The 117,316-nt window shown below is 34.4% G+C and overlaps 6 protein-coding genes, 1 long non-coding RNA gene, 3 other non-coding genes and 2 pseudogenes across 10 annotated transcripts; 6 read left to right on the plus strand and 6 right to left on the minus strand.

Moving 5' to 3' along the window:
• Nucleotides 1-4,524: 4,524 nt before the first annotated feature.
• On the minus strand, nt 4,525-4,631 carry LOC130497953 (small nucleolar RNA R71). Its single transcript, XR_008936993.1, has one exon. It is a non-coding gene; the product is annotated as a small nucleolar RNA R71 (small nucleolar RNA).
• Nucleotides 4,632-40,194: 35,563 nt separating this feature from the next.
• LOC130497825 (small nucleolar RNA R71) lies at nt 40,195-40,302 on the plus strand. The gene has a single exon (XR_008936844.1). It is a non-coding gene; the product is annotated as a small nucleolar RNA R71 (small nucleolar RNA).
• Nucleotides 40,303-53,951: 13,649 nt separating this feature from the next.
• LOC108846527 (co-chaperone protein p23-1-like) lies at nt 53,952-54,969 on the minus strand (annotated as a pseudogene).
• A 9,594-nt stretch (nt 54,970-64,563) lies between these two features.
• On the minus strand, nt 64,564-65,881 carry LOC108812389 (phytolongin Phyl1.2). The gene has a single exon (XM_018584643.2). The coding sequence runs from the start codon at nt 65,633-65,635 to the stop codon at nt 64,904-64,906; it is 732 nt and encodes a 243-aa protein (XP_018440145.1). The 5' UTR covers nt 65,636-65,881; the 3' UTR covers nt 64,564-64,903.
• A 242-nt stretch (nt 65,882-66,123) lies between these two features.
• On the minus strand, nt 66,124-67,864 carry LOC108812399 (RING-H2 finger protein ATL58). Its single transcript, XM_018584654.2, has 3 exons — nt 67,266-67,864; nt 67,107-67,189; nt 66,124-66,725 (listed from the first exon to the last, which is right to left on the minus strand). The coding sequence occupies exons 1-3, from the start codon at nt 67,467-67,469 to the stop codon at nt 66,347-66,349; spliced, it is 666 nt and encodes a 221-aa protein (XP_018440156.1). The 5' UTR covers nt 67,470-67,864; the 3' UTR covers nt 66,124-66,346.
• Nucleotides 67,865-68,003: 139 nt separating this feature from the next.
• Nucleotides 68,004-69,382, minus strand: LOC108812409 (uncharacterized). The gene is given in 6 exon segments (XM_018584665.2): nt 68,004-68,348; nt 68,435-68,567; nt 68,685-68,790; nt 68,881-68,901; nt 68,904-68,950; nt 69,170-69,382. Coding segments are annotated over 6 exon segments (549 nt in total). The 5' UTR covers nt 69,247-69,382; the 3' UTR covers nt 68,004-68,183.
• A 1,529-nt stretch (nt 69,383-70,911) lies between these two features.
• Nucleotides 70,912-72,679, plus strand: LOC108860211 (uncharacterized). Its single transcript, XM_018634117.2, has 8 exons — nt 70,912-70,980; nt 71,080-71,128; nt 71,216-71,293; nt 71,538-71,585; nt 71,997-72,074; nt 72,186-72,229; nt 72,309-72,470; nt 72,556-72,679. Exons 2-7 carry the CDS (start codon nt 71,110-71,112, stop codon nt 72,456-72,458), a joined length of 417 nt encoding a protein of 138 aa, XP_018489619.1. The 5' UTR covers nt 70,912-70,980; nt 71,080-71,109; the 3' UTR covers nt 72,459-72,470; nt 72,556-72,679.
• Nucleotides 72,680-87,128: 14,449 nt separating this feature from the next.
• LOC108846547 (putative F-box protein At1g33530) lies at nt 87,129-88,272 on the minus strand. Its single transcript, XM_018619777.2, has one exon. The coding sequence runs from the start codon at nt 88,191-88,193 to the stop codon at nt 87,180-87,182; it is 1,014 nt and encodes a 337-aa protein (XP_018475279.2). The 5' UTR covers nt 88,194-88,272; the 3' UTR covers nt 87,129-87,179.
• Nucleotides 88,273-95,427: 7,155 nt separating this feature from the next.
• LOC130504636 (uncharacterized) lies at nt 95,428-96,182 on the plus strand. The gene is made up of 3 exons (XR_008941363.1): nt 95,428-95,676; nt 95,767-95,976; nt 96,090-96,182. It is a non-coding gene; the product is annotated as an uncharacterized LOC130504636 (long non-coding RNA).
• A 6,050-nt stretch (nt 96,183-102,232) lies between these two features.
• On the plus strand, nt 102,233-103,868 carry LOC108814135 (probable inactive leucine-rich repeat receptor kinase XIAO). The gene has a single exon (XM_018586640.2). It carries the CDS (start codon nt 102,276-102,278, stop codon nt 103,710-103,712), a length of 1,437 nt encoding a protein of 478 aa, XP_018442142.1. The 5' UTR covers nt 102,233-102,275; the 3' UTR covers nt 103,713-103,868.
• A 1,864-nt stretch (nt 103,869-105,732) lies between these two features.
• Nucleotides 105,733-106,565, plus strand: LOC108859856 (probable rRNA-processing protein EBP2 homolog; annotated as a pseudogene).
• A 9,602-nt stretch (nt 106,566-116,167) lies between these two features.
• Nucleotides 116,168-116,274, plus strand: LOC130497939 (small nucleolar RNA R71). Its single transcript, XR_008936981.1, has one exon. It is a non-coding gene; the product is annotated as a small nucleolar RNA R71 (small nucleolar RNA).
• Nucleotides 116,275-117,316: the final 1,042 nt, after the last annotated feature.

Consider the following 117,316-nt stretch of genomic DNA (forward strand, 5'->3'; position numbering starts at 1 on the left):
TTTAATTTCCAAACATAGGCTAGTAATTTTTTAACACTCGACTATGATACCATAACTTCAAAATTTCGGTTAAGTTTATTTCTTGCAACCCTATATCCCGATTTGACGGTATATAACCCACTCTTCATATAACCCCAACAATATATGTCGTCTTTATTTGGCCAAATTCCTAATAAGGGGAATACCCTCTTGTACCACAAATAGTTGTAACATATCTACTTTTCACACTCTTGGCATACCATGGATAAACTCACTTTCTGTCATACATGGATGGGCTACTGGCAGAGCCAATCTAGCTGGCCTTGCTGGAGTAGTGGGGATCCAAGGGTCCTCCCACATACAAATTTGATATCCCGAGTGCACCATCTGTTTTATCCTCAAAGATAGTATTGGTTTCGCAGCCAATAAACTCTTCCAAACATATGAAGATGAATAAGCTTCAGGTGCCTGCAGTGTCGAACTCAAACGGTAATACCTCTCTCGAAGGACTCTAGCAAGCAACGAGTTGGGGAATTGGATAAATCTCCTCATTTGCTTTGCCAGCATGCTAGATTAAATTCATGGACTAATCTAAATCCAGTGCATCATTCATTCTTTGGGTTGCATAATTTATCCCATGTTGCCAAGTGCATACTTCGTTTGGAGGGGTTTGCGCTCCACTAAAATCGTGCAATGAACCTTGCTAATTTTTTCGCATATCTCAAGCGGCAACATAACGCTTGACATTACATATGTGTGAAACACTATAACTATAGCCTTTATAAGGATATTCTTTCCTCCCTTTGTCAGCTATCTCTCTGATCCATTGATCATGTGATCAAGATTGTCCTTAAAGAAGGCAAATAACTTACACTTTAATCCACTTATATATCTTCTTGGATGCCTAAATAAGTTCTTATTCCCCTTCGTTCTCAGTCCCCAATGTAGCTTTAGTTTCTTTTTTTTATAGCTCTTGGGACTCATTTTCCATTTAGAAGTGATGACTTCTCAAAATTGATACATTGTCCTGATGCTTTTCCATAGACCCTTACTACTTCCATGACCTCATCACACTTACGAGGCTCCACCTAAAAGGACTATCATCGGCAAATAAAAAATGAGATACTAGAGGGTTAGCACGTGCTACACGCATCCCCATTATCTTTTATTGAGCCTTTGCATGATTAAAAAGGCCAACGAGTGCTTCCGTGGATAAGATAAAGATAAAAAGAAACAAAGGGTCTTTTTTTTTGCAGTCTTCTCTGTAGGAAAATATTTTCTCTAGATTGGCCATTCATTAGAATTTTATTCTTAACTGTAGACACACATCTCATCATCCATTTGATCCATATGTCTGAGAACCCTATTTTCTCCATCAATTTTTGACTATCCACTACATAAGATCATACGTTTTACTCATATCCGTTTTGATGACTATTCTCTTGTGCCTAGCCCCTGGTTTCGTCCTCAAAGTGTGAAACATCTCTTGTGCAATCATTATATTATAATAATCTGTCTGTCCGCGACAAAAGCAAATTGGGTCTCGGAAATACGATCTGGAAATACCCTCTTCAGCCTCTGGTATAAGACCTTGAAGACTATCTTATAGCTCACATTACACAGGCAGATATGTCAAAATTGGGCCATATCTGTAGGTTTATCATTTTCGAAATGAGACAAATAGTTGTATCATTTACCAATATCCTCAAATAAAAAGTCATTGACCATACGAGTAAAATCACCCTTTACAATGTCCTAGAATTTATAGGGCACTTATTCCATCTGGTCTAGGGGCTTTCTATAGATGCATTGAAAAAAGGGCGAGTTTCACCTCCCATTCAGTAACTCGAGCTATAAGGGCTTGGTTTATAGCAGCAGAAAACGTTGATGAAATATGTCCCAAAGCTTCATCTATCTTCGTCTGTGTTGACATTTCAAATAAATCCCTGAAATAGCTAGTAGCAACAGCTACTAATCCCTCTTCATCTTCAATCATTTTTCTTGATTTATCTGTTAATCAAGTTATTTGATTTTTTACACGTCTCTTCTTTGTCAAGTTATGGAAAATTTTGGAATTCATATCACCCTCTCTCAACCACAAGATTCTAATTTGTTTTTTTTTTCAAAACTGGTCCTCCGCTTTAAGAGCTTCAGAGAGTTCTTTCAAAGCTGCAGAAACTCCTATGTGGTAACATTATTATCCGCGTACATGACATTGACTTTTTCTTCAGCTCCTCCAGCTGCTTTTACGACTTAATTTTTTTTTACTTTCTCCATTGGCTTAAGGCCTTTCGGCAACTCGCAATATGGACCATAATATTTTCGTCTAATGCTAACTCAGTTGAGTTATGATCATCCTGGATTACTTGTCTTATTTCCTCACTATTGCAAGTTATTGACTGATGAATGAGAAAATTTCTCATGCCAATTTGCATTAACTTATGAACGATATAAACGGCGTTTAACCTGGGATAGTCTTCTCTTGCTAACCCATGACATTAAATTGCTAGAACAAGGACATTCCAGCATGCCACAATGGGCTATCATTTGTTTAAGTGGGATGAAAGAGCTGTCTGGTCTTCTTCAGCCTCCTTTTTCAATGTGGTCAATTATTACCAATCATGAACCATGGTCCATCTTTTATTGTGGAAAAACGTGTAAGGCATTCACAAACAAGGTCCCTACGCTCAGTGATATATTTTGTTTTTGACACATTGTATATATGTTTTCCAAAGTGTTTTCAAGTCTTTATCGAGTATTTCTAGTTTTTTTCGAGTCATTTCAGGTCCATAATTGTTTGGAACGCTTTTGGAGGGACACATGAAGGAAAAAAATGCAAATTGGAGTTTTCCTAAGAAGTAACTAGACAGAGCAGCCTGGTAAAAAATCCTAAACGGAGCAGCTGCTTTGCCGCTCGAGATTTTTAAGGAAACAACTATTTGGGGATTTTACCTAGGGGTCTCCCTTTTTTCTCCTGGGCCGCCACAAACCGACAAATATATCTTTCTATTATTTTTGAGCAGACACACCACTTTTTAGAGAGATTTTAGAGAGATAAAACTTGTACTCTTGTTAAGGGAGAAAGATCTCTACATACTCTTGAGAAGAATCCTAAATCCTATTTTATTATTCATGTACTCTATCATCATGTTTTATTCATCTTTATCTCTGTGTTCTCTGTGGCTATATCTGAGTAGTCAATTGATAGGTTTATAGTGTTAAGGATCATGCATTAATGAGCTAGATACAAATATGATTGTTATTCTTTGATATCTTTATTTATTACTAATCTTACTACTTTTGTTGAACTACCAATTTAGCATCAAATTCTAGGTCAAACATATCCATCAAAAGTGTTTTAGGTTTCTAGAAAAAGCATAGATATGTGATTTTTCCTTGGCCAGCGAAAGCTGATATTAAGGCAAATCGTGAACCAATTGAATCATATCATAATTCTTGTCATTATTCTCTAATTTAAACAACAATTTAGGCATTAGAATTTTTGATAAATTGGTAGACACCACGACAGTGGGTTTATCTAATCTTGTTGTTCAAGTTTTAGATTGACTCGTATTTTTTTCCTTGAATAGTGTATGGCTCACCCTGAACCTAACTATTTTATAATCTGAAACCAAACTAATTGATCTATGTTTGCTTGTTTATTTTCATTCTTTTATTTTCATTAAATTAAATTGATTTGTCTTAGCTTGATATTGAACTCATAGAAACAAAGTATAAGAATGATCATTTGGAATTGAATCTCAAATACTACTTCTACCACTATTAACTTGCAGTAGAAAATACATAATTTTAGTGATCAAGTTTTAGCTCTATTGCGACAGAGACCAGCTTTTCACCTCTGTATTCCGGCAAGATATTTAGCCTATAGAGTTCTGACTTATTTTACCTTTTTGTTGCAGACTGTTGGTACATGTGCATGACCAGTAGAAACAGTGAAAGTAACACCTCAGGAACGTTGGTAACGCTAAGAAATCAGAAACTAGTAAGGTTGGAAAGAACTAACCGACAAACACAAAGGCCAAACAACGCCATCATGGGCTACACAGGGCATCATAATGAGTTCACTGCTTAGTTGCAGAGGAAGCAACAAGAGATTCTACAGATGCAGCAGACCAGACCATCCAGCAACAGAAAGCTTTGCATCAAGCTGCGCAACAATAGGCTGCTCCGATTGGGGAGAGAAACCTCGCGTGCAACTTCCTTGTTACGCGCTCTGCTATTGCTCCACCAGCCTGTGCAAGGCAAGACTATGAGATCAAGCATGTTATGATCACATTGGTGCAGAGGAAAATGTTTCATGGACTGCCTGCATAAATTCAAATGGATTACATTGAGAATATTTAAGAGATTTGCAGTTCTACTCGCGCAAATGGAGTGACACCTGATTTCATCAAGTGTGTGTTGTTCCCATTCTCTCTCGCTGACAAGGCTTCAAGATGGTTGAATTCACTGATAACTGGTTCTCTAACATCATTGGAACAAGTCCGATCAGCCTTCTTGGGACACACCAACGCAAAAACGGCTGCTCTTCAAAACAAGATTTCATCGTTTCAGCAGCATGTTGATGACCCATTTTGTGATGCTAGGGAGAGGTTTAGTGAGTATTGCAGGGAGTGTTCTCACCATGGATTGGATGATGATCATATTGTGCGTATTTTCTGTGATGGAGTCGATTGGGAGTACCACACTGCTATGAACTCTGCGAGCAAGGGAGAGTTCATGACTCAGACAATCGATGTAGCGTTTGAGCTCATTGAGAACATGGCTGCGAGTTCAGCTAATAAGTGTCAGGAGCATGATCAAACCAGAATGGTCACAGTGTTGAGGCTAAGTGGTGAGATGATTTCACTGCAAAAATTAATTTGTTTCTGAAGAGTATTCAAGGAACTGTCTATTTTGTAGACAAAAGTGGAACTGAACAGCCTTCTCATGATGCAGTAGAAGAGGCAGTTCAGCCAGATGCCCAACATGAAGTAAACTATGTCAATTACCAGGGATTTCAGGAAAATACATTTGTGTTCAACCAGGATCAGAATCAGTTTCAGCATGTGAACCAGCAGAAGCAACATAGCAGCAATTAACAAGCCGCTCCAGCTACTGCGAGCAACTCTCAAGATGAGCTGAAGAATCTTGGTGCTCTTATGCAGCAGCTACTCCAAAGTCAGCAATGTCAGGTAAAAGTATTGAATCAGGTAACTGTGGAGATCAATACTATGATGGACAACATGTTTACTGAGCTGGACACTAATAATGATGTTGCTAGTAGCCATATGAATTGTATGAGGTAAAGTGCTATGGTAACTCTAAACATTTCTGTAAAGTTAAAGCTATTCTCATACATGAAATGAAGGAGAAACAAGAAACTGCTGTAAAAGGGTTGTTGAGTAGAGTTTTGAAGCTGAACATGTCTGATTGTGGAGTTTGTTTTGGAACAAGCCCTCATTCTCAGCCCGACTGATCCCTATCACCAAGTCAAGCTAGTGACTTAAACCAAGCATTTATTGGGAGGCTATCCACCAGTAAGTGTAAATATCATTAGGATTTGTTTTTTTGCTTATTTTTTGTTTTTGTTTATTGAGTCTTGGGTCAAAAATCGGAAAAACCTCGAGATAATTCAAAATTATGGATTTCAGAAACGGAGCACACATCTCTCTGAAATGAGCGTCTGCTCCAGGTGGAGGCGGAGATCTTACGATGGAGCACCTATAATTTTTGTGGAGCGCCTGCTCATCTCATGTAAGTATCTCAACCAAAAAAAAATATGTTTTTGTTTGACACCTTTTCTTTTATTTAGTTTCACATCAAGACATTGTGAAGTAAGTCTTGAGAGGGTCTTCGTCGTTTACTAACTCGTTTATTTCTTTTGTTTTTTAGTCATTTTGAGTCTTTTTTGCTGGAAATGATGACATTATGTTGTGAAGATATTAACCACCCTTATGTTAGTTATCTTTTCCAGTGACCTTAGCAGTGGACGAAGGGTACACACAGAGCTGGAACACCCTGACATTATCTCAATTTGTTCTTCAGAAGATTTTGGCTTCTCGAGGTTACTACTTAGCTCCATTTAACTTGAACCTAATTTTGACTGCAATTCTTCTTATTATGGGTATTAGATCAGGGAAACGAGAATACACTCAGGACTTCTTATCCTTTTTATCCATCTTGCTGATCCTGAATGGCTAGCTTATATTTAGCTAGTTCCCACTATGCACCTTAGCCTTTATTCCAACTTCATGCATTTTTTTTTTCAGTGTCATATGTGCGATATGTGCAAAAAGGTCGGAGATGAAAGGATCGACACAACCTCTTACTCGATATTGTTGCAATACCAGACCAGTAGAAGAGAGCATGCAAGATTAAGGGAGCAACCGATCTATCACCAAAGAACCACAAGAGAGCAGGGTGGAAAATCAGAATGTTTGCGCAATCAGAACCACCAGTGGCACATCAGAACCATCATGTATTACCTCTTTCTTCATCACATCACCATATCAGCTTTAAAAAAAAAAAAAAGAGTAAGGTGATGGAGAAGGGGAAGAAAGAACAGTAACATTAAGCCACCGGCAAGGTCTAGCAAAAGAGTAGGTACCGAGTTGTAAGATCAAATGAAAGGAGGGAGCAAGAAAAAATGAGTAGAAGATGTAGACATCAATGGAATTATCCTCTCTTGCACTTTTGTGTGATATCATGCATCCTCTTCAAAGAAATATTAACCCCTAAACACTTTTACCTCCACCATCAAATAACATGTATAATACCTAGAACCGTCTACCCTGAATAATGTAGGTGATAAGAAGCTCATACAACTCTTAATTGAATGTAAGGAGCTATGTCTGGAAAGTGTAGCTTTTGCAGGTTTGAGATTTAGAGTATGGAGCCGATTTTGAACTGCAGTCAGTAGGGTTTAGGTAAGAGTGTGTTGTCCTAGATTTATTACTTGTATAGTTCAGAGATTTTTGGTTGAAGTATGGTTCCAAATTGAGAGTTTCAGCGTTTTCAAAATTTTCTTTCATTTTTAGGTACTTGATATCAGGGGCGGACCTAGAAATTTAATTATATTGTGGCACATAAATATTTTAATTCTAATAAATAAAATAAATAATATAATATAAATATTAAACATATAACATATAATTTTAAAATTAAAATCAAACTGAAATAGTTCACGGCGACTAAAACTCAAGTCTCTAATATAAAAAAGTGATGGAAAAACTCATAAAGTCATTTTTCGATCTTTAATATCTTGAAATATTTTTCTCACCATATCATATGTCACTTCTTTAAAGTGTTCTTTTTCATTATAGCAAACCATGAAATCATGCAGTATACTTCACAAGCTCTACAAAGTTTCCTTTAATAACTGATTATGTTGATTCATCGTGACCTCGAAAAGGTAATTCTTGCCGTAATAAATATCTACAAGCATCAACTGAAACATTCAATCTGATCTTGTATTCATCTTTGCTGCGTCATTCTGCTTATAAAAAGAATGAACGATCGATTGAATTAGATTCATTAGATTGTCAGCCATCTTTAGAGCATTGTTGTGAAAAATATTCACCAATCCAACATGCTCTCCTAATCACTTTGGATTTTACAAGTATTAAAGCCTTTTGTCAAAAATTCATCACTTCCACATTTGTTTTCAGTATAATCTCTAAATAGGTAGAAAACCAAACAAAATGCTTTGTCTATTTTTATACTATATTCTAACCAATCACCATAGAGATTAAACCAATCATGATTAAATCTTCTATAAGCTTATGTCCTATCAGTGTTTTAGGAAAATCATGAACGCGAGGTTGACAAGGACTTTTAGTAAGACATTTCCATTTTACCTCATCTCTTTTGTTTAGATGATATTACTTTATACTTTTCCTATCTGCAGGATCTGAAGGAAAATTCTCCAAATTAATTTTTAATGTTGATATAGACGGAGTAGAAGCCAAATTCTTTGTGTTGGTTTTTGGTAGTGAAGAACTGGAAGACAAATTATCCGAATTAACTTTTGATGATGATAAACACTGTCTTTTTGAAAATATCTCTCCATGGATACCTAAAAAGAATTATATTAGTAAGGATAAACAATAAAAAAGTATTAAAGATGATGTATAAACATACTTAGAAAAGATGTCAAAGAAACAATTAAAAAGTATTAAAGATGATGAATAAAGTTTCTGCAGAATTTTGTTCAAAAGAGAAGAATGTAAAGTTTATTTAAGAACATTAGAGTTTTTAAATTTTAGACTAACAATTATTTGGGTTCGATAATTAAAATTGTAAATAAAATTGGTGGGATGTCTACATATTGTATTTTCAATTGGGTTTACACATATTACAGAGGTGAGATCCGTCACATTTTTTTGGTTTGAACTAAAAGAAAAAAAATTGTAAAAAAAAAAAGTATGTGGCACGTGCCACACCCTCTCTACTGGTGGGTCCACCCATGCTTGTCATTGTTTGAGGACAAACAAGGATCTAAGTCCGGGAGAACTGATATATTATGTTTTGACACATTATATATATGTTTTCCAAAGCGTTTTCAAGTCTTTATCGAGTCTTTCTAGTCTTTTTCGAGTCATTTTAGGTCCATAGTAGGTTGGAAGGCTCTTGGAGGGACACATGAAGAAAATAATGCAAATTGGAGTTTCCCTGCGGAGAAATTGATCCTAAATGAAGCAGCCGCTCTCCGCTCGAGATATTCAGGAAAATTCTAATATTTCAGGATTTTACCTAGGATTCCCCATTTTTCCTCCTGCACCGCCAAAAACATGCAAAATATATTTTTTCTTATTATTTTTAAGCAAACAAGCCACTTTTTAGAGAGAGAAAACTTGTACTCTCGTTAAGGGAGAAGGATCGCCACATACACTTGAGAAGAATCCTAAACACTATTTTATTATTCCTGCAATCTATCATCATGTTTTCTTCATCTTTAATCTTTGTGTTCTCTATGGCTATGGCTGAGTAGTCAATTGTTAAGTTTAGGGTTTTAGAGGTCATGAATCAATGAGCTAGACACAAATAGAATTCTTATTCTTTGATATCTCTATTTATTGCTAATCTTACTGCTTTCGTTAAACTAGCCATTTATCATCTAATTCTAGGTTAAACCTATCCATCAAAAGTGATTTAGGTTTCAAGAAAAAGCATAGATTTGTGATTTTTCTTTAGCCAGCGAAAGTTGATGTTAAGGCTAATCGTGATCCACTTGAATCATATCATAATTCTTTTCATTACTCTCTAATCTAAATGACAGTTTAGGCATTAGGATTGCTTAAGCAGATTATAACTTTAATTTCTTTTTAATGAAAATATAAATTGTTTTTAATATTTTTTCTGATCTTGATAAAATTTATACAAAGGCATTATTTTGTAATCTTGATAAACTTGTACAAGGACATAATTTTAAATTTTGGATTAGGACATTATAAAAAGTTAGTCAGACACTGATATGTTTAGCGCCAGTTTAGTATTGTGGGGACATAAAGTGACATACGCGAGACTATAATTATATTGGTTACTCACTAATCAAGGCTTGTGGAATCTTTTCATCCGTCTTGAAAGTCAAATCAGGATTTTAGTTGGAGGCATTTCCAATCCCCATTTCGTTGACCTTTCTGATTGGCAATAAGTAAATTATATATTTTTCGAAAATGATAATTTCGAGTGATTCGGCTAGTTATATCTTTTGATTTCTTATCTATAAAAGAATCACATGGCCTATTTGAAAAAAAAAACGACATGAAACAGAGGTATTGTAAGAAAACGGATCGTGAGTATTTAAAGTTCTAAGCCGAAAGAGGAACTAATTAACAAGGGTAGGTATCTTTTAGACGTGTCAATTAGATAGTTAGGGATATACCCACATTTGAAACTACAGTTGGCGGTTAGTCCAGATATAGCGAATTAACAAAAAAACAGAGATTATCTAGGAACTAATCGGAAATTAGTTTTGATTTTTCTTTTTAAATTTGCAGATATATGTTCGTTTATTATGTTAGAGCATCCGCAACGGTCAAAATACAAGAATCTTTAGCACAAAAAAAATCATTATAAAATAATGTAGGTTCTATATTTTTTGGATTTGGTGCCAACAAAAGTTCATGCAGTCCGTAGGTAAGGACCACTACGCTGCCGGACTTGTTACTATGCGCCGGTTCCATTGCCGTGTGAAAACCCACAATTGGCCCGTTTTTTCTTTTTCTTTTTAAACTGAAAAAATAAAAATAATAAAAAATATAAAAGACTTACCTAGGTTATCGAATCATGAGTAACACGGTTGTGGATGTTCTTACTCTCGTAAAACATTACCGTATATTACTTTTAGGTTTCAGTTGGTGACAATATTGAAGGAAAAAAAGTTATAGTAAATTCTCTGTTTCTCAAAATTTATACTCCTTCCGTTTTATATTAAGTGTCGTTGTAGAGAATTTTTTTCGTTGCAAAATAAGTGTCGTTTTAGCATTTCAATGCAAAATTTATTAACTTTATTCTGTATTTTATTTTTCTATTGGTCGAAATGTATGGGTAATGATGTTTTTGTATGGAAAATATGCAAAAGTTAGTGATTTCTTAACCCGTGTGCACAACTCTAAAATAACACTTATTCAGAAACAGAGGGAGTACTAGTTAAGTTGAAATTTTTGTCAAATTGGTTATAGGTAAATTCCACTTTTTTTCCCTAAATTTTTCATAGAGGAATGGATTTATAAAGAAAAATTTCACTATGTAATTTTGATGAGGAACAAAATGAACAAAAATTCATATTTTTAATTTTTTCATTTTCTCAAATAAAATTTTATTTTCATTTTGTTTATTTTTCATTCATTTAGTAGTCACTAATCGAAGCCTGGTGGTAAAAGGCTTTCTTGTCTTCACGTTAACGCCAAAGGAATCCCAATTTTTCTTGCATGTTATACAAATGTAACTAAAACCCCGTCCAAAATGCGAACTATTTCGACTGTTACAATTTTTTTGCCAAATTGGACTGAAACACCATGGTTTGTGATGCAGATAAGTATTTGGAATATTTCCAAATATCTTATTATTTATTTTGTTAAATATATTGAATTAGATCATTACTTTTTATTTGTATTTTCTATATTTTAATGGTTTTCCTATTTTAGTTAAGATTATAATTTTCTAGATTTAAGGATTTATTATAAATAGGCATTCAAGTCTAAAGATGTATTTAGACTTTGATAATTAATAAACGAGCTTTTGCTTTATACCTTAAAAGAGATTTGATTAAATTCATCTTCTTTAAGTTGTCTTGTTATTGATTTGATTAAATTCATCAATAGAGGAAGTTGGTCTCAAGACGCTATCGAAAGAAACTCTTGATTGATCCAAGAACAGGTCTCTAGAACCCTAAAAGTTCTTTGATCGACCGTTCACCCTATCGTCCGCTGCATCAGTTGGTATCAGAGCTTCGTCTTTTTGGTTTCTTAATCAAACAACGATTCTGGATGTCATGGTGAACGCGAACATCTATCCTATCCAGGACGAAAGTTCTTTTGTTGAGAGAGAAGAAAACTTTGAGATCTATCGAGAGATCTACGGTGATCCGATCTACGACGTCTACGAAGATGATGTCTGTGCTGTCGACTTTGTCTTCAGTGAAGATTCTTTTACAAATTTCGTTTGTGCAAAAATAGGACCGGACGAGATCCGTGCAAAATTCGTAGATGACGAGTTTCGTGCGAATTTCAAGCAAAATCAAAAGATCAGGCTTTGTGCAAATTTCGGATTTGAAGATACATATTTGAGGATTTCAACCACAAAAAACCGATTTAAGATTCGAGGACGAATCTTTTCCAACCCGGAGAGAATGATGCAGATAAGTATTTGGAATATTTCCAAATATCTTATTATTTATTTTGTTAAATATATTGAATTAGATCATTACCTTTTATTTGTATTTTCTATATTTTAATGGGTTTTTCTATTTTAGTTAAAATTAGAATTTTCTAGATTTAAGAGTTCTAGAATCCCAATTATTATTTATTTTATTAATTAGTTTTGATAATTATATTTATTATTTAGGGTTTTTGGGTTTTATTATATATAGCCGTCTAGACTTACGTTTGTATTCAGATTATTGATATTGATATTTTTATAAAGAGAGGTTTGAAACCCTTTATTTCCTTGTTACGGTTAGAACTCGAGAGTTCTCAACGAATCAAGAAGACTTTGATCCTAGGTATTCTCAGACTAAATAGGATTCATTGTGTTATAGAAGCTTCTGCTACATCAGTTTGTAACCGCCAAGCCTGTCCCCGTCGTTTAATCGTCCTCGCAACCCGCATTATAGAACGTTACATAGTACATATCATACATCAAATGATATATCTATTCCAATCTGGTAGTAGTAAAGTTATACAAATGAAAAAAGCCTGGTAGTAAAAGTTTTGTATTTTATGATATGTATGACTCCGATCTCACCTAATATTTACAGGTATAAGAAAAATCTGTATGATATGACTGAAACTGATAAAAATTAGGTGAGATCGGAGTCATACATATCAAAATGATGAAAATAACTTGTATGAACACACCAAAATGATGGACCAACAATACCAAAGTAAGAAAATTTCCCAAACTCTCTAACTTCAGATTCCCAAGGAACTTTAATAGACAATTTCCATAAGATTAATTCGTCCGAAACCTGTCCAATATAAGTGGTTGACCAAATAGAAGTTGATCGCATCAACTGTTTCTATAGCTCAAGACCAAACATGAATGACTCTATACATCGGCCCCCCACAAGACGTTACATATGAATTGTAAAAAGTAACTAGAAAGAGAAAGCTACTTTAACACAATACTTAAAATAGTCAAATCAATGAAATGCGATCGAAGGAAGCATATCACAAAAGGGTGATATGAGATGAAAACGAACGAAGAGACGTGTATCACATATCCTTTGATGTATATATACAAATAATGGCTACAACTGTACCCCAAATAACACTAAGTCTGCAATAGAATACACAATACACCACATGGCCTCTTCCCTCGATCACACTTTATCTTGAAGCAGATTATAAACCTTTATAAATCTCATTCACTTCCCTTATGCCTACTTTTGTTGATATGACCTACTAACAATTGTCAACATCCAAAATGCCCTTATGCATATATATGCGATCAACTTATGCATGATCGCTTTCCACCAAATACATATAATTCCTAATTTATATTTTAAAATTTCCGTTCGTCATCCTTTTCATCTATTTATTTAAACTAATATGTTTTTATATTGAATCTTCTTATTCAACTTTCTATCCATATCTCTCTTTCTTTATTTGGTAAATTAACCACCGACCTTTCTATAAAATTTGACCAACGCGAGACTTTTTTGATCTCCTTTCTAGCTAGGTTAATCTTTGACGAACAAAATTGAAATAGTTAAGGTGATTAGGTAAGGACTGGAAGTCTTGCACCCGTTAATTAGGGATAACTTTATCTAAACGACGAAAAGAAAAGAAAAAATGTTGAAACGAGTTTGTCACAAGGACTTGCATAGAAGCTACCTTTCTTCAAAAACAATTCTATATATATATATATATATATATATATATATATATATATATATATTTCTTTCAGAAAAAAAACAATTATATGAAAATATAAACTACTTTAGTTAGATGGATAAACAAGTCAAAGATTTAGAATCGGTTCTTGAATATTAAGAGGACAAAAATATTTTTAATATGCTCGTAAGCCCCTCAATGTATATGGTAATTAATATATATTTCTTTTTTGAATGGAAAGAAGTTCCGGACCAGAATATAAAAGGGTCCATTTGCTTAATAATCATAGCAGTACCATATATAAAGAATATAGCCGTGCATGAAAAGTTGTGTCAATTTGGCATAAAGTTAGACAACGCTCTCCTTCCTAGCGAGTGAGAGATAATAAACACAACGCTCAATATCATACTATACTATATTTATTCAGTATATAGTACAGAACAATGATTTTATAACAATAACCATTATGAAGAAAATGAAGAAAAATCATTATGAAAAGAATGAAAAAATAAAAAAGCTAAAAACGATGAAGAGTTTGTGAAAAGTACACTATATTCTAAACCCAAACTATATACCCAAACCATATACACTAAACCCTAAACCCAAACAATATACCTTAAACTCAAACCCTAAACCCAAACCATATACCCAAACACTAACCCTAAACAACCCAAATATTAAACCTTAAACCCAAACCCTAAACCCAAATCATATACCATAAACCCAAACCCTGAACCATCAACCCAAACTCTAAACCCTAAACCCAAACCATATACCCTAACCCAAACAATACCCAAACCATATACCTAAACCCAAACCCTAATCTTAAACCTTAAATCCTAAATCTAAACATTAATCCATTTCGTGACTATGCTATACATATTATAGTATGGAATACTCGACACTCTTACAAACTTTGTATATATGAAATTCTCTAAAATTTCTTTAGAGAGAGAGATGATGAGTGGCGACAGTGTTGGAGAACAAAACAGTGTAACTGATCAAGTAGTGAGTAAGAAAAATGAGGAGGTAGAGAAGGAGATATAAATTACAAAAGAAGAGAAAAAAAATTTATCAGACTATACTGTAATTTAAAATAGTATATATTCAAAATTGCGATTATGAAATATTATATAAATTTATAAAATATATGTTTGTTTTTAAAATTTTCAAAACATATTATGTATAGAAAAAAAGATTTGTTTTTATTATCTAAACAACAAAATTGTATAATTGTTTTTACAGAAATTGAAAGCAATTAAAAATTGAAAGGGAAACTATATTTATAAAAAGAAAGAAAAAAAAATCTATTGAAGGACAATATGGCAAATATTACACAAATATCATAGCTATCAGCTTGTTATGGATATAGAATTGATATTTTTTTTACTATGTATATGGCTCCAAATTTCCCAATATAAAACTCATAATTTTTGGGTCAGACTATAAATTTTTTTCCATGTCACATTTATAAAAAAAATCATAGACATTATTTGTCAAGTGATTTGTATATATGTCGTTACTACAATCATCCTCGCTAAAAAATGATACGGCACTAAAAACGATGATCAATACTATTAAAATAGGAATATGACCTATTGATATAGGTGTAATCCTACTATTTAATATAATTATTAAAGCCTCTTATTAATCATTTAGAAAACATTATACAAATAAAAATACAAATATAATTAAAAACATAAATATAAAAATTAATTTTTAAAAAAATACAAAACAAAAAATATATTCGCCCTTTTAAGGACGGATCAGAATCTAGTATGACTTTAAAAAAGAGTGACATGACATCGTATGAATTATAACACGTAAATTTTCTTATAAATTTTTTTTTTTTGCAGAGATTTTAAATATATTAAAGACTAATAACTCATATATATCATTAATATCAATTTTTCCATATAAATATTTATTTTGGGAAAACTATTTAAATATATATTAATAAAGTATATATTACTATTAAAATAATGATTATATATATATATATATATGTATCTCACATTAATAAAATTAAGCCAAATAAGATTACACATATAAATTTTTACATCAGTATATGTGTATATATATATAATATTTGTATAAATATAATCGTAAATGTGCATCAAAAATACAAAAAAGTAACACTAATACAAAAAAATATTGATAGTTTAAATTTTTAAAAATATGTCTGTTCATTTTCATCATTTTAATTAACAAATTGATTTTCCCAGTTTTAACATATTTTAGCTAAAACAAACAAAATTAATTTATTAGTATATATATACGTATATATTTAAGACAAGATGATAAGATATATATTTAAAATAAATAATTATTATATATAATTAATTTTTTTATAAATGTAATTTTATCTCTATTAAAAATATAAATAAAATCAAATTGTAAAATTATACCAAACCAAAAGAAATAAGATTACCAAAAATATGTTTATGATATTTTTTTAACTATTGAAGTTAATATTTAAAAATAATAATGTTGACATACAAATCAAAATTTTCTTTTGAAGTAAAAATACTATATTTAAAATTATTATTTTTGAGTATGGATAGGAAAACTCTTAGTATATATTTTAAAATCCACGTTTAGATAATCTTTATCTTCTTCTTTTTTTGATCAAAGGTATACTCTTATCTATAGTGCATATCATTCTGTGGAACGATACTCTAATATAGGGAGCTGACAAACTAGAATATTTTTCTCCAACTGGTTAAAGTAAACCTCGTGGTTGGGATCTACCATTACACAAATGTAAAGACGAAAAGTTTATAAAAGTGACAGGGAGCCAAATATCGAAAGGGTCAATGCTGGCCATTACCATTACACTTCACACTAATCACAGTCCCCCTTTGTTACGCATCTATTGCACCGCCCCTTTTTGTTCAATTCTTAATTTCCTTTTACAAAATTCTAGTTGCTGTCGAATGCCGACTTACCGGATTTTCTAATTTTTTTTGGTTCACATATCGGATTTTCTAATTAAGCACTCTTTTAGGCTAGCCAAGTGTTCCATTTTCATTTTTTTTTCCTTATATGAGTTGAAAACATTTCAAATGTATATGTGTATTATGATTAGACTAAGTTCTCGTTCGTATTAAGTTTTCGTTTTCACGTCAGAGATTTCAGATAAGAATGGAATAAATTATGCTTTTAGTGGGTATTATCAATCCTTGCTCTAGTTTCAATCTTTTTGCATTATCCATCTCATATATGTAGTTATTTTACTTTGGTTAATATATGTAAAGTTTGTCTTTCAGTAGAAAAAAAATAGTAACTAGCTTGGTCCACCAGCATTGTTATAAAAGGTATTTCATTATACAAAGTTTCTTCCTTCGCCCTTTGATACGAGTTGTTAGGACTGTGCACGATATAGTGGAGCTTTTTACTCAATCAAGTGGGGAAAATGAAATGTCTAGTGCAAAGTTGTTTCTAGAAAGGAACAATTAATAATTAGTCAACCCCAAAATACTCTGTGAAGACAAGCTAATTTAATGTGTATGGCTTACGAAATTTTGGGTGGATATTTACAAGATTTATCTGGTTTTCTTTTTTTTTTTGCTAAAAGCTTAAAATTTATCTGGTTACAATTGTGTTTACCTACCGACTGGAAAACAGAAAACTCATTCGCTTTACCGTAGATGTATCCTCTTATTATTAATAGAGAAGGAAATTTAAAGAATAAACTTAAATTTGTAATATATTTACAACACTGTCATTTTAATGATCAGCATGATAGCCTTTTTGAGAGCATCTCCAACCCATAATATTATTTTAGTGTTAATATCATACTATTTTAGAATAGTTTTATCACCAAAAAAATTTTTTTTCCAACCACAACACTAAATTTCACACTAAAAGTTATTTTATAATATTATATGTATTTATCTTTTGTTTTTTATTTATTTAATTGTATGTGTTTATTTATAAAATAAGTGAATAGTATTTTATTGGAGTGAATAGTGTTTTGGTTTTATAAATAGTGTCACACCAAATTTGGTGTAAAATTATAGTGTTACAACAAAATGGTGTAATTTTTAGAGTTGGGTTGAAGATGATTTTGATGTAAAATCTACACTAAAATAATGTTTTAGAGTTCCATTGGAGATGGCCTCCGTGCTTTTAAATATATCCACTCCTGTCTAAAGTAATAACTAACATTGTCACTGGACTGGTTCTAAATATATAATTCCAGCGAGCATTATAAATCCCTATTCTATTATTTACTTTCAAGAAAAGTCGACCATGACATCAGCTATATGAGTATGAATATAAAATCTCGAATTTCTTGCAGCTATAAGAATAAAATATATAACCTGCAAAAAATAGTTGAAGTTATGATTTCTGCTCTGCAAGGAATGACAATAGACACATTAGAGTGAACAAATGTGATCAATATTGGCGAGTTTATCATTATCAAGTGTCCTCTTAAACCATAAAATCAAGGAATGTACATATAAGTTTCTATGTATTTTCATTATATTATGAGACAAGTTCTAAACATACATGAACTATTTTCCATGGGTTATTTCAAGTAAACCAAGCCAAGATCTGAAACCTAGCCATTACATCTTCATTATATTTAAACTATTTTAGCTGTGAATAGTACCAAAGGTGAGCATTAACAATTTTTAGAACGACAGCATATTTGCTCCGTGTGATTTCACACGCTAACAATTCTAATGAGTCGGTTAACAATTCTAACCAGTTGAAATCATACAGTACGCATTAGAAAGAGAACTAGGTCATGTATTATTACGTTCTTAATTGAGTCAGAATGTATTATTTTTATTCTGACTATTGATATTACAAGTATACATACAACATTAAAATTGTTTTGTGTTGTTATATATGGGGACCGTTATATATGTGTATAGTATATAACTAGCTTTAATATATTCACATGACCACATAAGTTTCGGTTATAATATGGTACTAGATATTGACCAGCCTAACCGGGCATATATTTTTTTATGTTTTTAGTTTTTTAGTTTAAATTAAATAATATATTTGTAATATTTAAACACAAATTTAGATTGAAAATTAGTATTTGTAGTTATAATAAAAACTAAAAGTTTAATAAATTTTTTTGATATAAAGTTTAAATTTCCTAATTAAAATAATATAGAGGTGGCTCATATTATTTTTCAATTCCAAAATCTTAGCATCTCTAAAAAAATAAAAAAATTTATAAATACATAAAATATATAAACATATTTGGAATTAAAATAAATTTGTTAAAGAAAAATAATCTTGCGCTGTTGTTGTTAATTTCAATAGTTTGAACCGTGACCGTATAAATATTTGCATTCACTTTAATTTTTTTCTTTGTACTAATATATATATATATATGTATTTTTAAATTAATATGTGTTACATAAATGTTAATACGACATTTTAAAACAACAGTTTTATCTATTACTCTGAATAATTATATTTTGTGATTACACAGTGTAACATATAAAAATCCAATATTTATAACTAATTGGACTTATATTATGAAAGAGTTATACTAATAATTTATGAATAAATTATTTTTATTTGTACTAATGATAATAACAGGGATGGTACAACACTTTACAAGGATTTGAGAGTTTAGTGGGCTCAAGGAATACACGAGAAAGCATCTCACCCCTACACTCGAAACTGGAAGCCCTTATTTGGACAATGGAAAGTATGAAAAATTTACGTCAATATAATGTAACATTTGCGACAGAATGTGTCTAATTGGTGAAGATGGTTTCAACACCAGAGGAATAGCCAGCATTTGCTAACTATTTGGACGATATTAGGATGCTTCAATAAAATTTTCACAACTCAATGATCATTCATATCCCTAGAACACTAAATACAAAGGCGGATAGTCTGGCGAGAAGCGCTAGGAATCAAACATCTTTCGTTGTTCATATGGATGCAGAGTTACCGGTTTGGTTTGCAGAGTCTTCATAGAGTCTGTTGTTAAGTAGATGACAAAAGAAAATATATTACATAATTGTTTATATAACATTTTAAAACAACAATTTTATTTATTAATTTGAATAATTATATTTTGTGATTTTAATCGTGTATTATATCACATTGTAGCATATGAAAAATATAATATTCATAATTAATTGGACTTATATTATGAAAGCGTTATACTAATAGTTTATGAATACATTCTTTTATATTTTATTTATATGTTATTTAAATTGATTTTGATGGGTGATTTTTATTTTATTATTTCTTATTAATAAATATTGAAAACTATTAATATGTTAATACAAAACTATTAGGAAATCTATTTTGGTTTTAAGATTCGATTAAGGAAATATATTATTTAAATAAAAATACATTAATTAATTAAATGTATTATTTAAATAATAAAAAGACAAAACCTCTTAAAATATAACTTTATTTAATACTTCAGTGGCATGCCATTGTAAATAAGATGAAAAATTCAGGGCTAATTCAATTTTATACTTCTATTTTAATAATATAGATATGAAATATACATATGAATTTGGCTTTACTATGTTAATGGAAATATTGAATTTTGATCGTGAATCTCTTCTCAATATAGGGCTAATACATATTATTATTATTGTCTTATTTTCTATGTATATTCAAAAAACAAATATAGAAGTTTACTAATGAGAAGCTTCATGTGCACGGCAACTCAAGATATATAAAAAAAGTTACAGATAGCAAAAGGAAGTTAGATCAAACGAATCAATAAAAATAATGCTCTTGCTCAATAGGGCTAATATCAAATGCTTAATTGCTTATATTGATTAACATTGGTATTCTAATTTCTTTAACTGAGAATCATATATTTGTTATAATAAGAGAAAAGAGAAAGAGGAATTGATGTGTCTTATTCTATGAATAATGAACTCCTTATATAGGATACAATAGCTTGGGTACAAAATCTAACTTGGAGTAGGGAACAAGTAAATCTAAGACTTTCCATATGGACATCACCACAATGTGTATAACACTTCCCCTTGATGTCCATTATATCAAAGTGCTTTTAAAACGCCGTAGATGTTGCCTCGTTAAAAACCTCACCAGGAAAACCCAATGGGAAAAACCATGGTTAAGGGAAAAAGAGTGCAACGCGTAATGACTTCCCCTCATGTGTACATTAGTCGAGATCTTTGAGATGATGTAATCTGATCAGGTGAACTAACTTCTCGAAAGTAGCCGCGAGTACCGCCTTGATGAATAAATCAGCAAATTTGTAGGACACGAATATCACCGTTCTTCTGCAGTGCATGAGTCCTCCCATGACTTGATCATTTTCTTCGATTCTCTTGCTTTCAAAGACTTTAAATCAGCATTAGAGTTTCAAATACTCCTTTCTGGTGTGTATCATTTGTGTGTTCTTTGTTGCCTCATTAAAACCTTGTCATAGGAAAACCTAATAGGATAAAAACCATGATAAGGAAAAAGAGTACAACCATACACATTTTCATATTTCTTCCCCTGAAAGCCATATCTTCAGGATATGCATTTCAATCAAATAAATTCCTTTGAAACTGAGAATATCATAATAAACTCTTCCATTAGAGTATTCAAGATCTATGGACTTCTGGTCCACAATTCTCATTTGATATAGACAATAATTTCTTGGTCTATTTAGACTTCAAGCCAAACATCTTACATACAGTCTTCTAGACATTCACCTCGTACATACGAGTTATTCATTCGTAACTATAAAAGTTACTATTATGACTTTTTTTCTTATCATATGAAATAACACCTTTCAGTTATGAAAGGGATTAGTAATTTGCTCAAATAACACTCTTAAGTATGGTACTTCAGGACCAATCATATATGTGATCATCTTAAAATCCTTAAGAATCTTTTAAGATAACATCTCTTATTCTAGATGTCTAGTTTGGAACACATAACAATGTAGTCTTTTCAAGATCTTCCTTCTAAACAAACACTTTGTTATAACTCTTCAAGAGTTTGGATTTTATTCAAATCAATGATTCTATTGATTCTAATATTTCATATATCCCATAACACATTTCGATTGAATACATAGAGTTCCCGAAAACATGATTTTGATATCATCAATCCTTCTTGGATTGTATCTTCTAGGGATTATCATTTTCAGTGGGTCATATAATTCAAGTTCTTCTTACATTGCTAGACTGATAAGGAACTTGAAAGTAGTTGCATCTACCACATGAGACTATGTCTCCTCACAATCAATTTCATATTGATCTTATTTTGGTGCATGACTCATTTCTATCCCACTTGTTTTACACCTTTTAGTGTATGGACTACTGGTCCAAATACTTCTCTCTTTCGAGAGTTTCTATATTTGTCTATTGCTTCTTTCTGATTTGGCCAATCATTTCTGCGTGTACACTTTTAATAGACTTTATTTCATGATCCTCTTTCTCATTCATCATATCAACTGCTACTTTGCATGCATAAATATCTACGACGTCGATTTGCTTATCGGTTCCATTTTATTTCACACATGACATAGCTTATTGAGATCTCTTTTCATTGTCTCAGGTACCTGAATTTTCTTTCAGTCATATGTTAATGTCTCTTCTATAGATCATTCAAAACTCTTATTCCTCTTGACCATTATTAATTTATGCTCCTTTTCGTTTATGAGGATTTTTATCTTTGAAACCAATATGTCTACTACGCTTCAGGCGTAACTGGCAGTTTGATATTTTTTCTTCTGGAACATCAATTCTTATTTAGAGCATTTATAGCTGGTATATGTGACTTTGTCACACTATATTAGGGTCATTAGTTGCTTCTGGCAACTGATTTACTAAGCTATAGAATTATCTTTTGGACTTCTGATTCACTTTCTCTTTAGTCTGAGGATCAATGATAATTCATATCAACTTGTTTTCTTTTCCAGCTGTTTATTTTCTCCCTCTTATGTTGGAAATACTAGTTAAGCTTTTATCATTCATATCGAGCCTTACTTATATACTTCGGGGGTGGCTATAGATGCTTAAGTATCAATGGAGATTCATATCCAACATATATTACCAACCTTATTTGAAAACTCATCTGAAATAAAGCTCTGTGGTGGAGCAACTAGAATGTATATCGCACATCCAACATTCTTAGATGAAAATGGTTGGTTTCTGACCCAATACCAATGATGGGGAGAATTAATGATTATTTTTTGGCTTGATGCGAACTAGTGTTGCTCAAAATATTTAACACTTATCCCAATGAATTTTCTATAGTCGTCAAAGACTTAAGACATGAATTCACCAATAAAGATGCATAGTGGGTGATCAGTCCACCAACATCTCTTTTATTCATGCCAATAACTTCATTTGGCTGGTGAAAACCGTATTTTCATTCTATCTTATGAGATAGAAACATTTGTGAAATTCTTCACAAGAATCTTCTGGTTCTTCAATGAATATTCACATAAATCCTTATGTATCTTTTCGCATCATCACTAAACCAAGATGGTCTAACTGGTTCATGCCAAGTATTTTGTAAACTTCTGGTTTACAATATATTTATCTCCATTACATTAATCTTTGTGTAGTACAATCTATAAGAGGATGTATATACTTTCTCTACAATGCTTTTATTGCCTTGAGAAATATTTTTGGAAGTAAATTTAGCATTTCCTTTGCTTAGTATCTTAACATAATTTATCTCATAATTCTATAGATTTGCTTTAAAAAATGATTCATCAATCTCACTTTTAGTGTAAACATAATCTTCTGGATGTTTCACTTATCATAAAATATGAGATTCCTTAACTATAGATTTGCTTTAAGAAGGATTCATCAATCTCACTTTTAGTGTAAACATAATCTTCTGGATGTTTCACTTATCATAAAATATGAGATTCTTTAACTCTTCCCCTCGAGATGATAATACTACATGTTTATCAATTTCGAATGAATCTCATTTTTGGAATCAACAACATACCCTACATGGGTCATGTATTCTTTCTTAGATCCTTCTTACTTTAGAGACTTATGAAAATATAACTATTAAGAGCTTTAAATCACATTATTATGTGCAGTAATATTTATGTACTTTTCTGGAGTATCTTCTTCCCAAACTTTCTATAAGTTTATATTGCCTTGTATTGTACTCACAACACTTTTTCTTTAATCTTTAGATGATTAAATCATATCTCTTTTATTTTCATCTTTATTTTCTCAACTTCAAGTGAGAATATGGTTCTTAACAGAAACTCTTTGGTCTTGACCTTACATCAATAGCTCATTGTTTCTGAGTCTCAAGGAGACAAGTTACAAGTATTAATTTCTTTTCTCAGTTAGTGTCTACTGGACAACATTACTTGTGTAAAAAATTCTTCGAGAAATTTTACTTTTAAATTCAACATCTAATATAGTTGATATTTATTTACAGACTTCAGGTCATGTAATTTTTTAGATGCAAAATGCATAATGTGCTTTAGATAATCACTTCAGGTGATCGTACATTTTTTTTTTTGTTCTCCAAAAACTTTTGGATCTTTTAAGGTCAAGTTTAGACTTAAAACTCTTATATTACAGTGGTAATAAAATATTATATCAAATTATAGAGATATGTATCATCATAAGTATCTTATTATATTAAAAATAAATTATATTTATATAAAAATTATTTCATTCACTAACTTTTTAGTATCATTCTACTAACCATCTCTATATTGACTAGTTCTCAATTAACTACTCAAAGTTCAATTAACCATATATATTTAAAGCATGACAAAATAATACTTATCTGAGAAGAAAGGGTGGAGATTGGAGATCAAACAAGATGATGGTCAAACCACTTTACAAAACTCTCGTCTTGTATATATACATAACTCTGAAACTACAAATTTGCTCATGAAAATATGGCCATCACATTAGTAAACATCAATATGCAAGAAATTATACAATTATAGCATATAAATTTATCTGTGACTCAAAATTCTGGTGAGTCAAATAATAGTATGTAAATAGATGTTTGACATGATCTTTAAACTAACAAAACGAAAGCACGTACTACTGCTACTAATTGAAAACGTTGACATGATTAGTATTTAAAACACTAAACCAGTTTTGCTTATGATTCAAAGTGTGATTCTAAAGCATATCAATACTTATCTCTTTCAATAATGAACATGGGAGTTATCTGAGATGGCGGAGAAATCTGGTTTGGAGTCGTTTGCTCCAGTCACGATGTCCAAACCTGAAAATTAGAGAGATGGATGATAAATAATAACAAGCCATGAGAAAAATATATAATCAAATTGCTATAATAGAAGCATACTAAAAGCCATCTTACTATGGTATCGAAAGACATATAGTCAATTTCTCTATTGATTTATTAAATTGATAAAACCAAATCAATAATGAAATAATACTTCGGAAAGATGACTACTCGATTTAGCTATTTTACCAGTATGAAAGAGCACCAATCAAAGCAATACGTTCAAAGAAATATGACTTATGTAATTAAATTTTGACCATACAAACAAGAAAGAAACCAAACCAACAAACGATTCTCTTTTCAATTCCAAGTAATAATATTCAAATCATCACTGAATTCAAGAAACATATTTATTTATCTCACGTAATGAAAACACATGAGATAATAGGCAGAAGTAATAATATATGAATCTAAGTAGACGATGAAAAAGATAGAAACAGTCATAGTAGGAGATCAAAGAACATAGAAATTTGATCCGATCCAAAACATCATCGACTGAGGGTTTTCTTTTTTTTTTAGACGGCTAGGGTTTATGTTTTGCTCAGTGATTAGGATTTCGTGCTGATAACGTGTTATAATAAGAGGAAAGAGGAATTGATGTGTCTTATTTCATGAATAATGAACTCCTTATATAGGATACAATAGCTTGGGTACAAAGTCTAACTTGGAGTAGGGAACAAGTAAATCTAAGACTTTCCATATGGACATCACCACAATATTTATAACAATATTCACATATTAATTAGCTGAATGTTTGTAACTAATTCTTGGTTTGAGGCATACATTATATATAAGAGGAGTCATAAAACTCGCATACTCATATACTTCCTCCAAACGAAAAGGACTCTTCCTCTCTACGAGTCATAGATTGACAGTAATAGAGTGATGATGGATGTGGTAAATCTCATTTTTTTATTTGAAGCCATCCAAATCCATGTAGACAAATAATATTAAAACCCCATAACGCATAAAATCTAAAAGAAACTGCATTTTTGAAATAGGCTTCTAGTAGAAACTGCATTTCTTAAAAAAAAAAATTTTCAGGATAAAAAGTTTTTAGTATGTTATAGAGTTGACTTGGAGGAAAATATTTCTTAAAAAAAATTAATACTACCTTCAGGTATATTGAATACTAGATTTTGATCCGCGCTTTCAAAGCGCGGGATTATTTTTCTTGATAAATATATTAATCTACTTGTTTATCACTGATATGTATAGGTCCAAATTTGATTTCGGGTTCGGTTTCCAATTGCTTTTTTGGCTTTTAGTTCAATTATGTTGTGTTTTTTAATTTTTTCTTCAAAAATATGTAGAAATCGTTCGGCTATTATAAACATGAGTATATCATTATAATCATTTGCTATAATAAAATTTGCTATTTGCCAAATGATACAATCGTGTCATATTTGCTCAAAAAATATAGAATTTTTAATAATTAATATCGCTGAATTTTAATATTTTACTCTTTATAAGTTATCAATATAATATAACTAAAATATATTTTAACTAATTTAGTTTTATGTAAAATATATTTCACTTAAATTTTGTTTAAGGTAATATTGTAAAGTATTTAGTAAAGAAAGAGAAAGAATATCGAGGAATATTCTACAATTTATTAGAAATTTTTGTAACTTTTCAAATCTCAGTTGACATAATACACAATATTTAGTTGAAAATCTCAACCAAATATATGACTTGTGGATTTTTCTGAAAAATGTAAATTGTATTATAGCATTCTATTTGTCTGTTTGTTTTCATGAATTTTTATCAGTTGTAACAATTATTATTATATTCATCAAGTGGTGTATGCTAAATAACAAATAATTCTATAGCATCTTTCAAACTTATGCAAATCGTAAATGTTGATATCATTTTTACAGGTTTTGAATGGCATAAAAATGTCCAAAGTTTCTTGTAGTTTTCTGGTTCTACATTTTTATGAAGGTTACCTAAATTCTGGAAAACTCGTCTTTGAAACCTCATGGTTAAAATGACTGGAATAACGATATAGAATATTGAGATATCTAATAAATTTTTGTATTCAAAAAAATATTTAGACGATTGTAAATTATAGTATATAATATGGGATTTTACTGAAAATGTTTCTATATGATTACTATACTACATAGTAAAGAGGAAGTTAGAAATGTACACATATACAAACGTTCAACTTCCCTTACTTGAAATCATTTATTACTCTTAGCTATATGATAAAGTGATAATATAGAAACATTACTTTCATATGCCTTTACGATTAATTAAAAACCAAAATGGCAGATATAGTAAGATTTATAATTTTTTTTTTTTTTTTTTTTTTTTTTTGACGGCAAACGGCTATTCTATTACTCAGGCTTGAGGTGGTCTAGGTAACCAGACCGGAATAGAACAACCAATAAAATGTAACTTCCTATGGAAGGATCTAGCTGTCTTAGCTAAAAAATCTGAAATCTGATTACGCGCTCTAGGAATATACGAAATCTTGAAGTCTGGAAAGCATATGAGCAGTGTCTCTATCCTCTCTAGTTCCGTAGCAAAACTTGGCCAAGCATGAGGTTCCTTGATCATAGCAATCAAGTCCTTGCAGTCTGTTCCAAAGTTCTGGCAAATTGAATGTTGAAGCATATTTTCCATCGCCCATCGCAGTGCTCCCACTTCTGAGTGCAGAGCTGATTCTCTTCTGGGGATGTTCTGTGATCCCATGAGTTTCGTGACTCCCCTGCTGTCCAACCAGACCCATCCACACCCACTAAATTGAGCCTGAGATGTCCATGATCCATCCAGCAAACAAATATTCCCCAAGCTTATGACTTGAGGTTCCTCTGCATTACTCTCCTGTACCACTGGTGGTATCGTTTCATTGGCATTAAACCAAGCTTGACACTCACTCTCAGCATATCGAACTAGTTCCAGAGGATCTCTGTCTATGCCCCTAAAGAGTTTATCATTTCGAGCCTTCCAAATATACCAAATCAGCCAGGGATAAGGATCCCTGTCTTGATCTGGTTCAAATGTACCGTTCTTTTCCCAGAACTAAGATTTATAATTAAGTGAGATATTTAAGGGAAATAGATAGTTGGTTACAATAATTAACATTTTTTCATTTTAAATTATAAGTAAGGTTTAAGGCAGTGGTATGAAATAATAATTAGTGTGGAAAAGTTAGGGTTAAGTACAATTTGTATTTCATTTTTAATATTTTAGATTGTTTGGCGAAGATAATGGTTCAGCTATGCATATCCTACTCATACCTTGTGTCGTTTGTTAGGATTCACCAAAATCAATCAGTTATGCTTCATCGGTAGAGACTGCGAGTTTGAAAACATCAGTGATGTAAATCATCTGTCTACAACCTGGATAAAGTTGAATTTAAAAGGAATTCAATAGATAATAATCAATAAAGAGAACAACAAGTATGAAACCTTAAATTCTTTTATCTGAAATATAATTATTTTTTTACCTTTTCTGGTTATGAATTAAGAAACACGAAGTTGAAAAAAGAACATGCACCGAAACTGCCAAGTGGTAGACAGTTTGTTTAGAAGGATATCAACATAAGGCAAAAGGAAATCAATATTTAAGATGGGATAGAAAGGAAGAAGAATCGGGTAGGTATACATCTCAGAAGATTTTGTGTAAACAAATTAATTGGATTTGGTCGAAGGAACCCTAATCCCTTTCCCTCAAAGTGTTTGTTTTTGGTAGATGAACAATTGTTTATTTTTTCTTAATTTCTAGAAAATATGAGTTGTTGGTAGATTTTTTTTTTTTTGACGGCAAACGGCTATTCTATTACTCAGGCTTGAGGTGGTCTAGGTAACCAGACCGGAATAGAACAACCAATAAAATGTAACTTCCTATGGAAGGATCTAGCTGTCTTAGCTAAAAAATCTGAAATCTGATTACGCGCTCTAGGAATATACGAAATCTTGAAGTCTGGAAAGCATATGAGCAGTGTCTCTATCCTCTCTAGTTCCGTAGCAAAACTTGGCCAAGCATGAGGTTCCTTGATCATAGCAATCAAGTCCTTGCAGTCTGTTCCAAAGTTCTGGCAAATTGAATGTTGAAGCATATTTTCCATCGCCCATCGCAGTGCTCCCACTTCTGAGTGCAGAGCTGATTCTCTTCTGGGGATGTTCTGTGATCCCATGAGTTTCGTGACTCCCCTGCTGTCCAACCAGACCCATCCACACCCACTAAATTGAGCCTGAGATGTCCATGATCCATCCAGCAAACAAATATTCCCCAAGCTTATGACTTGAGGTTCCTCTGCATTACTCTCCTGTACCACTGGTGGTATCGTTTCATTGGCATTAAACCAAGCTATTAGATTAAAAGCTATTAGTTTTTCTTATATAGATTAAGCCCAAAATGTGTGAATAGTAGAGAAAATCACATCAATTTTGAATTATGTTGAGCCCATTATAAAAGTTATGGACCGTATTATGATTAAAAAGTTCAAAAAAGTTTTCTACATAAATACAATGCATAATCTAAGTACTTTTTAATGTTGTACGTATTACGTATGCATATAGTTTGAATATTATATATGATATATGTTCCCTATTTCTGTAAGATACAAACTATTGCGAAAATTCTATTTATTATATACTTTTATATTTAATTATAATTCACACTATATTAGTTTTATTACGTGATAAAAACATCATGCAAACCATGATTTACTACTTTGATTTATAGTTTTACACGTATTTAACATTTACACAACATATTAAACATTTTGTATCCACTATTTTTATGCAAAATATCTACAAAATGTTAAATACATATTAATTACTTTTCAAATAAAAAATAAGCAAAATAACATGACAAATAAGAAAAAAATCTAAAATCATGAAAATATGATAAATAAACAAAATAATCTAAAATCATGAGAAATATGACAAATAAAAAAATCACTAGAATCATGGAGAACATGAAAAATTATAAAAATCACTTCTTAAAATAATAGTATAGATTTTTACTTTAGGTATGTATTTATTCTTAGTTGAGCCAAAATTTTACCAATATTAATAGAATAATATAAACAAGAATTACAGCACGAACTATAACATAAAGTACACCAAAGATTATTTTTATAAAAAATACGTATATTTATTAAAAGAATTTTTAAAACGAACTTATAAATATCTCTTTAAGTAGAAAACCCAACAAAATCGAGAAACTTTCCTTTGTTGTAGTAGTCTTACAAGTCATAAGATCGAATACAAAAATTTTAGAATTTCTTCTTTTTTTTGTTTTCACTTACCTTACAAGCTATGAAACCATGCTAAGAATATGACTCCAAGTGACATCCCTAATACATGGATTAAACTCGCCTACTTATACCTAACAGCAATCGGCAAACCCTGACCTTCCGAAAGATATTCTCAAATCTTTATAAAATGGAATGTTTCCTAATTTTTTAAAAATCTTCCTTAATGAGATTTCTCTTCTCCAAAGTAAATCTCCAACTTCTTAGTCTCCAAGTAATCTTCAATCGGCTCCATTTCAGCTCTAGATCCAGTTTTCAACTCAACCTCTCAACTACATCTCGATCATCCTATGATGCATACTAGTTGTAGAATATCCTGATATACTTGCAACTGGTTCAAACTATTCTTCAGATCTTTGCATCTTCAATATCTCGTTTTTAGATTTGCATTCTCCTCAAGTACATGCATATGTTCCTTCATAACAATCATATATCTTGACACAACACGTAAAAGAAATATGTGCATTCGAAAGATAAATATTTATTCGATACATACATGTCTAAAGTGAGAGAGAAATACATAGCAAAAACAAACATAAGTTCTTTTCTCTCTCACTCCTTCAGAAACTTATGCCTACAACATAAACAGAGAGAATAAAAAGTTAAAACATGAAAGATCTTTAACATGTAGGAATCAGAAAGAAGACTTATTTGGATCCACCATATGTGCAATCTGGCCCACAACAGCCGTCATAGTCTCCATCACAGTTGTAATGTGAAGAATGAGTTTCCTATGGGTAATGATTAATTGTTTCTAAGTGGATGATTTGGAACTTCATTGCTGCAACCGGATCACCTTTTGGTGGCACATAGAGTACTTCTGATGGATATAGTGCTCCAAGAGCTGTTGAGGTTTTCAGAAAAGATGAGTTTGATGATGGAGCTGACTTTGATGTCGACTTGGTTTTCTTCTTACCCTCCTTCTCAGACGCTTTCTTCTTGAGTAGATACTCTTGCCAAGTCGAGCATCATTCTTGTACTGAACAAGGGGAACCAACCTCTCTTTTTTCATCCTCTTCAGATGATACTGACTTTGAAGAATGGCAAAGATGATTCGAGGAAACACCAACCAATGTGTGTCCTCTTTTTCTGCTTTCCTTTTGAAGCACACCAACATTCAGAACCTGACATTTGGCCATCCCTCCCACATCAACTCAAATTCCATTTCACATCATGTAGATCAGTTGAGCCCTTTCAACTGATACATGGTTATTTTGAGAGGAAGGAAGAACATTTTACACTACAATGGTGACAAGATCTGCTTTGCATGGTGACATAGATCATGTTATCAAACATTACATATTAAGGATTCTTTCTGTCATGAAGGGATATACCATTGATTTTACCCACTTTTAGCGATGTTATATAATGTGTTTAGGATATATTTACTATGATTTGGAGTTCTTTTAGAGTATTTACAGGTTCATGTACATTTTGGAGAACTTTGGTGATTATGAAGCTTTTTGAGGTACAGAACTGCACATATGTGTCAGATGTTTAGCTTGGGATGGAGACCTTCCCACCCACCGTTATATTGATCCCATATTTTTGCACAAGATATATCTATGGGTTAGTTTTCCAATTACACCATTTTGAGTTCAATCGACATCCTATAGCATAAGTTATACCCGTTTTACTGAAGAGTGTTTCGTCTGCCTCGCGAGATGAAGTTGTCGAGGAGATGAAGGAACGTCGATCGAAGGTGTACCCTTGGTGTCGATCGACGGTGATTCCAGAACAAAAGCCGAGTATATTTTAAGACCAACTTAAACCCAGAAGCCACCACAAATTACCAGAATACCCTTGGATGACCTGAAACCCTATTTATATGTTTTCTAAACCATTGTTTAGGCTATGCTTTATATTCTATTGTTTTAGGTTTTATTGTAAGTTAGGAGAGAAGAGAGGAACTCATTCAGAGTTCTCTTGGAACTTCTTTTGTTTTTATAATTATTCTATTGCAATTTCATATATATTCATCTATGATTTCTATGACAAATATCATGCTTGAGTAGATTCACCTATTAGGTTTAGGGTTTTTCTAGGGTTTTGAATGAACTTCTGAATATGGGATTGTCAGGTTGTTTATAGATCTCTACACCAGGGTGGCTTGTAATACTAGGATCTAGAGTAGTTAGAAAAGTACGAGAGTGTGACTGATTACTTAAACCTAGAATCATAGGACAATTGAAAGGCATGAGAGTGCAATCAATTAACGGAACCCGACTCCAGCTGGATTTAGTACTTAGGCGCATACGAGATTTGGTCTAGGAATTTAGTTGAACATAATCGATCAGATCAATAAAGCTTGTCTGAGGCAGCGTCGATTGACGCTCAAGCCATAGCATCGATCAACGCTCATCCCTTGTTCACATGCGAGAGCTGGAATGAAGACTTAGTCAATAGATTAGACTCACAATGATATCTGGTTGTGTTTTGCATTAGATATCGAGTTCTAGAATCAATCCTTAGCTTCTATAGATTAGAGGTCTTATAACATAAATGAAACCCTAAGTCTAGCAATCAATCTTCCATCAAACAAATCTTAATCTCTTTAGAACAACTACCTTGTTCAACTACTTTACTTTATTTACTGTTTTAACTCTTATTTGCTTAGCTTAATCGTGATTGCTTGAGTCAATTGTGTGCCCACGCTCCTTGTTGATTTGATCCCCAAGTACTACAACTGAACCTCTTATTTGAGAGAGTAAAGTTTCTTTAGGGTTCATTTGAGCATATCAGGAAGTCTACTAGGTCATCCCTGGTAAATGGATCAATTTTTTCCTCTGCTTCTACTTCCTCATCAATCAGCGGATCCAGATTAAGTTAGAAGTTAATCTCAGCGGCTAGAATTCAAAGGTGAAGTGGCAAACAAAAATATATACTCTTTCTTTGGAGCCATCTAATAATTTACTTGGCAATCCCGCACAAAATTCCTTATCACTTCAGGAATTTACTGATAGTGCTCAAATTACCCAGTAGATTACTCTCTCAAATAAGAGGTACAACTGTAGTACTTAGGGATCGAATCACGAGGAGCTGGGGAACCAATTAAATATAATCTACTAATCAATCCTAGGTGAAGTTGGTTTTAATGATAGAAATGTAAATAGCAATTTCTAAAATGAGCAAGGTAATTGCTCTAATTAACAATATGATGGATTGTTTAAATGTGATAAAGAGTGCTAGACTTGGGGCTTTTATTCAGGAATGGAGATTATAATGTCTATAAATGCCTAACAAGTTGCTTGCATGATATATTAGAACTCAGTCGCTTAATCTCAGTGATGTCTCACTGGTTAAATAATCTAGATCTCTGGCCTCAACTGTCGTATGTTGACACAGAAAAAGAGTCGATCGATAATCCTTTAGGGATATCGATCGATACACCTTTCGCTCGGCGATCGATTCACCTGTTGGGATATCGATCGACGGCTTCTAGATATGCCTAGGCGCGAGCCGATAATGAACACTAGATCTCAAGGAGGGCGGTTAGCTCTTCTCCAGAAGATACTAGTTCAAATAGATAATTCAAGATTATCAGAGATCCTAGTGATCTATATTCTAGTTAGCTACTCTAGAACAAGCTTAGGGTGCAATCTATTTGATGAATATCACAACTTAGCAATTATAGTTCGGGGCTAATCCCACAAACCTATTTAAACCCTAGATCTAACAAGTAGACTACTCAGACATAGCTAAGCAATTCATGACAATAGATAGATGAAAGAATTGCATAGATAGAATAGAGTAGAAATACAAAAGGAGAATAGAAATCTCTCCAATCTATCAAAATAAATAAAACTCTAGTCTCTCTCTCACACTCTCTGCTTTGTGGTAACTTAGACTTTTTCAAAGCTTGCCGTCAAAAACACTTAGCAGGAATATTTAAGCATTTCCATTAGGTTAAAAACTTGTCAGGGGCAATCTCGTAATTTGGTGAAGTTTTGGTGAAGTAGTCGGCTAAACCATTTCATCCTCGATATTGATCGACAACACTGATGTGTATCGATCGATTATAATCTTCTAGTACGCGGATCTTCTCAGCTACATCGATCGACAACTCTAGATGAGTATCGATCGATTATTATCGCAATGTTGACTTCCGACTTGGTCTTGAAAGGTCAATTCGGGTATATCATCTCTTGTACTCCAAAATGCTCCAAAAACATCACTTTCTCACAAAATGCTCCTGAACCTGAAAACATACCTAACATGCTAGAAAACAGATTAAATATATACTAAAACACTAGTATACCATGGTTAAAAAGGGGTAAAATCCATGGTATATCAACTCCCCCAGACTTACTCATTTGCTTGTCCTCAAGCAAAAACAGTAATCTTTGGAAAAGGTTTGAAAACAGTAGGACTCAAAGATTCAAAATATTGAAGTCATCACTCTATGGGTATGCAATCCATATCTAAACATCCTAATCACAGAAGTTCATTATGTCTTATCCTAGCTTAGCAACCAAATTCATCTAGTCAACAACTTAGCAAATCTCATCTGACATTCCCCTATACTAAGCTAATTTCTTAACATAAAATAAAAGTGCAGGCTTTACCTTGGGAGTATCGATCAAAGGACACATGGATTCAACTCAAACAAGTATCTGAACACACAGGTAGTCTTCTCTGATCCCTTTCTCCCCTCATCTCTCTTCTCTGAATCTCTTATTAGTTTCAATTTCAATAGGTTTCGATGCCACAAAGGTCATCTAGTCCATCTCATTGACATTTGCATTGTAACTCATACATTTTGATAAAGTGTAGCGAATTATGGGGTCTCTGGTAATTTACCTATCCCTCGTTTCCACAAGGTGTGATCATCCTTGAGATTTAGAATACTGGGGTCGCAGAAGACACTACTACCCCTCTGCCTCTCAAAAAATCATTTCAATCTTTTATAACATAAACTTAGATCTCTTAGATGCCGAAGAGAGAGAAGGAAGGGAACCAGAAACACACAGACTTTTTACCTTCCAGAGTTGTAGGAGGATTCCGATCCAGTGATTTCCAAACCCCAAGACAAGCAAATAAGTCAGTATTAGTGTTGGAGGTCAGCTTTGGTTCCTTCAAACAATCTTAACTAGTGTATATAGATGACAGGTTGATCCACTTTAGCATCTTTAGTACTATCTGCAATCAGTAAATCTAGAATGGTGCTAAAGAGTGGTCAGACAATCAAATATAAATCTATATCAATGTCCTTATTTAATACTTATGCTAAAAATAATTTTGAAAAACATTTTAAATAAAAACCAAATTAAAACCACATATTAGTAAACTCCCCCCAGATTTAAATTACACTGTCCCAGTGTAACACAGCCGGAGTGAGATAAATAAAATAAATCGTAATAAATAAATAAATAAATATAACAAGATAGAACGATTTAACCTGACCGACAAGGTGTCGATCGATTCGTAGTGGTCTACGTCAATCGTTAGTAATGGTCGTGTGGTGTCGAGCGATATGAATGGTACGTTTTGGTCGATGAAATCATCATTCTACTCGGATCTTATAGAATTGCAAAAATAAATCCAAAAAATAAAAGTAAAAATGAAAAATAAAATAATAAAAGAAAAGAAAAAGAAAACCTAATAGGGGTTGCCTCACACTCAGCGCTTTGTTATAGTCATTTAGCTTGACTTTGGTAGGTGTAACTTATGGGGTGCAGAATCTGCTGATTATTGGACAACAATCATCAATTTTGTGTCTCCTACTGTTGAACCATGTGGCAGCGAAGCTTCTTGTGGCATCATCTGACCTTAGTTGTTTCTTATCTATCTTGAGGACTGTCTTGAAGCTTCCTCAAAGAATTCTCAATGTATTCGATGTTGCCAACCTTCTTGTCGATGGTCTGGAAGTTGTATACGGACAACTCCCTCAGCTCATTCTGTAATGCATCAATCTTGTCATGAATTAACTGATCTCGGTCTGCCAAAGACTCGGTGTCAATCGATGCTACTAGATGCGTGTCGGTCGTTTCGCTCGGAGTTCTGTCGGTTGATCCAGTGTCAACTGTGTCGATCGATGCTGGATGATGGCTTTGGTACTGCAGAAAACGTATGTCGCTCTTCATCTGGCGAGTAGTTCTGCAGAGGCTGTTCACTCGTTCGTTGACAGTGTCGTCAATGTCATCACTTCTCCCATTAAGTCTATCTTCCATCGCATTCATAGCTTCATACAGCTCGTGTTTGATCTGATCAACCTCTACTGTAGTGCATGCTCTCTTCGCTGGTGGTGGCTCGATGTCGATCGATATTGGTCTAGGCCTGTCGATCGATGTTGCGTTTCTGTCACGAAAACCAAGATGATCTTGAACTATGCTCATGTCTTGTTGTAGCTCGTTCAGCTGATGTGACAGTGAATCCTGGTATCGCATGATAGGTGAACTGAAATGATCATGCTTCTCTTCGTATGCTTTCATCCTATCTTCCAGTGCTGCGAACCTCGTGTCGATCGACGGTGAAGACTGTGTGTCGATCGATGGTAAAGTAGCATTCTAAGCCTGATCTTTCTTGCGAATTGATGCTAGCTCTTTCTGTAGAAGATCGATCCTCTTACTTAACCATTCGACATTGTTGCTGAGAGGACTGTAGACGTCTCCAATCCGAGTATTGATGTAAGCAATCTCCCATTCATCTCTCTTAGGTGATGAACATTCTTGTCGGTTCTTGGATGTAGTCTTGCCGATGTCGATCGATGGTACAGGTACCGTGTCGATCGATGCTGGTGGCGTAGCTTCCTTCTCTAGCATAATTAATATGTTGCCAAGCTCCATTCTTATCTCAGCCATATCACTTTGGAGATCCTTGTAGCTGATATGCAAAGGCTGGAAAGTGTCTTCCACCAATGTGCGCATGTCTGCCTCAAGGTGTGCCTGAGCTCTCCATACATTAGTCACCATATCATCTATATCCTCTCTACTGTAGGGTACTGGTGGTGGTCTGTATGCATGGTAAGGGCGTATGTGTTCTGGAAGGCGTAAGCAACCTTTGTGAAAAAGGGATGCTCTTTCCAGAATTCTCCTTATATTCTCCTTGGTAACAGGGATGATTTCACCATCAACTCCTCTAGCATGTCCAAACTCATCTCTGTGGACATCATATTCATCATTTGCTTCCCATTTGAATCTCCTGGATCCATCAGGATTAAAGGCACGTCGTCCAAACTCCAAACGTCTGTCGGGCGATCTGACTCTTGCTATGTCGATCGATCTGGAATACTCGCCGTCGATCGATGGTATGAAACGATGTCGATCGATGGTGAACTCCTGGGTTGACCGAAGCTCTGAGGAACTGTATCCTCTCTCATGGTGACGTGGTGGTTGTCCTGGACGTGAGCTAGGATGTTTGGATGGCTATGTTGCTGTGTGAACAGGTTTTCTGGTCCATTAGCAACCTGGAGGATGTCTGCTATGTCTTCTCTGGTTATGTGCACAACTCTTCCATCCATTGCTCTTGCATAGCCATTTATGTCCCTGAAAATACCAAATTCATCAGGGGTTAGTGAAACGTTCATGATATCATAAGGTTCATGAAATCGAGATTGAGCTCTGTTGGTGGCGTCGATCGATGGTAAGGTGGTGGTGGCGATCGACGGTGATCATCTAGCTGCTTGGTTGGATTGATTGTTCATGGTGTTACAGTATTCCATTGTTGAGTTTCTGAATGCTTGAAGCTGCTCGGTATAAGTTGTTGAGGTTTGAATTTTCGTGGCTGGTGTTGTCAACCTTATATACCCATGTGTTGCCCTAATCGGTGAATTCCGATTTTGTCCTTTAAGTCGTCCGGGTTAATATCGATCGATGTGATGCTGGCAATATCGATCGATGGACGCTGTCGTTTTGCTGGATGAAGTAGATAATCGATCGACGGTGGGCGCTTGATGTCGATCGATTTTGGGAACCGATTTGCAAATATATCATTCTCCAAGTAGTTTTTCCAAGCTCTCTCTTCCCAATAATCTTCATCATATTTTCATTGTGGTCTCCACTGTGGGAAGAGTAGGCGATATCTACTGCAAAACTCTCATGAAATCCGCTATCTGCCCAACTCCTTACTGAGTAATCATCCTCTTTTCTGATGGGTGTGATGGCGAAATTCGGGTAGCAATGATTTGGTAGATCGAGTTCATCATCTGGTGGATCTCTGTCGATCGATAATCCATGGTGGTTGTCGATCTCCTCTGATTTGCTGGTGTCGATCGATGAAGTTAAGGTGTTGTCGATCGATCCTGAGTACTCTGTCTCGTACTCGACTTCACAATGACAAACTGCAATGATACCAAGATCATCTTCTTTTACCACGGTTTTGGCTGGTGGTTTACCTAGCTTGACAGGGTCGTAGTGGATCTCTGGATCTATCAAAGTCAAGCACATCATGTTGGTGTTCATGTCACATATAGCTCCTACTGTAGCCATGAATGCTCTTCCAAGTAAAAGGGAAGAGTTCCAATTTAGCTTGATATCTAGGACATGAAAATCCACAGGGACGATAGCATTACCAATCTGAACTTCCAGGTCTCTGATCAAGTCTCCAGAGTTTTTCTGAGTGTAATCCACAAATGTAAAGATCTCTGGTGAAGGCTCTACTTGCAGACCCAGATGATCTGCCATGACCTTTGGTAAGATGCTGACTGATGAACCAGTGTCACATAGTGCATGAGGAAATTCAATCCCTTGTACCACACAGGGTATTGCAAACTTCCCAGGATCACTCTTCTTCTTCAAAGTAATCTTTTTCCTCATATCTTCTCTGACATTCTCAAACCTTCTTTTAATGTCATTTTCAGTCTCCCTTGTTTCTCTGAAGAACATCCACAATCTACTTGTGAAGTAAACCTCCTCAAAGGGTTTCTCTGGTGGGATTCTGATAACTCTCTTAGTAAAACCATCAATCTCCTTCTCATTAGCTTCCCTTTTAAGGTTCTTAGGAGTCTTCTCCTTCCTACTCCTTAACCTTCTTCCTTCAGTTTCCTCTGATGTAGGTGTAGTGTCTGAAGGATTACCAGTAGTCTCTGTAGGGTTAGCTTGTGGTTTCAGTGTGTGTCTAAGTGCATTGATTCGGTTGCTGTCTATCGATGGTAATTGCACTCGGTAAGTGAGAGGTGCGTGTCGATCGATAGGTGGAGAAAAGGGTCGATCGATATGTTTCTCATCTTTGTGTCGATCGATGAGTGGCTCGTCTCGTCGGTCGATATCTTCGTAAGTGTGGGTGGGTGGGTGAGGATGCGAAGCCGCGAATTCAGCATGTGTCAATATCCAAACCGCGTTGCAATCTGCAGTCGAATCCGGACATGACATAGTGGATGTCGATCGATGAGGACTAGATGGTGTCGATCGACACCATTATGATTCTCCGAAACTTAGTGAACTTTTCACTTCAAAGTCTCCTTCTTGTAGCTTCTCATGTTTCACCACTTGCCAAAAATCGTCATCTATAATGGCATTCACGTGGTGTTTCCTACTTCCTTCCCCTACTTCCTTAGAAGTTCCAATTCTCCTGATAGAGTCTTCAGTCTGGACAATCTGTGTCTCAAGTATCTTAACTTGAGTGCAAATGGTGTCTATCATTGTGGTCAGATTTTTGAAGAAATAATCAATCTTCCCGTTGAAGTCTACTATAAGCTTCTGCTGACTTTCTAGAACTCTATCAATCATGGCATCAAACTTACTCTCCTCGGTGGGTGGCGGTGGGTTTTGGTAAGCTGAGTTGTCGTAGTTCCTGGTGTTGGTGAAGGGTTTCTGATACTGTGAACTCTGGTTGTAGTTACTCTTCTGACCACTGCCAAAAAAGTTGTTATTTCCACTCTGGTTTCCATATCTCTGAAATCCAGTACCTCCAATGTAGTTCACATCTCCCTCTGTATCATCATCTATAGCCTCTCCTTCTTCAGCTGAGCAAATTGGCTGCCCCAGAAATGCATGTAAAGCATCTATCTTGGCTCTGACTTCATTCATCTGGTCTTCCCCGATGGCTGCAACCGATTTATTCTTGTCAGAGTCAGTGTTCTTGGTGCTGCTGCTATTGGCTAGGTTCTCAATAAGTCTCATAGCTTCTATTGGATTCCTGGTGTTGAAGTTCTCCTCGCTAGCAGTATCAAGAGCCATCTGATACCTTAAGGCGATACCTCTGTAGAAAGTGCTTAGCAGCTGCACTTCATTGAATCCATGGTGTGGACAGTCTCGCAGGAAGAACTTAAATCTGATCCACGCGTCTTTAAAAGTCTCACCAGGCTTTTGCGTGAAAGTGGCGATTTTGCTCCTTAAGTCTTCAGCGCGTGCCTCATCAAAGAAATTACACAGGAAGGCGTTCTTGATGTCGTCCTAGGATGTCAGTGATCCTGTAGGTAGCTGCTTGAACCAGTGTGAAGCTTCTCCAATCAGTGAGTATTTGAAGAGCTTGCAGAGTAGGTAATCCTCAGGGACTCCATCCATACGAATAGCAGCGATAAGATCCTCGAACCTCTCTAGATGGTCCTTAGGATGCTCGTGTGATAACACATAATAAGGTATCTGAGACACGAGAGAGTAGTACTGACAGCTAATGTGGAGAAGGTGAGCTCCCTCCGAAAGTGTAGATCGCGAGTGGTCTATTGGGGGCTTGAGCTCGAAGTTCAGCTTCTGAATCTCTGGAAGTCTAATAGCTGATATGTTGGTGTAGTACTCGTCTGGACGATTGTAGTCTGCCAACGATCGTGTTTGAGCTTCTCATGTAGCCTCAGCTTCAGGCTCAGGGATTATGTTTCCATGTGCATCTAGCTTCTGACCTGTTGCATTACGCAGATGACCATCTTGGTCATACAGGTTTCCATTCTGGTCCTGCGTGAGAATAACAATCGCGACCATGCTTCGCGGGTTAGTGTCGATCGATGTACGGTGTGTAGTATCGATCGATGTGGATCGGTGAACGGTATCGGTCGACGGTGCCGTCTGAGTCTCGGTCAACGGTTGAGTGTGTATATCAGTCGACGGTACTGCGGTTCTGTCGATCGATGCAGAGCGTAGGTCTTTGCGGATTGAGCGTTCCAAGTGTCCAGGATCTTCTGAGAATAGTAGTTGATCTCCCTTGTTGCTTCTGGTACTGCTGGGCATGTACCTGAAAAAACAAGAAAAATTTTAATCAGAAAGGGGGTAAAAAGAAAAACCTAAGATTAATAAGATTAAATCTAATGGCGATCAAAGCTCTCCGGCAACGGCGCCAAATTTGATAGTGCTCAAATTACCCAGTAGAGCTTACTCTCTCAAATAAGAGGTACAGCTGTAGTACTTAGAGATCGAATCACGAGGAGCTGATGAACCAATTAAATATAATCAACTAATCAATCCTAGGTGAAGTTGGTTTTAATGATAGAAACTAGATTTTGACCCGCACGTCCGTGCGGGTGTATTTTTCAGAAATATGTTACTATTCATTTTTCATTTCACTATTTAGAGTTGAGAAAAGAAACTGAATCCGGACAACCAAACCGATTCCGATCCAAAAAGTAGTACCAAACCCGAACTAAAATTGATTAAATATTCTAATTATTCAAAATTTTGGTATTTAGAGAACCGATACCTAATCCAATCCAAACCGAAGTATTTCACATATTCGAATATGTGTACCCGAACGTCCACGTCTAGTCACTAAGATATATCATATATGTATCATCATATAATTAATCGTATTTTATATGTACCATAAGTAATCATATAATTAATGGTATTTTATATGTATCATCATACAAATAATTATATATATATATTATATTTTAAAATTTAATATGAAATATAAAAACCATAATTTAAGTTGGTGTTTGAAATTGTGCTTTGTATTATATTTTTCTTATATATATTGAAAACATTTTTTATAATGGTTATTAGAAAATATTTTAGTAAAAATTAGATTTTGAATATATGTATAATTTTGAATGAATTTTTGATATAAATCAATTTTAGATTATTATTTTGATTTGAAATATGTATATCAAGTAACATAATCCCATTACTTTTTTTTAATATAATGTAGTGGACTTCCAATTCTTTTAACAACATAAGCCTAATACTTTTTTTTCTTAATTTACTGTTATCCATATTTCCAAAAAATATTATATTTTTTATATTGTTGTTCATGTTTTCAAATCATTTCTAAAAGTACTTATAATTTAATAAGATAGATATGAAAGTGTTCAGTTTAGATATGAAAAAAATGAAATTTTAAGTTTGTTACCAATTTTTCCCAATTTTATTTATAATAAATATTACCAAATATTTAACATGTATGTTTTTTTAATGGGGAAATTTCATAATTACACTTTGTGTAATACCACAATTCAACAATACCACCAATAGATGGACATTTTCACAAATACACTTTTTATTAATGTGTAAAAGACAAAATTGACCCTACCTTATCTTCTCCTCCATTAGATTCTTCTTCTCTCGTTTCTGTCATCGTCGACGTCTTTCCAGCCTCGTGTCGTCTTCATCCAGTCTCGCCGTCATCGTCTTTGTCATCGACGTCGTCAAATCCGTCGAGATCCACAGTCGTCGAGATCCATCGACATCTCCGTCGAGATCCATCGTCGTCTCCGTCGCGATCCGTCATCGTCTCCGTCGAGATCCGTCGTCGTCTTCGTCGAGATCCATCGTCACTCTCTCACACAACCAGCGACAAGAGATTACAAGAATCACGATTAAAACCTCAAAGATGTTGGCTCCTCACCACGATTCACACATGTATGTTTCTATTTTGTATTTTTTGTTTGATTCAAGTAATTTTTTGAATTTGTTCTTTCTGATATAAAAAATCGTTTAGAACATGTCGATCTAAGAGAAATAGTTTCAATAGTAAACATTGAGTTTTCAAAAAATTATAAACCTTTATAAATCTGGGTTCCAGTGATTTTATGATTTTCGTTTCTCTGTTTCCGAAACACAAATAAAGTTGATTTAATTTAGACTTGTCATTTGAATAATTATGGTTAGAAGAAAGGTTTTCGAATAGTGAACATTGCATTTTAAAGAATTATATCCTCTTATAAATCTGGATTTTAGGGTCGATAGTACAACTCAATGCTTTACAAGGTTTATAAAGAAGTTTGTAAACAAGAGTTGCTCATATGTCTATAAAAACATATAAATGTGTGAATTTGAGAAGTCTTGTCTTTTATTATCCTATATTCTTTGTAAAACTGTTATCGAAATACATTAATATTACGTTTGGATAAGGTATCTTTAGACCATGATTAAAAGTTAACATCATATTTTTATTTCGTCTTGCAGTTAGATAGCAATGAATTCTGCACATCTATGAGATTGCTCTGAGGATTTATGAAGCTGGAACAGAACCACTGGACAATCCAAAAGTGATTACACAATCGGTGTCTTGGTCAATAATGTGAAGCTTTTTATAGAAGATTATAAATGTGGTTTTATAAGAGTTTATAAATTTATATATTAGAGATTTGTAGAGATTTATAAAATGCTGACTATTCTTTTTTACATCTTGTGTTTAATACAATGTTTGGATTTCCTAATGAATACAAACATTTGGTGACCCCAACACATCTGATTTTGATGACATGGATTTTGACAGTTCAACAATGATATAAAACAAAAAAAACAAATGGGAACAAGGATTTGTGAATTTACTTTTTTTGTAACATATGATATAAAAAAATAATACATGAAAGAAGAGCAAAGGAAAGATGAAGAACAAATAAGATATTAGAAATCATTTGTAAAAGTTTATAAAACAGTTTGTAAAGTTTATAATCTATTTATAAGGGTTTATAAATTATTTTTAAAATTAAAATCCATTTATAAAGGTTTATAAAACATTTAATAAATATATGTAAAATTTTCTGATAAAAAAAAGAATTTATAAGGATTTACAAAAATAATTTATAAAGTGTATACACCCTTATAATGGATTATAAAACAATTTATAAAGATATGTAAAAATTTTGATGCGGTGGAGCTTTGATTGCTAGCCGCATGTGTCTCAGAATCTGCCACGTATCATCATCTCTTTATAAAACCTTATAAGGGTATGTAAAATTATTTGTAAGAGTATATAAAACATTAATAAATGCATATAAAACAAGTTATAAAATCTATAAACCATTTATAAATGTTTATAAAAACGTTATGAAAGTTTAAAATAATTTATAAGGGGGTATGTATACTATTAATAGGGGTTTATAAAAACTTTATGAAAGCTTATATTTAATTTATAAGGGATATTTTAAGAGTTGCATAGGTTTATAAATCAAATAAAAGAGTCTATAACCATTTAGAAAGCCTTATAAAACAATTTATAATGGTTTATATAATAACTTATTAATAACTTATAAAGTTTATACGCCATTATAAAATATTATTAAACAACTTGCTGTCCGCATGTGCCTCAGAATCTGCCACGTATCATCATCTCTTTACAAAGCATGCACGTGTTCTTTAGTTTTATAAGAATATTTAGAGTTATTTATAAGGATTTATAAAATCATTTATAAAGATTTGTAGAATATCAAAAGGTAATTATTTTATGAAGTCTTATAACGTTTTATAGAGGCTTATAAATCATTTTTAAGAACTAATTGTAAAAACCTTGTCACTGAAATTATGTCTTCGTTTCTTGAGTTTATATTTGAATCGCTATGTTTTTGATATTTTACTCAAGACCTTGTGTTGTTATTCTTTCATTCCTCTTAAAATCATTTGATCAAACAGTTGGTGTGCAACAAAGCCAGCAACTTCAAGTGACTTTTGAATCAACTCTTCCACATCTAAAATGAATGTAGGCTCTACTTTTGGAAAAATTCAAACACCAAGTTTTTGAAAAATACTTGATTCAGTGAATAGAACATGTAAGCTACCACTTCTAAGAAACACAAAATCCACTTCATCTATGGCTTGACTCCAAAAGATAATTTGATATCTCATTTATAAAGTTTCATCAGAAAAAAAAACTTTTTTTCTTTTCCTAGAAACACATCGTACATCGATTATGGGAAATCAAGCCAAAATTAATGAAATAGAACAAAAATCAACATATATTATCTTGTCACCTTCGTTGACGTCGTGAGAGAGCTTGGTCAGTTCGTCAGATCTCTTCAAGTTTTTCAGGTAAATCAGAAGGCTCGCTAGAGAAGTCGTCAGAGAAATCAAGAGCGTCGTCTAATCTCGGCAGAAATAATCAAGGTCGTCAGATCTCGTCAGGAACTTGTCATCATCGTCAAATCTCGCCGTAGCTTCGTCGGATCTCGCCGTAGCTTCGTCGGATCTGGCCGTAGCTTCCTTGGATCTCGCTGTACATCTCTTCAGCGTCGCCGGATCTCGCCGGAAAACTCGTCACCGCCGGAGAATTCGTCAACGTTGATGTAAATCTGAGATGATGAGATCTCGTGAGATGTAGGAGAAGAAGAGAGTAGTTTTGTGCTTTATTAATTAGGGGTATAAATGTACTTTGCCTATTAAAATTTTAATGGTAAAGTTGGTTAGTGTAAACTTGAAAAGTGGTATCATGAAAGTGGTATTTTTGGCAATTTCTCTTTTTTAATATATTGGAAAGTAATTAAGTGAATGATGAGAATATGGAAGGCTACTCTTAGAATCACGTGTGCACAAGACAAATTCTTACAATCACGTTTAAAAAATCAGTTCAGATATTTGGTAAGATTCCATAATCTTAGTTTAAATAATTTTGATACATTAGACAACGAAATCTGTTAAAATAAAGTTAGTTTTAATTAAGTCAATTAAATTTGGATGGTTTAGAAATATAATTAAATGATAAAAATCCAGTGGCAATCTGTTGTAAATAATGAGAAAAAGTGAGGGTTCTTTCTAATTTGTACTTCACTTTTATAATGATGTAAATAGCAATTCTTAAAATGAGCAAGGTAGTTGCTCTAACTAACAATATGATGAGTTGTTTAAATGTGATAAAGAGTGCTAGACTTAGGGTTTTTATTCAGGAATGGAGATTATAATGTCTATAAATGCCTCACAAGTTTCTTGCATGATATATTAGAACTCAGTCGCTAATCTTAGTGATGTCTCACTGGTTAAAAAATCTAGATCTCTGGCCTCAACTGTCGTATGTTGACACAGAAAAAGAGTCGATCGATAATCCTTTAAAGATATCGATCGATACACCTTTCGCTCGGCGATCGATTCACCCGTCGGGATATCGATCGACGGCTCTTAGATATGCCTAGGCGCGAGCCGATAATGAACACTAGATCTCAAGGAGGGCGGTTAGCTCTTCTCCAGAAGATACTAGTTCAAATAGATAATTCAAGATTATTAGAGATCCTAGTGATCTATATTCTAGTTATGATGAAAACCTCCCAAGGAATACACTCTGAAATTGGTACATGATAAGCCTTGCACCGAATGATGTAGAAAACAACAAACGATCAAGGGATGTGGATCGAAAGGTGACACAAGAGGTGCGGAATATCTCTTGATACTACCCTATAATGATCGCCTCTAGATATGACACACTAGACTAGACCAAGTTAGATTGAAGGATATTACACACCAACAATCATAAAAGTTTTGACCAATGGATATGACACACCATAATCGAAAACAATTCGAGAATCTCTTTCAAGGTTCCAAAAATATAAACTCACTCTTATTTTATTTCAATGAGATTACAACTTATTTATAAGACAACAAAACTTGCTCACAAAGCTAGAGATTTATTATTCTAGGAAATGATAAAACATTGCATGGAGGAGAGAAAAGGTTCTTGAAACAAAACACTCTTTGCATGCAAGAGAGAGAATCTTTCCATGCAATTTATTCTCCAATTTTCGTCACTCCTCTTAGACAGCAAATAAACCACTTGATTTTGGATCTTCTTGGACTTGGAACTTGATAGATGTCAAACAAATAAAACTCTAGTCTCTCTCTCACACTCTCTGTTTTGTGGTAACTTAGACTTTTTTCAAAGCTTGCCGTCAAAAACACTTAGCAGGAATATTTAAGCATTTCCATTAGGTTAAAAACTCGTCAGGAGCAATCTCGTAATTTGGTGAAGTCTTGGTGAAGTAGTCGGCTAAACCATTTCGTCCTCGATATCGATCGACAACACTGATGTGTATCGATCGATTATAATCTTCTAGTACGCGGATCTTCTCAGCTACATCGATCGACAACTCTGGATGAGTATCGATCGATTATTATCGCAATGCTGACTTCCGACTTGGTCTTGAATGGTCAACTCGGGTATATCATCTCTTGTACTCCAAAATGCTCCAAAAACATCATTTTCTCACAAAATACTCCTGAACCTGAAAACATACCTAACAGGCTAGAAAACAGATTAAATATATAATAAAACACTAGTATACCATGGTTAAAAACGGATAAAATCCATGGTATATCATTTACCCCACAAGACGTGTCACCCTCATTTGAAGATGTACCTCTTCTTGATTTTTCTTGAGAAACTTGTATATCATTTACCCCACAAGACCTTTCCTTCTTTTTTCCTTTTTCTTTATTTTTTTCTTGAGAAACTTGTATCTCTTATAACTCGATGGCATGTTATACAGTTTTTTTCCACAGTTGACTTTCTAATGTAAGACAAAATCTGAACTATACATACAACTGCATCATCCCTTTCATCAGCCTTGTACACTTTAGATAAAATTGATACATTTCACAAACCTCAATGGAATTTTAATGAGTAACAAAATAATTAAGATCAAGTTGTTTTGTGAAACGATCAGCTAGCTGCAATTTTGTGACGACGTGCTCAATCACTACAAGTTGTTCATCAATTAGATCTTCGATGAATTGGTGTCGTGTGTCAGTGTGTTTGGTCTTTTAAGGTTGTACTTGATTCTTTGAGATGTTGATTGCACTTTTGTTGTTGCAGTAGACCGTAAAAGATCTAGAATCCATCACATAATCAGCAGAAATTTGCTTCCTCAACATTAGTTGTGTGCAAAAACTTCTCATAACAATGTACTTACCTTCTGTTGTAGACAATGACATATAATTATTATTCTTGCTCAACCACAATATCGAAATGTTTCCCCAGAAGAAATATATTACATTTGTGATCTTCCGATCATCTACACTTACATCCCAATCTGGGAGGAGAGAGGGAGTTGTGCCCGCCCTAGGGTGGGGAGGAGAGATGGAGCCGTGCCAACTATAAGGCGGGGAGGATATATGGAGCTGTTCACGCCGTAGGGCATGGAGGAGAGATGGAGCCATGACCGCTCTAAGGCGGGGAGGAGAGATGGAGCCGGACCATGCCTGCCCTAAGGCAGAGAGAGATGAAGACCAAGGGCGTGCCCGCCCTAAGGCGGGGAGAAAGAATCCGAGGGCGTGGCCGCTCTAAGGCGGGGAGAAAGAATCCGAGGGTGTGCCCGCCTTAAGTCGGGGAGAAGAGAGTCGGGGTGCCATGTGTGTGTGGCCGACTCATGGAAGGGAGAGAGTTTAGATGATGAGAAGTTATGATACTACGGTTTCTTGTTTTATCGTATTTTTGGGAATCACTTGTTTAGAGATCGAGTAATCTTTCCCGAAACCCGTTGCTCAATTCTTTTTTGAATTATACGAGGTTTAGTTCCTTCACTTTTCTCATTTTTAGAGAAAAGAGATATCTCAAAGACTTTCAGGCATTGATTCTGTCGTGACGGATTTTGACCCCCAACATCATGTTATTCAGAAAAAGTGGTCCTAGCTTCATTCTAAAATTTTCCCCATGATCACTACAAAATTGTTTCAATTTTTGTTTCTATTTGTGAGCTGTTTTGAACCTTTTCACTGTATCATAGTTTCACAAATAAACCGGAATCATGTTAAAAGTGAGAAATCATCTACTAATACAAGGATGAGAGATACTGACATATATCCTTTGTATGATGTATATTTGGAAGGAAGACACTTAATTAAAGAACTTCTTCGCAAGCTTTTTTCATGACATTTCTTTTCTAAGCGCCATCACCATGATTCATGAGTCAGTCCACTGATTTGAGAGTTGAACTCCTCAACTGGCTCATGTACCCCCATCTTCTCTTTTTCAAATCTTGATGCAAGAAAGTTATTTATTGAGCTTTTCATCTTAGAAGGTACCGAAGATTTTTCATACTTATTTGGCTATATCACACCTTTGAATTGGCTCAACTGTTTAATCTTTAAGTAATCTTTAGATCAGTTTCAACTCAAATCTTAGATTCAGTTTCCAAATCTGATGTTTAGCTGCATCTCGATTATCCTAGTCTACATATTCATTGTAATAGATCATGATATAATTTCAACTGGTTCAAAATATTTATTTGACTTTGCATCTTCAAATACCAACTTTCATTATTTACTCTACTTACTGTATACAAAAATATGCACTAAATTTTAGTCAGGATTTTATAAAAGTGATATAATCTTATTTTAATTTTTAATACTTTTTTACCTTTTTAATCTCTCTCTCATTCACTATATTATTTATTTCTTTTACTCTTAAGTTTACCGATCACACTCTTTATATCATCTATCATAGGCCGTTCAAATTGTGTAGCGTACTGTTATCAATAGTGAATAGGATGGTCGACGAAGTTCGATGCTACTGCATCTATCAATATATTATATCTTTATTGACCACCAATCGTTACTCTTATATTTTCATATTTTATAAAATTCATAACGCACTATTTTGTTGTATTTTTTTTTTTTTTTGATAACCGTGGGGGTTCCCAGGCGGTAAGCCCAGACTAATCCCCACGAGGCCTTTCATCCGGGCACGCATGGTTATAGGTGGAAAGGTGGCCAAGACGACTCGAACCCAGGGCAGGCACTCCAGCTGGAATTCCACTACCACTAGGCCAAGAGCTCTTGGTTTATTTTGTTGTATCCAGTAAACCAAACTCAATATTTTATTCGTTGTGCTTTAGTTTTGTATAGCTGGAAGCACAGAGATTAAACAAATGCAGTCACACACTATATAATACAATATGGTGAGAGTGGAGTGGTAGGGCAAACTAAAGAACAAGGATGACGAAAAAGTCAACGCAGTTTAAACTTGACAAAACAAAACCGACCACCTTCTATTCTTTTTAAATCACCACTCTCATATGTCCATCTAAGGCTGGACAAATATCTGTAGATTTTAACTTAATCCGTTTTGATTTGAAAAAACTGGATATTCGTAAATTTACAACGAAAAGCAGCTATTAATATCCAATATATATAAAAAAACTAAATAAATAACAAATATTTTATTTTTTAGAATGGATATTCGATATTCGATAACAAATATTTAAAGAAATATATATATATATATATATATATATATATATTATTTTTATTTAAGTTTTATCATATTTTTATTTATTAAATTCCGCTTTAAACGCGGGTTATATTTTTCTGAAATGATCATCTAGATATTATTAAAATATGATTTATTAATATTTTGATGTGTGAATATTGAGACTTTAGGTGGAAGCACTGAGATGAGCGATGGAGAATATGCTGTAGCATTCGACATGTCAGAATTTTGGGACGGACTGCAAGTATTTGATCGCCATGATTAAAGAACCCCATGTCTGGCCGAACTTTGCAACATAATTGGAGAAGATAGAGACCTTGAAGATATGCTTCCTGGACTTCAAAATTAAATATATTCCACGAGCGCAAAATCGGATTTCAGATTTCTTAGCTAGAATTGCACGGTCTTTCCATAGAGAACTCTATTTTATTGGTTGTTATATTCCGGTCTGGTTACTCAGATCACATCTAGTCTGAGTAATAGAATAGTCTTTTGATGTAAAAAAAAGGTCATGCTATTATGTTTTCATCTTGTGAAGTATATTCATAGTGTTTAAGTTTATGAAAAGTGAACTTTTAATAGTATAGAATTATTATTAATATTTTTGTATGCAATATATTGTATATACTAAAATGACTCGATATAAATGTGAAAATTGGAGGATAGTATAATATCTTTAAACATATTTTCATTATTTCATATATTGCTCAGATTTTGTTTAACAAATTTTTGATTTATTAGAAAGATTGTCCATATTTTATCAAATAATATTTGTTAAATATTTTAATGAAGAATTTATGAAAGTTAAGAATATCTAGATTGAATATTTCATTAAACTATAAGTAGTTGGATTTTCTGTTTATACATTAGATTGTGTAATCTAAAGCTACAATTTTGTGTGAATTTGTTTTTAGAAGATAACATATTGTGGCAGATTCCAGATTTTTCAAACAGTGTTGATGAAATATTTTATAAATAAAAGATATACTACAATTTGTGAAAAACGTTAATGACATAAATCTTAGTACAAAATGTAATATAATAAAAGTGTGTGTAAGAGTTGAATAAATAAAACAATCAATTTAGTACTGTATATATGCAAAAATCGTAAACATGAAATTGGTATGCTAAAAAAAAGAAATTGGTATGCTCTTTGCATTAACGAATACAATGTGTTCCTTTATGATTTATAAAACTGTAAAGAAATTTGATTGATTCTGATCTTTATACTTTGACTAGAGCTTTTCCCGGGCTACGCCCGGGTTATTTTCAAAAAAAAAAATTATTTTCAAAAATTATGTTATTATAATTAATATATAGTATAATTAAAAGTATTTTTACATTATTTAAAGTAAGAAAAAGTTTTGCAGTAGCTTAATGGTATCTTTTTCTATCACCAACTCAATGTTATACCTAGCTGATTTTTAATTTTGTATAGATAATTAAATAAAAACTTGGGTGTTTTTAAGAAATGTGCTTATGATTCAATTTTTGGTACATTACTTGTTTAGCTGATCTATAAAAAGGATAAAAACCCGCTTTAAATACATACATGTTTATTATATACATATTGATAATTTATTATATTTTATTATGGGGAATTTTCAAAAATACCACTTTGAAGTTACCATTATTCATCTTTACCACCACTAAGTACACATTTTCAAAATACTTTATTTATTAAAATGTTAAAGACTCTTATATCTTTGTTTTTATATGCTTTTCAAAATTTTAATCCAAAATTCTAAATCCTAAACCCCCAATTCTAAACCCTAAACCCTAAATCTTCAACTCTAAACCCTAAACCCTAAACTATATACCCTAAATTCAATATCCTAAACCCTAAACCCTGAAACCTCAACTATAAACCCTAAATCCTCAACTCTAAACCCTAAACTTTATACCCTAAACTCTAAAACATCAAATCTAAACCCTAAAACATAAAATCTAAACCCTAAATCCTAAACGTTCAAATCTAAACCCTTCATTAAAAGTAGTGGTAAAAGTGGTTAGTGTAAACATGAAAAGTGGTACTATGAAAATGGTATTTTTGGCAATTTCTCTTTTATTATTCAATATGAAAAATTTCACTTTTTATTTATTAGATATATTCTAATTTTCTCTAATAATTAGTTTTGGGTTTAATGTTTGCCGAGGGTGGGCAAAGGCTACTCTTAAAAATGGGTTCGTGTTCCCTGCGTCTAATATTTTTTTTTATTTTTCAATTTTTTCATCGTTTGCAATTGTTAATTGTTGTTACACTGTCAACTTAATTAAATAAAGTGATTAATTAAATAAAGTGAGAGAAAAACCGTTCCTTCAATACTCTTTCTATGTGTGTCTCCATTTCCAGTTAATACTTTTGATACATGATAATAGGGATTTGGAGGAGATAAGAGAGTTCAAGCAGTTCTCTTAATGATATGGACTCAATGTCTGTATCCACATTCTCGCTTATATCACCAACCTTGAGTGCGTACGTTGCTTCTCAGACGGTTTCTGCATTTGACCTCGCAGAAAGGGACCTGAACAAAAATAAAACTTTAGAGAGTTGATGATCTACGCAGACATTAGTAAGCACCAAATCAAGATTTCTAATTTGTTAGTGACCTCATGATCATCTAAGTAATAATAACATCAGTGATATTTATTTATGAGAACCGTATACAGAATGAATCAAATGATCTAAGTAAGTAGTCAATCATCAGTGAGTAACAATTCTAGATTTGATCAAGAAGCAAAACTGGAATCACATTCTAAAAACAATAGAGTGATATGATCCAGTAGAGTAATCATATATATAAAGTGCCAATCAAATAGATCCAATGAGATTAGAGAAGAGAAACACAAACCTAGATCGCCACCGCATTTGGCGGAGCTACAGTGGGAAACGTGACCCGCCACATTCTTTTCATCGTTCTTCCCTTTTACTACCATGTACTTCCTCATTCCCTGCATGTAAAATCTTTTTTCCAGTTAAGAGTGTAAACTGGTCAGTGTTCATTTCGCTTAAAGGTATCATACCGCACATATAATTGTCTGAGTTTCCAATTTCATATATTGTAATAGTAGTAATTACCTGTTGTGATAGTAGATCTCTGAAATCTTCTTTGAAACAGAAGTTTTTCCTTCATTCTTTCGTCAGCTGTTAAGGACTCTTAAGCCACTTGGTAAAGTCACATGGGACATATAGCATGGAGTCTTGCCTTTTCCTTTATTCTGGTGGCCTGATCATCTTTCTTCTTCTCGGGATAAAGGTTTCACTAACACTCGAGCTCAACTAATATCTCTTCTTATTATTCTCAACAGCGTTCCATGATCCATGGTTTCGTCTCAGCATCCGACCAAACCACCACCGGCATCTGTTAGAAGAGGGACACATCGGCATCATTGGTGGGTTTTGCGACCACTGCGTCAACAACGTCAGGTACCGTAAACAAAACCCATAGACAGTTAACATACTATCTTGTAAAGATTACTCAAGACCACATATATTCTCTCATATTACGGGTACTGGTGACTTGTGTTTAACACATTGGTTGCAGCGGAGAGATGCGGCAAATCAGAGGGTTTGATGATAAACTTAAGAAGCTAAACCCTTAGCTAAACAAACTTGAAAGCAATCATCTCTGGCGGAAACAGTGTCTTCTTCACTTCACATCTACTGGTTTCGTTTCCTCCTTAATGGCAGCTTCATCTTTCTTGTCTCCTGATTTTTCTGTTTATTCTGCAATCACACATTCATTACAATTAAATGACACAACAAATAAGCACCGAACTCCGACAATAAATGTTCTCTAAGATTATAATATCATCTAAATGCTATATTGGGTACTCGAGTAACAGTCATTCACTCTCAGTTCATCAAGAAGAAGTTACCAGACATAAACTAAAAATGATCTTTGAAAACCCTTATCCTCATCATCACTGTCTTCAAATTCTCCCATGCCACCAACTCCTTCAAGTCCGGGCATTCCACCCATACCGCCAAGTCCTTCAAGCCCAGACATACCGTCCATTCCGACCAAGCTCTGCAAGAAGCAACAATCGACCATGAAGTCATCTTTCAAAGGCAGATATATATACATATATTAAAATAAAGAACATCAAAAGGTAGGAACAAACCGAGAAATCCATTCCACCCGTTACGCCCATATCTATATCTCCGACACCTTAAATCAAAAGACAAAACAAAAAGCACAGAATGAGAAAGAAGAATGCTAGCCAGTGCTGCCTTCATTGTCCTCATCAACCCACCTCCCAATCAATCTTGACATAGTGTGGCCCATTCGAAGGATCAGCTTGTCCCACGTTTCAGGCTCTATTTTCTCAATTATGCAGAATATGCTTCTCAATCCAATGTTGATTTTGCTTTCCTGAAATAGGGAAAGAAAAGGTTAAAAATGTAGAACCTTAAACAGTTAACAAATGAAAACAATCAAGACCAGATTAGTCTATGAAACTCACCTCAACATTGACTTTTTTGTGAAGCTCGAGTTTAAGCTCATAAACGTGGTTTTCAGGACCAGCTTTTGCAGAGAAATCGAAGACAACTTCAGGGAGAAGATTAACTTTAGTCTCCTTGGAATCAGCCAACACTACGGTGAGGAAAATCTTGTCAGTGGTCTCTGCCCATTTCACTCCAGGATGACGACTGTAAAAACACATCAGAATCAATCACTTTCAAGACCAAACATATATACACATCAGAGATATCAAAGTTTGTACAGTAGAAAGAAACTTCAATTAAAATTAATATGTCTGCAACTTCAGCCAGCAGAAAAAATATCAGATTTATAACACAATCTTAAAACGATAAACCCTGAATCCAACTACAAAGATTCAGGCTTTAGAAAGATTAAACTGATGCAAACATACTCATATGCAACTGATGGCGACAATGTAAAGAGAACAATAAATCTTAGAACCGATTTTAAAACCCAAATTTTGTCCCAAACCGAATGAAAGCGTAGAATCAAATTCACTGATTCTACACATAAACAACACAAATCCCTGAAAGTTGGTAAATCTCTAATGATCAGAGTTGTTATATTCATAAGGTATATATACCCAAGGTTGTTACAAGAATATCGTAACTACAAAATCTACAAAAATATTGTGACTTATCTATAACAGAATATCCTATTCTATCACCCTCCCTCAGTCAAACCGTGGCCTTGACGTAAGGTGAGACTGGCTCGAAAGTCATTGAACAAGGTTGTCGGAAGACCCTTTGTGAAAATATCAGCGTACTGCAGAGAGGATGGAACAAATAGAACTTTAACATGTCCAATAGAAACTTTTTCCCGAACAAAGTGAAGATCAATCTCCACATGTTTAGTACGTTGATGTCGCACTGGATTTTGAGACATGTAAACTGAACTTATGTTGTCACAATAGACGATGGAGGCTTTGGAAAGAGGATGTCCAAGCTCAAACAGTAGATTTCGAATCCATGTTAGTTCTGCAACAGCATTCGCAATGCCCTTATATTCGGCTTCGGCACTAGAACGAGATACACTTCCTTGTCGTTTAGAAGACCATGAGATAAGATTAGAGCCCAAGTAGACGCAGTAACCTGAAGTTGAGCGACGAGTATCGGGACAGCCTGCCCAATCGGCATCAGAGTAAGCAACTAGTTCATCAATAGGTGAAGGAAGAAGCTGAAGACCAAAGCCAGCAGTGCCCTGAAGATAGCGAATGATACGTTTCAATGCTTGAAGATGAGGAAGCCGAGGATCATGCATATAGAGACAGATTTGATGAACCCCATAAGCTATGTCAGGTCGTGTGAAGGTTAAGTATTGAAGAGCTCCAGCAAGTCGTCTGTATTGAGTAGGATCAGGCACTCGTTCACCTTCTTCTGCTTTGAGCTTGGAGTGTAAGTCAACAGGAGTCGCAAGGGGTTTGCAGTCTTCCATTCCAGCCCGTTTGATAATGTCAAGCGCGTATGCTTTTTGACTCAGAAAAATGCCGCCATTGATAAACTCAGCCTTAACACCCAAGAAGAAATGAAGTTTGCCAGAGTCCGACATCGGAAACTCTGTTTTAAGCTTGGCGATGATTTGTTGCAGAAACTTATCATCCGAGGCTGTCAAGATGATGTCATCTACATAAAGAAGCAGGTAAGCTCTACGTGATCCTTTGTTGAAGATGAAGAGAGACGCATCACTCTTACTGCACCGGAAACCCATGTGAAGAACAAATGAAGTAAATCGTGCGTTCCATGCGCGTGGAGCCTGTTTTAAGCCATAAATGGCCTTATTGAGCTTGCAGACGTAGTCTGGATGTTCTTTGCTTTGGTAACCAGGTGGTTGATGCATATAGATGGTTTCATCAAATAGTCCATGGAGGAAGGCATTCTTAACATCTAGTTGATGTATGGGCCAGTTGCTTGCAAGACTAACGTCAAGGACAGTTCGGATGGTAGCAGGTTTGACAACGGGGCTGAACGTCTCATTGTAATCGACACCTTCTTCTTGAGACTTTCCATTGGCAACGAGACGAGGCTTATGCTTGAACGGTTGACCATCTGCATCTAACTTATGCTTATAAAGCCACATACAACGAACAATGTTAGTGTTGCTTGGTCTTGGAACAAGATCCCAAGTCTTTGTCTCAATAAAAGAATCAAAAGCATCATCCATTGCAGGTTTCCAGTTTGGATCCAGTTAAGCTGTTTTGTGGCTAGAAGGCAGAGGTGAAACAGTGGAAAGAAGAGAGAACTGTTTCTTAGGCTTTGTGATTCCATCTTTACCTCTCGTGCGCATGGAATGAGTAGGAAGAGGAGGCACTTGAGGTTGAGGAAGCAGAGGAAGTGTAACTGGTGTTGCATTGTTTGAAGTAGCCGGCTGTTGAGGAAGAGCAGGAGCCAGCTGGGAACCTGATTGAAGAATTGCTTTAAAGATAGAAGATGGCTCATCATCAGTGTGAAGAAAACGATAAGTAGATGATGAAGAAGCTTTTTCTGCAGCTGGGAAAACAGTCTCGTCAAAGAAAACGTGACGAGATAGAATTATCTTGTGAGTTTTAAGATCAAGACAACGATAACCAGAATGTTGAGAAGGATAACCGAGGAAAAGGCAAGGTGTTGATCGAGGAGCCAGTTTGTGAAGATTGGAATGATTTAGATTAGGAAAACAGAGACACCCAAAAACTTTAAGATGATCATACCTTGGCTTTTTGTGAAAGAGGACACTAAAAGGTATTCGATTTTGAATGGCTGAAGAAGGCAAAATGTTGAGAATATGAGCTGAGGTTTGAAGCGCTTCAACCCAATAAGCCGGTGAGAGATGAGCTTGAAAGAGAAGACACCGGATCGAATTGTTGATAGTTCTAATCATGCGCTCAGATTTGCCATTTTGTTGAGAAGTGTGAGGACAAGAGAATCTAAATTGAATACATTTAGTTTGAAAGAAGTGTTGAAATTGTGAGTTTTGATACTCACCCCCATTATCACATTGAAGAGCTTGTATTTTAGTGTGAAACTGATTCTCAACATACGAATGAAATATTTGAAAAGTGTTAAAGGTATCAGATTTGCGTTTCAGAGGATAAACCCATAAGAAGTGAGAAAAATCATCCAAAAAGAGAATGTAATATTTGAAACCACTGATACTTGTTTTAGGAGAAGTCCATATGTCTGAGTGTATGAGTTCAAACGGACGAGTGGTGACAGAGAGAGACTTAGAAAATGGCTGTTTTATTTGTTTCCCTAGCTGACAAACTTCACAAGAAGAAGACAAGTTGTCATTATTACAAGAAATCAAATTCATGGAATTTAAAGAAAACAGAGACTGCTTATTGAGATGAGCAAGTCTTTTGTGCCAAATGTTTGGCGAGAAAGAAAGCAAAGCAGAGGAGACATTTGGTGAAGGAGGACGAGTGGACAAGGATGGTGGAATTGAGTAGAGATCACCCGAGCTGTTACTGCGCAGAAGAACCGTCCGGGAGAGGAGATCCTTCACAGAAAACCCAAATGGATCAAATTCAACAGAACAGAAATTATCACGAGTAAATTTTCTCACCGAAATCAAGTTCTTAACCATTTGAGGAGTGATAAGAACATTGTTAAGAGAAAGAGGACGAGATGAAGAAGTGAGAGAGGTGTTACCAGAAGAGACTACTGGGATCCGAGAACCGTTGCCAACAATTACATAATGATTGATACTGTTATTAAGATTAGACGAGAGAATACCTTCATGATTAGCCATATGGCTAGTAGCACCTGAGTCCATATACCAGTCACCAGCCGATGGATCAGCTAGAGTCATAGTGTTGAAGGCATGAGCAAAATCGGTAGTCATCTGTGGTGATTGCAAGGCAAGATTGGCTTGTTGAGGAGTGTTTGGGCGAGTCCCAAGAAGACCACGCTGAGCTTGATTAGGCATCATGTACTGTCCCCAAAACGGAACACCAAGACTGCCCTGTTGCTGCCACTGAGGATACGGAGGCTGCCAGAAGCCATTGGGAGACCAGTTCTGATTGTACCGATTGTTGTAACCACGTCCACGTCCTCTGTTATTGCGTCTCCCTCTGTAGTTGTTGTGATTGTAACCCTGACTTGGCGGACGAGGAGAAGCAGGTGGGGCTGATTTCGAATCAGTAACTGTGAGAGCAGTAGAAGAGGAAGAGGATGAAGCAGGTGTAGTGGCTGGTTTGACGAACTTGGTGATCCGCTTCTCCTCGAGTTCCAGCATAGACTGAGCCGATTCAAAAGAAGGAAAAGGCTCACGATGCTTGATGACATTAATAATGTTATCAAATCGTTCATTGAGTCCATTGAGAAGGTACATGATAAGTGTCCTGTCAGTAACCGGAGCAGCAACGTTTGACAGAAGATCCGATAAGGATTTTAGCTTCTGACAGTAAGCTTGAATGGTCATGTCACCAATCTCGGTGGTCCGTAGCTCATTGTCGAGTTGAATAGCTCTGGCTTCCTTGTTGTTGCGAAATTGGTTTTCAATCCGGGTCCAGACATCTCTCGCCGTACCACCAGGTTTGAAAGAACTCCTGAAGAGCTTTGGCGCTAAAGTACTGAGAGCCAAAGTTTCACCAAGCCATCGCGTTTGAACCATTGTGCATCGTTCTCGTCAGCAGCGACTGTGGTTCCATCAAGATGTCCTGAGACATCAAAAGTAAGACAGTGCATGAGAAGAAGTTCACGCCACGCATCATAATTGTGATCCTCTAGGTCAAGGATGATGGGTATGTGAGTTTTGATGTTGGTAACACCAAACGCTCGATCATGAGCAGGTAGCGGAGCAGGAGCAGCCATTGAGAGAAGAAAGAAAAGAGAGATCGAAGAGAAGATAGAAACGAGAAAGAGATCTAGATGAGAGAGCACCTATGCTCTGATACCATGAAAGTTGGTAAATCTCTAATGATCAGAGTTGTTATATTCATAAGGTATATATACCCAAGGTTGTTACAAGAATATCGTAACTACAAAATCTACAAAAATATTGTGACTTATCTATAACAGAATATCATATTCTATCAATCCCATGATGAAAAACTAAACTTGAAATGAAAATAGCAGACACATGAATCCGAAAAGACAGATTCGTCAAATGGGAAAGTGAGGCAGAGATATCTCATAGATAGTGAAAAAGATTACTGAATACCTCATGTTTAGTGGATGAAGCCTGGAGAAGAAGAACCCTAGAGAAGAGAGAAAGAACTCAAACGGTGAACGCTAAGATTAAATTTTTCGTTTACTTGTTTTGAACGGAAGAGAAAGAGACTCTCTCTTTAATCGCTTAAAATAAATGAGATTTCAGAAGGATTGATTGCACAGAGATGGAGTTATGTGTCAATTGATCGACGTTTGAAGAAGAGGAAACGACAAAGCTAAGAGGAGATTCTCGATGTAAAAAACAGCGTTTAAGTTTTTTTTTTTTTGACTTGGGTTTATGGGCCGAAATTTAAACGTTTCGTTTATGTTTTACGAAGTGGAATGCGGTTGAAGCCCAACCGAGTTAATTGATGCATTCCATGTGGCCGAAAATTCAACTCCTATTGGACGATTTAATAATCTGATGTGGACAGGCTGAGAGTTGATCTTATTTAGCTTTTAGTATAGTATATATAGATTATACTTGAACCAAGTAAGAACAGTAGATATGGGATTTCTTCTTTCAGATAAAGATATGACAGATTCATAAAAAGAGTTTTTGCCAAAACTAACATAAAACTTGATTTTAACTCCAAATCTATACCCAAACTTGAATCAAATTCAAAAGTAATCTAAAGGCCTTATGAAACTAATGTACAGTCCCTTAGACAATCTACATGTGCAAATATATCAGGTATTCCAGGGGCATAATACACATAATACACATGGACTTCACCTACATTAAATTTCATTAACCTGCTCAAATGATTATGAAAAATGATATACATTATATAGAATAAAAATCATGTGCCTACACATGAAAAAATGAATCCAAGGAATAATGATATTGTTTACCTTTTATTTGTTTGTATATGATCAGCAAACAGTGCTCTGAGAAGTAAGTTATCCCATCATTGAGATATGATTCAACAATCGAGCCAGTCGCAAATATTTTGTTCTTGTCTTTCTCTTTTAATTTTTTGAAATTTCTTTCCAAAACATACATTCACCTAAATTGCACATGTCCTCCTAGTTCAGCTTTGTAGGGGAGATGTATAGGCAAGTGTTCAATGACATAGAAAAATGATGGTGAAAAGATCTTCTCCAAATTGTAGATGATCAAAAAATGTTCTGTTTTAGAATTTGGACTCGGTATTTCTGAAAAGTTCTCGAGCAAAGGTAATGGAAAAATCCTCCAATCCTTACAATATTCAAAATTTAGATCTTAATAATACACACTATAATCATATATAAAGTTATATTATTTCAAATAAATAATTAGCACATGATAAAGAAAGATGGACTTTCTGTCTAGGAGTTCTAAAAAGATAAATAGAACGTGCCGGCCCATAAGAACATGGCAGTCATGACACTATATCAGTACAACTAGCTAAGTCTGAAGCATATTCATCTCGGAATTTAACTGCGTTTTTCACACATTCCAATAACTTTTTCTTTCGTCTCCGTCCAATGTGTAGGGAGGAAATGGAGCTTGGCCATCACCATCAATAGTGTTATATCCAATCGCTTTATTTGTCTTTAGATTTATCCTTCACGCTCATAAAAGTATTCGTGATGTTGTCAAAAACAATTTTCTCTATATCAATCACATCAAGGTTATGGCGTTAGGTCCTTCTAGTATAAAAACTTCCAAAATATGTTTTCCTTATGCGAGTTATGGTATTTCCTATAGCCAGACTTCTTATTTTCATGACCGTTTCCACCGCACATAGACGTTTTTGGTGGATTGACACCAGTCAAAAAATCAGGTGATAAATCATTTAAGGATTGTTTTCCCTTCAAAAAGTCGTTTCTATTCTTCCTTAGTAGATGACCATAAGGAAGAAATCTTCGGTGAGAATAAAACCAACCTTTCTTCTTTCCATTAGGCAGATAAAAAATCTTTGTATCTTCCACACAGATTAAACAAGCCAATTTATCATGGGTCGTACATCTTGATAGCATGGCATATCCCGAAAATTCAATAATCGACCACATCATCATGGCTTTTACATTAAAAAATTGATTTAAAGACATATTGTATGCTTCAACTCCAGTTGACCAAAATTCTTTTAACTCTGCAATAAAACCTTTAAGGAAGATATCAAGACTCTCGCAGATGATTTGGCCAAAAAATCAGAATTGTAAGGAACATGCACTATGTATTCATGTAGGGCTGGGCAAAAAATCCGAACCCGAAAACCCGAATCGAACCCGATCCGAAAAAGTAGCACCAAACCCAAACCAAAATTGATTAAATATCTGAACGGGTTCAAAATTTTGGTATTTAAAAAACTGAAACCGAACCCGATCCGAACCGAAGTATTTCGGGTACCCAAATGTATCAGAAATAGATTTATATACTTAAATATATAAATTATTTTTAGATATAATGTATATTAAAAATATTCAAAATATATAAGATACCTTTAAGTTTTCTAAAATACTCGAAAAATATATGAAAATAGTAAAAAGTAAATGTTTAAAATAGCTAAAGTATACTAAAAACACCAAAAATAGTTAAATATATATTGATTCTCTATCCAAATATTCAAAGAAAACCAATATATATGTTAAATTTAGGTATTTTGACATATTTGTTATTAAAATTTATATGTAATATATTATCTTTTTTATAGGTTTTGAAAATTTAAAGTATATAATGAATTTTAAAATTTTAAAAATAATTTGAATGGGTTATCCGAACCCGAACCGAACCCGCAAAGATCCGAACCGACATTTATAAATACCCGAATGGGGCTGAAATCTTTGACCCCGAAAACTCGAAACCCGAATGGACTGAACCGAAACCCGAATGGGTATCCGAACGCCCACCCCTATATTCATGCATATAATGAGGGATAGATTATATGGATTCAAGATCACATGCCACAAAAACGACTATGAGACATCCTAAATCGATTGAATCCATCTGTACATAATCCAAGATAAACATTACGAGGTTCTTCGGACCAGGGATGTATATCTTGAAAGTGTTTCCACTCCGCTGCATCAGACAGATGATACATTTCTCCCTCCTTTCATTGGTGCTCCACATGCCATCCCATTGCCGCTGCAGTCTTCTTTCTTTGGTACATTCGCTTCAACCAGCCAGTTATAGGTAGATATCACATCTGACTATATGGTACTTCGGTTCTATGTTGTTTGTCCCTAGGTTTTTCTGCACGAAAAAATTAACACTTTTCTCACCCTTCTTCTCTCCAAAAAATCATACAATTGTTAAAATTACAAACATTAATTGTATAATATGGAAACCCTAAATTGCGCATCAAATTTTGTCTCTTGCGCACCTTCATCGTCATACCATCAGGTTTGTGTATTTATCGGTTTCTTAGTTCACACATCTGGAAAGGAAACCCATAAAGATACTGATGCTCTCAGCAGTGTGCTTTGCAGTTCCCCAGAGTTACCAACAAAGGCTCATGGTTCACCTCTGATTCCATGAGGCTATGTAGAAGGCAAGCTTTGTTTACTAGTTTCATATGCATGCTGCGAAGTTCAACAAGACCTGTATCCTAACCATGTTTGCCATTTTCCATCTATCCCATTAGGAAAGAGCCCTTAGTTTGGAGTTTGGGTATCTTTGCAAGCTCCGGTTAAGTCTCACATAGTGGTTTAACATGAACCACAATACTCATTACTCATCTTTTCAATTTTCAACTTTTCTCTATGCATCACGTGCTTTAGAGAGAAAGGTCTAGAGCCATATTCTTTAGGAAATGTCTATCTAGAAAGCTAGAACCGAAAAGAGTATTATGTTCAGAAAAAGGCACATAATAGCCATGTTCGGGTAGCTAACGCGGCGTCACCGTCCGACAACCAAAAACTAACAAACATGACAGAGAATTTAATTACGGCGGCGGCTGTGCTACTTGATCTTTTCTGTGTCTCCATGACCGCTGTAAATATTAGCGGCTTCCATGCGGTGCTGATATGTCACTGGAGTCAAATATTAATATCTTTTCTTTTTTTCTAACTTATTGTTGAGCTGGCATTTTAAATTTCTTTATATTTTCTTTGTTGCGGGACGTTGAAGCGGCCTTGGCTACAGGAACAAGGCTAATATTCTCTGTGGCTAAGCTGAGGAGCTATAGCCACACTAAAACTAACTTTTTAAGATCATGTTTAAGATTTATATTCTCAACCCTACTGATGGAATGTGGGTCATTGCATTTGCATGTTTACTTTTGCTTCTTGGGGAGATATTTTGGTTCCATTTAGGTTCTTCTCTTAACATCAACAATAACAGTTGGCCAACCAACCATGGTTAGGATTCAGTTAAGCGGTACTTCTCTCTTTCAGTCTTTCCTTCTATTGCTTCACGAAAAAAAATAAACTCTAAAGACTTTTTTATGTATTTGTTGTTTATCTTGTTAGCGTGTGGTTATGTAAGAGAAAAAAAAACCATTCATTCTCCATCCGCGGTGGACGGGAAGAAACTGAAGTAGTATGGTCGCAATATTTCACTTGATATGATGTAAAATATAATCCTCTTCTATTGACTTGTGACAATGTCTCATAACATGTATTCCTTAACATTCATACCTTTATGTGTAGAGGTAATTACTACTCCATATCATCTGACAGAACAGAGAACACAGTTCTTAAATAAGGCACTATACCCATGATCCAAACACACAGATTTGTCCATTCACATCAACAAATGTAACAAAGAAGGCGGCAGCTCAATCACACAGAATTAACCTGGTTTCTATTGTACAACGCTATAACTTTTTCCGCATTTCACTAAATAATATGAACACAATCAACAAATCATACATACACAAACGTAGGTCCTAGTCTCCTAGATACACAATCAACAGTTCTGCAGAGTATGTCAAACTGCAGTCTCTCTATATCAGAATTGCAGAGAGAGGAAAATACATATGAGAAAGAATAACAGACCAATCAATGAAGGTGATAGTAAGAACTTGAATGTGGAAGAGGATAAGAGAGCTTTGTTAATCAAGAACGTGTGCACTCAATGCCCTGACAAATGGCCAACCAAACACCAAGCAGAGTCAAACAAATAGCTGCGTCAATGACAAGAACAATCTTCACTTGACGCCGCCATTTCTTTTCAATGCTCTGCGAGCCACTAGATCGATCCCTTCTTGGAACATAAGTTGCTGCTGCTGCAGCTGCAGATGAGGAGGCATTAGAAGAACACTCAGTAGATTTCCGTTGTTCCTCTAACTCAACGCCTCTCAGAGTGTTCCCTTTCTTCCTCTCTTGCTTGTTTGATCTCCCCAAAAGCGGGGCTTTGGTGGAATTAGCACCATCAATGGAAGGTGATGATAACGGGAGACAAGTTAGATGATGGTTAGTCTCAGCAACACGCTGTATGAGTCTTCGAACAAGCTGGTCTTGAACATTGCTGAAACTGATACTCCCGGAGAAACTTCCTCTCGAATTCTTCTTTAACTCATCCCTTAGATTCTCAAGAAACCCAAGAAGGGTAGATCTCTTGAAAACCTCATCAGCAATGGCGAAGTACACGAGCCCATCTTCGATCAAGAACCCGAAAGTCCTCTTGCTTCTGGTTTCGAAGTACCACTTGTGAAAAGGCGGAGTCTTTTCCAGACACAAGGCAGCGAGACTTTCGTTACGGTGGTCTCCGCCGTTGTTGTAACCGTACAGAATCTGGTTGCCTCTTGAGACACAACAATAGTGGACTGTGTTTTGGATTGAACCCATTTTCGATTAGGGCAGAAGGCAAGAGTTCTCCGTGCAAGGAGATGACAGTAAGTTTTAAAGATACCTTATCTTTGCCAAGAAACAAGGAAAGGAATCTTTGTTAAGACCAAACAAGAGATGAAAGTGAAAGCATTAAAGCAAGAGACAGAGAGGACAATACAAGCTTTGTATTCAGACCACGTCTCCCTCTCCTAAATTCTTGATTGATTTAGTCTCCCTCTCACCCACCTTTGACTCTTCTCTTTCTTTATTACCTTATCTGTATCCAATGGTTAAGATCAAACCCTTTTTGAATTTTTTTTTTTGAATTATACAGAGATATCTGGCCCCACAGAAGTGGTCCAGTCTAGTCACGTGTTGGGTCTTATATCTCTGGCGATGCCGAAATGTTAATTCCCCAGTGAAAAACATTTTACCTGAGCTAGAAACCCGAGTTATTTAGTGTATTTTGTGATAAACCATATGTTATTCAGTGCAAAAAAAAAAAAAAAAAAAACAACCATATGTTATTATTACTCTTTGTTTTAGCGCGCTGAGCAAACACAGAGTCAAGCTTCTGTGGAGAGCGAGGTCATTTTTCAAATATTACCCTATTTTGATTCGATCCCAATCATCCATCAGACCAAGTGTCCGCTTCTTCTATGGGATCAAAGCTCTAATGAATGTTTACAAGTTACAAACTTTACAGGACCCAACACAAGCTTATAATATTTAACCAAGCCTACAATTACAACAACCACTTGATGTCCCCAAGCTGTTTGGTTCCTCCTCTCGCATTTCTTCCTTAAAGCTCTCTGCTCCTGGATTACACTCACGTTGTCGCTCTTGGTCATCATTTCTGTGGTCGTCTGGCTGAGGTTCCGGTTCACTTGATACTCCTCCATCAGGGGTCCCAAGACTGGGAAGAACAGGAGGATCTTCTTCTTGGCTTTGATGAGATTGGGTTGGGATAAGAGTGAGACGGCAAAGAGGGCAAGTGGTATGTGAAGTGAGCCAAAGATCAATGCAGTCCATGTGAAAAGTATGTCCACATGCCGGGATCTGTTGAAGCTTGTCATCTGCTTGATAGTCACCAAGGCACACTGAACATCTGTAAATTCCAAAATTCCAATTTTGTTTATTTCTTGGTTCTAGTTTGTCTCTCATTAACAAGGCTTAAGACCAATGATCTACACCACTTGGGATAACTAATGGTTTCAGCCTATTAGGGAGTATGAGAACTTGAGATCTCTCTCTCGCTCTCTCTCTCTTTCTTCCAAATAAGACTACACACAATTGTCCAGAATCTATACCACAGACATAACCTCCTACAATTATCTGATCATGGAAGCAACTGTTGTCCCATTTCAACCTCCATTTATTTAATTCACTAGCCTAACCTTTTAAACGTTCTATCACTACCCTTGTTCCAAATTTTCTGTACAAAGACTTTGAGAATTAATGAAAAAAGAAGGATTAATTTAAAACTCACTGAGAATCCATTACAAAGAAGCTCTCTTTGTAGACGACAATGGGAAGCATCTCTCTCAGCTCTTTGCTTAACCCTAACTCAGCCTGTTCATGTTAAAAAACCCACGGGGCCAGTTACTACAGAACTAAAACCCCATCAAACCACAATTCAAGATATTACCGTGGAGATGGAGGTTCCGGGGAGGAAAGTAGTTCGCATTCCGAGGGAAGACAAATCGGCGCTGCCACGACGGAGGTAAATGACGTAGAAGACGAAGAGGATGATGAATGTGAAGCAGATTGGGACAGAGAATATGAAAGCTTGGTATAGTTTCAGCTCCGGCGAGTTCACGGAAGTGGTTGAATTGCTGTAAGAAGAAGACATCACGCACACAACTCAATGTCCGAAAGTTAGCAATAGAGTGAAGAAAGAAGAGATGGCTGAGATTGGAGATCGGAAATTGAAAAAAGAAATAAAATAATGTGGTTTTTGTGATGTGGCAGAGTTTCTCAGGTGAAGCATTCAGACGGCAACTAACTGTCTGTTTCCTTTCTTCATCTTTTATTTTATTTTTTTGTCAGAATCATTATTATAGGATTCTTAATTAGGAGGAAAATATTAGATATAAAATAGGGGATTAGGCGCATTAATGATCTGATTAAGAAAGTTTTTAGTTAATTTTCCCTTTGGTTTTTGGCAGATAATAAAGAGATGATTAAGAGTGAGCCAAGTAAACAAGAAAACGTTACACCGATCATAGTCCACATATTCTTCTTCTTTTGGCCCTTACCCACAAAGCCATCACCAACTTGTCGACTTCATGTCTTCCTTGCTTTGCAACCAAATGGAGACGCGTACCAGATTGTTTTCTATTTGTTTATTTTCTTAGATCTAAAAGACAAAACAAAAAAAGAAAGATGTTTGAAGGTTTATTTTATATGGGAAGACATCCCATGTTCTTGTACCAAATATCATCAATATTAAAGCTATTTCAGTTCTAGTCTAATAATTGAACCATATAGACAACATCACATAAACATAAGCACAACACAAGCTCAAGCTTTGCAGGAACCAAGAACCTTCTTGGTCTCTGTTGACTTAAGCGACCCTTTCCTTTGACTTGAAGTCTGAGTGAATACTCGTGGGTGACTTTGCGGTCGGAGAAACAGAGCTGAATTTACGGACAAGGATTTTGAAACATGGTAGAAACAGGATGTACAGTCCAACGACCACAAATGGGGTCGCTACGAGCCACCCTAGTAGCTGCAAAAAAAAAAAGGGTTCATGTGCTTTGAATCGATATATATCCAAAATCTACACCGCTTAGCTTAACAGTAGAAGAACCTTACCGCATTACCAATGCTTAAAAAGACTTCTCTGGAAGCTTGGCCTGTGAAAACCTTCTTTAGAGCATCGGTCGTTAGAGGAAAATGAGGTCCACCGGTTAGTTTTTCGCCAAGCCGTAAGAAAGGCACCATAAGACTTCAATGTGGAAAAGACATGTAAACCAAAATTATAAATAAAAGGACTCTCACTTCGATACTTTCAGAACTAATAGAAAACAGTGCTTTAACTTCTCTCTGTATTGACTGTCATTACCTTAGTTCAATAGGAGTGGCAAGGAAGTTAAACAACATGACAGTTGGAGCATGACAAAGAGATCCAAGCGACGCAATAGCTACTCCACACAGCAACACGGTAACACCTATTAAAGAAAAAAGCAAAGACCCCATCTACTTTTAGACCACAAAAACACTATCAAATTATCTTATGACAAGTAGGTAGAAGAACGCACCACAGATTGGAAATACTCCATGGTAACGCCCAATGCAGCAGAGAAAGCCAGCTGCTTTGGCTCAGCACCTCTAAAGAAACACCCCAAAAAGGGAAAAAGACCAAAAAGCTTCGTTTTACTTTCTTAAAACAACGTAACTGTTCGATTTGGTATTATAGTGTGGAGATGTACCAAATAAGAAACCAAAGACTAATATATTTGATTCCATCTCTCAAGTAACCAACTCTAAGATACAACAGTTTAACTTGGAAAGAGAGGAACATATGATACGAAGAGAGTAGAACAAAACCTGCGCAGGATCTGGACAAGAGGTTCGGTGATTTTCTTTTCGAACCAAACTTTCAATCTAACTTTGGAGATCGCCATCACGATTACTCTTTGGATAAAGATTTGATAATGTTCTCTCAGTTAAGTAAAACCTGAACAAACTCTAATGTCCCAAATCCGCTTTCCTTGTTTAACCTGTGTGCCTCCACCGCTTACACGCAACCACCAGTCTTTGGTTTCTTATTTGCCTTCATTGGATTGAAAATTGGACCGGACCTTTATAAATCCAAAAACTATACGGGTTGAATATGTTGGGCTTTAATTGGATTAGGAATTGGGCTTTTGTGAATCCAAAAACTCGCACGTAATTAGCAGACTGGGTTACATTTTTTAGTTTGTAGAGATACAACTAAAATAATGTCTACAACAATGTCTTGTTGTATAGTATACAAAGTCCCTGCTACTATGCTAAACATTAGTAAACCAACATTCTAGACCTAATGAATTACCAAAAAATAAAAAATCGAAAATTAATCGAAATTTATGTTAAAATTAATTTAGAGTTAATTTGCTCAATATGTACAAATAAGTTACATATTTACAAGGATTAAAAGTTGCATTGAAAAATAGAAAATGTAGGTGTAAAATGACTCAGATAATCTTTATTATTAAACGAAATTACTCTAAATAGATAAGGTATGTCTATGGTTTGGATTAGCTTATAACTGTCTATTATAATTTGTTTAATATTTTATAAGCAATATATAATTGGTATACAAGATGATTTTCATATACTCATGCACGGATACAAACATTTATGAAATAAGTAAATTAAAAGAATTATATATTTTCTTTTGTTTGTTTGTAACTATTAGGTTGTTTTGTAATTTATATGTATGATAGATAAAATAATTATATTAAATATCATCATGTTACCATCTTAATTATATATGTGATTTATAAATATTATATTGCATATTAATTCAAATAATTATTTTTGGTATATTGAGTTACTTTTATTCTCTTAAAATAAGCAATGATTTTTCTTTATTTTATTCATGAGTAAGTAATCCTTTGATGTAAATATAACTATAATAAAATTATTATTTTTGAATAAAGATATCTATATTATTTTCAATTTATTTTGTCAATTATATCTTCAAAAGTTTATATATATATATATATATATATGTTTCTTTTTGCTTATGTTTCTAAAAAATACAAATAATAAAAAATCGTTTATATGTAGAATCTATTTAATTTCTGTTATATATATACTTACCTTTTTATTATTTATGTGTTTTTGTAAAAAAATGATATTTAAGTTAAAAAACCTTATTAATGTTTAATAAAAAGTAAATAAAATAATATATATTAAAGTTATTATATTCAAATTTAAAAAATATTATTTTTTATAAGAATATTTTTAAAATAATTTAATATCTTCAATTTTTTTTTGCGAAGGAGCGCTATATATACACATATAGTAAAAGTTATATATTTTCCCTTTTTATTTGTGGTTTTTTGAGAAGAGATTCCAAGTAAAACCTGAACAACGATTTGGAGATCGCCATCACGATTTTTCTTAGGACAAAGAGATTCCAAGTAAAACCTGAACAACGCAAAGTCCCAAAGCGGCTTCTCTTGTTTAGATCTTTATGGGCCTGGCCTCGGTGGAGTTCCTAATTAGGCCTATTAGAGCCCAAATTGCTAATGCGGGTCGACCCGGTCGAAGATATTTATTAATTTCCCCCATCTGGTTCTGTTACAACTTACAAGTCACACTTCCCGGCTAGTTTCAAATTTCGTCGGCTTTTGAAATTTTCCGCAGAGGTGAGAGCGGTCTCGTACGAAGAAGATCTGATTCAAATTTATTCTGATGATTTCATCTGTTCCTCCTCTCTAATATTTTGAATCGAATCTGATGATTAGGTTGAATCGTAATCGGAAAGTGAAGCAGAGATGGAGTCTCGCATGACTGGTATAATAAACCTCCTTCTTCTTCTTCGCTTTTGATTTTGTTCTTCCGTTTCTAGCTGACAGTTCATGTGGATTCGAGCGATGTTAGATGTTGAGGATCACGTCGAGGAACAGAGGATGATGCCGAGTATCAAAAGCAGTCTCTACCAGAAAGCTCTCGCTCATGGTTAGCTCTCTCTCTCTCTCTCTCTCTCTCTCTCTCTGATACTTATGCTAACTGGAAGTAATTTGGTTTGTGATTCTTTAGATTTGAGCGTTTTCTGCAGTAAACTTCTTCTGTGTGACGTTTCTAGTTTTGTTTCATGTGTCCTTTCTCAGATTAGGTGTTTGTGATTACATTCCTTTGTTAGAGTTAGTTTTTTTTTTTCTGGATCTGCAATTTGTACACTCACTCTGTTCTTATTGTGAAGGATCGTCTGAGAAGAAGAGACTTGAAGATGAGATGACGAAGACGAAAGGTATATTCGTTCGCCTTTTCTGATGCAATAGTTTACTCCTTATTTCAAAACAGGAATGCGTTTCTTAGATCTTGGTTTGGCTGATTTACTCAGCTTCGGCTTCATAAGCACTTTTTTTTTTTTTTAATGAGATCTTATATGATTGTTCTACCGTTTATTGCCATTAATGTCAGTTTAGTTTGTTTCTGGATCTGCATTTTGTACTCAGCTTCTCTTTTTGATGAGATTTATTATCTGATTATTCGAGTGTTTATAAGCATTCAGAACCGATTATGTCAACCTAGTTTGCGTCTGGATCTGCGCTTTGTATTCACCTTAAAGCACACTCTTTTTTGAGGTCAGAGTAGTAGTCTTTTGATAAAGTTAGTTTGTTCTTGATCTGTTTTTTTCTTTTTTTTGCTCATGGAGTAGATGTTGAGGATCCAGTGGCAAAGGTCTCCGCTGAGGAACAGATGAAGCAGATTACCATGGAGAAAGATCTCGCTCATGGTTAGTTTTCGGATTCAGAACGGACAGTTATTATTCAGAACGGACCGTTATTATTTAACATCTCTCTTGGTTTTACTTGGTGGGAACTTATGCTAATTTGGAATTCCACAGATTTTGAGGATGGCAATCTCAAGCTAGTTGGTGATGACGATGAGGTACTCTTGTCTCTCCTCTCGATGATTTTTTTGTTACTTGAGATTCCCGTGATAAATGTCTATTCTTTGTCATGGCCAGGGAGAGGCTCTCAAGCTTTTGTTTGAAGATGAGGAGGACAAAAAAGCTAAAGAATTGGCCAAACTTTTCTTCTACTTATCGACGGCGGAGGAGGAGTGGACCGGCGGAGTAGGAGGAGATCCTTTTGGCGCTAACTGCTGGTTCGATTGAGAGACGGAGAAGGTATGTTTCTTTTTTTCTTTTTTTTTTTCTAATCTCTCTAAAGGAAGCTGAAAAAACATTTAATAATTTTGTGTTTTTTTTTCAGGAGAAGATCTTATAAGAAAAACACGGTGGAGGATATACTAGATTTTACGTATACTAGATTTTGACCCACCCTTAAAAGGGCGGGTATACTTTTGGTTGAAATTTAATTTTTGATATTTGTTTTTTCTTTCTGATTATATTTGTATCTGTTTTTGTTATCATATTTGTGTATAAATTTTAATCAAAATATATTTATTAAATAATAGCAATTTAAAATTGATCCGGTATACGCAAGGCTAAGGCTGGGTTACGGGTCGAACTCGCCCGCTGACCCACCAACCCGCGGATTTTCAGTTTTATTTTGGTTAAAAAATATGATCCGCACAACCCGCAAATAAATAATTTGGTACCCGCTCCGCTTAATTTTATGGTTATCTGCGGGTTATATATATTTTAAAAATCATAATTTAATTTAATTATTATAAAATATATATTTATAATAAAACTTATAAATGATTTAAATTTTAAATTATTATTTTTAAATTCCTGTATTTTTTAAAAAGTATTTAAAAAGGACGGATATATTTTTTGTTTAATATTTTTAAGAAATATAATTTTTATAAAATCCAAGCTGTAACCAGCGACAAACAACAAAATATCGTCCATTCAACAAACTGTCACATTTCAGTTCGGAATCTTTTGAAAAAGGTTGTGCAACTGTTTAATTGACCAGCCAGTTATTATCTGCGTATTCTTAAAAAATAGTAGTCTTTTCCACCAGTTAGTTGTTGGCGTATTTTTTTCTCTAAATAAGGTTAAAGGTTAAGTAGTTATATTTATATGGGCATATAAGCAGTTATATATATCTTTTTTTTAGTTGGACTCAACTAACATTAAGTGGACATATTCCAAATTTAATAGTATTGATATTCTTTTATTTTGATTAAAAATTATTTATTAAATATGATTTTCTTAATATATATATATATATATATATATATATATAATTAACAGAATATTAAAAACAAAATTTCAAATATTTTTCAAAAATTTGTTCGGTTTTTGGTGCGGATTGAGTATAATTGGTTTTCAAATATAATATTTTAATAACCATTTCAAATATATAAACATGTTTAATAGAGTATGAAATTTCGATTTTCGGGTCGATTCCAAATCGGATTTTTTGAATACAAATATTCTTGACTAATTATATTAGGTAACTAATAAGAAAATATAATATATTGTAATATCTATGAACAAAGTTTAAAAATAATTTCTGAAATGCATATAACAAAAATGTATAGTTATGCAACTTGATATCCAAAATTTTAAAATAAAATTATATACCCACATACATTAATTATATTTAATTTCTAAATACCTAAATATACGTACTAAAAATATTATTTATAAACAAAATGACCCAGAAACAATTTTTATCCATAAATTTAAAATGATTTGAATTGTTCTATATTTTTATTCAAACAATCCAATATTTAAAGTTGGCATAGTTATGTATTTATTTGTAAGCACAGTTCTTGATACTATGAATATAAATGTTATTAATTGTTATTGATAATATATATAAAAGATGGTATCAGATATGTGGAAATCAAAGCATATAATAGATGTGTAAAAAGTATATATTAAATATTGGCAGTTAATTATTTCAAAAAGTAGATTGTAAATAATTGGATCTAACATGTATCAATAGGTCACACTGCAAATTTAATAGAATAGATGCTTATCATAATTAGTACATTTTCATACAAACTGTCCTGACAAGAGGTTCTACATTTACTTACGTTGATGAACTAATGGAATCGGAATATTAATATGACCCAAAACTTATTAAGAAATTACTATACATCAAATCATATTTTTACCTTTTTGTTCGTTTTTAGAAAATATTTTTGTTTGCCTTTGTTTTTCCTTCTATTTAAAAGCACGGAGTATATCTACTAATTCTATTATCTGAAACAAATTTAGCTGAAACTAAAATTTGGAATCATTTTTTCTTGGTTTTGTGATTTTCCCTTATGGGGAAAGAACTATATAAATACTTAATACCTTTTAACCAAAATAATGTTACGACAAAAAAACCAAAGTAATGATTGAAACTATTTAGTGAATGCGTGAAATATTCTATTGGTGAATTTGTAGTCTTCTGGATCGGCATGTTCTTTACAATGTTCATCGATATCGGTCCATAATCTCATCGAGTTTTGATCCAAGAACATCTCTAACTGTTGCAAATTATCAATTATAATGTTAAAATGTCTACACAACCAAGAAATTTGTAGAGTTACAACTATTAAACAAAAGGAAAAAAACATAAATTCAAATAATCATAGTAAGGTACCTTGCATAATTGCATTCTGTTGAACAGAAAGCGGTAGACCAGATTCAAGAGACCATCCACAAACTTTGCATCTATCTGAAACATTGTTTAAAAAACAATGAAGATAACTCATATCTCTGATTAATAAAAACTATCCAAAACTGTTTCACCGAAACAGACATATATCCCATGCATATATGTATGTCCATATATTTGAATATGAATTCCTTCCTTACTCATGTCTTGCTTGAACATCCAAATGCTTGAGTCTCTCTCTCTCATAATCCTATGTTTTGTTGTAAACCTGATGGAAGTTCTAAACATCTGGCGGTTATTTGCCCACTGTCTTTGTCTTCCACTTTTTACCATCCATTAATCCAAGAAAAAACTGGGAACTCGACTGAAGTATCAACTATATATGCACCCGCAGTCCGCAGATATCACCGCAACTTAGTAGCATCTTCATCGCTTGCAGAACAAAGTATTGAAGGTAAACCGATCTTAACCATTCCAACACACATATCTGTGCTGGATTAAGCTTGAATGAAAAAGGAAACTTGAGAAATAACTTGGGATGCAAGTTACCTAATTTCTATTGAGTTATAGAATAGGAAAATATCTATTTGTGATTCCTAATGAGTTTAGGAAATATTGAGTTTATATAAGGAGATGCATATAATGTTGCATAACATATGAGTTTGTGATTGAGAGTTTGAGAGCTTGAGGTTTTGAGTTAGTTTCCTCAAGAGATTAATAAGATGAGTTTCTTATTTTGAGTTATTGTTTTGTGTGTTCTTGAGATCGAGATTCTATATTTGGTATCAGAGCATCAGGTTAAAAAGCTCTAAACGTGGAGAATAAAGCTTACTAAACCATGGGGGATATTTCGATCATATCATCATCACGGCGAATTATAATGATTATGGCGGAAAATTTATTCAACTTAGACTCATCGGAGCCTGACACTGATAAAGAGATGACAATGACAAAGGCTGCAGTTCAATCTAAAGGAAACATAGCAGATCACAAGTCTATAAAGAAAAAGAAGCAGAGGATAGTATCTGGTGGTGATGAGATAGTAAACATCGAAAACTCAAAAGTTAATGATGGAAGTCGAAGCCATGAGAAGGAACGTGTCAACAGTGATGATGATGGTGGTGTTAAGAGAGGAACGGGAAAGAGGAAGCGTTTTGATGATTGTGATTTGGTAAATACAGCGCGCAAACCTAAGAAGAAAAAGAAGAAAAATAAGGAGAAGGTACAAAGAGAGGATCTAGAGGCTGACTTAAAGAAAGTCAAGAACTTGATCAACGGCTTGAGTTCTAACTGGAAGACGCATACAACAAATCTATGGAGTAGCATTGAATTTGAGTTTGTTGTAAAGGTTGACATAATAACTATGGAGACTAAGAAGAAAGATGAGATTATGAGAGATCCTTTAGCACTCAGAGACAGTGAAAAATATTATAAAAGAATAGAGAAAGATTGGAAGAGGGGCTACTTTCTGTATGAAGAAAAAATCAGTAAGGATAAAGAAGGCGAATCCGACGAAGAAGCTTCTGACCTAGAGGAGGAGATCAGAGTTGATAAAATCTATGAGTGGATAGATTTTTTGGTACGTGACCTTGAGTATCTAGCTACAGGGCAGAACAATGATGTTAAAAAGAATGATTCAAAGAAAAAGAGCAGCAAGAAGAAAAAGCTGAGTGTGGAAGATGTAAAAACCAATATCACTAATGCTGTTTCAGATTGGCGAACCTCGGATTCATTGAGGGAGAAGTTTAAGGAGAAGGGTATTGAAGTTCTTTTCCCGATTCAAGCCACTATTTTTGATATGGTTCTTGATGATACTGATCTTGTTGGACGGGCTCGTACTGGTCAGGGTAAAACATTGGATTTTGTGTTACCTATATTGGAGTCTTTGACCAGTGGACCTGCAAAGAAAAAAAAGAAGCAAAGGATCTCAAGATTGATGAAATAATATTTGAAGGTTCTTTGAAGCATGAGAGCCAACAAAAGGAGTTGAAGCGGGCGAGCTTAACTTCACAGGCCAGAGAGATTAAATGGTTAAAACATAAGCTTGGGGAAAGATACGAGAAGCTTGCTGATATACAGGAGTCTTTTCACATCAAAGAACAAGAGACGAATCAAACGCGTGTTGATTTTCCAATCAAAAAGGAGAAGGTTTCTGTGGTTGTTTCTGAATCTGAAACCACGTCACAGCTCTTAGGCCAAGCCAACGAGATTATCAAGAGACAATATGATGAGATAAATACACTTCAGAGAGCACTCAAGGAGAAGGAAGAAGAGATAGAAATTTCTATAGTGGCAAAGAGACTTGAGCAAGAAAAACTCAGAGAAACAGATGTCAACTTGAAGAAACAGATGGAAGATTGGTTGATAACACATGATGAAGTGAGTAAGCTTCAGGAGGAGATTGAGTGGGAACACTTTGATGTAAAAGGGGAAGAGTTACGAAAGGAAGCAGAGTCCATTAATTGTCAAAAGGAGACTTTCTCAATGTATCTCAGAGGCAAGTTTGATAACATCCCGGAGGAAAAAGATTCATTGAGGAATCTGCACAAACAAAAGCTTGACAACAACGACGGAAAGAATCTCCTCAACAAGATGAAGAGGCTTGAGGTCAGCGCCCAGTCAATGAATCGTTCTGAGTCGACTCGGTTGCAGATCTTCGTGAGGATGATGTATGGAGGGAAAACGATAGTGATCTACGCCAACAAAAACGACACAGTGGAGGCGCCCCACCACATAATCGAGCTAAAGGCAAAGTGTCACACCCGTCACTTTCTAACTAAATCGCCACGTGTCAACCGACACCTCAACAAATAACAATGTGACACCAGTTTCCACCTCACTGTGGACAACGGGCCACCAAAAATATCGGGAAATACAAAAGACCATATACCTAACTATACTCTCAGCCCAAGCCCAAAATAAAATCCGAAGGAAAGCCATGTAGCACCAAGTCCGTCCAAATATCAACTTCTTGTTTGTCTCACCTGAAAGGGGAAAGAAAGGAGGGGTGAGCGATAGGGGAATCGCTCAGTGAAGTATGGGGTGCTACCCCGAAGTCCGTGGACCCGGTCATAACACTCTGAATAAGGATAATTAAAATCTAATACATGTCAAACACGGTACCTAAAGTACCCAAACAACAAACAATGGTCCTACGCGAGGTGCGCACTCGCTGCCCACAAACAGGCCAAAAATGTAACAACCACTCGAGATAGTGCTCGTACACCGCCCTCAGACGATTCATCGACACCTCCAGAATACGGTCCAGCCGGTCGACTGAACTGGCCGTACCCTCCACACAACATGACATACAGGAACACCTTCTTGTAGCCGTCTACAAACAATTCTAACTAAGTAAAGCATACAAGAATTTCATTAAGTGAAGCAATCAATGTTGAACCATCTAACAACCTATTTTCGGTTTAAGCAAATAACCTAAATAACTAATCAAGCAATGACAGACTCGATTTCACGCAGACAGAACATATTAAAAAAAATTAAAATTATTCAAGGTCCTAAGCCGCATACGAGAAGTTCGGGAATAGCCCTCACCTTAGAAAATGTATAGAAGTGATATCTAAGAACTCCAGATGCTCAAATAGACTCCAAATCTGAAATCAGGGCGAAATTTCGGGTCAGAACGCCCTTCGAACGGATGAAAACGGGTCTGGTCAAAGTCTACAGAAAAGTCAACTCGCTGGTCAATGGTCAATCCGGTCAACCCTTGACCAGAAGTCAATTTGACATAACCAACCGGTTTAGCCTAACCGATCAAACCGTTTGAAATTAATTTAAACCGGGTCAAACCAGTCAACCGACCGGTTTACCGAGTCAACCGAGTTGACCCGCTGAGTTGACTCGGCCGAGTTGACCGAGTCACCGGCGAGTCACCGGCGGCTGTCACCGATGGTGACGGCGGATGCTTACTGGCGGCAACGGCGGTCCGGCAGCGGAGAAGCGGTGTTCCGGCGGCGGCGACGGTGGCGAACTGCGGCGGAGAAGCGGTGGTCCGGTGGTGGCGTTGGCGATTTCCGGTGAAACTTCGGAGGACGCGTACGGCTTCGTCCGAGCTCCGATTCCGACGATTCTGGTGGCTACGGATTCATCTTGACGAGAGGAACACGATGGCGGCTTTTCATGCACCAGATTCGCAACGGTTAAGAAGATATGGTCGATTTACCAAAACGGCCGAAACAAAGCTTAAAAGCATGGTGGTCTCCGGCGGTTTCTTGCTGTTGTGAATGGTGGGGACGAGCTCGTCTTGGTCGTGGTATGCAGTGGTCGATGGCGAGCTCCATTGATGATTAAAACTCTCTAGTGGCTTGACTTCAAAGGTTTCTTATTCTCTTTTTCTTGAACTCTCTCTCTCAACTTCTCATTCTCTTTTTCATTGTTTGCAGGTGGAGAAAAAAATCTTGCAAAGATTAAGAAGTGGTTATTTATAGACAAACTCTGGGTCTTAAGTAAATGCACGGCCGTTAGCATGCTAACAGATACTGAAATCAAAATTCGGGTCGTTACAATTCTCCCCCACTAATAAGGAATTCGTCCTCGAATTCGAGTTTTCCGTTGACTCCTCAATATCAACTAACAAATCTCTGAATAATCCATCTGCTATGTCCCTGAGGCCTCCTATTTAATCTCATCTCTTTTCAAATGAATTCTTGACATACATAGTCGACAACCCATTAAATACTTTCACTTGACGACCTCTAATCTCCACTGGTTGATAAGATGCACACAATCTCTCGGAAGTCATCTGTTGGCTACCGTAAATTGAGCTCTGGCTCAATCACGATTTTTTTTTTCAAAACAAACATATGAACCACGTCTTAGAAGTCTGATATCTCTTCTTGATAAATCCAATATTTAATCAAATGTTCCAATCCGCTCCACAATAGTATATGGTCTTGAATACCTCGGTTTAATCTTTTTAACTTATGAATCTTAGATCATCCCTGAAATTTCCTGATCTTCGGGTGTACTCGATCGCTTACCTGAAGCTCCAGATTCTTGCGGTGCTTAACTGTATTTCGCTGACGGTCATGGGCGTCGTAAGGTTGAACTCTTGAGCATTTCCATTTGCTCTACTCTCTTTTGAACCATTGATGGTCCTATAACTTGTTGCTCTCCCACTTTTGTCCAAAAGTGGTGTAGGGTAAGGCTTACCATAAAGAGCTTCATATGGTGCCCACCTAATAGTCAAATGATAGCTATGATTGTAACTGAAATGTGCGAGAGGTAGATGTCCTCGAGCTTCCTTCCCACTGAAAGACACAAGCCCTGAGCAATTCCACTAACATCTGAATGGTCTTTTATGTCTGATTGACTAGCTGCGGGTGATAAATCGTACTCAAATAAGTATTGTCCTAATTGCCTTTTGAGAAATTCTCCAAAATGCCGACATAAACCACGCTCCCCGATCTGATACAAAGCTGGCGAGAACTCCATATAATACAACTGATTAGTTCTGTTTGTTTCCTTAATTATTAAGAAATGAACTTACTTAGTGAGTCTATCCAAGACTACCCACATGGTACCCTTTTCACATGAAGTGGTCGACAATCCAGTAACAATAACCATAATCACCAAACCTCGTTTCCACTCTGATAAAAGCAAGCTCAACATAATAATGATAGGTAACTCATCCTCATACAGAATCATCTGGCATGTCTGGTGCTGCGATGCAATGTAGATACAACCTTTTTCATACTAGTCTGATGATAATTACACTTCATATCTTTGAATTCCTTAACGTTTTTCGGGTAGATAGGGACACGCAAGTGGTGTGCTTGCAGTAAGATCCTTTTCTTAACAGCTTATCGTTCAACACAAAAACTTGGTTTCAGTGCAAGTATATCCCGCTCGAAACTGTAGAATATCCAAATATCTCAAACCTGATCTGCTTAACTAAAGCCATGTCGCTAACCTGTGCTTGGTGTATTCTCCATTGTAAATCTTCATGTCTAGTGCTTCAAAACTAGTTATATCCTACTCTACTGAACTGCACATAATCCAAAACTTGCAAGTGTCGTAGTAGGCTCCTTAACCTTTTGGTTTCCTAAGACATTGCTCATGTGCCTATTCAAGGCATTCACCACATGGTTGATCTTGATATCCAATCTGCAGTCTGCTACCAACAGAAATTATATGTACTATCCAAAGTACAAGTTTTAATGAGTGAAACTATATTTTAGATTCTGATGATCCCAATGAACCTCAACTTCCTTTCCGCATAATTACCGTCTCCAGACTTTAATGCAAATACAATTGTTTCTAACTCCAAGTCGCGCGTAGGATGATTAGCCTTGAAATATGTCCAAACTGACCACAAACATAAATACTTAGTACACTTTCCACTATGACGGTGATGGCAATGGGGACAACTCGGTATCCCATACTAGCTTTCTGCTCACTTCTGGGACTATGGTCCCCTTCTAGATTTAGTCTAATCTGCTAAAAAAAGTTCTTGTTTCTCTGCTAGACTTACCTCCTGATGAGTAGCTTTCTCCATTAAATCTTTCAATCTGCAGTGATTGACGTAACAACATCTGGTGTGAAGCTCTACTCGCATCTCATCCAAAATTATCTAATTAGTTCTCCTGCTGAAATGCCACCTCTAGAAAATCTTCAAAGTCTACTGATCCCAATCTCATATTCCTTGATAATCATGGTTCTTTGGTTTACATGCTCGATGGCGCTCTTCTTCCTACCCATAGCTTCTTCTGCAAAGTACTTCATGTCGACTCTCGGATAAATCTGCAAAGGTAACTTTATCATGTCCAATGTGACTCCATCGTACTCCTTTGCACCATACTAGCGCATCTCCACGCAAATACTGCATAATCAATCTAAGAAACAACTCTGATAGACACTCAATAAATCTCTAGCTTCCGCTTCAAACTCTTGTCCAAAACACATGCAACTGTAGTATCCATTGTTCCTCCAAAATGCTCCATATCCATGTTACTCATCCGACTCGATGCTTATGCAATGACTTGATCTTACTGCGTCAAATACAAAATCTGAAATGCTTAACATGCTCCTCTATACTCCAGAAATATATCAAGGTGTCGTCAATAAATACAATCACGCACTTATCCAAGTGCTGATGAAAGAATTTATACTTAACTTCCATGAATGATATTCAAGCATTCGTCTCCCCAAATGATATCATTACAATCTCATAATATCCACAACATGTACGGAAAACCGTATTCCGTATATAATCTTCAGCTGTGACAATCTGATGGTATCCCGATGCCAAGTCAATCTTCGAAAAACGATAAATCTCCATGCAGCTTAATCCAATAACTCATCAAAACACGAAAGCGGTAACTATCTTTAATGGCTACATGTTCAAGCCTCTTTAGTCGATACAAATCATGAAAACTTCATGTTTCTTCTTAACGATCAATACTGGCGCTCCCCACGGACCACGGTGAAGTACTCGGCTTAGTAAAACTCTGGTCTGATTTATTTTTCCATCTGTCTTTTCAGCTAGGCCATCTATACTGGCACTGATCTGTATTGAACCCGTGAAACCGGTGTTATCCTTGCTTCAAACTCAATCGCAAAAATGTTTCCTCTATCAAGTGATGGCCTTACAAAACCCCAAATACATCCCTATATTCTGCAATAACTAGAAGGTCATGCAACTAATGTCGTCCATCATCCTTTACCATCGAAATGGTCGCCAAAAATCCAATTTGCCTCTCTATCAATAACTCCTCAGTATAAAGCAATAATAACAACCTCTACTCCAAGAATCTGAACTCTTGCGCTCTGACAAATCAACAATACTTGATGCCATGAAAACCAATCCACTTTAAGAAAGACATCATAAAACTCAACTCCAACTCTGACGAATCTCTGAATAACTCGACCTCTCCACGTACGACTAGTACAACTCCGATGAATATAAATAGCTCCCAATGTCCTATGCCAGTGGTCCAAACTGACACCTCTCTGAAATGATCAACACAACCAAAACTGGCAAGCATGCAAGTGTACTCCAATATCAACACAACGCAAGTTGCCGCACCCTAATCCAAAAGCAATCTCCACGAGTTTATAGACCCCTCCAAAATAATCAATATACTCGTACACAAAAGCAACACATGCCAACCAATGGCTCAAACCTCACATCACATAAAAATCATGTAACAAAAACTCGTGGATGATTACTTGAAATTGGGCGGTGGCAGAAACGTCATATATCCACTCTGAAACCACCTCGGAATAATGGCAGAAGAAACTGGTAAATCCTTAGGCAATCTGACAAACTGTGATGGCACCCATTTGTTGAACATCTGGTAGATCTCTGTTAGCCGAAGGAGAAATGAGGATGATTTTACTCATCGTCATAAAAAGAGACAATTGAGTTAGTAATAACTGGACAAAATGGTGCTAAAAGAATTTCCAAAAACTTTTTCTTTTATTATTATTATATATTATATAAAATATTTTAAAACTTTGAAAACCGAATCCCCTGACCGCCATCCCGGGATGGAACCGGGACGGAACCGCGCTCTGATACCAAAAATGTCAGTCCCGTCACTTTCTAACTAAATGGCCACGTGTCAACCGACACCTCAACAAATAACAATGTGACACCAGTCTCCACCTCACTGTGGACAACGGGCCACCAAAAATATCGGGAAATACAAAAGACCATATACCTAACTATACTCTCAGCCCAAGCCCAAAATAAAATCCGAAGGAAAGCCATGTAGCACCAAGTCCGTCCAAATATCAACTTCTTGTTTGTCTCACCTGAAAGGGGAAAGAAAGGAGGGGTGAGCGATAGGGGAATCGCTCAGTGAAGTATGGGGTGCTACCCCGAAGTCCGTGGACCCGGTCATAACACTCTGAATAAGGATAATTAAAATCTAATACATGTCAAACACGGTACCTAAAGTACCCAAACAACAAACAATGGTCATACGCGAGGTGCGCACTCGCTGCCCACTAACAGGCCAAAAATGTAACAACCACTCGAGATAGTGCTCGTACACCGCCCTCAGACGATTCATCAACACCTCCAGAATACGGTCCAGCCGGTCGACTGAACTGGCCGTACCCTCCACACAACATGACATACAGGAACACCTTCCTGTAGCCGTCTACAAACAATTCTAACTAAGTAAAGCATACAAGAATTTCATTAAGTGAAGCAATCAATGTTGAACCATCTAACAACCTATTTCCGGTTTAAGCAAAGAACATAAATAACTAATCAAGCAATGACAGACTCGATTTCACGCAGACAGAACATATTAAAAATAAATTATAATTATTAAAGGTCCTAAGCCGCATACGAGAAGTTCGGGAATAGCCCTCACCTTAGAAAATGTAGAGAAGTGGTATCTATGAACTACATATGCTCAAATAGACTCCAAATCTGAAATCAGGGCGAAATTTCAGGTCAGAACGCCCTTCGAACGGATGAAAACAAGTCTGGTCAAAGTCTACAGAAAAGTCAACTCGCTGGTCAATGGTCAATCCGGTCAACCCTTGACCAGAAGTCAATTTGACATAACCGACCGGTTTAGCCTAACCGATCAAACCGTTTGAAATTAATTTAAACCGGGTCAAACCAGTCAACCGACCGGTTTACCGAGTCAACCGAGTTGACCCGCTGAGTTGACTCGGCCGAGTTGACCGAGTCACCGGCGGCTGTCACTGGTGGTGACGGCGGATGCTTACTGGCGGCAACGGCGGTCCGGCAGCGGAGAAGCGGTGTTCCGGCAGCGGAGTAGCGGTGTTCCGGCGGCGGCGACGGTGGTGAACTGCAGCGGAGAAGCGGTAGTCCGGTGGTGGCGTTGGCGATTTCCGGCGAAACTTCGGAGGACGCGTACGGCTTCGTCCGAGCTTCGATTCAGGCGATTCTGGTGGCTACGGATTCGTCTTGACGAGAGGAACGCGATGGCGGCTTTGCATGCACCAGATTCGCAACGGTTAAGAAGATATGGTCGATTTACCAAAACGGCCGAAACAAAGCTTAAAAGCATGGTGGTCTCCGGCGGTTTCTTGCTGTTGTGAACGGTGGGGACGAGCTCGACTTGGTCGTGGCATGCAGTGGTCGATGGCGAGCTCCATTGATGATTAAAACTCTCTAGTGGCTTGACTTCAAAGGTTTCTTATTCTTTTTTTCTTGAACTCTCTCTCTCAACTTCTCATTTTCTTTTTCCTTGTTTGCAGGTGGAGAAAAAAATCTTGCAAAGATTAAGAAGTGGCTATTTATAGACAAACTCTGGGTCTTAAGTAAATGCACGGTCGTTAGCATGCTAACAGATACTGAAACAAAAATTCGGGTCGTTACACAAAGGTTCCGTGGACGGAGAAGCGTGTAATCTACAAAGGCCAACAAGACTCCTTTCTTCACCGTCATGGCCACGATATCATGTACGCAGTCTCTCGAATGCTCAGGGGCATTTGGATTTGTCCTCTTAACAAGCTTTATGTGTCTTGTCGAAACACCTTGGGATATGTGCTGGACCTATTTTTGGATATTGAGATGCAGAAAAAAGAGCTGGAGTATTTTATTGAAAACAAACGAGAAGAATTTGAAGATTCTTGGAGAAAGAGAGAGAAGAAGTTAGAAAAGGAGCATATACAGCCTCTCAAGAAATCAGAAAATAAAGAATTGAAACATGTTCAAGTGGAACTAAAGAGGATGGATTATGAGAGGCTGGAGATCCAATTGGATTGTAAACGAAAGCAGAAAGAATGGGCTGAGTTGAGGGATTCGGTCGAAGAGCAAATGGTCAAAAGAAAGAAGCTAGAGAGGCAATGGTGTATGTGTCGATATAGAAGAGAAGATATCCAAATTGAGATTGAAGAATGTAAGAAGTTAGAGAACCTCAGAGTTGCATTAGATGATATAGCCACTGAAGTTTTTAAGTCGGAGATGGCATTGAGTTTCGACATGAGTAATCTCGAAGAGAGTGGAATGGAGAATTGCAGTATGGTACATACACTAACTGAATGTGCTACAACTGAATGTGCTACAAGATACATGAGGAATAAGAGCTGTCTTTGTCATTTTAGATATACGACGAGATCGGATCTATCTTTATATGTAGGGGTGATAAGTAGAGATATGCAAAGATACAAATTGTCACGTGAAGTTACTGTGAAGATACTTGCAGCTTCTAATATACCAATTGTTGGAGATAGTGATGGTAATCATAGAGTTGATGCGGATGATGGCAAGAGTGCGGCATGGCAAAATTCTTATGTTCATGAAAGTCCAATTACGTGGTGTTGGAGTAAACAAGAGATTGATGAGTTATCGCTATACGAAGCTGACAACATGACTGGTCATGAAGTCGTGAAGCAGGCCTTATATCACATCATACAGGATTGTGTTGAGTATGACTTGATCAAGGTAAAGTGTATACGTGAAAGTGAACCGAGAGTAGACACCTTGACGAAAGCATTTGGGATACTGAAGTTCAAAGAGATGAGAGGTCTTATTGAGATTGAAGATTTATCGAGAATGGAGTTCAAGCTTAAGGAGGAGAATGTTGGATTAATGTTGGATTAAACTTGAGTTATAGAATAGGAAAATATCTATTTGTGATTCCTAATGAGTTTAGGAAATATTGAGTTATATATAAGGAGATGCATATAATGTTGCATAACATATGAGTTTGTGATTGAGAGTTTGAGAGCTTGAGGTTTTGAGTTAGTTTCCTCAAGAGATTAATAAGATGAGTTTCTTATTTTGAGTTATTGTTTTGTGTGTTCTTGAGATCGAGATTCTATAATCTGGAGGTGGCCCAAATCGAAATTTACAAATACCTATTTGATATAGAATTCATTTATCCGATAGATCCATGACCCGATCAGATCCTACCCAAACCCGATCCAGATATCCAGACTTATTAAAAACACATTTGTGTGTTCACTTATAGTCAAAGTTCAATTGAGACATCGTCTTCCTTGTCCATGTATCTCAAACACAAATCTCTTATGGATCTCTTAAATGTACTATGTCCTCATTGCTTTAATGAAACATAAATATCTGACTTAAAGAAATAGGGCGAAGAATACGATTACTCAGTTCAATCGACATACCTATAATCGATATCAAAAATAGTTATATTGAGGTAGAACTTCAGATTTTGACATCATTTTGTATGATCTTATAAACATTTATCCATGATAAGCTTTGCTTGATGAACAAGTCAATCCATTAAAAACAATACTATAATTTTAAGTGTAAAAATTTATATTGAGTTTATCAAAAATCAAACTGATATACAGTCAGTTTCTTGTGAACATTATAATGTCACAAAGAGCTAACGCATAAGAGTTGTTCTGGACGAGAACTGGTAAGGAGAAACCAAGGTCGGTGAAAACCAAGCGGAATTCAACTTATGTGGAGGAATGACAGTAGAGATGGCAGAATCGGCGGAAGCAAATCTAGTTCTCTCCCACCTCTTTGTAACTTCGTCTTGCACAAGAACCCAAACGTCCGAATCCCTTAGTTGTCTTAAATCAGAGACACAGAGACGGTCCTCGCGACTCCACATGTAAATGACATTGGACGACACATCAATGTCCTTAGGTTGCGACAGCGTACGGAACTTCTCAGTGTGAAGACTCATGACAAGTATGTCCGAATGGCCACGTGCACACAACCAGAAGAGTGAGCCGTTTACAAAGACTGGGTTTCTTTTAGGGTTAATTAGATTGAAAGAAAGAGGCACTGGACCAGCGGTTTTGTATCTCGGCCTCCACTTGCTGGTGCTAAGATCGAAAACCATAATCTCCACTCTGTCATCATCGAAGCTATAAGCAACAACCACTTTGTATTCTCCTGTCACAACATCTCTCCCGAATCCAACTGAAAGTTTGGTACGTTGAGAAAGAGCAAGTTTCCGTTTCACATGTGTCATAGGATTGGTAAGATAAACGTTCATTAAATCGTAGACGCAGACCAAACCATCACAAGACCCAGGAACTCGAGGAAGAACTTGTGATTTTATGTTGTCTGGTAATCCCTCATATTTTGTGAAAGTCTTGGCAACGAAGCCTCTCGAGTCGGAGTCGTCGGAGCTTTCGAAAGTGATTTTAAACTCTTCGGCTCCGTACAGTTTTTGACGGCGACGGAGGTGTTTCTCTGCTAGATGGCCAGATTCGATCAATGATTTCCACCCTTTCGAAACTGCTTTCCATCGTAACAGAAACCTCGCTGGAATGCGGTGAAGAATCTCTTCTACTATATCCTCTGGCATCTCAACAGAAAGAGTGGTTTCGCTACAGCTAAAGATTTTGCATTCCCTTTCTTGTTTCACCATTGATAAAACCATGTTGAGCAGAGAGGAAAACTAACTCTTTCTTTTTCTTTCTTGGTATATAGAATTCCAGCAACAACTCGAGAAGAAGACTCCGAAGAGAGGCGGGTTGGAATTTGAAGGGATGAATAATGGATATTTATTGCAGCATGATACATTCGGTGACAATGTTATTTCCTTTTATCAGCTTTGCTAAATTTTCCTTTTCCTTACTACTATAACTATTAGACAAGTTTTAACCACAAAAAACGCACACATTTAAGACTCACGAATTAGCTTTCATTTAACAACAAAATACTAAATTACTAGGTGTTTTGCCCGCATTTGTGGGGTTAATAATTTTATAAAACGTTGTAAATATATATTATAATTCAACAACCATTAGAATACTTTATTTTCACACTTTGAAATATTTAATGATTAATTCAATATTAAAAAAGTTATGTAATAATTTTTACTAATTTTAATAAAATAACTTTTATTACATAAAATAAACTTGAAAAATTCATATGTACATAAACTTATATCCAGATACTTAAATTTAGTTTTAAATATTATAATGTAAAATATTTTTAGATAACATAATAAAGAAATCTTTTAAGATAATGATCATTATCAAATTAATAAAATTCATTTTTAATTTATGGATAATTATATATTAATAATCTAAGTTTATATTTATTAAGGGTTTAAACGTTCTAATCTTTAACATGAGAGAAAAAATCACTTTTCAAAAGTAATAGTATAAATATTTTTGAACTCTTTACCAACTATTTTCAGAAATTATAACAACAAGTGATTTTAATTATTATAAAAATTATCTTAGAAGATAGATGATTCATTATATTATATATATATATATATATTAAGTACATAGTCTTTTAATATTACTAAACCAAATAGAATGTAATCATATATATAATATTTTATTAATTTTAAAATAATAATAAATTATTTAGTTAGAGAATGCAAAGAGCATCTCCAAAGGGGGTTTATACCCATTGGAGTCTTAAACCCACATATATGTGTACTAGGTGATTTTTCGTGCAAGCACGGATATAAATATTTTTAAAATATATATTATAATTGTTGATTATTTTTCTACTTTAAATTTAAATAATTATATGTATAATTTATATTAATAATATTATAGTTATAGATTAGACATGTGATTTTGTATATGTAACATCCAGTCGGTTTAGTTATACTAATATTTTGATATTTTATGATAATCTTTTTTATTTTACATTTAGGTTGTTTCATTTAGATTGCATTTCCTTATTTGAATTTAACCATAATATTTAATATCTCTAAATATATTAATATTTTGATATTTTTTATTTTACATTTAGGTTGGTTGTTCTCTTAAATATATAAACATATTTTAGTGATATTTGTATAACATAATTTTTGTTTTTAGAATCAACTTGATAAAATAAACTAAAGTGTTCATTGACTAAAAGTTATAAAAAAAAGAATATAATGATAATATTTGGTATCTCATGCATATATATTTTGTATCTCATGCATATATATTTTACCAAAATTATAAATTGTTAAAATTAGTTAATATTTTATTATTATTTTAATATGTTTTGAGATATACATAATTTATATCTAAAAATTAATAAAATATTACTATAAACTAATATGCTTTATTCACTATTTTTATTGATATCATTGTAATTTTAGTTAACTTTCCTTTTTATGAAATTAAATTATATATAAATTCTATTTAAAAATCGTCTTTATAAATTATAATATTTCCTTTTTATTATATTTTATTGGAAAATAAAAAAATGAAATTAATTAAAGTATAATTAACAAAAACAACCAAATAAAAGGAAAATAAAGTAAATGATGATAATTAATATTATATTTTAAATTCACTATGGATACCTCCGTAATCAACCATTGTGAGAATTAACGTAAATATACAATAATTGATTGTTATACTTTTTTAAAATTGATTTATAATTTGTATGTGTAATTTACTAGGTGATTTTCCCGTGCGCATGCACGGATATAAATATTTATAAAATTAATATATTAAATAGTTTACTATAATTTTTTATTTTTAAATACTATGTAATTCATATTGTAATCAGTATGCTATTTTTCAAATAATATTATTTTATTTTAATCATAGGTATAATTTTGGATATATAAGATAATATCTAATTTTCCAATTCAACCATAATTTGTTTATTATATAGATTAAAATATTGATTAATTTTGTTGTTTACATTTAATTTGATATTGCCTTAGATTTGTAAATATATTTTAGAAATATTATGTATAATTTAATATAATTTATTTTTAAAATCAAATAGTAAAAATAAATTAAAGTTTTAATTGACTCAAAGTTACTGATATTAATATAACAACGATAGTATTTTGAAACCTCATGCATATGTATAAATTATATAAAATAACTTAGTTGCAATAGTTGGTTAATATATATTCATAATATTAATTGAGATCTCATATTAGTTAATAGTATGTTACATTTTTCTATAGTTTATATTTATAAAAATATTAATATGAACAATAATACATTATATTTAGTTAAGTGTTTGATTTTGTATTAAAAATTTAGATTAGTCCAATTACTCATTTTGTGGATATATTGTGTTACATATATTCCTTCAAACTAAAATATATTATTTCTAGTTTAACTCAACCAAATTGAATTAATTGTATTCCTTTGGTTCTTCATCATAGATATGTAAGTATGTTACTATCTTTTATAATTTGGTATATGTTAATTTGCAAAAAAAAAAAATAGAAAGTAAAGTCATGATCGGTACGAAGTTGCATAAAAATAACTTATAAACTTATAAAGTCAAGATTATTTTCTGAACTTTCTTTTTTTATATAAAATTACATCACATATAAAAATGTTTTCATTATAAATTTTCTAAATACTTTCTTTATTATATATTTGATTTGGAAAAATATATAAGGATACTTAATTAGAAAATAAAAAATGCATTTTTATTCATTAAAATATCTTGTGTTATGTTATTTAATTTTTTGTAATAAATTTGAGAAATAGATTAATTAAAATAAAATAATTATATTAAAATATATATTATGTTGTTTAAGATTATATTTTAAAGGGATAATTATTTATTTACTCTAAAATCAAAATTATTTTGTTAAGTTTCCTTTTAATGCATCGCATTATATATAAAAGATATTTTTCGTTTTTAAAATTTACAATTTTTTCATTATATAGGTTATTTAGAGAAGGAAACCCAAATAAAAAAGAATTTTTTTCTTTTTAATAATGACAAATAGATATATTTGATTCACTAAGAGTACTATTGTAATTAACTATCATAAGAATTAACGCGACCGCGACACATAGGAAACTGACTTCTCAAATAATATTATAGAGATTAAAACTAAACAATATTTTTTAAAAAATTAGATATCTAAAAGAAACTAATGATATTACGATTAAAATTTTATTTACTTTTTAAAAGATGTAGAAAAGTTTGAAATTTTTAGTAATAAAAATTTATAGTTATAAAAGTAAAATTAAATAAAATTTCGAAATTTATAATTCATATTTGAATATATTTATTTTATGGATTATTTATGAGTTATTACCATATTTAAAAAAGTTTACCAAAAATATAAATCGGCATTAAATGTAATGTATGAATTATTGACATATTTTATAAAGTTTACCAAAAATATATATCAGCAAAAAATCTTATTGTCCATGTCATATTTAATTATAAGCCATGTCATCAATTTTAGTAACCATGTCATCATTTTTTGTGAAATTGATTGTGGAGACGACATGTGGCAAAATCACTTCGCAAATATAGTCTAGGGGATATTGATAATACTATATTACTTTAATTAAACATGATTTTAGTTATGTTATATCTACTCGATTTTGTTATTTTTACAGTTGATTTAGTTACCATTTGGGTATATTGGAGTGCATATATTTATTTGAATTCAACTATAATACTTTTTATTTTAAATATACTAAGATTGTGATTAATTTTCTTGTTTGCATTTGTGTTGGTTGTTGTCTTAGATGTGTAAATATATTTAAGGAAGATTATGTATGACTTAAGATATATTGTGCTTAAAATGACATAAAAATATACTAAAGTGTCTAATTCCAAATTACATAAATTAATATAACGATAATGTTCTACAGTCTCATGCATATAAATAAACTTTTTAATAAAACTAAATTTTAACAGTTGGTTAATATGTTTTGAGTCATCTTATAATTTACCTTTATAAAATAAATTATTATTATAAAATTATATATTTGTATTATAGTTAAATCTATGATATTAGATATACGTTGGACGATTCAAGTCACTCATATTGTTAGTATATTGAGTTAGATATGTTCTTTCAAATTCAAACTAAAGTATAATTATTTTTATTATAATTAAGTAAAATAAAATTAACTTTATTTATCGTTTAAATGTGCATGTATTTTCATAATATTTATCAAATTATATATTGATTTCTTTAAACAATATATTAGAAAATAAAGCGATGATCATTAATACATTTTTGGAAGCTTATGAACACATATCACTAACTATAATGATTGAAATATTTTATAAATTCTAAATAATTATATGCCTTAGATTTACTAAATGATAAACTGAAAATTATTTTAAATAATCTTAAAAATGAGAATTCCGGTTTGCTTTGGTATTTTGATTATGGTTATATTAAGTTCCACAAACATAAAATTTAAAGCAAATTACATTTTATGCTATTTAAAAATATTTTTAACGGAAGATTTTTATTTTGTGAACTTTCATTTTTAATGAAATCATATTATATATATACATATATTTTCGTTTTATTTTTTTTAACTTTACTTATGTTATTTGGAAATATTAAAAAAAGAAACTAAATAATAAATTCAATAATAATATATAAACGTAATATTTTAATTCATTAAAGATATCACTGTAATCAACCATCCTGAGAGTTAACGTGAGCGCGAGACATAAGAAACTGACTTCTCAAATAATATTATAGAGATATGTATATGTATTTATATATTATATATGTGTGTAATGGGGGTCTATATTTTGTGAAAAAACAATCCAAAGTTATTAGAAAAAAAAACTTTGGGTTGGGTTTTCCACAAAATTATAGACCCTACAACTACACATATATATAATATATTAGGGGAAACCCGCCCTACGGGCGAACGGATAAATAAACTAATAGTATAATTTTATTCTAAATTTTAATCTACTTTTAGCAAAAAGTCAACATGCTTAATTTTTTAACAACAATCTTAACTATTTATTTTAATATTCATTTTAAAAACTATATATTTGTTTAATTATAATAAAATATTTAAAATATAATTATTTAGTTTCTCTCAATGGTTTTTTAGTTTAACTACACCAATAATTCACATTTTAAAAAATTACATACGATTGAAGTAAGTAGAACAAAATTATTTTCTCTCTTAGTTATGGAGAAGGCTCTCCAAGTGTGCACCAAGATGATTAAAAGACTAAGTGAAATCTTGATTATCGTTCTTCTAAATTATAATCTTGAAGAAGATGAAATCATTCTGAATATGACACAACTATAATGGATTGCGGTTGAAGGACCAATTAGTTAGTGTATAATCGAGTTGAGGAGTGTGTCAATACGTTGGTGATAGAAAGCACTTTATCAAAAAAAAAAAATACGTTGGTGATATTTAGTTTAAAAATGTTTGGGATTCGTATAGTATCCAGCTGTATTATTGGCCGTAGAAGTTCAGAATGTTTATTGATAGTCTGTATTACCTAGGGCCGTATGGAGCATTGATAATTAAAGTTTGTTTAGGTGTTCATTTGTGGTTAGGTACTTCCCTCGTCCACTGGAAAATTTTAAATAACTTCTAATATAGTATGCAACATACTGTTAGAATATAAAGAAGAAGCTCAGGTTGTAATTGATATGATTCAAGCTGGTTTTGATTGACTGAATGTCCTAATAAAAAGGATGCAGGACGTGTATGTACAACTCTATGCACCCCAATAATTTATTTAAGGTGTGTTATTATTTATCGTATGTCTGTTACACTTATTTGTTAATAAGTATCATAATCTAATAGAATAACAGAAACTATGAGGGATGAATTTTGAGAAATCTGGGTTATATTCTTGTGAACCCTTTGATTTCAAGGACCGGATACGGGTATGCTTGCAGAAACTGTGATGTTGGAGCTCGGGCAAGTTCTATTAAACTGTATATATGCTAATGATAGGTTTAGCATATATCATTAAAGCCGAAGGGTGGTTACATCATACAGTTGTATTTTCCTGATATTATAATCTTAAATGGCTGAAGGTGGTAGTTTATGTCGAAGCTCTAAAAGATATGTCTAAGAACATCTCCAATGTATTACTCTATTTTCTACTTTAAAATAGAGTAACTCCAAAATGGAGTAGTGTCTTACTTCAATGTATTACTCCATTTTTTATTTCAAAATTGAATATTTTTAATATTTTATGTTTTATATTTATTTTAATGTTTTCGTTTCTTATGGGATGATAATACACTGACTTTCATTATTTGAAATATAAGACATGTTACGCTATTTTCTAATAAAACTCAAAATTTGGAACAGGCATAACAAAAGTAGATTGTTATTGTTGGACTAACTGTAACCACTTGTCTGTGTGACAGTAATAGTTAGAAAAGAAAGAGAATGAGTTCTCGGAACAAAATTCTTAGTTTCTGCAAATACAATTCCTTGCTTTCACTGAGTTATTTCTTCAAAAGTTCATATCTTTTTTACCTTGTAGGTGACATAGTTTAGAATACAATCTTTCATGAACACTCCTATCATTTCCTGCACACCACCAGCACCAAAACATATGTTCTTATGATAATCTAAGTATAAAACATCTCTCTGATTCAAAGAAGGCGAGTTTTAACACCTATTAAGGGTAGTCTCTGTTTTTTAAATGAGAATTGATGATCAGTTTCTCAACGCGGTGAAGAAGGCAATAGATTTCTCTTCTCCTGTTAAAATATCTATTTATATAAAATAGACTTTCAATCACTCCTAGACTATCCACATAGGATGCCACGTCATTAACTCTTGCATTCGTGTGCTGACACGTGTCCGTGTTAATGAAACGCATCGTCTTTTACGGTGCTCCTCCACTCCTCTGCTTCTCCTTGACACAGCTCGAGCATAATTTTACCTTCTCCGTTTCTGTTCAGTAACAGCTGCTTCTACCACTCTTTCTCATTAAACCCCTAATTTAATCCTTCAATCGAGAGCTATGCCACCGATCCGAATCCCTCTGTTTTACACGTCATATAAACCCAACTCCGAAATCTCTGCTCCTCACAAAATTGACGAAATCCTGCAAAATCACATCAGGCAATTATGTGTTATAGTGTCTCAGTTGATCTCTGGAGCCTCGGCTGTGTTTTCTCTGTGATTCTTACCAGAAGACCACTTCCTAAAGGAAGAACCTAGGTGAGAAAGTGACCAAAACGATATGTCGAGTTTATTCATTCCAGATTGAGGTTTGTTATGACTTTTTGTGTGTATGTTTGTTCTCTGTAGATTGAACAATTTCACAGAATTACCAGATGAAGAATTATGGGAAAAGAACCAGCTTCATTCTCAAATTAAGATATTTAGACCACAACATGAATATGAATGTTGTTTGAGTAAAAGATTTGAGTAGTTTCTGAAAAAGGCAGTTTCTCTTCATGGAATCTATTATCTAATCCAGACATACGAGGATCTGCCTCTTCTGCTCTCATGTGAAAGGTATGAAAAGAACCCTATACTTTTAATCAAATATCGAATGATATTACAGCCATGGATATATATTATAAACTGACAATGTTTTGGTCTTTTATGTGGTTTTGCTATTCAATCAGTACTTTAACACAAAGCCTTACGCTTTGACATTACCTAAGTACCCTCCTAACAAAGAAATGGATTGCTAAGTACCGTGAAGAACTTCAAGAAGGTTTCAATCAATTGACTTTCACAAAATTTATTTATATGTATCTCTATGTGATCACGTGTGTTGAGAGATTTAAATATTTGTTTTGCAGGGAAGAGTTGGTACAAAGAAATTAAAAAAAAAAAAACTTGGTATTCAACAATACGGGGAAATCACATAAAACATTCAAAGAGCCTAACATCTTAATAAGTCACCAGTCCAACAGGTATGCATTTCAGCAAGCTATCCTCACCGATATTTATTGTATCAAAGCTGTAAATAGACCGGAATAAACTGATGCTTCAAAACCAAAACTACGGTTCTTCATTTGCAGTTTTGTTCATTGCTTTCACAGGAAGCGAAAAAGGAAGCCCAGACAAAAATCATTCTCCCAACGCCACCGGAAACATCTCAGTGATGACTTGAACCAAGGAAATAAAAATGGTGCCGCTACAACACTTACTTATAATCATCCTACTGGATCTGCGAGCCACGTTAGTATAAATGAAGGCAAACTGAGCTTTCTTTGACCGCAAGTTTTGTTTAGACTCCTCTGATGTGTTACTGTTACCTGGCAAGCATCACAAGAAATCAGAAGAGGATATCGTGAGTCCATTAGGCTTTGACGAAAGCTGAGACGGAGCCAAAGATTTTTTCCACTAATTGGATGAATGAGGTATTACGGAGGACTGAGAGTGATACTAGATTCGGTGTTCGAAGCTATCAAAAATAGCAAGAGGTTAAAATGAGGGAAAAAGAACTACCATTTCTTTTAGATTATTTGCACAGTTCGCACCCTGTATAAATTACAAATTTGTCCCAGATGCGTGTTAGGTTCTAATGTGAAGTTTAATTTGTTGAAATTATGGTCATAAGCTTGGTAACTTGGCCGGGAATTAATAAGGTAGCAATTTCAACTTAGTCTATTCGGTTCTGTTTCCTCCATATATCACCTGCATCTATCATGTTCACTGGTAACCATGTTAGACGATGAAACAATAGTTCAACATTTAAGAATGAAGTTGCAACATTGCCATTAACTACCTTTGAGGTTCACACATTTCCTTGCAGTTTTGCCGCTATCTTAATTTGGTCCAATCGATTTGAGCATATATGCTTTTGTTCAGTCTATACTCTTTCATCGAGAGAATATCATAAGTTGTCTTTTTTCTTACGACATGAATAAAATAAGTTGCCAATGTCCTAATTTTCTGAGCCCGCATAAAACAAATTTAATTCGCTCTCAAATACCTTGGCTTCACATTTTCCATCCATCTTTTTTTTTTAGATTTGATATAAACTATAACTAATATAAATTTTATTGTTTGTAGATCCATCTTTTTGTTTGTAGATTGGACTATATCTTCTAAATATTTTATTGTGATGTTTAGCTAGCTTTACATGTAAATATGAAAAATATAATGATTTAGTGTCAAACGATGATTTGTTTATGTTTTTATAAGTTATATTTTTGTAACAAAAATAGACAAAACTAAAAAATCAACTCTATTAAACTGAACAAACATAGACAAAACCAAATTAAATATAACCAAACAAAAACCAAATCGAAGTAAAATAGAACAAAACATACACCAAACTGAAGTAAAACCAAACTAATTTGGATTGATTTTGGTTAAAGTTTTCCTAGATCCAAATAAACTAAACCAAACCCAAACTGAATCCATAATTAAACCGAAATGTCTACTAGAGTCAATAGTGTGTATTTTAATTACAGTAAATCAACTATTTTCACACCATTTAAATATGCAATAAATATATAAATAAATTAAAATATCAGTAAGTTAAGTAAATAAAAACAAAAACAAAAAATAATAATATAATTCATGTTTTGCACTTCTAAACCAAGGATCACAATTTTTTATAAACAATTCTACTTACAATCATAGAAAAATATTTAAAATATGTCAAATAATTATGTTTTTATGTACTTCTTAATACTGATATATATAATATAATATATATATATATATATATATATATATATATATATATATTTATTATTTATGATATAATAAAAAAAAAAAAAAAAAAAGCTAAAAATATAATGTTACAAGAATATATTTATATTTGAAACTATACATTAAATTGTAAAAGATTTTATAATATAGTGATGAAGGTTACTCTCTCTCTCCTCTCTCACCCTCTCTCTAAAGTTGTCTCTCTCTCCCTCTCTCTCTATACAATACAAACTAAATATTATATTAACATTATATTGTTGGTTTTATACCCACAATAAAATTATCTATATTCTTCTTAAAATTTCAATATATTTTGATAATAATTAATAAAATAATATCGTTGGGACCTGGTGGAATCACATAATCAAATTAGGACAAAGGAGAGAGAGAGAGAGAGAGAGAGAGAGAGAGAGAGAGAGAGAGAGAGAGAGAGAGAGAGAGAGAGAGAGAGAGAGAGAGAGAGAGAGAGAGAGAGAGAGAGAGAGAGAGAGAGAGAGAGAGAGAGAGAGAGAGACCTTCATCACTTGGTTTTGTTGCATCTTCTCTTCAAAGTTCTGGGTATAATGAAATAGGCTCCGGTACATTTTATATTAAGAATTCCGAGTCATCATCATGAGTCATCCATGAGAGATAGAGAGTGAAGCATGTACGCTGGAGAATGTCTTGGTCTAATGAAAAAGGCTCTGAGGGATGGAGAGAGACTGGACAAACAAAATCCGAGAGTTCAGAGAGTGGACAATAAAACCCGAAAGTTCGAAGGATTTTAAATTAAACAGAATAAATCATGCGAACTGATCTAAGATAACTTCAAATTAAACAAATAAATCAACAATTCTACAACATCAAAATAAAAATAGAATAAAACTTCAAATAAACAATTTTATTAATCATAAGGAAAATTTTAATTAATTGTAATGAAATGAAACTGAATAAAGAATAACAATCAATAAAATAATGATTCATACTAATATAGAACAAAACATTTTAAAATAAAAACAAATATCAAACAAAAATAAAAAAAAATATTTTAACTATTTAAATTATGTTAAAATTATCATCCCGCCCGTAGGGCGGGCCGGTCCTAGTATATTATTATAAAGTAGAGTTACCTCATTCATGAGGACTCCACCTCACTAAGTAGATTAAGGAGGAAATGACATGTGTCCCTCTCTTAAGGATGACTCTATTTCGTTGTGTTCGAATGGGCTTTTAGACAAATTAATTATCTGTAAGTGTTGGGCCGAACACTAACATAGATCTGGCCCTCTAGTAACCTTCGCTTTCTAGACGTGAAGCCGAATTCGTTACTAGAGTTCATCGCCGCCTTCTTATACATACCATCAATATTCAATAATCAACGCCTCTAAGGTTCTGAGAGTCTTGAGAGAGGAGTCTCCATCAGTAATCACCGCCTCTATGTCGGTTTGTATACTTTGGTATCGACTCATCTCCTCACAATCGTTACAAGCTCCATTGATTCAGCGCCATTAATGAGTTTCTTAACTCTTCAGTGATCGATGCTCATTCAATGATTCTAACCCCTCTTTCAAGCAGAGCTTCTCCACTTATAAAAAGGTAACATAATGGCACTGAAAGATTATTTTGTTAGTTCCTCCTTATGGTATGATTATTTTGTTCTTTAATTAAAACTAGATGATATCTAGTTCTGCGCGGACAAATATATATCTAAATAATTTTAAATTTAACATAATTCTTAATTTTCATCTAAATTATTTAATCAGTTTCAAATATTAAATTAATTAATGATTTACCTTTTTATTACAATGCAACATAAATAATGATTTACTACTTAGAAATCCTTTATTTATTCAATCACTAAACCACACATGTAAAGTAGTATCACCATAATAATCTAATAAAAATTTATTAATATTTCAAAACTAGGCGTGGGCTCGCACATATGCTTAATATTTTTATTGTATTTAAATATTATTTTAATATTTATGCTAATGTATTTAATTAGATATAGATATTTAAAAAAATTGTGTGTTTTTGGTCTTTTTAACCAAATCTCAATTACTTATTGTGTATTTTTTATTGTTTGTACATATAATTCTTCTATTTGGAAATTTAATATCAATTCAACAGAGTTTCTTTTAATATTAAAGAGTTTATCTTTTTTTTTAAATGGCGTAAGTGTAAACACACTACTCAATATGAAGGAAAAAAATATATTTTGTTATTACATGTTCTTAGCCACATAAAACTATGGATATAACTTGAATAACACTCAATAATACCCATCACTGTGATTTTCAGGATCGGTTTAAAGAAATCTGATACTTGGTTTGCATACCAAGATTCAATGTGCATGTTAAACATGAATCACTAAATATTAAGCATTTAAATTAGCACCATGTCATAAAAATAAAATAATATTAAATTAAATTAAATTAAATTCTGAATAAATTTTACATTGTGTCATGAATAGTCAATTCTAACTTAGTTAAAGATCTTCTTTCTGAAATGAGATATTTTAAAGGTTAACATTCACAATTTCCCCAATAATATCTAAAACACAAAACATTAGAAAGAAGAACTTGTGAACAAACATATATTTTGAAACAAAATAAAAAAAAAATTTAAAGTAATACTTATTATAGAAAAGAGTGAGTATTAATATAAAGTAGATGGATCTATCTTATATATTAAAACATAAGTCACAACTTCTTTCATGTGTGATTTTTTATTTGGACCATTCCTTAGGAAATTATTTTATGATTTTTTTGTATATATATATTTGAATTATTCTTAACAAACGAATCAAATAGATATTCCCAGATTTTCTCTTAATTACATCCCAATAAAATCTTTTCCAATCTTTTTATTTACAATATAAAAATACATTTGTATTTATTTAAAATATAAATGTATATTTTATTTTCACTTAAACAAATATTTTAAATATTTAATTAATTTCGTAATTGTTTATAATATACATGTAATATTTTATTTTTGCTAAAATAAACCTTTTAAGTATCTAATTAATTTTTTAGTTATATTAAACTCATGTACAATTTTGTATTAAATTTGTGATATTAATTTAATATAATATTTTAATGTAGGTTGATATTAATTACACTTAATGTAGGTTATTCAGTCAAAGATTTAAATCATACATATAATTCGATCAATATATACGTATGATCAAAACCTAAAATAAAACTATAAGGAAAATTAATATCTAATTTAATAGTAATTTGAATGGAATTTTTCGTAAATATCATATAATGTAAGATTTTAATTAGTGTTCATATATTAATAAGAGATATATCACTAACAATTTGAAACAAAAAATAAATACATGCATACAAACTATAAATTATTATGTTTGAAAATATATAATAAACTATTAATAATATGATAAATATTAAAATTATATACCATTAATTATATACACCAAATAGTTACATATATAAAAATGAAAACAATCATCACACTGTTGTGCGGATCAATATCTAGTTAAATGGAGTATTTAATAGGCTAAGCCTAATTGGCTGAAAACATGAAGGTAAGTCCATTGCTAAAGGAATAATTAAGTTTTTTTTTTTACAAAAACTAAAGCACTCCATCCATTCGTTGTAATTGCGAAATCGAAATCGTATTATGGCATACAAGTTGCGGAATCCCCACATGTGCAGTTGCTTGTTTGGCAAACAGCTTCGGTGCAAGGAAGCTCGTCAACTATGGCTGCCACACCACCGCTTGTGGGACTAAGTTGAAGGGAAAGACATATTCTTTTCCTATATCAGCAGGATGATTCTGATGGAGCTATGTTAAGTTAAGTGCAAAGAATAGCGATGATGTTCGTTGTTTCTAAAGGAACTTTTTAACTTTTTTGATACTTCAAAACATAACAAATAAATTAGAAAATAAAATATGTATTTGTTTTTCAGCATAAAAAGTGTTAAGGATAATCAAGAGACTTAAAATCTGATGAAATAGTCAATTTCAAACCTGTTGGGAATGATAAATTCGACCACGTTACGGACGGATAGCTTTAATTATGTCTCACACTCACATGCAAACGGATCAGTCAAAATCGTCAACTTTGACTTTGAACACTCTCTATTAGTACCATCCATTCGTTTCTCTCAACCCCACAACACAACAACAACATGAACTCTTCTTCCTTCTCATTTTTGATCTTCACCGTTGTTATCATCCTCCGGTGCCTAAACCCCGTCAAAGCCGCCACGTGTCATCCAGATGACGAGGCAGGTCTTCTAGCTTTCAAATCGGGTATAACCCGAGATCCTTCGGGTATTCTCAGCTCATGGAAGAAAGGCACTGCTTGCTGCTCCTGGAACGGTATCACCTGCCTCACCGGCGACCGAGTCACCGCACTCACTGTCAGTGGACAGTCCGATGTAGCCGGAAGCTTCCTCTCCGGCACAATCTCCTCGTCGCTAGCCAAACTCCAACACCTCGATGGTATTTACTTCATGAATCTCAAAAACATCACTGGACCTTTCCCACAGTTCCTTTTCCAATTACCACAGCTGAAATACGTTTACATCGAGAACAACCGTCTCTCCGGTCCACTACCGGTTAACATCGGTTCCCTAAGCCAGATTGAAGCGTTTAGCCTCGAAGGAAACCGGTTCACCGGTCCGATCCCAACTTCCATATCAAATTTAACCAAGCTATCTCAGCTCAATCTTGGCGGTAATCTCTTAACCGGAACAATCCCTTCAGGGATTGCTAACCTCAAGCTCATGTCGTATCTGAATCTCGGCGGTAACCGTCTCTCCGGAACCATCCCGGATATTTTCAAATCCATGCCGGAGCTCCGATCTCTCGTTCTCTCTCGCAACGGATTCTCCGGGAACCTTCCTCCGTCGATCGCGTCGCTCGCACCGATCCTCAGGTTCCTCGAAGTAGGCCATAACAAACTCTCCGGGAAGATTCCAGACTACTTATCGAGGTTCAAGGCGCTCGACACGTTGGATCTCTCGCGCAACCAGTTCTCCGGAGTCGTGCCGAAGAGCTTCGCGAATCTCACCAAGATCTTTAATCTTGATCTCTCGCACAATCTTCTCACCGATCCGTTCCCTGCTTTGTACGTTAAGGGAATCGAGTCTTTGGACCTATCGTACAATAAGTTCCATCTCAAAACCATTCCGAAGTGGGTGACGTCGTCGCCGATCATCTTCTCGTTGAAGCTTGCGAGATGCGGGATCAAGATGAGCTTAGACGATTGGAAGCCAGCGGAATATTACTTTTATGATTTCATTGATCTGTCTGAAAACGAGATATCAGGGAGTCCGGCGAGGTTTCTGAACCAGACGGAGTATCTGGTGGAGTTCCGGGCGGCCGGGAACAAGCTACGGTTTGATATGGGGAAGCTAACGTTTGCGAAGACGCTGAAAACGCTGGATCTGTCGAGAAACTTGGTGTTCGGGAAGGTGCCGGCCACCGTTGCTGGACTGCAGACACTGAACGTGAGTCAGAATCACCTTTGCGGAAAGCTTCCGACAACAAAGTTTCCAGCCAGTGCGTTTGCTGGGAACGACTGTCTTTGCGGTCCTCCACTTTCTCCTTGCAAAGTTTAGCGGCAGGAAAGCTCCATTGGTGTGGTAGATGTACCGTGACACTTGCAAGTTTAGCTCCAAATAAGATTTGTATTAATAAAACTCCAAATAAAATTTGTATTAATAACAATAAACTAGATTTATAATATATGTCAATCAGTCAATGATAGACTTCCTTTTTTTTTGTTTTAAAACGACCAGGTCTGCGGATAATCTATTTATTGAATAATGCAATGCATAAATTTCAGTAACTTATTTTATATAAAACACCTTTTTGATTCTTGAATTTTTCTTATGAAAAGAGTTTAGGAATAATGTATTCTATTTTTTTTTTCAGTACTAGGTGTTTTCCTGCACCATGTGCAGTAAAAAAATTTTAAAATATTTTCTAACAGATAAATATAAATTATATTTATTTTTTATTAATATTATAAATTTTCTTTTTTTATTAATATTTTAATATAAATTTGATTTAACTGAACATTAAAATTAAGATAAAAACAATTTTGTTTATTCTGAAATCTATTTAAGAATGTGCATGTATATATTTAAAATTATAATCTTAGGTAGATTTTTCTATCTATTTATTTTAATTAAATATATTAAATAAATATGTAAAATTGTATAATTGTAAAAAATTAAAATTAAACAATATTTATAAAATCTGTAGATATATATATAAGAAACTAATGATTTTACGATTTAATTTGATTTTATGATTTAATTTTTATAATTTTCTAAAAATATGTATATTTTTGAAATATTTTTAATTTAAATGATATTTCAAAATTTGAAATGCCATAATTGAATATATTTATTTTAATGATGATTTATGAGTTATTACCATATTTTAAAAAAGTTCAAAATATAAATCGACAATAAATGTAATACATGAGTTATTACCATATTTAAAAAGTTTACCAAAAATATAAATTAACATTAAATATAATTGTTCATGTCATATTAATCTATAAGACATTGTCATCAATTTTAGTAGCCATGTCATATTATTTTTGTGAAAATGATTGTAGAAGACATGTGGCAAAATCACTTCTCAAATATAGTTTAGGGGATGAAAATTTCATAATTGTCAAAAATTAAAATTAAAAAATATTTATAGAATTTGTAGATATATATAAGAAACTAATGATTTTACGATTTAATTTGATTTTATGATTTAATTTTTGTAATTTTCTAAAAATATGTATATATTTTTGAAATATTTTTAATTTAAATGATATTTTGAAATTTGAAATGCCATAATTGAATATATTTATTTTAATGATGATTTATGAGTTATTACCATATTTTTTAAAAGTCCAAAAATATAAATCGAAAATAAATGTAATATATGAGTTATTACCATATTTTAAAAATTACCAAAAATATAAATTAACATCAAGTATAATTATCCATGTCATATTAATTTATAAGACATGTCATTAATTTTAGTAGCCATGTCATATTATTTTTGTGAGAATGATTGTAGAGAAGACATGTGGCAAAAATTGTCCATGTCATATTAATCTATAAGACATGTCATCAATTTAGTAGCCATGTCATATTATTTTTGTGAGAATGATTGTAGAGAAGACATGTGGCAAAATCACTTCTCAAATATAGTCTAGGGGATTTATGTAGATATAAAATCGAACATACTATATGATGACAAAACCAAAAAAATATATACAACTATATATATATATATATTTCTCTATATCTTCTATATATTATCTGAGGATCTTTTAAATAGTTATAACCTGAATTTTGTAATAATTAGAAAAGTCCCCCATCCTATGTGTCAGTTGTTTATGCCTTCTAATGCCTGACGTGGCAGACTTATAACGCGTTTAGAAAAAGCATAGTCTTAAAATAAATTCCCTAGCGAAATAAAATTCTTTGACCGTCACAAGAGCCGTATATACATAGTATAAATTTAATATGATGTCTATATCATCTTCTTCTCACGCCGTCATCGTTACTCTCTCTAAAAATCCTCTCAAACAGAGTTCTTCAATCTTCTATCGTTTCGTTGTAAACCATGTCATTTGAGGATAATTTTGTGGAAGATGATGAGATGAACATAATTGATGAAGACGTAGCATCTGACTCCGAAGTAGAATCTTTGTCAGATTCGGATTCAGAAAACGAGATCACTGAGAAGCTTCAAGACATAAGCAGGCTAGAAGATGTTGCTGAAGTCACAAGCTCACCGTCGAGATTGATCAAGGACAAGCCGTTGATGTAAACGATGACCTCGCTAGAGAGATGGCGTTCTACACTCAAGCCCTCGAAGGGACGAGGCAGGCTTTTGAGAAGCTCCAGGTGATGGAACTGCCTTTCCTCAGGCCGGAGGATTACTAGGCGGAGAAGGTGAAGTCGGACACGCACATGGAGAAGGTGAAGTCTAAGCTTCTGTAAGAGAAGAAGCAGATGGAGTAGTCTGAAGAGAGGAGTAAGGCTAGGGACAAAAAGAAGATGGCTAAGGAAGTACAGTCTCAGAAGATGAAGCAACGGGCTAAGCAGAAGAAGGATGAGATTGAGTCTGACAAGAAGTGGAGGAAACAGAAGCAGCAGAGTGGGTTTATCGAGAAAAGAGGTGCTGGAGAGCTTGATCTTGAGTTTGGAAACGGAAAGAGTTTCCAGAGAGGAGGTGGTAAGAAGAGCCCAGGTGTGTCTCCCGGTGATCGGTTAGGTGGTAAAGGGAAGCCTACTTCGAGGATGAACAAAAAGAAGAGGGAGTTTAGGGATTCTAAGTTTGGTCATGGTGGAAGGAAAGGGTTGAGCAAGCAGAAAACTGCAGAGACGACGAATGATTTCAAAGGTGGGTTTCGTGGAGGCAAAGCGGGTGGAAACATGAGGCAGAAGAGATAAAAATAAGGTTTGGTTCATCTAAACTTATCTACTGTTTCAACACTATAAACTACTTTGTTGTTTGGATTATATTTTTGAGAGAATGTTTCTTTGCTTTGTAAGGGTCTTCGGACCAATATATTTTAGTTAAAAATGTTGTACTAATGATTACTTGAATCAACAAAGCTCCATGTGTTTCAAAGAAAAAAAAAAGACTATTCTATATCTAAATATAAGACATATATAGTGTATGTATTTCCATCAAGTTTATCGTTGGTTCTCTTTGGCCACAACATAAGTTAAAAAATGGTTTCTCCGTATGCAAAACTAAAAGTATGTTCTACTTCTCCTTTGTTCTTTTGTAGTAGCAGCAAATCTCTCATCAACATCATCAATAGCATCGTATCTTTGTAGTATTAGTAACGACTAATTTGAGTAAATTATATAATCGTTATGTTTTTTCATTGTAATTACAGAATCAGAGCATCTTGATTGATATAGTATGTTCCAAATTATATAATCCAATATTTACCATATTAAAAGAGAATGAGTCGAATCGTCCAAGATCATGTAGAACCCCAAATGTGATTAAAATATATATGACAATTAATGATTTTAAATAATAAATATTTGCTAACAATCTATATATTTTCTATCATTTTGTTTAATTATTTATTATTAAAATAAATTATACAATTACATTAATTATATAATAAAAATTAAGATTTTTTATATGTTGTATTTTGATTTCTTTAAAAGAGTATAAATTACTACAACTGTTTTAAGTCTCGCATAAATTTTTGTGATCAAGGTTTAAATTTTTATATAATAAGATACAATGATTATAAAATCATATGAATAAATAATTTTATTTAATAGGTGTTATATCATATGAAAATACATACTTATATTTCGATATTTGCATTAGAGGTATATTGAAAATTTAATATTTTAATTTTGAAATCTTCATTGTTTTTTTAAATGATTATAAATTATTGAAATAGCTAAACATTCCACATTTAAAAACAATTCTTTGGTGTAAATTATTCACATTTTTAAATGATTATAAATTATTGAAATATCTAAACATTCTTTGCATATTACGAAACAAGAGTAATCGTTTTATATGTGCACCCCAATTTATTACATAATAGTAACTGATTTCTTAGTTATTTAATATAATTATTATTTTATTATTTCGTAATATGCAAAGAACATAAAATAAATAATAATATAAAATATTTATTCTGCACAAGACACATATTTTAACCTATCTCTTTAATAATTTTAGATCTTAAACATTTCTAAATCTCAGGCCAAAAAGATTTATTCTGCACAAGACGCATATTTTAACCTATCTCTTTAACAATTTTAGATCTTAAACATTTCTAAATCTCAGGCCAAAAAGAACAAAATGAGAATAAACTTCAAAATCAATATTTATATTGACCAATAACCAATATGAAAAACGACATAAAAGAGAAAAATATTGAAGATAGATAGGATTGACACGTGAACGTAAACTTCCTATAGCCATAATTAACTTTCAAATTGCTAAATCAGGATATAAAACAGATCTGGCATAGTTTCATTATAACCAAATAGTAGGTTTGAGATTTTTTCCGCGTAAACGTTATGTTCTTATGCGATAAGTGATTTTTAACCTAAAATATTTTTAAAATGAGATCAGCTCAGTAATAAACAAATTATGTAATTAACACAAAAGGTTTTAAAAAACTGTTTAAGGACCAAAATATTAATTCGATCAAGAATATACATTTTTTTTCATACAATATTTTTTAATATTTTTTATATATATTCACCCTGCGCAAGGCGCAAGTCTTATCCTAATTCTAGTTAAATGACTAATAAATTCTATATCCCTATCTTCTTACTAATTCAAGTAGAAAATTTCTGATATATTTTTTTTAGAAGCACTAAAAAATTTTGATACATGGTTAGTGCATTTTATGATGACCAAAAGGAAAATAGTAAGAAATCGTTTCTATGCTTGAGCAGTGCAAAACACACTCCATCAATAAACTCTTGCTCACGAATATAATGATATTTTCATCTTACGGTGAAATTAATGGTTTGATAGGTTTAGTTCTGTAATGACTTGTCATTTAACATGAGCGGGCTGAATTAGGATCAAGCAAAAGATCATAGAAATGCTTCCCATCGTCGTATATAAAGAAAAGAAAGCTTCTCCCTAGTGAATTCATAGTGTGTTCTTAGATTTTTCGTTCCCTTCTGAAAAAGTAATCATTCTGTTTCATGGATTCACGACCATGAATGAGACTCGCTAAAAGCTTGGTACTGTTTGATTTTTTTATTAAGACCTTTTTATTTGATTGAAAGAATCAAGGGACACAATTGTTATTATAGTTTGACTTTTATTTAAGAAAATGGCGATTGTTCTGGGTTAGGTTGGATTTCGGTAGCTAGACCTGATTATATAATAGAGAACTTTACTAACGGAAACAATTGTTAATTTTAGATGATGCATATATTTCAGATAACCTCATTCAAAATAAAAATAGCATTTAAGATAAACTTAGTCTTAATATAAAGGGAGAATTGGAAAAAGAGACACTTTAAACTTTTGTTCGTTTCTCTAAGATTTTTCATATTTTTGGCAATTATAGACATGTTTTACCCTGGGTTGATGGAAAAAATAGTAAACTTAACTTTAAAAATATGAAAAATATGAAAACTATTGAAAACATAAGTATGATAAATTATATGTTTAAATTTTTTTTTTTAAATGAGGAATCATATTTTATTTTGTTTTCTAATCTGGTTAGAATACATATTCTAGTGCTCTATTTCATCTAGAAATCGTATATTAAGTATTATACATAGTTGTATCTTGGATATATACCGTAAACTAAACTTTCTTCTTCCTTATATCTCAGCTATAATTTGTGACGTTATAATCTAGCAACATGTCTTCAGTGTACCTGCAGCTAGATAGCCATATATAGCCTTAACTCTATGTTGTACCTTACGTAGTTTTTGCGTCATAGAGTCCTCTACCTTTTACTTTATGTGACGCCTAAGGAAGAATAGGATTCCCACGTTTTGTACTATGTTATGGGTGAGGTAAGATACGTATCCTAACCAAATCGGGAAAAAATATAGAAACTTCCATATTCAATTATAGAATTTTCCTAAATCTATTCTAAAAATCTCAGAAAATATTTTCTAAATATCCCACGTTTTATGAGTTTTAGCATTTGTTATTAGTATTTCTTAATCATTATAGGATGCATTTATATTTATATAATGCATTTGTGCGTTCATTTGCATTTAACATGGATTAAAGTGTACATTTGAGAAGTTTGAGGCGAAATTGTAAGGCGAATTGTAAGGTTATCCTTGCAAATTACATAGTTTGTGGCCGAATTGAGAACTATCAAGACGCCAAGGACCATTCTGCAAATAGGAGGGGTCTGAAATGTTCAATTGAAATATTCAGGGTCAATTCGTGGGTCCTCTGTGCAAATCTGAAAGTGCCAGGGTCAAAAGTGAAAGGAAAAAATCCAGGGACGAAAGACGCAAATAAATGGAAGTCTACCATTGTTTCTCTTTAACGAGCTTTCTGTCGTCTGCGACACGCCTTCCGGCGGCGAGGCTTCAAGCAATGACCAGTGGATCTCTGAGAGCACGACGAGGAGATAGAGAGGTCGTGAGCCACCGAAGACGAGAACGGAGCACGACGGAGAATCTGAGAGCACGACGTGGACGTGGAGACTCTCGGCTGAGCACAGCGGAGGAGGAAGAGCCACGGTGGCTAGGTGAACAGATGAAGACGTCATGAAGTTCCACGATGGCTGCGGCTTGGAGATGTGCTAATGACTCCGGAGTTTCAGGACAAGCTACCATGACGACGACTTGAAGATGAGAGGATGAAGTTTAAGAGATTAGAGACTCTGGCCAGAAGAAACACCGGCGAAGAACTAGGCTTTTCTCCGTTGAGTCCTAAATCTCAATGGAAGAATACTACGGCGGAGAAGAAAAAGGGACGATGAAATTAGGATATTGACTTGAGTTGTTTCTTTTTTTTTTTGTAACCAGACTTGAGTTATTTCTTTTGTCTAATTTTACCTTTTTTTTACTTTTTACTATTTTAAATTAAAAATCAATTACGAAAATTAAATTAAATTAAATTATAATAATAATTTAAATTAATTGATAAATTAAGGGTAGTATGGTATTTAAAGAGAATCAAATCCTATTTTCCCAAAATATCTTCTAGAAATCTTAAAGTGACAAATCCAAGATGAAAGTGTCTTTTATTTCTAATTTTCTCTAATATAAATCTGGAAATCATCAAGCAATCTGTTTGCAAATATTAAACCGAAGCAAAGTCTAAAATAAAGGAAAAAACATAGTCTTGACTCAAAGTGAAATAGAAAAGACGACCACTCAGTGAAGATGCTGATGTTAGGAGTTTTGAGGCTCCTAAGTCAAATGATAGTATAGTGGAAGTTGTTTGTCGAACCAGTTCTGAGGGACTCAAAGCAGTGAGAATGCAAGTATTTGCCTAATTTAAGTGCAGCCAGTGGTTTGATGATTTCTAAACTAATGATTAAAGCTAAACCAAAGCAATAAAAATGATACTTTTAAGCTATTGGAAAGGAGAACTCATGGGTATAGGGATTTAGACCTTGGGTGATCAGGTTTCGAACTAAGGAATGTAAATGATAAATCAAACTATCAACCTTAAGCATAGACACAATTCTAAGCAAGCTCTATGTCTAGATGAATGCTCATTTGCTAACATGTCTCAAACATCAAATGTCTTTGGTTGAATAACATGCAAGCAATCATTACTAACAAGTCTATTAGCTATCTTAGCATCTTTAACAACAAATCTCTTTGGCAAAGTACACTAAAAGCCTAGGAGAGTTGACTCAGGCATTTCATCAAACACCTGTCGGGTGAGAAATGCCTAGAGATCACCCTTTGAGTGGCCTACTCAAATGATGCATTAAGATCACTCTACTAGCAAGGAACAAGTATGATCTACACCTAAAACATCCTAGAACTAGCCTAATCACCCTTAATCACCCTAACCCATGAATCCAAAAGGTGATTACTCACTAATCTCCATGATTCCTCTTAAACCCATGGTGGATTTCAGATGAATCATATAGAGAACTAGAAAAGAAAATCACAAGAACACAAGAACAATCAAATCAAAAGATAACTTTCTTGAGAGAGTTTTGTGTTCTTCAATAGATAAAAGATAGATTGCCAAATGGTGGCTACATAGTACTTAAACATTAGGTTTTCCAAGTGCAAAAACGTGCACAACAATTGCAAAAAGGTCCTTGAAAAATAATAAAATCGTGCAGCAAATAACGTGGAGCGACCTCAGAGGGTCACTCCAGGAGGTCGCTCTGGGGTTGGGAGCGACCTTGGGGGGTCGCTTTGAGAGGTCGCTCCAGCCTCCATTTTTGTGTCCGGGCGATGAAAACGCGAGCGAATTAGGTGGGTCGCTCTGGTTGGTCGCTCTGGTTGGGAGCTACCTTAGGGGGTCGCTCCGGAAGGTCACTCTGCGGTTCTCGACCAGGATGGATATGCCTCTAGTAAATTGACCGTAACTTCTCCATTACATCTCCAAATGACTTGAAACCACTTCCATTAGAAAACTAACTCAATTTCCGGTGTCTCCACAAAATCTTAACAACAGAAGATTTCTCTAAAGCCTCCATCCATGCTCATCTTTCACCCCTTTTTGATCACTTTGCTTCCAAATGTCTCTAAGAACTCCATGTGGTGTTCCAATACCTGATAGAGACATATGTATGCCAAATGCAACCTAAACATGTCTAAATCCTAATCTATATGATGCAAATTCTTATGAATGAATGGTTAAAACAATGCAAATATGCAAGACATCAACTCCCCCACACTAGTCCTTTACTTGTCCACAAGTAAACTTTCAAGAACCAAAGAGAAGAGGTTTGAAGGTGGGGACTCATAACCAAAAGAAACTCTTCTTAGTTCTCAACCTAACAACCTTGCATAATCATACCAAATAGCAAGAGCAAAGATTTTATCCATCTCTAACTTCTCTAGGCCTATCTCAGCTCCTTTGATCTCTACACTCATTAATCATGCATCTACAAACCACAAATCCACCATCTCTCTAACATTCAGGAAGCAAACTCAATAGACATCTCACAAATGGTCAACTGGTCCAAGTCATTTGGTTTGGTAAGACAAAGGCTTTAATGCAAGTGAAATCAGAGGTTCAAAATAATCTTTTAAGGTGGTTTTCTCTCAAAACACAGTAGCTTTGACATTACACATAATATATCTAAGAAAGGGATCAACTCATGCATACAATACTCAATCTCCATTGTTCTACCCTTTCCCAAACACACAAGATATTCAATTATTCCTCAATGTCAAACCCAACTCACATCTCTCACCAAAAGATCCAAGAACATTCTTCACATCAGACTCTTTCTTTTTGAAATCAATAAGGGATTTTCACAATTTTTAAACAAATCTGAGCTCCTAACAACTTTGCTAGCCCCCTTTTTATTCTTTTTTTTTTATATATATTTTTTTTTATATTTGGGGGCCAAGACTTTTCACAATAAGAGCTAGATACTTCTCCACTTATCCCATAAAGACTAATCATTTAAGCACAAAGAGTCAAACCTTTCATATTCCCAAATCACAATCACAACACTCACCCCCTTCCTATAGCTAGACAATAGAGTGACTAATCTAGCAAGAATGGAGACTAAGCATTGTCGTTCCCAATACTCTCAACATTATGCACATGTAAAGCTTTCCAAAGAGGCCTCACTCAACAAATAATGATGGTTTAAAAAATGAGGTATGGGTTTTGGGAGTGGAGTACCACTTGAGTTTGTCAAGAAGATTGGTAAAAAGGATGGGACAACTCAAGTGTGTATATCCATGACTTAGTACACAAGAGACCATATGCAAGAGACATTAAAACAGGAGCTTGCTTCAAAGAGAGAGTATCAACAGTCAAATGAGTTTCAAGAGGAGCATTCAAGGCGCGAAGTTTACAAGCTTTCTAAAGGGTGCTCAAGCTACTTGTCATGATTACAAAGGTCAACAAATTCAGTACATAGCATGAGCTCTTTACAAGGTTGAAATCCCCCTAATGCATGAATGCAACCTATATGCTTCTAGACTCAATCCTAAAAATGCAAATGATGCAACTAAATGATCCTTTTTGTGTTTTTCAATTTTTTTTTTTATTTTTTTGGATTTTTCTATGCAAATAAGAATGTAATATGCAATGCATGAGACTCAAAATCATGGAAACAAACATGATCAAATACTTGGTACCTCCCCACACTTAAATCACACAGTCTCTGTGTGAGTGAGGTACCCAATGAAATTCTAAAATGCAAAGAAAAACTGGGAGAAGGGAGGTTTCCAGTTACCTGAGACGGGAGCGAGGTGGAAGGGTCGCTGCGGCAGGTCGCTCCCAGCTGGAGCGACCTCGTGACGTCGCTGCGGAGACCTCGCTCCACGGTCAGTTTCTGTGTTTCCACTCGCGTGTGACGCGAGCGACCTCGGCATCTCGCTCTAGACATGTCACTCCCAGGTGGAGCGACCTAGAGGTGTCGCTGTGATGAGATCGCTCTGGTGTCCGACTTTCTGCTCAATACCTACACACAACTTCACTCTCCCATTGTTTTATGCAATAAAATGATAATGCAAATACTAATGCAATATATACAAGGATACTCATGGGACTTCCTCCCAAGTGAGCTTGTTTTAAGTCTCTAGCTTGACTTTGCCTCCTTTGGATCAGGCTGGAATAGGTGCAGAAAGTGGAGTTGACACCCCATCTTCCTCAGGTGGTAGCTCATCAAAGTGATCATCAGCAGGAGGAGGATTCATCTCTTCAATGGTGAAGGCTTGTCTAAATACAGTGGGGTTCCTCATTTTCTCCTTGATGTCAAAGTGGAGGATGTTCTCCTTGCCCAAATGGAGGTCAATCTTCCCTTCCTTCACATTCACAATAGCTCCTACTGTAGCTAAGAATGGCCTTCCAAGAATCAATGGGTCTTGAGCCTCCTCACCCATTTCAAGCACCACAAAATCTGTAGGTATCTCATACCTTCCAATCTTCACAGGGAGGTTCTCTAGGATGCCCACAGGGTACTTCACTGAACGATCAGCCAACACCGGAGAGAGTCTACACTTCTTGTATTGAGTGAAGCCAAGCTTCTTTGCCACAGACAAAGGCATCAAGCTGACACTAGCTCCCAAATCGCAGAGACATTTCTCAAATACCATAGGTCCAAGAGCACAAAGGAGTGTGAAGCATCCTGGATCCTCTAGCTTCTCTGGAGCATCAAGCCTCTGAATGATGGCATTGCACTCATGACTCAGAACCATCATGCCCTCCATCTCCTTCTTCTTAGCAGCTACAACATCTTTCAGGAGTTTGCTGTATTGAGGAATCAACATGAAAGCATCAATGATGGGCATTGTAACCTGAGCTTCACTCATCTGCTTCTCAAACAAAGCCTTGTACTTCTGTAGCAGCTGCTTCTTGAATCTACCAGGGAATGGAAGCTTTGGTTCATAGGGAGGAGGGACATGAGAGCTCTCACTTGCTGGAGCAGCAGATTCACCATCTTTTGTTGTTTCTTCTCTTCTCCAACCTTTTCTTTACCCTTGGCTTTCACAATCTTCTCCAAGATCTCAGCATCTGTCTTCTCATCAACAATGACCACTTCATCATCTAGGTTGATGGCCACCTCCTCACCTTGTTTCTCAGCATCCTTGGTGAAGGTTACAGGAGTCAACTGCTTACCACTCCTAAGTGTGACAGCTTTTGCTTCCTTGGGGTTTTGATCTGACTTTCCAGGTAGAGATCCTTGCTGGCGGTTCTGGTGGGAGCTCATGGAAGCAAACTGATTCTCCAAATTCTTGACAGAAGAAGCAAGGTGGGTGAATTTGTTGTTGAGCTCATTGTAGCTCCCATCAATCTTGGAGTGAAGGTTCTTCAGCTCATAGCCCACATGCTTCTCACTTCTAGTCTGAGACTCCAAGATCTGTTTCAGTAAGGCATCAGTGCTGCTCTGTTGAGGGGCAGATGAGCTAGGAGAGGAGTTTTGCTGAGGCTGATAGTTGCTCTGCTGGTTGTTTCGAGGCTGATAACCACTCTGCTGGTTGTTTGAATAGGGTTTCTGTTGGTAGTTGTTGTACTGAAAGTTGGGTTCCTTCTTGTACCAGCTACCATTACTGTTGATGAAACACAATTCTTCTTGCCCTTCCAAACCCTCAACCTCATTGACAGTAGGAGGTATCTCATGGCTTGGGTTGCCAACAAAGTTCACCTGCGCTTGTGTGGTCTTATCAGCAATGAGTTTGTCAATCTTCTCCTGAAGAGCCTTTATCTCATTCCTTGTTTGATTGTCATCACCTCTGCTGCTTCTGTCATGGTCGCCACTGTAAACTGCATCACTCTTAACCATGTTGTCAACTAGAGCCTCTGCCTCTTCCTCAGTTCTCCCAAAAAGAACCCATTGCTAGCTGTATCCAGTCTGGCTCTGTACTTAGGAAGAGCACCTCTGTAGAATGTGCTCAGCAAGCTCTCCTTAGAGAATCCATGGTGTGGGCACTGAGCTTGGTAACCATTGAATCTCTCCCAAGCTTCACTGAATCCTTCCAAGTTCTTCTGTTGGAAGCTGGAGATCTCATTCTTCAACTTAGCAGTTCTTGAGGTAGAGAAGAACTTCTCCAAGAATGCCCTTTTGCAGTCTTCCCAAGTGGTGATGGAGTCACTTGGTAGAGACTTCTCCCACTGACGTGCCTTATCCCCCAAAGAGAAAGGGAATAGCTTGAGCTTTAAGGCATCCTCTGACACACCATTAGTCTTTGACATACCACAGTAGCTGTCAAACTTATCCAAGTGATCAAATGGGTCCTCCACAGCCAGACCATGATACTTGTTGTTCTCTATGCAGTTTGAGCAGCCCTGACTTGATCTCAAAGTTGTTAGCAGCCACAGCTGGTGCTCGGATTCCAAGTCGAGGACCATGGATGTTGGGCGGTCATAAGTGCCAATGGGGCGAGCTGGTCGCTGTTGGGGCCCTTGTGGAACATTTGTACTCCATTGGGGTTCAGAGGATTTTGTTGTTCTTCCATTGCAGCTTCCAGTGGCTGCAGTTGAGCTTGTTGCTCTTCTTCTCTTCTTTTTCTAGCACACTCTCTCTCTAAAGCTCTGATGTCTGCGGCTCTTGGAACAAGGTTTGATGTACCCTTGCTCCTCAAGTTCATACACCCTGAAAATCACAAAGAGTGAAGAAGAGAATCAGTAACTTACAAAAATAAAAATGACTTAGTCTCAAGCAAATGACTAAATCTCAATGTTCAAATCAAACTCAGAATTTGGCAACGGCGCCAATTTGATGTTAGGAGTTTTGAGGCTCCTAAGTCAATGATGTATTAGTGGAAGTTGTTTGTCGAACCAGTTCTGAGGGACTCAAAGTAGTGAGAATGCAAGTATTTGCCTAATCTAAGTGCATCCAGTGGTTTGATGATTTCTAAACTAATGATTAAAACTAAAGCAAAGCAATAAAAATGATACTTTTTAAGCTATTGGAAAGGAGAACTCATGGGTATAGGGATTTAGACTTGGGTGATTCAGGTTGTCGAACTAAGGAATGTTAAATGATAAATCAAACTATCAACCTTAAGCCTAGACACAATTCTAAGCAAGCTCTATGTCTAGATGAATGCTCATTTGCTAA

Source organism: Raphanus sativus, chromosome 1 (assembly GCF_000801105.2).
Source record: "Raphanus sativus cultivar WK10039 chromosome 1, ASM80110v3, whole genome shotgun sequence".
Taxonomy (NCBI): domain Eukaryota; kingdom Viridiplantae; phylum Streptophyta; class Magnoliopsida; order Brassicales; family Brassicaceae; genus Raphanus; species Raphanus sativus.

What these genes read in the sequence shown, in the direction of transcription:
- LOC108860211 (XM_018634117.2), top strand. An exon ending in GGAGAAAGATCTCGCTCATG is followed by an intron (nt 72,075 to 72,185) that starts GTTAGTTTTCGG and finishes GGAATTCCACAG; the next exon opens with ATTTTGAGGATGGCAATCTC. An exon ending in TAGTTGGTGATGACGATGAG is followed by an intron (nt 72,230 to 72,308) that starts GTACTCTTGTCT and finishes TGTCATGGCCAG; the next exon opens with GGAGAGGCTCTCAAGCTTTT.
- LOC108812399 (XM_018584654.2), bottom strand. Translation starts at nt 67,469, where the DNA reads ATGTCTTCTTCTTACAGCAATTCAACCACTTCCGTGAACTCGCCGGAG. An exon ending in CCGGAACCTCCATCTCCACG is followed by an intron (nt 67,190 to 67,265) that starts GTAATATCTTGA and finishes TAACATGAACAG; the next exon opens with GCTGAGTTAGGGTTAAGCAA. An exon ending in TTCTTTGTAATGGATTCTCA is followed by an intron (nt 66,726 to 67,106) that starts GTGAGTTTTAAA and finishes TGGAATTTACAG; the next exon opens with ATGTTCAGTGTGCCTTGGTG.
- LOC108846547 (XM_018619777.2), bottom strand. Translation starts at nt 88,193, where the DNA reads ATGGTTTTATCAATGGTGAAACAAGAAAGGGAATGCAAAATCTTTAGC.
- LOC108814135 (XM_018586640.2), top strand. Translation starts at nt 102,276, where the DNA reads ATGAACTCTTCTTCCTTCTCATTTTTGATCTTCACCGTTGTTATCATC.
- LOC108812389 (XM_018584643.2), bottom strand. Translation starts at nt 65,635, where the DNA reads ATGGGTTCAATCCAAAACACAGTCCACTATTGTTGTGTCTCAAGAGGC.